General features: G+C 39.0%; 1 long non-coding RNA gene across 1 annotated transcript; it reads right to left on the reverse strand.

Moving 5' to 3' along the window:
• Positions 1-1,913: 1,913 nt before the first annotated feature.
• Positions 1,914-98,439, reverse strand: LOC140516442 (uncharacterized). The gene is made up of 3 exons (XR_011971365.1): positions 98,339-98,439; positions 4,581-4,690; positions 1,914-4,108 (listed from the first exon to the last, which is right to left on the reverse strand). It is a non-coding gene; the product is annotated as an uncharacterized lncRNA (long non-coding RNA).
• Positions 98,440-144,179: the final 45,740 nt, after the last annotated feature.

Consider the following 144,179-nt stretch of genomic DNA (forward strand, 5'->3'; position numbering starts at 1 on the left):
CTAGTTAATTAATGTGAGAAGTAGTATTTGGAAACAGGTCCAGGCCTCTATCTGTTAATCCACACTGCCACTCATTGTATACAAATATTCAGGGAACTCCCAAGAAACATTTTGCACATGATGAACTATTTGAGGAAGAAATACACAAAAGTAGACGCAAAGAGAGCCCATAAATGGCAGAGGAGATCAGGGATTGCTGATGTTTTGCCCATCATTACCTGTAGTCACACTGACAGGAGAGCTCTTAAAAATGTGAGCTCCTTGGGGAAAGAAGTTGATTTTTTATTTCCGTGTAATTAAGGCTTTGGATTGACTGATCAAAAGTTCAAAGTATCAAAGTAGGGTATGACGGAAAGAACCCTGGGCCTCAGTGTCTCCCCTGCCCCTCCACCCCATTAGCAGAACCTACGTTTCCTCATATGTAAAATAGACCTAATATTCTTCTGCTACTTTTTCTCACAAGCTGTTGCAAAGATCAAGTACATATAATGTTGTTATCTAGCAAGTTGGGGGTGGGGGAATTAAGTTTTTAAAAAAGATGGAATAATGACAATTACCCATTCAACTTAGAATGAACATCAACTGCTTAATCTGAAAAGTATAATAGCAGTATTTCATGGTTGAGAGGATGTTAGGCTTGGGGTCAGGAAGTCCTAGTTTCAAATCTCATTTCTATGTGACCCTGGGCAAGTCACCTAATCTCTGAGTGCCTCAGGCAATTCCTCCAAATCACAAATTTTGAGATGGAAAAGCCTATAGGATTCCAGGCCCTCCCACCTCATCTTACAGACTCCCAGTAGAGGAATCTGAAACAGAGCAGATGGAGTGTCATACAGACAGCAAGGAGAAGAGCTGGGATCTGACCTCAAGGCTTTGCCTCAAAATCTAGCCCTTTTCCCATTGTGCTGTGTTTCTTCTCTTACAATGGAATAATTGTAGTGTTTTCTTTGTGGTTATTCTTCTAAAGTTGTACAAAGTTCGAGTCGAGTACAGATGCTGCTACCTAGAAATTTATTAGAGAATGCTCTGGGGAGCCCTTTTCATTTGTGCTCTTTGTTTGTATGCTGATTTCTTATTCACTTTGGGCCATCATTCAAGACTTGGGCTTAACCTGCAAAGCACTTTATGATATGAAGAAGTGAGTTATCTCCTAGTCATTCTCTGTGTGTACCCAAGGTCACATTTTCAGGAAATGGTAATGGTAAATTTCAAGTGGTTGGTGACCATTGACTTCAAGCAGAATGGCTGCTGCTTCAGACAGCAACATGTCCCTTTTCATAGCAGATGTTTATTTCAGGAAAGGATTCCATACAAAGGAAGGACTTAAAAATCCAGAGGGTGGGGCAGTGAATCACCACAGCTCCTTCCCCTTTTTGCTTAGGATTGTGTATTAGCAAGTTCCTAGCTCTACTCTTAGCTTAGTATTGAGGGAAGAAAGTGGGACACCAAAAAACTACATTTAACATATCAGCATTAACCAAAAGTATAATGCTTCCAATAACTCAAATAATATCTTAAGGTCATTCTTTTAAATGGATTTAACTTGGTAGATGTTTTCCCCTAATTTAAATGACTTTTCCATCCGCCTTTTAGCTGAGCACTTAGTTTTGCTCTAGGCAAATCAATGAAAAATTATCTGCTGAAATATAAAATTTTGTTTATATGTATTCCCAAGAGACTAGTTTAAAATGCACTTGATTTGGTCGACAATAAAATCAAATGGTTATCGTAAGGGTTATGCTCTTTTGTTCCTTTGAAAGTACACTGTGCTTATTATATCTGAACTTGGTCTAATTTTCTTAAAACTAACAATCTACAAGTGATTTTTTGAAACATTCAAATAAAAGAATCTTGTTGTAAGAATGTCAAACTTAAAGAATCAAGTTCTAATTATGAACAGAGCACTAAAGCAATTTTTAAGGGTGTCTGTGTTTTTAATGCCTTTGGAACATCAAGACAAAAATGGTTTACTTAAATTTAGACCTAAATGGAAAACAAAACAATTCAATTTATTTTTATACTGGGACTTTCATACACAGCATACCACAATACACATTTGCACTGAGAATCTGCCATAAAGCTAATGTGGAAAAAGAGGTTTAGAAATGAGATTCCAACAAAGCAAGTGGTTCAGTTTTTATGGGGAGGAAAAGGGGAAATTTCCAGCTAAATGAGGCAGCCTAGTGCCCTTTTTGTCACGTTTTCTACCCTTTATCTTTATTCATTGTCCTTGACCTCAGTCTGGAATCCATTGCGGAATGCTTTCATGTGTTCCCGTACCATCAGGACACCCCTCTCCTAGAAGCAGGCTCCTCAACCTCCCCACTGGGAGGGACACCCTCAATGGTCCTCTCTTCATGCAACCAATTCCTGTTATACTAACATGCACCTGACTCGTAGTAAACACTTAATAAATGTTTATCGACCAATTTACTGACTACCCTTGAAAGGAAACTCCAGCAAGAGGACAGCTCCTCAGATTCAGACATCCTAGAACATTCAGGGCCTGCTCTAGGAGACTGAGGCCAAAGCACTGGAGCTAAACTACACACACAGCTTTCTTTATTACTTTTTATACAGGAGGATGGATTACAAATTTCACCTCTGAAGAGAGAACCCACAGATGTATCAGAGAATTTTCTATTTCAGATGCCTGTTTGTCTTTACTTGGCAGGAAATGCAAAAGAATAAGCATGTGGGATAGTTAATTTAACTCAGCAAATGTGAGAAGACTTCTTTTTATAAAAAAAAGAACTTGGGAAATTACATATCAAATAAAGGGTTAGATAAGAACTGAAAGCCCATTTTAGGGGTAAGTGAGCAAATCTTTGCCCAGAAATCTTGCACAAGAGAAGCCCCAAATAACCTGGAATCTCCAGAAGACCCTCAAATGACTTAACATTTCTAGGGGTGGATATTTAACTAATTTCAAAGGAATGGCAAGCACTATCTTGTTATTAACACTAATAGAGATACACTAAGCAGAAAGCAAAGAAACTCATATTCAATTCCATAAGAATTCAACTACTTACTGTGTTATAGGTGCTGTGCTAGAAAGACCGAAACAAAACAATCCTTGACTCTAAGAAGCTTCTATTCCACTTTGGACGGGCATGTTGAAAGATAAGTATATATAATACATAACAGAGAGTAAAGACAAACTAATTTCAGTGAAGTAGCCCAGGAAAAATATTGAGTCTCCCATAGGAGATGGTAAATAAGCTGAATAAGCTTGAAATAAACTAGGGTTCCTAGTGGTAGAGGTATGAGTGGAGCATGTTCCAGTCCAAAGCGCCTTTGCACAAATCTGGGCATGGAATATCAAGGAAATAAGTTTGGCCAAAATGTCGAGTGAATAAGGGGAAATAATCAGATCCTATACTAATGGTGATGACTGTGGGGTGTGGGGGTGCCCTCTAGAATTCCTTTACCTCTTTAAAGCTTTCTTTTGATGGGAGAGATCTCTAAAATCATCCATGAAAACCTATATACCCAACTGGATGAAGGAATGAAAAAAACCATTTATTAAGTGCTTACTGTATACTGGGAACTGTGCCAAAAATTTGGAATAGCAACATAAAAATCAAGATAGTCCCTCAAGTAATTCACTAACTTCAGACAGGGGAAGCCAGCACACAAACAGGAACGACAGCCAAGGGGACGGCTTTTAGTCTAGAAAGTCACAGGGATGGTGAAGAATCAGGGGGAAATTTCTTCCAGTAACCTTAATTTGATCATTTCCAGAATTAGAGGGGAAAAGTGAGGTGAGAGAAAAGGGAAGAGGCAGGGGAAACTAACGGTGTATGTATAAGTCAGGAAGATGGATAGAGAACAGAGTGTAGGTTTGAGGATTCTACTAGAGAGCTGTCATTAGTCAGAAGGCTACTCTACTAGGGTGGGACCAGAATGTCATGGCAAGGCTAAAGACAGAACCAGGAGGCATGACATGGAGACAGCTTGAGAGCAGAGGTATAGGTCTCAGTTTGGCCCATCCACAGAGAACTCTTCCCAGTCAGGACCCCAAGGCTCCAGAGTGGGACCTGGAATGCCCAGTCAAATGCAGAGGCTGAAGTCAGGAGTAATGGCACGAAGATGCCCAGTAAGTAGCCTGGTAGAAAGGGAGGAAATAAGCACATATTAGGAATGAAACTGGCTAGGTCCAAAACTGGCCTTTCAAAACCCAAGATGATTCCTGGGATGGAGTGCAGTTTCCCAGTGGGGAATGGATTGAGGTGATAGGCCAAGGAAAGATGGGTGAGTTGGGGATATCTGGGAAGTGATTTAAAAGAAGGCATTTGTACAGGACAACTCACCCATCTCTCCTTGGCCTATATACCAGAGAGGTTGAGAGTGATCCCAAGTGCTTGGTCTCTTTTGCTCTGACCCACCATTTATCATCATCCTCCCTTTCTAGCTCCTTTTCCACATTACAATATATCTTTGAAGGTATGGCTTGTCTAGCATGTTTTCCTCTCTCTCTCTCTCTCTCTCTCTCCCCCCCCCATATATGTGTGTATGTACATACATGCAGCAATGTTACCAGGTAAGGAAGCAGAGCTTAAGAAGATGAAATGACTTACCCAAGGTTGATCAGTGGAGAGCTCACACTCCAACTCAGGGGATCTCAATTCAAGCTCACTGCTCTTTCGACAGGTGTCTACTAGGTGACTCTTACATGTCAAGCTAAATGCTAGGGATAGAAAGATGGAAAAGAAACACTCCTTTACCTCAAGGAACATGCATCCATTCTGCTTTAACCCACCAACCTCCAAGGCATGGTTTCATGAACTCTTCCTGAGGCCACACCACTCTGTACAAAGTTCATCCTCTTAACTCACAGAAATAAATGTCTATTTAACTCACCTGGCAATTAATCGGATACCTGAGAGCAACAACACTGCTATTAATTGTTATTTAACCCTCCTATGATAACTTGACTTTAGGGGTATCTTGCCCTTCTCTGCAACAAGTACCTAAGGTAAAAACCATGTATCCAAAGCTTTTCATGCACCGCACAATTGAGCCCATTTCCTCTCACATTAGAACATGCCAAGTCATCACCCTGCCTGAGACACATGGTACATTTGATCTTTTCAACCTCAGTTTCCTCATTTGTAAAATGGAAATGAAATTTGTATCACCTTTCTTCAGGTGATAGGAGAAAAGTAGTCAGTAAGCTTTAAAGGGCTAGAGAAATGTGAGTGGTGATTAAAACACTGTACAACCAGGTTCCATGGGATTTTAATTCACTGGTTGCCAAGAACTAAGGCTTTCGTCACACCTGTCCAGGCTGACTCCTCGGGCTACTTTCACATGACAGCCCGTGTCATGCCATAAACTGTCAGTCTAGCAGATGAGTCACTTTTATTCATGGCTTCACAAAATAAGGTTACAAGGTAGATATTAACCTTCTCAAGGTCATTTGCCAGTCAGCTACTTGACTTCACCACGCCTTGGTATCAGGCAGTCTCCCATCTCTCCACCCTGCTTTGCAGCTTCTTTTTATGTGTCTTCTCTCCCATTAGATTGTAAGCTCCTTGAGGCCAGGGTTAGACTTTTCTTTGTATCACCAGCTCTTACCACAGTACCTGGCACACAGTGGGTACTTAACAAACATTTACTGACTATCACTCTGTGATCCTGAATAAGCATTTACCATATGTCAGGCACTGTGCTAAACACTTTATAAATATTATCTTATTTTGTCCTTGAAACATCCCTGGGAGATAGGTGCTATTATGTCTGCATTTTACAGTCAGGGAAACTGAGACAGAGGTGAAATGATCTGCCCAGGAAGTGTCTGAGGCTGGATCTGAGCTCAGATCTTCCTGACTCCAGGCCCAGGGCTCTATCCACAGCATCACCAACTGCCCCTGGGACTCTGATTTCATTTAAAATATCATTTTAAGTCTTTAAAAAATCTCTTGTTTTATTTCTCCGTATAATTTTCCTTGACTATATGGGCAGGCTATGTTTTTCTTTGAGGCTTTGGATGTATGCTTTTGAGTTATTCTTTTCCCCTGGCTTAATTTCTTAAGTATCTGTGTTCTCATAATAATTCTTCATCATAAGTGTCTTCTTTGTTTGTTTGTTTACTTATAATCTGTCAGCAGAACTGACAGATTATTTTCAGAGATAGAAAACTTTATCCAAGTAACAAACTCTCTGAAAATTGGAAGATACTTGACAAAAGTCAACGACTCCATGTGATAAAAATACTATGAGAATTTTTTTAACTCCCGGAAAATACAGAAGAAAATTTTGAGGTATTTCTTTTTTTAAAACTGGACTCAAAACCATATAGGGAAAAGATAATTTAAAAAGTCACTAGCCTACTTGAATGCCATGATCTAAAACAGGCCTGTATATTTCATGTTCTCTTCTCTTTTTCATTCTTTTGGTTTTTTATTATTTCTTGATATTTTATAAAGTCATTAGCTTCCCCTTGCCCAATTCTAATTTTAAGTAGTTATTTTTCCTAAGTTTTTAGATCTTTTTTTTACGATTTTTCTTCAACCTCTCTTACTTGATTTTTAAAGTCCTTGTTAAGATCTTCCAAGAACTTTTTTTAAAAAACTGTTTTCTTTGAATTTTTACAAGCAGCTGTTTTGATTTCATTGTCTTCTTTGCGTTTTAACCGTGCTCTTCTCTATCGTGAGAAGAGCTATGGATGGCTCTTTCTCTGGTGTTATTTTTTTAACAGCCAGTACCTCTACGATGCCAACTTTACGTTAGAGTCAGGCTCCGCTCCGGGGGCAAAGGCGTTTCAGGCTTCAAGCGTCTCACTCTCTTGTCTTCTGAGGTCTGTTTCGGGGCCTCTGACCTCTTGCTCAGTCCAATAGTCTAAGACCCAAGGCCAGGTGTGCACCACTGGCCTCTTTAAGTGACCTCGGTTGGTCCTCTCGGCCCCTGAGTGCCAACCTGGGTCCCCAGCCCCCTGCCACCACAAACGCTCTCGCTCCCTACAGACCCTCAGGTGGCCCCAAGTGGCGGTTCACCGTGTGTCCAAAGGGAACGGGGGACTCTGCAGGGCCCCGCGTCCAGCGTGGAGGGGCGAGGGGAGGCCTCGTGTCCAGTACGGAGGGGGGAGGGGAGGCCCTGGGTCCAGGGTGGAGGGGGTCGGGCCACCAAGTCCAGCACCAGCGGAGGGCCCATGGCCAGCGTCCTGGGCCGAAATCTTCCCCTGAGCAGCCACCCAACCCCCACAAGGCCACTGAGGCTGCGCACTCAAAGCTGCGGGCTGTCTTGCTCTGAGGGATGGACACCTGGGTCAGACTGGGAGACCACATCTTTCCTAACCTCCTCCCAAGCTGTCTTAGGTTTTACCCCAAATTTTAATGATTTCTGCCACTCAAGGTTCACCTCGAGGTGTTAATTTCAGTTATTGGGGGGATTTGAGTGAGGTAATTTCCAGCCTTATTTAGACATCGTCCCACAATTCCCTGTGTATATAATATTTTAATTAGAATTGAATGAAAACTTCCAAGATCAATTAGAACCAGAGGATAAAGTAAAAATAGAAAGAACCCATCAGTCCATTCTTGAAAGAAACATCAAACTGAAAACTCCCAGCAGCACCATAGCCAAAATTCAGAACTTCCTGGTCAAAGAAATAATACTCCAAGTACCCATGGTCCGGATTACACAAGATTTAGCAAATTACTGCAATAAAGAAGGAGAGAGTTTGGAATATGATGTCCCAAAAGACAAAAGATGGAAGTTTCCCACTAAGAATAACTTAACCAGCATAACTGTTATCCTTGGGGGATAATAGGGAAACAGGAGGAGGAGAGAGAGGAGGGAATGAGAAGAAGAGTTTAGCTGTGTGCCCAAGAAACCCAAATGTTAGACAGATGATCTTCAAAGAGGGTGTTTTGAAAAGTTTTTGTTTGTTTGTTTTGAAAAGAAAGGGAAGGGATCAAAGAAAGGAAAAAGTATAAAAGAATAGTATTGAGTGAAATACACAGTGACCATAACTGTGAAGGATAACAAGATTAAATAAGTCATAAAAAGGAAAAGAATAGGAAACTGGAATACAAAACAATTTGAAAACATGTTGTTTACAAGAAACACACTTGAAACAGAAAGAATCACATGAATGTAAAATGAGAAACTGGAGCAAAATCTATTATGATCCAGCTGAATTCAAGAAATAGGGGCAGCAATCATGGTTGCAGACAAGGCAGTGACGAAAATAGACATGATTAAAAGGGATAAACAGGGAAATTACATTATGCAGAAGAGCATCGCACACAATGAAAATATGGACAATTATCATATATGCAGCAAACAGCAAAGCTTATACATACATTAAGGAAAAGCTAGGTGAGTTAAAAGGAAGCGGATAGTAAAAACAACCAATGTACTCCCTTAAGAGGTAGACAATTAAATTTTAACAAAGAAGTGAATGCCTTGAAAATGTTTTTAGGAAAATTAGCTACAATACATCTCTGGCAACTGCTAAAGGAAATAGAAAGGAGTACAGAAGTATATATAGGGAACTATATCTGTATAGCTCTATCTATACATCACTCTAACACAGATATATAGATATAGCTAGATACCAGATATGCTGTTTAGCATGTATGTGTATGTGTGTGTATATGTGCATATACATATATATATTATATATATATATATAATGTGTGTGGTATCTATATATCTAGGTATATAGATACTATAGATGTATATACTATAGGATAGCTAGTATATAGATTCAGACTTTATAAATGCACTGGTATCTATACAGCATATGTAGATTTGTCCATGTATATTATACTATGCTATCTCTATATTGAATATATAGATACTATAAGCTTTATATATATATATATATATATATATCCTACTCTAAAGTATCTATATATAGGTTTTACATAGCTATATTTTGTATTTCTACATAGTATAGAGCTATACTATATATATCAATACTATATATAGATCTATGCTATATACTATATAGACATGTCTATATAATATATATATATATACTATATGCAATAGTTTACATATAAATATCCTTTAGTATATATAGTCTATCAATATATCTGTAAAATATAAATACTATATGCTATAGTATTGATATCTATATAGTACCTATAAATATTATGATATATCTTATATATACTATAGAGCATATAGAGATACATCTATATAGTACGCAGAGATATATTGTTATGTACTATACTGTGGATAAGTTCACTTACCTTGGTAGTGTACTTTCCAGGTATGTACATATTGACAATGAGGTTGAAACATGCATTGCCAGAGCTAGCTCAGTGTTTGAGAAGCTCCCAAGAAAAGTTTTGGAGAGAAGAGGTATTAGACTGACTATCAAACTGAAGGTCTACAGAGCCACTGTGCTGACCTCGTTGTTGTATGCTGCGAAACAAGAACAGTCTACCAGGGCAATGCCAGGAAACTGAATCACTTCCATTGAATTGTCTTAGAAAGATTCTGAAAATCACCTGGCAGGATAAGGTACCAGACACTGAAGTCCTTGCTTGAGCTAAACTGCCACGCATTCAAACTGTGTTTCAGAGACTGCAACTCTGATGGGCTGGCCAAGTTGTTTGAATGCAAAATGTATGCTTGCCAAAAAGACTATTTTATGGAGAACTCACATGGGGCAGGCATTCACATGGTGATCAGAAGAAACGATACAAGAACGCTCTCCAGGTCTCTCTCAGGAACTTTAGATTTGATTGTGGGACATGGGAGACACTGAAGACCACTTAGCATGGCATGCCCACATCAGAAAAGGTGCTATGCTCTATGAGCAAAGCAGAATTGAAACAGCATAAAGGAAACGTAGAATGCGCAAATTTGGAGTAATCACCCCAAATGTTCATATAGACCGTTTGTGCCCAATCTGTGGTAGAACATTCTGAGGTCATATTGATCTGATCAGCCACAGTCATACACATCAAAACTTCACATTATCTTGGTGATGTCATTTTGGACCTCTTCAAGAATGAAGGACAACAACCACTATATTGTATATGGTTATACACATGCACACACACATAACATACGCATATAGATACTGCATACGCTAGATAAATGTAGCAAAATATACATGCTATTTCTATAGAGCACTATAGAATATATGTGGTATTTATGTATATAATCATCTATTATTTTGTATATGTACATATGTGTTTGGATAATGATATATAAAGTTCTATATAGGCATAGATTTATTTGTAGATCACTTGATCTACAGATATAGACATATATGCATACATACATATGTATTTCTCAGAATTATATGGCACCTGTACAAAAAACTGACCACTTTCATTATTCAGGCACAATAACCTTACTGCTGAAGGGCAGAAATGTTAAACACATCCTTTGCTGAACACAATGAACTCAAAACTATATTGAATAAAAGGTCATTTTTAAGATCATTTTTTAAGGATTCAGATTTAATTGTTGACTACATGACTGAATCCTAAAGAACTGAGGCCCAAAGAAAAAATAGGAGACAACCTGCCAAATTTGGGGGATTCAGCCAAAGGACTTCTTAAAGTGAATATCTCATCTCTATATGCTTTCATCAGCAAACAAAAGAATAGATCATTGAAATGAATATGCAAATTAGGAAAAACTAGGGAACCAACACATTTTTAAAACCTCTGATTAAAAAGCAACATCTAAATTTTGTAGAGAGAAAAAAATTAACAAAATTAAATGTAATGAAATGTAAAAAATTAAAGGTTGAGTGAGCAAATAAACCTAGGAGCTGTTAATAAGAAAAACATCAAAATATATAATTAACTAATTGGATTTTTTAAAGAGGGAGGAAAATAAAATTAGCAATATCGGAAATGAAAAAAAGGAGAATTTTCAACAAATCAAGAAGAAAGGAAGGATAAATTGTTAACTGTATGAGGCTGGTTTCAATCTCATGTCTTCCTGACTCCTTAGCTACCACCTCATCTATTATACCACCTAATTTGTACCACCTAGCTGCAAAATAATTAGGGAAAGAATCCACATAAAGTGTTACTAAATCTATCACAGAAATTTAGATATAGACAGGGGTGATAGGTGATTACTATATGAAGCTGATTAGAAATCACCCCAGTAAGTACCAACCCATGTACCTGGTTGCTTATCTCTATAAATAAAGTCTTCATCAGATTGATTACCAGATGTATGTAGGGTATGTTTGATGAATTTATGGGAAGGATACACACAGGCTTTGATAATTGGTAACAGAACAGCATACATTTACAGTTACACAATTGGCTGGAAGATGTAAAGATTGTAAGACCTCTCGTTGTTTATAGCAAAGCATTTGATGCTGCAGAAACAAAGACAATCTTAAAGGTTCCCTTCTAGCAAGGTATTAGCCATTCAGAAATAGGCACTCACTACATCACAGAAACTACTAGGAAAACTGCACATCAGTCTGTCAGAAATTAAGTATACACTAACACCTCACACCAAGATAAAAACCAAGTGGATACACGCATAAACGGTAACATCATAAGCAAATTAAAGAACAAAGAAGTAATTACCTTTCCAGTTTATGGATAGGAAAATTGTTCATGACCAAACAAGGGATATAGAGGATCACAAAAAAATAAAATGAAAAATTTGGATCACATAAATGTTATTCTTTGTTTTCACTAACAAAAATAATGTCATTAAAATATGACAAACAGGTAAATGGGGAAGAAGCTCCTTGTAATAATTTTCTCCAATAAAATTTTATATACAAGACATATATATGTGTATGTGTGTATGTATATACATACATGTATGTATATGTACACATGTAGTTTAGTCTTTTCTCTGTCACATCTGACTCTTCATGGGGTTTTCTTGGTAAAGATATTGACCTGGTTTGCCATTTCCTTCTCCAGCTCATTTTATAGATAAGGAACTAAGGCAACCAGGGCAGTGACTTGCCGAGGATCACACGGTTGGTAAGTGTCTGAAACCAGATTTGAGCTCAGGAAGATGAATCTTTCTGACTCCAAGCCCAGTGCTCTATCCAGTGTACCACCAAGTTGATACATGTGCATGCATGTGTGTGTGTATACACACACATATATGTATGTATGCATACACACAAAAATGCATACACACACACATCACATACAATATATATGTAGATGTAACTAATTTGCATTTATAATATTAAGAACCTTTTTTCTAATAGATAAATGGTGAAAGATATAAAATGCAACTGTGAGGTTCTAACTGACACCTATTAGAATCACTGGAAAAACTGGAAGACAGTTTGGCAGAAATTTTTTGAGGTATATCTTACACGACACATAAATTCAAAAGAGATATGTGACCTGAATATGAAAAGTCACACCATAAAAAATAGAAGAGAATAAGAACAAGATTCTTTCACAGATGAGACTAGAGGAGAATTTTTAACAAGAAAAGGATTAGAGGCAATCACAAAAATATAAAATAGATCATTTCAGTTATATGAAATTGAAAAAAATTGCACCAACAAAATCAATGAAGCTAGCAAAGAATCAACTGGGAGGATTATTTGTATGAAATCTCTCTTATGAATGTCTGGTTTGCCATATACATAGAGAATTAACAGTAATATCTAAGACCAAGAGCTGGCCTTCTAAGTTTATCATACAATATACAGGGGCCTGCTTTCATAATCTTGCAGGTGGCTCCTCAGTTTTCTTTGCTGTATCCTCACCCACGCTGTTGTCTTTGCTGTGGGTCTCCCCAAGGCTCTTTCTGGTCCTCTTTTCTCTAAATACTCTCTCACTTTGTGATCTCTTCAGCTACCATGGGGTCAATTGTTATCTCTACCCAGGTGACTCCCACCCATATAGCTAGCCTTTATCTCTCTCTTGACTGCCAGTTCAATATTACCAAGTAGCTTTCTGCAGTCTCTAGCTTTATGTCTTGTTGGCATCTCAAATTCAAGATATCCAGAAGAGAATGTAATAACTTTCCCTCCAGACTTTCCCCTCTTTCTGAACTCTCTGTTTTGGTGCAAATCATCAACATATTCATAAACATACATGTTCGCTACTTTGCACTCATCTTCCATTTACTGTTGAAATGACTCCTCACTGTAAACCCACCTTTTCTATTTAAATCCCTATTACTTTCAAGGGCACCCTTCCAATTCTCAAATTCTACGATCACCTTAACACTGATGGGAGGCATACTGGGGACAATTAAACGGAGGTAAGAAAAGCAACCTAGCAGCAATAAACCCACTCTAAGAGAGGATGGGGGTGGGAAGGTGGAGACTTGGGTTAAGATACATTCAGTGAACCATCCTACTGCAATAGAGCCACTCCAGGAGAGGGGACAAAATAGTATGACCTAATTCTTGTAAGAGTTGTGGGACTGAAGGAGACAGCCCTGCTAGGACAATGGTATCAAACTTAAATAGAAATGGATCCCTGCAGGTCACAGAATGACTTCAAAACCCACAAATTAACGTTATCTATTTATTTATTTTATTATTATTATTATATTTTTTATAAATAATATATAAAAATATATTCTATTATTACATATGTGGATTTTACATATTTTTATTTGTTTTGTTTAAATATTTCCCAATGACATAGTTTGAAACCTCTAGAATTTTGACACTTTTGTGAAAACCATTGTAGCCCCTGAACTATCAATCTGTTTTCTAATGCTCCTTTTCTGATTATGTGTTCTCAATGATGGCTTGGATGTTACGTTGTGTAAAGCATTCTTGCCGATGTGTTACAGCCTAGTTACTCCCATGGATCCTTCAGGTCACTTTCGATTTTGATTTCTTCAGAAGTGCTGATGCCCATTGTTTACAGCCATATAACATCATTAGAAGAATATAATTTTTTAAAAGTTGGTGCCCCCCTCTGCCAGGAAAAAAGCTGGTGATTATTGAAATTGCTTTGCAATCTAGCCCACCCTCCACCTGCCCAGTTTTAAGCACAGCACTTTGTCCATCTATAGTTCCTGTCCAAGAGGAGAATAATGAAAATCTAAATCAATCAACTATATATGCGACTGCTTGCATGCCATGGAAGGAAAGAAAGAAGAAAGGCAGGAAGGAAGCATGTATTAAGCATTTACCATGTCAGGCACTTTGCCAAGTCTTTAACAAATATGATCTCATTTGATCCTCACAATGAAAATGAATGGTAGGTGCTATCATTATCTCCATTTCTCAGCTGAGGAAGCCAAAAAAAAATGTTAAGTGACTTTCCCAGGATCCCATGACTAATAATTGTCTGAGGCCAAATTTGAACTCAGGTCTTCCTGACTCCAGGCTCGGAGCTCTATCCACTGTGCCAGCTAGCTGACTAGTATGGTAAAGCCACACTAGCTATGGTCATGGTATGACCAGTAGGCATTCTTCATCCTTTTTTCTATGTGGATTTGCTCTAAGTAGTTGTAGAGATCGTTGAGGAGGCTCTGTGATATTCTGGGGACTGGTGTGATAAACACAATACCACCTGCAAATAAGAGTATGGAGAGCAGAGGTGGCAAACACAGCATGGCAGGAATCAGTTCAAAATGTAATTGGGAAATACTGAACGAAATAAATGAAAATATAACAGAACATAGAAAATATTGATATGTGGTTTTCAAAGTCAATATACAGCCCTCATGGATCCTTCGGTAAGGTTTAGTGTACCCATTTCAATGTGAGTTTGACTTCATCAGTTACAGGCTATCCCTCTTCTATTTCAACTCTGTTTGGAACCTGCCTTTCAAAATGGGCAAACAATTGTGGTTTTATACTTCATTTAACATTAATAATTGAGGAATCATTGAACAAACACTCCCCTTGTACGCCAGATGCCCTATACCCATAAGGACTAAAATAACTGGTAAATGTGATTATCAAAATATCGTCAGTGATTAAGGATTTAAGAAAGGCAAATTACTTCCTGATTTTCAAAAACAGGAAGAAAATGGACTCTGTGAACCATGAGCTACTGATCTTGACTTTAATTCCCAGAAAAATTTTAGAATATGTTGAAGAGATTGGTAATGCATACCTGGAACATATTAAAGAGATGGCAAATGCATATCTAGCCAGGGAAGTGTTAATCGCAAAGAGCTAAGATGCGTTCATGAAAAGCAACTCATGCTAGACTAAATATATCCCTTCTGATAGGTTATTAAACTAGAAATATAGTTACTTTAATTTTAACAAAACATTTGACAAAGTCTCTTACTATATCTGTGATCAAGATGGAGGAGACACAGACTAGTCAGAAGTATGAAATTCACGGCTCATAGGCTACACACAGCCTGCAAAAGTCTCGTGTAGTCCAAAGCAGATTAAAATGTAATTGGAAAATGTCTCATAAAATAAATAAAATACAACATAGATAATGTTAATTTTTGGTTTTCTAATTTGTGACCCACAGGGATTCTTATCTATTTAAGTCTGACACCGCTGGGCTAGATGATATTAAGATGGAAGGAAATAAACATTTATTAAAAACTTACTATGTGCCAGGGCCTGGAAGTCAGGTACTGTGCTAAGACATCTACAAACTTTACCTCATTTTATCCTCACAACAACCCTGAAAAGTGCTGTTATTAGCCTCATTATACAGTTGAGGAAACTGAGGCAAACAGCACTTACGTGACTTGTCCAGTATCATACAGCTACTAAATTTCGGAGGTTGAATTTTAACTTGAGTCTTCCTGAGTACAAGTCCAGAATTCTATCTACTATACTATCAAGTTCTCTCAACTCAACAATTAAGTTGATTCAAAACTGGTGGAAACCCATTATTAATGGTTGAATGCTGACATGACAGGAGTTCTCCAATTACCCCAGTAATCTGTACTTGGCCTGGTGCTATTGAATATCTTTCTTGGTGACATGGATAAAGATGTAAATGGTATGCTCCCCAGAGCATACTGGGAGGGACAGCTAACAGGATGACAGAGCTAGGATTAAAAATAATCTCAACATCTTAGAATATCTGGCCAAATCTAATCAGATGAAATTGAATAAGGATAAATGTAAACCTTTACCTATGTTAATAAAGAAACTTCAGGAGTATGATATGGAGGAGGCATGACTAATTATCAATTTGTGTGCAGGAAAAAGTTCGGAGTCTTCTTGGACCCTAAGCTCAACAGCAGTCAAGAGTATGACATCACAGACAAGAAAGCTAATGTCATCTTAGGCTAAATTAAGAGATGCAGAACTTCCAGGAACAGGGAGGTAAGTGTACTTTGTACTCTCTATTGTAAGACTACAAACTGAGGGTCATATTCGGTTCTGGGGACCAGATTTGAGGAAGAACAGTGATCGATAAGCTAGAGAATATTTTTAGGATATGGAAAACCTTAAGATCATGCTATAATGAAATTGGCTGAAGGAAGTAAGGATGTTCATCCTGAGACATAGAAGACTTAGGGGGAACATGTGTTGTTTGGTTGTTTTTAGTCGTGTCTAATTCTTAGTGACCCCACCTGAGGTGTTCTTGGCAAAGGTACTGGAGTGTTTTGCCATTTCCTTCTCCAACTTATTTAACAGGTGAGGAAACTGAAGCAAACCAGGTGAAGTTACTTGCCCAGGGTCACACCACTAGGAAGTATCTGAGGCTAGATTTGAACTCAGGACTTCCTGACTTCAAGTCCAGTACTTGATCCATTGTGTCACCTAGCTGCCTGCAAGGCAAACAAAGATTAAGTGACTTGCCCAGGGTCATACAGCCACTAAGTGTCTGAGAGCAGATTTGAAATCATGAAGTCTTCTTGACTCCAGGCCTTGGGCTCTATCCATTGATCATATAGCTGCCCTACTAAATGTTAGCACCATCCCAAAGTAGACTAGTCTGCCATAGGACATCTTGGACAGCCTCTTACTGGAGACCTTTATGCACATGCAGGATTACCACCCATTATACATTTTATAGAGGGATTTCTTTTTCAGGTATTTCTTGAACTCAGTGTCCACTGGGGTTCCTTCCAACTCTGAACTTCTAAGATCTTGCTTATTATTTACACATTGTGGACTAATCTTCTGAGGGCAGAGAATTGATGCTCCCATGCCCCCAGCCCTAGAACAGAGCCCTGACAGGGTTCCCATGTTTAAATCCCTTGCCTTTGTCTGATTCTCCTGATCTGCCTCAACTTCCCTATCTGAGCATTGATTTTAACAATAGCTAATGAGAGAAGAAGATGCTAGAAGGTAATTCTGCTGGTGGAATATTCTTCTTAGTGATCTGGCTGACTTCTACATAGATGGATTTTATTTTACTTCCATGAAATCAAATCTAATCCATTATTTTTTTTAACAAAAAAGAAGATATTTCAAAAAGCACTTGTCACCTAACAGACAAATGGGGAAAGGCTGGCCACGTTGATTCTTGTTTCCCAATATTGGCCCTTTTGCATTTATCTGCTTTTGGTCTAGCATTTTTCAAAGTTCTCTTTTTAATGTCAAACTGTTGATTCCTAAGAACTGTTTACAAACCATCTCCCCTAATGAAATAAGGCTCACACGTTGACAAATACTTCATATGCAGAAATTTCCAGGAAGACTTCTCTGTGCTGACTCCTTGTCTCCAACTACCCAATTAGTAAACTAGCTGGACTTGAATAGCTCTGAGCTCCCCATATTATTTGACACCATTGTTTTCTTTTGGTATTGACAGGAGAAAAACCAGCTTCCAGGTTTGCTCAAAGCCCCTATCATTGTTACTAATTAATCTGCTTCCTCAAGACAGGCATTACCTCTTCTAGCACATTCTGCCAATAGGAAAAAGAAAAAAATCCTAGAAAAGTCATGGCAGAATAATATAAAAATTGGAGCCTGAAAGCCACCCAGCTCTCTATTTTCAGGTAACCTTCATATATTAGTAATGCAGACTGGAAAACAAAAATGTATTGAATTCAAATGAGGGAATTGATTGTGTCCTAAGAAATACAACTGCATTTTTTTAAAGAATAATGAAAAATTGTATATATTAGAATATCATCAATAACTGAAGCTATGCAAGCAGAGCCTAGAATACCAAAGAGAGTGTCAGACCCTCATTAGGTTCCACCAGACTCCAGGGATGGTGACTTCTACTCACTAGGTCATTGGCAGACCATTTCTGGCCCGCTTCCAGCACTGTCTGGTGACTCCAAAGGGTCTGAGGGTCTAGGTCAGGGATTCTTTACTTTTCTGTATACCATCTACCCCTTTGGCACTCTGCTGAAGCCTTATGGCACGTTTCTCAGAAGGATGTTACTAAATGAATCAAATCAAATACACAGGATTAAAGGAAACCAATTAAAGTGAAATATGGCTATCAAAATATTTTTAAAATAAAAAACAAGTTCACAGACTTCAGACTAAGACTCCTTGGCTGAATGATGAAGAAAGATAGCTTAAGGGAACTGAGGTTCTTTATTGAGGAAAACACCAACTTGGAACTGACCTAATTGCATTTTTTTCCCTGAAGTATGAGAAGATTTAAGTCAGTTGATTAAGGGAATTCATGTTAACCTTGGTTAACATTTTTTTTAATGGAAGAAAATCTCAAACTCCCAGCCCAGGTGCAAGTAAGGCAGACCATTTTATGAATAAAACCTTGGCAAAAGTCATAATAAAAATCATTTGTTATTCATGTTTAAAAACTAAACCCGCTCAGGACTCATTGCCCCAGTCAATACTAAGGTTCCCAGAAGCATTAAGATACTCCAGTGGAGCCACCAAACATGAGGTAGGTATAAACATTCCCCCCTTCCCACAAAAATGGCATACCATAAGCCACCAACACTTGCCCATCTGTATGACTCTCATGAGTTAGCCACAGAAGAACCATTCAACATGCTAGGGGCCTTCCTCAAATTCTCTTGAGGTTGCCAGACTGCCAGTAGAGTGTGAGTTGTCCATTTTACCTACTTATCTTTTCCCTCCTTTGGATTTTTTTGAAATTCTACAGAATCTGAATATCAAATCCTAAAAGTAATCCTTCAGAAGTACTCTACTGTTTCCTAGTTATGCGACCTTGAGCAAGTCACTTCTCTGGTGGGAACTCATTTCAACAAATCTGGCTGTATGGCATTGAATTTATTGACAGTGTTCCTCTGAGGCCCCAAGGCTTGACTCAGTCCTGATTTTCTAAGAATTCAGCAGGTATCATTCTCCCTTATTCAGGGTAACTGAGAATATAAGGTCACTGTGGATAGGAAGCGATTGTGACAAGGGGGAAGGGGAACTCTTAGAAATGGAAAAACTGAAGGAATGCAAACTAGAATGTTAATGGGGAACGGATAGGGTGAGTCCCCAAGGCTCTATCTCATGGTAGGTAGAGGGGATCATTGGAAAGCACTTACCAAATGGTGTGTAAGAAGTCTCTTCTCCCAGAATAAAAGAGTTGTGATGCCATCCCAGAGTGCCCTGCAAAGGGTGTGTATTGTTTTCTAGCAGAAAAATACTAGCATCCCTTTTGTGTAACAGAATTATTGATTTGAGTGTAAAGGCTACTGAAGAGATAGCGTCAATACTGTTTTATCCAGTTTCAGTTTTAACATCCTTCATCTTGCTTCTTATTCAGAGGAGGGAAGGAAAAAGTTACGAAATCAGAAATCTAAATGTAATGATTAGATTCGTGCCCAGGGGGCTTTGTGTGATAGCTGGAGAGAAAAAAGCCTGTTTTCTTACCCTTATTCAGAAGATGGAGCACAAGAAGAAGAGCCAGTCAAAGGGGGCTGATGATGTGCCTAAAAAGAGCAAAGCTAAAGAATATGAGAAGGCCTCTGCCCCTCCCTCTGCCAGGAGAGATAGAAAGAAAAAAGACACTCATTGAAAGCCCCCTGCAAGGTTCCTGCAGCCCAATCCAAAAGGAAGAGGGAAAAATATGGGATTAATAAAGCAAATGGGGATATACAACTAGGTTTGCTTTTCCAAAAAGAGCTTTGGATTTCCCTGGAGGTACTATGTAAGGTTCTGCATTTCAGGGTTACAATGGCAAAGAGAACCCAGCTGGGAAGCACTGTGAAGGGAAATGCTAGAATGATGCTCCCGAACATTAGACATATAAAAGACCAATTGCTACCTACATGAGTCCTCCAGAATCTGGGAAGGATTGCCCTCTTCTGTATATCCCCCAGTGCTTCTGTCCAGGCCAATTTTAAGTAGCTCAAGCAATAAATTTCTGCCATTTCTTCTGGGAAACTGTTCCACTACCTAATTAAATCTGCGAGTTGATACCTTTTCCTGACATTCAGACTACATTTTTCCATGTTCAATTTCTACCCACTATTTCCATTTCTAAGAGTCCTCCTCCCACCCCCTTGTCTCTCACTGCCTGGGTCATTCCCCAGTTTTCCCTGCATTTACTAGCTTCCAATAATCACCCTTACCTTTTCAATCACCTTGTGATTATTTTTCTTTTTATCCAAGACAGTCTGTTCAAGATCAATTGTTATGAACACTTCACTTAGGGTAAAGAGGCAACCCAGCCAGTTGTAAAAGCAAGAAGATGCTCATGTGAACAGAGCCTGATACCTTTAAAGAAAGCTCTAGTCCGGACAGAAAGAGAGGTTTGACTTCCTCTTCTCCTTCAAGCCCTAGAGGTCACTAGCCACTCCCTCTACCTTGCTCAGAAGAGAAAGGCACCTCTCCTTTGGAGTCTCATCATTGTATCCATGGATGCCTGAATTTGACGGCAGTCAGGGAAGGAGAATGAGTGATGGGTTCCAGCTCCAAGAGTGTTCATTTAATTTTTCAATTTGAAAAGCATTTATCATGCTCCTACTGAGTGACAGCCACAGTGCTTGGTAGGAAGAATAAAGAGACAAAGTAAAGCAGTCCCTCCCCTCTAGGAGTTTATATTGGGTGGTAGGGAGAGGGAAGCAACATGGAGTCCAACTAAGAAAATCTCAAATAAATGCGAAGTCAGGTGAGGGAAGGGAGAGTTGGGAAAGGCCAGGAAATTGAATCTTCACTGTGCCTTGAGAGGAGGTAGGGGATCCAAGAGCCAGAGGTGAGAAAGGAGAGAGTTCTCTGCAAGAGGAACAGGCTATGCATAAACAGAGAGATGGGTGGCAGTAGCTCCTTCCTTTTTATGCTCTGTGGTCCAGGAGTACAGGGGACTCTGCCAGTGCGATTATAACTATCTTGGGCACAGTCAGACGGCTTCTATTCTTGAGGACTTAGGAGGTGAGGTAGGGAGGTATGTAGGCAAATGGGCCTTGAAGAGCAGCAGAATTCTGGAATGGGAAACATGAAAAGAGAGAAGAGTGAAGTTACAGATGGGGAATATGGCAAGAGTTAAATAGTGGGGTTTTTTTTTTCAAAATGACCCATTTACTGATGTGATTCATACATAAGTAAGATTTAAAGGATGAGTCAGTGATCATACAGTCTCTAAATGAAATATTTTGAGCAATTTTAAGAATACTAGAATTACTTCACAGAAAATATGCAAACTCTAATGTGTGGTGCAATGTGGAGATAGAGGGAGAATATTCCAAAATGGAAAAATTGCCTGGTGGGCAAGATTTATGGTGAAGAGAGAACACTTAAGGCTTCAAAATCTAAATATTTGTTCAACACTCACAATATGTTATATGTCAGCCTTGCTGCAGGTGTTATCTTACAAAATCTATAAGGTAGATTTTCTTAAAAAAGAGCCCACCCAAGACTTCCTGGCTCTGTCCAGAATAACCATGGCAAAGCTATGCTGCCACCCTTATTAGTGAAATGATCAGTAGATTGAAATTATTAGTAGATTGAACAGGTGTGGTCTCGGGGCTGATATTCCTATTTTCAGTATTTCATAAAATTCTTCCCTGTTCACAGGCTCATTTCTTTTGGATTAATTTTTTTAGATCCTTGCTCCTTATGACAGTATTGATTTTATGCTCTACATAAAAATGCCACAGTCTCAACTATCTACAGGAGGGTTTCACAACTGAAACAACACTGTAAATCAGTAAAATATCTAAAATTCTCAACTTTGGAAGATTTTGAGGGGATCATGTGACCAGAAAGATGATAGATTAGTTTCTTTCTGAAAATCTCTTTAAATATTCAACACTAAAATCAAGGAATTACATAGAAGATATGGAAAAAGTATAGCTAAAACACGGGAGATGAAGACAGAACACTCCCACAAGGTAAAAATTCTTGTGATTTAATACCAGAAAATTTAATACTTGGGGATCTAATTCAGTGCCTCTACTCTGCCATCCCCTAGGTGCCCAGGGCAATGAGCAAAAGAACATATACTTCCTTGAACTTAGCACTAGGCTAAGTTCAAAAAAACTTAGAAAAAAACTTAGAAAAGCTTAAAAAACTTTAAAAACTTAAAACTTAAAAAACTTGGAAAAACTTAGAAAAGCCAGAGCTAAACAGAAAATTTAACTTTCAAGCACAAGAATCAAGAGAAGCATGAAAAGGTAAACAGGAAAGAGAAATCATAAGGGACTTATGAAAGTTGAACTGTTTACATTCCTACATGGAAAGATGATATTTGTAAGTCTTGAAACTTTTCTCAGTACTAGGGTAGTTGGAAGGATTATATACATATAGACAGAGGGCACAGAGTGGATTGAATATGAAGGGATGATATCTTAAAAAAAACAAAATTCTGGGGTGAGAGAGTAATATATTGGGAGAAGGAAAAAAGGAGAAACAGAATGGGGTAAATTATCTCTCACCTAAAAGAAGCAAGAAAAAGTTTTTTCAGTGGAGGGGAATGGGAAGAGGTGAGAGGGAGTGAAACTTGTTCTCAATGGATTTGACTTAAGGAGGGAATAACATGAGCTATCAATTTGGTATGAAAATCTATCTTATACCAAAAGAAAGAAGGAGAGAAGGGGATAAGAGAGGTGTGGGGGATGACAGAAGGCAGGGCAAATGGGAGGAGGGGATAATTAGAAGTACATACTTTTGAGGAGGGACAGGGTCAAAAGAGAGAATAGAATAAATGGGGGCAGGATAAGATGGAGGGAAATATTGCTAGTCTTTCACATCATGACTGTTATGGAAGTGTTTTGCATAACTACACATGTATAGCCTATATTGAATTGCATGCCTTCACAGTGGGAGTAGGTGGGGAGGGGGGAAGGGAGAGAAGTTGGAACTCAAAGTTTTAAAAACAAATGCTAAAAATTGTTTTTACATGAAACTGGGAAATAAGGCATAAAGGCAATGGGATATAGAACTCTGTCTTTCCCTAAAAGAAAATAGAGAGTGGGGGAACAAGAGAAGGGAAGGGTGTGATAGAAGGGAGGGCAGACTGGAGGAAGGGGTAATCAACATGCATGATTTCTTGGGTGGACAGAGGGGAGAGATGAGGAGAAAGTTTAGAACTCAAAATCTTGTGGAAGAGAATGTTCAAAATGAAAAATTAATTATTTTTTTTTAAAAAAGAAAAGCATTCATTTAAAAAAAACATAGACACAAGCAGAATATTCAGCTTGCAAACTCCACAAGCAGAAGTATAAGAAAGACAAATGTATGGAAATATCATTAGGTACCTATCATATGTCAAGATGGTCCAGTAGATAGAGCCTAGGCCTGGAGTCAGAAAGAACTAAGTTCAAATGTGGCCACACTTAACTAGCTGTGTGACCCTGCACAAGTCACTTAATCTCTGTTTACCTTAATCCACCAGAGAAGAAACTGGCAAACGGCTCCAACGTATTTGCCAGAAAAGCCCCATGGACAGTATGGTCCACCAGATCACTATATAATAGTGATATTATAACAATATAACAATATATTAATGTTATAACAATATAACAATAGTGATATAATAACAATAACAGCATGTTAAGCATTGGGGATACAAATGTAAACAACTAACCATCCCTAAGCTCAGAGGGCATTCTAATCAGGAGAACAATATGTGGAGGGGAGTAGTGACCAGGGAGAAATTTATGGAGAAAGTAGTAAAAAACCAAAATCCATTCTCATATTTAGAGGTTCATTGATAGGATAAAAAGAAAAAAAGATGGACCTTTAAGGGATTTTTTAAAAGACACAAAGGAAAAAAAAAATCCCAATGGAGGATCTCAAGGCAAAATGCCTGCCACACTCAGAGAGAGAAATATGGAAGTCACTCACATATTGTAGCAGATCATGTTTGTGTATGTGTATGTGTTTGTGTATCATGTTCTGATTTGTTATACGATTTCTTTCATTTATCTTAGTCTGACTACATAGTATGACTATAGTGAAAATATACTCAATAGGAAAGTATATGTAGAATCTATACAGAATTGTATGCAGTCGTGGGGAGGGAGGGGGGGAGTGGGGGGTAGGTGGGGGGGATAAAATCACAATTGTATGGCAGTGATTGTTAAACATTACAAAATAAAAAAAAAAGATACAAAGGGCTAAATATTTAAGGAGAACTTTAAATACCAGAAGAAAAATTGTAAGAGAGCTGAACTGGTTTCCCAATCATTTATAGAGAGATGGAAGGAATCACATTTGTTTTATCATAATTTTTTTTACTTCATTTATTTTATAAACGAGGAAACTAAAGAGCAGACAGTTTGTGATTTGCCCAAGGTGGCATAGGTAATGTGTCAGAGACAGGGCTTGACTCAGGTCCCCAGTTCCCCTCAAAGTGAATTAATATTTTTTTGTGGGAAGGAGGTGAAGAGGGGGTGAGGATGGGGACAGAGGGCATTAAGTGATAATGGAGGGAGGGGAAGAAGTACAGACAAATTGGAGAGGGGGGGCAAATAGGGATAGAATACTGCTGCAGAATATTCCCATGTGTAGGGTGATAGGGACAGTTTATTAACATGGTCAGGATGGGGGAGCGGAGATTAGTGCATTACGAGGCCACCCTCTCAGCCAACATGCAGAGTAGTAGGGAAGACATATAGTTAGAGAAGAGAAGGCACAGCCATCGGGAAGGTGATTGACCAGACTAAATACAGGGGAATGGCCACACAATATAGGACAAAGGGCAACCTCTATCAAGTGGCAAGGCTTCTTTCTACTACTGGTTCCTTAATAAATTTGATAATTTTAAGAGTAAAGGATAGCATAAAAAGGGCAGGGTGGGGGTAATAACAAAGAAATTAGACAGATGATGAACTACAAACCTAGCATTTCAGATGCTTTAGTCAAATAAGGAATTGTATAGGATAAGAAGTACCAAAAAAGGGTATAACCCATGAATCAGAAAATAAAATTCAAAATAAACTAAAAGGCAATCAATTTATTGGACAAGGGTACAGTAAAATAAAACGACTAAAAATAAGACGTTAGAGAAAAGGGACATTTTGAATTAATTGCTTAATTGTCTTAAAAACAAGAGATGAACATAAAAATAATAGTATTAGTAATAGCTATCATTTACATAGTGCCTACTACGTGCCAGCCATTGTGCTGAGCATCGTACAATTATTATGTTATTTGATCCTCACAAAAACCCTGGGAAGAAAGTGCTATGATTACTCTCATTTTACAGATAAGGAAATTGAGAGAAACAGAGGGAAAATACAGAACTGAACAAATTGCTGGAAAATTGAAAGCTCAAAGGTTTATGGTATTTTCTGAATGGGAGCTTTATATGGTACCTTTATAAAAAAAATAAGCTTACTATATAATAGAGCAGAGAAATTATAAATGAATATTAACAAGTAAAATATTAAACCTATTATTTAAAGACCATAGCACAATAAAAATAAACATAGAGAGCACAAGCAAAAGATACAGACCTAAATGAAGACAATACAGACATCCTGAATAATAAGTGAACCAAAGAAAAATCTTAAAAACAATAACTGTGTGAAAGACAATGAAAATTATGAGGAAACATACCAAAATCAGACATACAACTAAAGCAGTCCTCAGAGTAAAAAAACTCTACCTTTAAGGAAATATATTAATAAACTAGAAAGGATTAATGAACTGAATATGTGATCTAAAAAGCAGGGGGAAAAAAACAGCAGCTAAACAAAATAAGCACAGAAGAGCAAATACTGAAAACCAAAGGAGGTAAAACTAAACAAGGTAGAAAAAAATTTTTAAATACTATAGAAGTGATAAAGGATTACCATAGTAATGGGCTAGTGAAACTGATCATTTAAAAGAAAAAGAGGTTTATCTTAAAAAAAAGTAAACTAGAATGCCAAAAATATCTCATACGATCCAGTTCCAGAAAAGGAAATTGAACTAGTGATAAAGAACTACGAAAGGCAAAAATAAAAAGCCTATGGTCCAAAAAAAAATCTACTAGAAAATTCTACTAAAAGTTTGAAAAACTATACCTATACTATCCAATTTATCTTTAGAAAATGTACCTTACCAAACTCCTTTCATGTGGCAAATACATAGACTTAAACTCAGAAAGGACAACATGAAAAACTATAAAACAATATATTTAATGAATATAAATTCAATTTTTAAATAAAATCCTGGAAAAAAAGAAGAGCCAGATATCCAAAAAATATTACTTATGACTAAATTCAGTTTTTATAAGGGTTGAAAGAATTGTTCAACATTTAGGAAAACAATTAGCAAAATTAATCATGTTAAAAGCAACAATATCAAAAATTACTTTCTTTTTTGCTTCTTGTTGTATAATCTGTATTTTCCCTGCATTGGACCCTAAGTACTTATAATATCTGTTTTGTAAAATAATTTTATTAATATGATTTGTTTTTATATAACCTAAAATTCTCTCCATAGCCTTAAGATTTATTTTATGTATAATAATTTTATTGATAATTTCTGTTTTTTATGTAGTCTGAAATTCTGCTTAAATCCCTCTACCCTCCCTTCCTAGAGAGCCATCTTTTATAATGGAAAAAAAATTTCAAAGATAATAAAAGTAGAAAAAATTTCAGAGAAACTAATCAATACTTTGAAAAACATCAGATATTATATGCACTGATCTACAGCTATAGACCCCTGCCTCATCTGCAAAAAAGTGGAGGAAGCTAATTTCTCCTATTTCTTTTGGGGGACCAAATTTGTTCTCTGTCATTTTGCAACATTAATTTTTAATTATTCCACACCATTTTCAATCAAAAGATTCAGAAAAAGCCTTTGACAAAGTAAAAGACTAATTTATTCTAATAATCCTATGAAGTAGAGGTATAAAAGGACCTTTTTTCTCCCCAGGATGATAAAAATATATTTCTAAAACCAAAAGATACCGTCATAGGCAGCAGGGAAACACTATAAGTGTTAGCAATAAATACACAAAGATGTCCCCTTTCCATGCTGAAATTTGACACAATCATAGATGTGATCATAATAACAGAAAGACAAGAGGAAGAGATCAAAAGCAAATAAATTGGCAAAGAGAACATGACTGCTGGCATGACAATTTACTTAGAAAATTCTAGATAATCATCCAAGAAACTGAGACAATCAATAGCTTCATGAAAATAGCAGAATACAAAATAGAGCTGCACTAAACAACATTTAAATAGAGTGATAGGAAAATCTAGGGGAAAAAAATAATAAAATGAGTTATTCCATTCAAATTAACTACAAAATACATGAAATATCTGAGTCAACCAACCAACACATACTCAAGTATAATTATGAAACACGAAGAAAACACAATGAATTACATAACTGGAAGGATATTCAACTGCTCACAGGTGGATCATACCATTATAGTTAAACTGATGATATGACGTATGTTAATTTATGTACTTGGTGTTAGGTCAATCAAACCACCAGGAGGTTCCTTTAGAGAATTTAGAAAATATTAACAAAAGCTCTAGCATCTCAAGGGAAATAATTTTTAAAAGTAGTTAGAAAAGGGAAACAATGCTTCCAGACCTCAAATTAAACTATAAAGCTGTAATAATTAAAAATTTTTGGTCCCACAAAAATCAATAGGATTTCTATATAACAATGACAAAACTCAAGAGGCAATAATATAAAGGAAAATCCCATGCAATATCAGTAAAAATGCATAACATATTTGGGAGCTAATATACCAAGTCACATTTAATACTTATGAAGATTCAATTACAAAATTCCTCCTGAAAAAATAAAGGACTTAAGTATGTGGAAGATTATTCAGTGCTAATGGCTGGACTGTGCCAATATAATAAAAATTACAATGCTGCCAAAATTAATTTATAGATTTAATGCTATACCAAATTATCAAAGGGATACTTTACATTACAAAAGAAAATAATAACAAAGTCCATTTGGAGAAAGAAAAGCTCTAGAATACAAAAGGAAATCATGGGGGAGGGGGGAATTAGGAAGTAGGTAATAACATTTCCAGACCTCAAACTATATTGCAAAGATTCAGTCATCAAAATCATTTGATACGTGTTAAATAAATGGAAAAGTAAATCAGCAGAACAGATTAGAAAAGAATGAATAAGAAAAAAATGAGACACAATATAATCCATTATTTAAATAAACCCTCAAAATGAAATTATCTATAGAAAGAACTCTCTATTTGATTTTTTTAAAAAACCTACTGGGAAAAATGGAAAGCAATCTGGAAAAAACTAGACTTAGACTAATACCTTATACCATATTCCATACTGCATTCTAAATGTATACATGACCTTAATATTAAAGATCATACCATTTAAAAAAAATGGAAGAGAAGCAGGCCATATACCATTTACCACAATGGGGAAAGAATTCTTCAACAAACAAGGAACAGAAGAAATTGCATGAAATAATTTTGATGATATGAAACTGAAAAGACTTTTTTCCAAAATGATTGATTATTCTTACTATATTAATTATTATAATTATTATATTATATTATTAATCATATTATATTAATTATTAATTGTATTATATAATATATATTTTATTATTATAAAATTAGTTTTCAAATAATTGAAGAATCTAGAATAAAAAGAGAAAGGGTCAACTAGGAAAAAAATCTGTATATAATCATGTCAGGTATTTGGTATCCAAGATACATAGACAACTAGTAGAAATATATATAATCAAAAGACATTCCCCAATAGGTAAGTGGTCAAAGGATATGAACAAACAGTTGTAAAAAAAATTTCAAAGTATTCAAAACTATAAGTAAAGATCACTCTAAATCACCAGTAATAAAAGAATTGTGAATAAAAAACCAAACATTGAGGTTTTACTTCACACCTAGCAAAGGCTCCATATATATCTAAATATTTATTATAGAATTCTTTTTGTGGTAACAAAAAAATAGAAACCATTTTGAAAAGCAATTGGTAATTACACAAATCAAGTGACTAAAACGTCCATACTCTTTGAACCAGAGATTCTACTGCTAGGTTTAGGCCCCCCCCAAGGAAATCAATGGTTAGAAAGGTCTCATATACACCAAAATATGTATAACTACACTTTTTTTATAGCAAAGAATCAGAAACAAAGCAGATGAACATCAAACAGGGAATGGCTAAACAAACTGGTAACAAAAGTAATGGAATATTATTGTGTTGTAAAAAACTACAAACATGATGCATACAGAGAAACATGGAAAGACTGACATTAACTGATACGAAGTGAAGTAAGCAGAGCCTGGAAAACATATACACAATGAATACAATAATGTAAATGGAAACAAAAACAACCATAAAACAATTAAAATTTAATGGGAAATTAGAAAAAACAGGTTTTGCCTTATATAAGAGATGTGAGAAGAAATCTCTTCCCATTCCTTTCCAGAGATGAGGGGGCTCATAGATATGGAACACTGTAAATAATTTTTTGATGTATTGATGGGTTTTAATATAGAGTTTGTTCATATAATGATAGGTTTCTGTAATGTTAATGAAAGATCTTAAGTGCGCATTAATAGGCCTCAAGTGGAACCAATTAATGGAAGCTTGATTAAGGGAGGCTTCTTTTGTAGGAAGGCCCACATCTTTTGTTAATTGCTCATGTGGCACTGCGTCACAAGGGTTATGCCGTCTAGCTCTGAAAAGTAGATAGATAGACAGATACATAGATAGATAGATAGATAGATAGATAGATAGATAGATAGATAGATAGATGATAGATAGATAGATAGATAGATAGATAGATAGATAGATAGATAGATAGATAGATAGAGATAGAGATATTATACACACACACACACATACACACACACACACATACACACACACACTCTGAGGTAAGCTTTTGCTTTGAGGCTTACTCTTTGGAAGAAGGTTCATATGCCAGATGAGACTCTGGGTACCCGTTAAGGAGCCCCCCATTCTTGAAAACCCAGATGTTGCTGCCTCTCTCTCTGGTAGCTATGTATGTATGTATGTAATGGCCAGACATTTTGATCTGTCTGTTCATCTGTGATCTATGTATTGCTTATGGTCAGACCATTAGAAGCCCTGTCTGTTGGTCTCTATTTTTCTGCTTGTATTTTCTCTGTTGGTATATGTGATTAAAGAAAATGGTTGACCACTCAAAAGATGCTTTCCTTTTAGAAAAGCAGATGTAAGAACCTGTGTGAGCAGACCGTCCTGGATGTGTGAGAGTGCTTGCTGATAGTTTCTCTTTAAAAATTATTTCCTATAAGAGAGGGCTCTCTGAAAAGGACCTAGAGGAAAGATACAGAGGGAAATTTAGGTGATAAAAAAAGTTATTCATAAAAATCTGCTACAACTATTTGGAACTAGGTAAAAAGTAGAAAACTATGACAGTCTAAATAACCAAAGATCAACAACAGAACTCAGTTGTCCAGTGTTTGGTAAACCTCAAGCCCCAAATCACTTGGGGAAAGGAATGCCCTATTCAAGAAGTCCTTGGGAAAATGAAAAGGAATCAATTAGATTTAGATCGACATTTGACCCCACGTACTACAGTAAGCTCAAAATGGATGTGCAACTTGAATATAAAGGTCACAGCTTTAAAAAAAATGGAGAAAAACTTTTCACAGCTATAGCTAGGGGATGAATTCTTAACCAAACAAACAACAGAGGAGATTATAAAAGATAAAAAAGATAAGTTTTATTACATGAAATTGAAAAGCTCAAGCACTGACAAAAATCAACGTAACCAGGGTAAAGAGTAACACAGATGGCTGGAAAAAATGGCTGCATGAAATATTTTTGAAAAGTGATATACAGTATGCAGGCAGGGGGTGGAGGTGAATCCTAACACAAACATGTAGGATCAAGAGTCATTTTCTAATGAATAAATGACCAAAAGGGAAAGACAGAAAGAACTGGCCCCCATACCAAGATCACATCAATACTTCTTTTTTTTCAATCAACAAGTATTTATTAAGTGTTATTATGGCTTAGGTACAAGTACAAAGAATAAAGAAATCCCTGCCCAGATGAGGAGGGGGAACAATAAGTACATATAAAAATATATGGTGTAACATAAGGTTAGCAAATAGGTTAAGTTGTTGTCCTTCGTCTTCTAAGAGGACCAAAATAACATCACCATGATAAAGTGAAGTTTCAGTGTGTCCAGGTGTGGCTGATCAGACCAATATGAGCTTGAAATGCTCTACCACAGGTTGGGCACAGATAGTCTGTGTGAATATTTCAGGGGTATTCTCCATATTTTTGCATCCTACATTTACTTTGTGCTGTCTCAAATATGCTTTGCTCATAAAACACAGCACCTTTTCTGATGTACGCACGCCATGCTGAGTGGTTCTGTGGCAGTGTCTCACATGTTGCACAGTCAAATCCAAAGTTCTTGAGAGAAACCTTGAGAGTGTCCTTGTATCGTTTTTTCTGGCCACAATGTGATCACCTGTCCCATGTGAGTTCTTCATAAAACAGTCTTTTTGGCAAACGCACATTTTGCATTCGAACAACGTGGCTAGTCCATCAGAGTTGCTCTCTCTGAAGCACAGTTTGAATGCTTGGCAGTTCATCTCAAGCAAGAACTTCAGTGTCTGGTACCTTATCCTGCCAGGTGATCCTCAGAATCTTCCTAAGACAGGACAAATGGAAGCAATTCAGTTTTCTGGCATGGCGCTAGTAGACTGTTCATGTTTCACAGGCATACAAAAAGGAGGTCAGCACAACGGCTCTGTAGACCTTCAGTTTGGTAGTCAGTCTAATACCTCTTCTCTCCCAAACTTTTCTTCAGAGCCTCCCAAACACTGAGCTAGCTCTGGCAATGAGTACATCAACCACATGGTCAGTGTGTACACATCAATACTTCTTATAATTTCCAAGAACTGGAGAAAAAGTTAAGGTCCATCAATTTGCAATCTAGTAACAATGGTAGCACATAATTTTGATAGAAAATTATTCCAGTGGATGAAAGGATGAATATGGTGGCTACAAAGGAGCACAGGAAGACATATCAAATGATACAAAGTGAAATAAACAAGTAGGAAAACAGTGCACACAGTGTTGACATCATTGCAAGTGGAAAGAACAACAAAACAAAACCATACATACTTAATACTATAGAACTGTCAGGATCACGTCTGACCACCCCCTCCTGCCATGATATAGATGGGGGACTATGGACGTAAAACACGGCATGTACTCTCAGAGTTGACTGATACATTAGTTTTGATGCACTATTTTTTCTACCTTTAAAAATATTGCTATAAGGGATGGCTCCCTAAGTAGAAAAAGATAACAATAAATGTCTAGACAAAGAGAGAAAGCCTCTGAAGTCCACAATTTGGATATGACAGGCCCACCCTTCCGCTTTCTTCTCTTCAGTAAATTATTACATTCAAATTAAATATTTCATCACCTATGGAGTGTGTCCATCAGTATGCAAATCATGAATAGACAGCACAGATGGACAAGAAGTTGGAACCCAAGTTAAACTAGAGGGAGAAAGTAGGCTGGATAGTTTTTGAACTTCAGTGCTACCAAGCTTCTCATGAAAGTTGAGCCCCACCTTCTTAACAACAAATCCTTCTGTAGTATGGCAGTAAAACATGGAGTGCAACATCACCTACATTGTTAAAAATGAATATCATAATTAGAACAATGGAGAGTCTGTGACATATAATCAATGAGGAACTCCCAGAACAGAAATAAAAGAATGTCAAGTAATTGTATGATCATAAGCAATTAGACAACAACAATTACATAATCAGAAAAAATATGAGCTGGTCAAGTGATGAGAAGGAGATATGGGAAGTGGTCAGTGTCAGTTTTCCGCTGGCATTCTGGGAATATCAAGAGAAAGCAAGGGATGCCTTCCATCTATTGGGTGAACCCCCTGGTTCTTATGCACTTATGGAAAGTTATGGACAAGTGTTACACAGGATGGGTAGCTACAGATGGCTCATAGTGCTCATACTTAGAGGGGATACCTAAATTAATAAGGTCACAAATCCATTTGAGTACTGAGTATTAAGCACCTACTACATGTGAGATGCTTTGGTAGGCCCTAGAGAGACCAAAAAAATGGATTATCCCTCACCTTGAGAGCTTGGGGTGGAGTGACCAGGGTGCTGATATAACTATAATTCAAGATAATACGTCATGGGAGGAGATGCGAGTTCCACTCCGGGCAACTGCTAGTTCTGCGGTTTAAATTCACAAAGAAGAAAAACAGGAAGCAAGGCTGAAAAGGCCAGTGGGAACTAGATGGCAGAGGACACCTCTGATACTAGGCTAAGGAGTTCATGACTGATCCTAGAGGCAATAGAGAGTCAATGAAGATTTCTGAGGAAGAAAATTAGGAGGCTTGTTGCTGCCTCCTAAGAAACGATGGAAGCTCAAGCCAGAGCTGTGGCCGTGTGAATAGGGAGAAAGGGGCTGACACAAGAGATGTTGGAGGAGAACACATTATCCTGGGATGGGATGGGATGTAAAGATGAGGGGGGAAAAATCAAAAAGCACTGAGGATTTGAAACTGAATTACTGATCAGTGGGAGATAGAAATGATAGCTTTATCAACTGAAGTAGAGAAATTGGAAGAATAAGGAATGGCCAACTTTGGGGTTATTGTTTTCTAAAGTTCACAGGGCCTAAGCAGTAAGGATATTTGGTAGTAAACTAGTTTTGAAGACCAATAAAAATTTGCCATGGACTGATGGTTTAGAAATGCTGCTCTAGAACTAGCTAGGGATACAGCAATAATAAAAATGGGATATCGGTTAAGAAAGAAACAACCAAGAAAATATCTTCTAAACCACCTTGTTATTATGACTATCATGGCATATGTGCAATTGCAAAAAAAAAATGCCATTAAATCATTTGGTTAAGGATGAAAACATATAACTATGGGGTCTCAAACTGACTAGATGAATGGGAGAAAAAAAAGTCAAAGAGTAGGTTGAACAAACTAGAAAGCTCTCATTGTGGATACAGAATCTGTGAAGAAAAAGAATCCCAAAATGATGGTTGACACATAAGAGAGCTTCAAAGATAATGACTATTATTTATTCGGGTGATTACAGAACTACAAGGCAATGAGGATAAACGGATCAGAAAATATTTGCCCTGATTAAAAGAGGCCTGAAATTGGCAAAAGGTAGATCATGAGGAGTTCCCAGTGCCTTCCACGTGTAGCAGCAATCCCCTTCCATCCCATATCCTCCAACAGCCTGCCCCCTCTGCCACCCTCACTCTTTCACATAGCTTCAATCTTTCTCTATCTACTGGCTCTTTCCCAACTTCCTACAAGCATGCCCATGCTCACTTGATCCTTCTATACTCTCTAAATATTATCTAATGCCTGTTTTGTCCTTTGTGGCACTTAACACAGTATCTGGCACATAATCTGCTTAATAAATGTTTCTTGAATTGATTCATTACCCAAATATTGACTGCGATAATCGTAATGAAAAACTCATTCCACAAGGAAGATTCTATATAAGGTGTACCAAAAGTCGTAGGTTGTTTTAAGTTATCAAAGCTTAAAACTGTCCTCTGGCTTTGGAGTCTCTCTATATCTACAGTAGGAGATAGTTTGAAATGAAAGCCACATGTCTGTGTACAGTGTCATCTATTACGAGGCATTCAGAATATGATTTGATTTTATGTTATATGCATGTACGTGGGGATAGCATACCTGAGGATACTAGGGAAGGTGACTTGGAGGGGAGACTGGAACGTCCTTAGGACTCTGGAATGCCACTTCATAATGATGAGTGCAATCTTCTAGGTAGAGAAGTTTGAAATATTTAAGGAACAAAAAGATTGCAATGAAACTCATCTTAATTAAGTCTAAAGATGGAAAAGGGCAAAACGGGCCAATATGATTAAGTGAGGATGTAAAGAGTCATGTAAGTAATACACAGATGGCTTTTAAAAATATAGCTGGTAGAAAAGAAAATTGGAAGATCTATAAAAAGCATAAGGAAGTTAAGATAATTAGAGGAACATGTAGATATACAGTACTAAACATCAGAGTGCTAAGGATATTTCAACAATAAAAAGTTTCTCCAATATATTTGTGAAATTAATTTGTCCAATAAAAGACAGAAATAATAGGACGGTAGCATTTTCACATCAAGGAAGTTCACCCATTGGAAATCTTTAAAGTCTCTGAACTGGTTGAGAAAAGGGCACAGTTTCATCCTCGCCCTTCATTTCAAATACTCCTATTTGGTCACGCAATTTCTAGTATCACACACAAGACCTCAACAGCAATCTGCCAAGCACAGGTAATGATCCAGCCAACTCCTCCTCCTAGGGTGACATCTTTATCCAGCATCAATGTTTCTAGGGAAAAATTTCTGTACCCATAGTTAGCTGAGGGTGCAAAGATTGTGTGCACAACTAATTACAGTCCTGATTAGTTAATTACATCTAATTTTGAGGATGCAAGGGCCTAATTGCAGGCACAATTAGCTATTTGCAGGTGCAATTAGTTGTGGGTACAATTTTTGTATTTTTAATGCTACTTCCACCTCCATCAATCATGTCTTCAGTCCTTCCTCTTGCTTGTCCCTACCGTGAATGTGACTGAGTAGCTTTTCAAATGGAAATCCAATGGAACTGGGTGAGCACATATGCTATAGGATCGTAGACTTAGAGTTCAAAGGGACAAGATATCCATCTAGGTCAAGCCATTCATTTTACAGGTAAGAAAACTGAGGCTCAAAGAGAAGAAGAGATTCAGTCGAGGTCACACAAGAATTAAGTGGCATACCTTGGATTCCAAATCCACATTCTTTGCACTGTACCACAACCCGGATCCCTCCAGGTCCCTCTAAACCTGAGCAGTTCAGGGTTGCAAAATCATGCATTTTGTACAGACCTATTCTTCATATGTCATAAACCCTGTTGGCAGTCTGGTATAGCCTATGAACCCCTTCCTAGAATCAGGTTTGGTTTTTGTTTGCTTAATTCACAATTGGAAAAAATACTAAATCGCAGTTAGCTGTTAGAATGAAAAAAGATGCAATCTTTCCCCTCTAAGTTCATGGATGCCCTGAAATCTGTCCATATGCCCCAGATTAATAACTCCTATTGTAGACAGACCAGTTGTTTTCTGTTCTCAATAATCTATCCTGGTAGAAATATAGTGCTGATTTTTTAAAGAAAACACAAAGCTTTAAAACTTGGCATGCTCCACAGTATTGGAAGGCTGTTTAAAGCACACACTATGTTTTGCAGAATGAAAACCTTTGCAGAATTATGTACTTCTCTGGCATTAAGTGAATATGCTATGAACAAGTCTCTCTGAATTGAATAAAAATAGGTTGATTTTTCAAACTACTGAAGACTTGAACTCACTCCAATTGGCCATATATGTAAGATTAAAAAAACCCCTGCTATCCTAGAAATAGATATGGTAGCTAAGATATCTTCCACAGTAAACCTTTCATTGGGAACATAAACAGGTGAGGAGGAAAGATGCAGAATAAAGAGTACTGGAAGAAAAGCTGGGTTAGCCCTGACTTTGCCAGTGAGTAACTTGGGCAAATTAGTGCCCAAGTGCCCTAGTGAGGATAATGCTTTCACTGTCTCCCTCCTATAATTGCTCTGGGAATCAAATAGGATTGCAAAGTACCATACTATTCATACTTTGTATTTTTATATTGCTTGTCTATTACGATCCTAAACTCTTTCATTTTGAATGTTGTTTTACATCCGGATCCTTTACCTATCCTCAAATCCTTCACAATCTAGCTTCCACCCACCATCTTGGTGTTATTTCACCTTCTCTCCTTTCCCCTACACTGCATTTCCACCAAGGTGATCTCCTACCTAATAATTCCCTGCAGATGAAAGGCTATCTCTTGCCTCCACACTATCATACAAGTGGTTTCCTTTGTCTAAAATATATCGCCTCCTCACCTGTGCCTCCTAAATGACTCTCCAGTTTCCTTAAAAGCAGAGCTCAAGCCTCCTACATGAGGATTTTCCCAATCTCTCTTCCTCAGTGATTAGCATTTTCTCCCTGAATAAATAACTTTGTATATATTTATCCATATTCGTGTTTTCACCAATTCCCTAACCTCAGGCAATCTTGGTTCCTGGTGTGTGTATTCAGCCCTGAGCCCAGTGCCTGCCATCCAGTAGGCACTTAAGAAATGACTATGGAATTCAATTCTTCGATGACATGGAATTTCTGTTATTCACTGAAAAACATTACCATGATGGAAAACACAGAATCCTCTAAATATATATTTCCCTTTCCCTTTGAACTCCTCTCTATCTTAGATCTGTTCCTCTGGCATTTACAAAATATGGCCTTTCAAATAAAGCAGGTCAATTAGACACCTTCAGGGGTCCAACTTGATGACCTTATCAGCCAGTTTCTCACTATTTTTTTAAATAAACTTGTGTTAATTCACAACTATTCCTGTTATTGAATTGACCTTTGGTTTTATAAACATCAGTAAACGAACCATTAAAATGCAATGAAAATTTGTAACTGCAATTCATCCCAAGACTTATGGAGCCATTCTGGAGAGCCAAACATTATTAATCACCCTCCAAATCCAAATTTTCCATGACCTCTCTGCTGAAAGCAGAGATACTCAGCCCAGGATAGTAGATGTGAGATTTGTAGATCCTCATAAAAAGAAAAAATCTCACAATGATCAGATGTGATTGTTGGTAAGTAAACAAGGCTGACATTATCAGCGTAAGATGCCTTTTACAAAGGCACTAGATTTTCTCAGTTTGGGAACATGTGGCTCATATTATATCCAAGTCAATAATGACTTGGAGTTTCCACAATCAAATAACTAAAGGATATGATGGGATTTCATTATTGTATGGGGCCAAATTCAAACTAGCTGCCCAGATGAAAGGCTCATGGCATCACCTTTGTTTTTTCTTGGTATGATATATGAACATCCATATGCATATTATTTTCTTTACCCTAGTCTCACAATCTGTCATCTTTTCAGCAACAAGAATGCTCATCATCATTTCAGATACCCACTGGCACAATCACATCTAGGGGCTCAGGGATATGCATCCATACATATATACACATACCTGCATACATGTATACATGTAGCATTTAGTAAGCCCTTACTATAAGCCACATACTGTTCTACGATCTGGGATATAAAAATAAGCAAGTAAGGCAAATTTTGCCCCTAGAGAGCTTACATTGTAGTGGGGAAAGAAAATCTATAAAGGAGAGGTCCAAAGTGACTGTGATTGGTGGCCTGAGGTGAAGATGCCCAGGAAGCAGCATGGAGGACTAGGTTTTTGCAAGATAAGGCAAAAGCTCACCTTTCAGAATCCATACTCCTAGCCTTGGAGGGTCAGAATATAGGGATGATGGCAAGAGAGAAGAAGGCAACATGGTGATGATGGCTGGAATGGAGCCCTTTTCAATCAAAACTACTGTAGCTCAGAAATCTTAAATTTCCAAAATTCCCCTCAATGACTATAAAAAGCAGTGTGGCAGCAGCTCTGCGCAGTTGGCTTCAGAGTCAGGAAGACCTGGGTTCAAGTCCTGTCTCTAACACACACTATCTGTGTGACTCCAGGGAAGTTGCAAAACCTCTCTAGGCCAGTGGCATCAAACTCAAATAAAAACAGATCACTGAGGGCAGCATATTGACTTAGAACATCACAAACTAACAGTATCTATGTTGTATTGTATTTTTTTATTTATGTTGTCAACCATTTCCTAATTATATTTGAATCTGGTTCAGGCTACCCTGGGGAGTTTTGCAGGCTGCTTGTGCAACAAGTTTGATACCTCTGCTTTAGGCAACCTTCTAACACTATAAGATGATGACAAAGTACTGACCTACATAAGCAATTAACAGAAAACACATATATGAATATGTATGTGCACTAAGGTTTACAAAGTACTTTATACTTATCATCACGTTTAACGCTCACAATGAAATAAGTTCTATTATTATCCCAGTTTCACAGACGAGGAAACAGGTTAAAATAGGTTAAATGCCTTGCTCAGGATCCCAGTGAGTAAGTGGCTAAGACAGGACTTAAACTCAGATCTCCCTAACCCCAAAGCCAGCAGGTTATCTTCTATCTGTGCTATCCAGCTCCCAGATCTTCGAGTCCACTATAACAATGAAATCACAATTTCAGTACATAGCCCTGTAACCACAGCTTTCTGTCTTTCCCCCATTCCTCCTTCACTTCTGCAAAACCTATTGTTGGTCTCATATAACTTCCAGCCCCTTGATTCCTTGAAAAACATGGTGGTCATCAGCTTCCTCCTAGCTTCACTTAAATCTCTAATCAACCTGACACCAACGGTCAGTCATTACAACTTTGTTCTCCATCTCCTACCTGACCTTTTACCATGTCTATTCAGTGTCCTAAGACTACAAGGGTCCCACAAGCTGTTATAGCACATCCATGGCAATACAAATGAAGTAACAAGGTGATGTCCAGGACCCAACTTTGCTTATCCCATGATGCAGTCATTATTTTCTAGGCTTTCCTGTGACTATGGAATTAGAATACAGCCCTATGGGACTGTTTTAAATGTGTTTTTATTTTGAGTCAAAGGAGACTTTTCAATAATTACCCTTTGAATAAACTTCCTTTGAAAGTACATTCCCCCAAAACACAGTTGGCTTACTGATTATTAACAGAAAGGAAAGGAGTTAGAGAAAATCATGCAATTATGCTAACTAGATCCATTGCATATTTATCTTGTCTAATCTCAATCGGGCCCTCACCGCAACAAGGCAATCCTTTCATTCATCTCTAATTGACTATCTCATTCCTCACAGAGGCTCTTCCAAGTTTCTCTCCTTCATTTTAATCTCCCATACCAACCCCCCTCCCACCCTCAGAATTTAAGATCTCATTTCTTCATTTACTGAAAAGACAGAGAACATTGACTTGGATCTCCCTCTTCATTTTGTAACTGTTTGACATCATTCTTTATTTTCTCCTCCTCCAATCTGGGCTCTGATGGGTGACCATTATCCTCATGGAGTCTATCTCATCTGCATGTGCCCTTCTCCAGGAAACTGTTCCTTCAATCATCCCTTCACTTTCTATTCTTTCCTCTCTTCCTTGCTACTGGTTCTTTCCACACTTCCTACAAACACACCCATCTCCTACATCTGTAAAACCCTCACTGGACCCTCTCTTCCTTTTAAGATATCATCCCATATCTCCCCTGCATTGCTTAGTTGAACTCCTAGAAAAAAAGCACTCTTTGGAGGGATTGGGGAATGGAATGGAACAGGCATCATTAAGCACCTATAATGATTGCCTCTACTTTCTCTCCACTCACTCACCTTTCAGCATATTGCAATCAGGTTTTTGATCTCATCACTCAACTGAAACTCCCTCATCAAAGTTCCCAATAATTCCTTTGTTGACAAATCTGATGGGCTTTTCTCAATATTTTCGACCTCTACAATCATTCACACTATTGATCACCCTCTCCTAGACACTCTTCTCTCTAGGTTTTCATGACATAACTCTCTCCTGGTTCTCCTCCTGTCTGTCAGATTATTCCTCCTTAGTCTCCTTTGTTGGGTCATGAGCCATATCCTTCCCCCTCAATGTCAGAGTATTCCAAGACTTCATCCCCATGCCCTCTCCGCTTCTCTGTCTAGATTCTGCCTCTGGATGACCTAGTCAGCTTTCATGGATTTAGTTATCATCATCTCTAAGCAAATGACTCATAGATAAACATATACATACATATATATACACATATACACACATACATACACATACATATACATGCACACATACACATATATGTATGCATGTATGTATATCCCCAGTATCCCTCCTAAATTCTAGTCCCATATCACTAACTGCCTATTGAACATCAGAACTGGATTTCTGTAGGTGTCCCAAACTCAACATATCCCAAAATAAAGTCATAATCTTTTTCTCCCCAACTTACCCCTCTCTTGACCTTCCCTATTTCTGTTGAGGGCATCACTATCCTTCCTTGGTTTCATTCTCAACATCTCCCTCTCACCCTACATATCCATTCTGTTACCAAATGCTGACCTTTCTATCTTCATAGTGTCATATATATATATGTATATATGCATATACATATATATCACCTTCTTTCCACTCATACCCCCTAGTTCAGGAGTTTAGTCCCTCATTACATCCCATATGTACTATCACAATAGCATCTTAATTGCTCTCCCTACTTCAAGCCTCTCCTCACTCTAATCCATCCTCACATAGCTGCCAAAGTGATTTTCCTTAAACATGGATTTTTACCATGTCACCCCCTAACTTAATAAACTTAAGTAGTTCCCTGTTACCTATAGAATCAAATATCAACTCCTCTCTTTGACATTTAAAGGCTTTTATAACATGGCCCAAAGCTGCCCATCTAGTTCCATAGCACACAATTCCCCTCAGGAATACTGCAATTCAACCAAATTCGACTTCTTGGTACTTATAATGCACTACAATCCACCTTCTACTTCCATGCCTGGATTTCACACTCTTTTTACCTCCACTACTTGGAATCTCTAGTTTCCTTCAAGGCTCACAAGCACCACTTTCTACATGAAGACTTCCCTGGCACCCTCAGGTGCTAGTATCCTCCCTCCAAATAACTTGATATTGACTCTGTGTCCACCAATACATGTCCATATTATCTTCACCATCTAGTCTCTGCAAGAGAAGAGGCTACTTTACTTTTGTCTTTGGATCTCCAGTGCTTACAACAATGTCCATCATATTGTAGTTACTTTAATACATGCTCCTTGTTTGACTGACATGTTACTAATGCTGACCATTATAATTGATCAAAGTTTTGTTGTCCTAATGTTGACTTTGTCCATACTGCTAAAATAAATGAATATTCTAATCGTGTTTTCTAACCCTTTCTCCTGATACTACTAATCATCTTCCATTCCCCTACGTGGATGGGCCTCCCTACTTATCTGCCAAGGCCAGGCTCCAATGTCACTCCATTCTGGGTACCACCTTCTGCCCCAAGAAAATTCTACACTCAATCTTCCACTAGTCTAATGCTTGTCTTTAATGGCATCACCCTGTACTGCAAATATTTATGTATATGCCTTACCTCCATCACTTGGTTATAAGCAGAGATTTTGTCCTTGATATTTTCATCTCCCACTTTACTTTTCACACCATAAGCATTCATCAAATGTATGTTTAGTGAATGAATGAATGGCAAACTTTTCCAGGAAGCATCAAGGGTCCTTTTGACTACTTCTACATCACACCCAAACACTCGTGTATTTACAACATCTGGATGTCTGGCATCATAGAGACAAAACATCTGGATTATTGACTACATTTTCTCGCATTTCATCTGTGCGCTTTGGCAACATGTAAACCCAGGCAAAGTATCGAAAGTCTCTTAAAACCTTCCTGCCTCTTGGATATAAAGTTTGGTAGTTTCCAATTCTATTATATTAAGTTGAACCCTATATATGAATCTGTTAAAAACTGCTACGAGGACATTGATCAAAAGAAAAAAAATATAACAGTCATGTGATTCTTTCACAAAGTGCACCTGTAAAAATCTAAGAAATTAATACAACATTTTTTAATTGCATTTTCCCATCTACTATGACTTTTGGCACTCAGTTCCTCTGAAATCCTGGGCACATTTTGTGATATTTTCTTTTTTATTGCTATGCTCAGATGGATTATGTATCAGCCATCAACAATCTGTTTATGAAAGAGGGAATACTCAGGGAATTGTCACTAAGATCTTCTCCATATCGGTGCAGACTAATGAACATTTGCGGTTCAATAAAACTGCTGGAGTCTGCAAAAGGAAATATTTGCTAATATATTTATTTGTTGATTTTTAAGAGGTCTTATATTTCCTTAGGATGGTGGAAGGAAGAGGTAATCATACTGCTTATACTACACTCCCTAAATATTAAGAGGTAAAACACACATAAAAGAATAAGAAAAAATATGCAACAAACCCATACCATCATAATATGAAATATTATGATCCTTTGGAAAAATAAAATGTTAGCAACTCTTTCTGTTTCAGAACATAAAACTCTTCGGGTTCTCACTTTATTCACAAATGTATTTTTATTTATGACTGCTTAAACTCCACGTCACTGCATTTCCTTATATACCTATTCCTTGTCTCAAAACTCATCCATAGGAAAATTTACAAGGCCAGTTTAGGATGTGGAAATTATAATAAATATTTGCTCGATTTCAGCCCTGGCTCCTGGGAGTGGGATGAATTTTAAACTGAAGAGGCATCCCTTGAAACAGCTACAAAAATGCTCTTGTCCTTATGACTCCTGCTCCATCGCCCCCTTTCTGCCTTTAATCAAGCCATGACCTCTCTTAATTTGGTCTAAATTCAAGTTAATCCTTAAAAACACTGAGGCTTTGTATTTGAGGCTGGATGGTTTGTTATGGATAGGTAATGAACATGTCAAATCCTGAGATGTTCCATATCCTGTCCCATGACCCAGAGACCAAACGAAGTAGCTTGTCCTTGACCTGGCTAGAGAAACCCATACATTACTGATTATCTAATGTAGTTGATTTCATTCACAGTTGGCCCTAAATAAATTAGTAAATACTCCCCAAAGAAATATAATGCCCTATTCTCTTCTTCTTGGCTTTGTTTAGACTTTCCATGTTGTAAAACAGATATTAATGCATTTCTCTTTTCTTTTTATTCCAGCTGGGGAATTAATATATTTTTATGACTGCATCCCACTTGCGTATTTAAAGACAAGTCATTATGCTATATAGAATCCAGCTGTTTTTAAACATGAGCCTCATCAACATTTGCCCACTATCTTGGGTACTGGGACCGGGTGTAACCTCAAGCTCATTTCATACCTGTTCTCCACCCTGCTCCTACCCAGAGAGCTAGGCTCTTGCTCGAAATAGCTCATACCAAGAAAAAGAAGTCTGCGGGCCTTTGGTAATTCACAAACTGAGAGCCTGTTGTCCACTGTCCTTTAACAGATCTATTATCTCATCAATGTCAACATCCTTTCTGATTAAACACATTAGAATACACCCATGTCTGCCCATCTTCAGAGACACTGGTCCATGTTTTCCAGGGAATCTTCTCAGAGCCTCCACCCAAAGTGCTAGGGGTCTTCCTCTGGTTCTTTTGACATTGTGTGGATTCCAACAAAACAATAAAGGCTAGATGTCTGTTATCCCTTGCTTTTGCCACATGACTGTCCCATCTTCTTTTCCATCATATATTTCTCTCATCTAATCATACTGCTTATACTATCTTTTACATAGCTTTTCATGTGCAATTCCTTATTCGTACTCTAATCAAGGGCACTCTGTTAATGCTCATTTCATCCTATTCCTTGTTCTTTGGGGGTTTTTTTGTCTTTTGTGTTTCTTTGGGTTCAATACTGTGGAGACGGAGACACTCTGTGACTCACAGCCATAGAGCATCACCATAAAACTACTGACTTTATCATGGTGGATATCTGCTTTGGGAAGAGGTTTAGAGTCATTTAAAGCACTCCACAATTTCTCAAAGGCCATCCAGGCTACTCTCTTGCTCCTCTTCAGTTCTGGACCCAGCTGTTCTTCCAATTTGCAGTGTCCATCCATGATATGTCCTAATGGACCATCTCTATGGCCTTTCCATCTATTTGTAGAACATGGTCATGTAATGGATTGCCTGATCAACATGCCCAGACTTTTTTATCTCCATTTTGCTCTGTTCCTGGCTTTGTACCTGAAGCCTTCCCTTGAGTAATTATCTGGGATCCCATCCTAGTGAGTTCCTGCTTGGACCTGGGGCTCACTTGACTTCCATTGTTTGATGCTCCATCTTCACCTACACATACTAAGCCACATTTTCTATAACTCATCCAAGGCCTGCTGCTCTGGGTCTTTTCAATACAATTTATTATTGCCCTTTTGTATGCTTGTTTTCTTGATTATGCAGATAAATCCTGGGACTGAATTTAAATATATGCGATGTGATATGATGTCATTAGTACCCATTGGGGAGACACATGACCCTCAATCCTATTTATTTTCACGTTTACTGAAATGTTGAATTGCTTGTCTTTTTCTGACAACTTCTTTGCTGCTAGACAGAGTGTTTCTTTAACTTCATTAACTGTAAAGTGGAACCACTTCTCATTAGCAGTTGTTCTTCTTAAATCTTCTTCTGGAAAAAATATAATAGCTGACATATATAGCCCGTTAAGGGCTATACAAAATGCTTGTTTTGTATACGTAAATCATTTAATCATCACAATGATGCTGTGAGGAGAATACTAGAGATGTTTTTACTGTCCCTATTTTCTAGACTAGGAGCCCTTGAGCCAGAGCATTCAAAGAGGTTGGCTGCCCATTATCACATGGCTATTAAGGATCAAAGGCAGAGTTCAGATCCAGATTTCTCTCACTGCTTTTTCCAGCACACCTTACTGTCTCACATTACTGAAAAGTAAATGGAACCAATCTGAGCTTTAGAAAGGCAAGACATTTGCCTTTTATGGTTAGTCATTACCTCCTCTACTTTAGCTAAAATATCCTATAGGTCTTTTCCCCCCAAATCAATTTAACAACCATTTATGCAATTGTGTGTGGCTGTTTGTGTGTGTGTGTGTGTGTTTGTGTGTGTGCCCTGAGTCCTGTTCTAGGTGCTAGAAGTAACACAAAATTTAAATAAGACATGGCTCTTGCCCTGGAGGAGGACACCATCTAGGCAGGAAATGGGGAATGAACAGAAAAGTCTCTAACACAAGTATAGAATAACTTTACCAAAGATATGTTCAAATGTGCTTTCTCAGTTCTGAAAGGAAACTGCCTGATAAAGTCAGTAACTGCCTGGGTTGTTACTGATAAGAGGGATCAGAGAAGGTTTATTGAGGACATCACATTTAAGTTGAGTTTTAAAGGATGGAGGGCAGAAAATTCAACAGATAAAGAGGAGGGAAGAAATTCCAAGCACAGGGAATAGGGCATCAGAACCAGATCATGTGGCCAGGTGAGGAAAGTACATTTTGTAAGCTAGAACTGTAATGTCCTTGGCATAGGTCAGTTTTAGTAAGAAATCCCCCTCTACTATTGCAAATGTGTACCTACTCTACAATTTAGAGCTTTACTGAGTTGACTGTAGTAAGTGACTTGCCCAAGGTCACATGGCCAGCATGATGCTGCCAGAGGAGGAACTTGAAGCTGAGTCTTCCTGATTCCAGTACAGGCTCACTGTACATTCCTTCAGGGCTGCCTCTCAATATGTCACTCTATACACATGGATCTGTGATCACAACAATTTTAGATGTTCCCTCCGATGCTATAGATCCCAGCCCAAACAACCTGTTCAAGTCTTGTTTATATCCTCCCAGAATTGTCCCAAGAGGTCCACCCAACCTGCTGGGGGCCTTCCACAATTTCTCCTGATATGATGAGAACACAAGTAAAACACAGGGGCTACCTGTCTGGCATCCATTGCCCTTTTAGCGTATGTTCCTGGGCAAGTCACTTAATCTCTGTTTGCCTCAGTTTCCTTATCTGTCAAATGGAGATGATAATAATAGCACCTACCTCACAGGGTTGTTGTGAAAATCAAGGGAGAAAAAATGTGTCAAGTGCCTAGTACAGTGCTCAGCACGTAGTAAGTACCATAAAAATATAAGCCATTATTATTATCACACATCTCCTTGAAGGAATCCCTAGGTTCAAGTCCCTCCTCTGGCTGGGTCATGAAGGAACGCTTTACTATTGCTCTTCTTCACGGTTCCACACTGATCATATGTCATAACTTGATCAGATTCCCCATGTGCCTGCCCATTACCTTTCCCATGAGACACATTTGGAATTCTTCAGAGGTTGTCATGTTCCATGTTTTGTAGGTACAAGGCAACACCAGTAGAATCAACAATTTGGCCCTTTGTTTCCAACACAAGCTCAAGAACCTGTTCAAATCTTGGCCTACTTCCTTCTCCATCTCCATTGCCTATCGCAGATACAAATGCCGGGCTTTATCTCAGCAATTGACATTCTTCATTTTCTTGCTCTTTCTTGATTAGATAGTCAGGCCAAATCTTTTGAGGGGTTATAAATCTCTTCTATACAACCAGTGCAATGATATTGACACTCAAAAATATCTGGAAGACTTGTCTATCTACAGGGAATCTCTCCTCAGCTTGGACTTGGTACAGGATCTCCTGCACCTGAGTGGAAAACATATCCAAGAGGTTACTTCTCCCTGTTCGTACTTGATAATTACTTACTTGATAACTGCTCCTATGGGACTTTCAACAGAGTCATTTCAAGGAATCTTGAATGATTTTGATGCATAGAGATGAAAAACCTTGACCAAAAAAGAGTCTAGAAGGCAGCATGTTACTCTACCAAAGCAAATGTATTTTTCATGATCAACAAACTAGCACAACTGGTATCTTAAAGTCTCTGCGACATTCAGGAAATCGTGAAAGGGTAAATGTGTGGTCCATGGCTGAATACTGCTTGCCAGAGCTTTCTTGTTCTCTTTTAATACCCTCAGCAAAGGTGCCCTCATTTCACATGCAGAGAACCTCCTAAACATTTTGTAGTAATGTGAGAGGAGGAATAGAGCTCAGTAATTTTTTTTGCCTTTTCCTAATCACTTGTTTTTGGTAGTAATAAAGCCTAATATCTTTTCTGGGGGCAGCTAGGTGGCTCAGTGGATAGAGCAATGGGCTTGGAATCAGGAAGACTCATCTTGAGAAGTTTCAATCTTGCCTCAGACAATCACTAGCTGCGTGACCCTGGGCAAGTCACTGAACTCTATCTGTCTCAGTTTCTCATCTGTGAAATTGGTTATAGAAGAAAATAGCAAACCACTCCAGCATATTTGCCAATAAAACCCCAAATGGGGCTAGAAAGAGTTGGACAGGACTGCCATGAATGAACAACAGCCACAGAAATGTCTTTCATGCTTTTGGTATCCTTCCCTCCTTCAGATACTTTGTGATTTGATCTCCCTAAACCCTCACAATTGTATTGTCTCCAGCACAGATCTCCTCTATATATACCTTTGCTCTAAGCCATATACTTTTCTCCCTCTTTTGTTCTCTTTGTTGATATTTCTATCTATAAAGACTCTGATGTCTGAGTGTGTTGGCTCCAAGGATTTTGATGGTAAAGATTTTATGATAAAAATCTCCATAGATCTTTTCTATTTTTCTTCTGTTGTCCTGCTTCCATACCCTTGGAACGACTTAGGATGTAACATGGTATGGAGGAAAGAGCATTGTCTCTGGATTTAGGGGAAGAAGATTCAAAACCTACTTCTGATGGTCACAATTTAAATAACAATAAACAAGTCACAACATCCCAGGCCTCAGATTTCTCATTGGTAAACTGAGGGCAGTGGATTAAGTGATCTCAAAGAGACTGTCTAGCTCTAGACATAAGATGAAATTACTTTACTTAGATCTCTTCCTAAGCTTTTTAAAAACTATTTTTACCCTGTACAGATTCCCTGTGCTTTATGAGATTATATTGTTCATAATCATCTATCCCCCTTATTTCTAATATTTTACATATAAATTTATATTTTAAAACATCATTTCTTTTGACTGCCATTCTCTCTGGTCGGCAAACAAGTGAAATATTTGCTGACTAAGATGCTTTCTGATATTTTGTGTTCTTGTTGTGATAGCTGATTTGTAGAAAGTAATATGGATTGAACCTGTGATTTCAGTGATATAGGGAACTTCCAGGTGAGGAAACACCCTTTACCGATGTAGGTCATCACTTTCTCTGAAACTTACCATAGTAACTACCAAAAGATTAAGTGATTAATCCTGGGTCACATAACTCATACATATCATGTGTCAAGGCTCGCTATCCACTATGTCTGACTGCTTCAAATGATTTCTATCAGTCATACTATATAAATTTGTCATAATCAAGGTTGATACAACTTCTGTTGTCTGTTATCCATTTTCTTTATCAATTACTCATTTCAGTAGTTGAGGAATAAGTTATTTCAATTGTATGCCACATATTTTTCTCATTATTATTCTTTCTTCTGACTTTTTACTAATCTTCATCTTTGCTGTGACAAGTCAGTGATTTCACCATACACAGGCAGATGATTCAAGGATGACTTCCACATGAATACCAAGTCTTTTCCTGTCTGTTAAAATATAATCAGTCATTTTTTGATGTTATTTGTTTTTGTATGGTGCATACCAATTCCCTTCTCCAAAAATAGTGTCCACAATGTAGAGGTGTGATACTTCTGTGTAATCTACAAATCATTGGCATCTCTCATTCCTTCTTCCTGAGCTATGATCTCTGCCATATTTTGAACCATTCTGACCGATTCCCACTTTTGCAATGAAGTTACCAAGTGTCAATGTGCAGTTAGCATGAATATTGCAATCTAAAATGGTCAAAAGGCAGAGTTAAACTGGCTAAGTAGCAGAAAGGAGTACAGCCTTCCTGTAACTCCATCAAACCTTCTGTACAAAGATTGAGAAAATGTACTGGCCTGAATTCTGAGTAGGAGAGCCAAGAAAAAGTCACAGTGAGTAGTTTTTTCTAGCCCAGGACAGCTTAGGGAAACAGATAGAGAGGTCTAGGGACATTGGAGATTGGGTCTGGCTAGGATTGCACCACATACCAATGCCCAAGGGGGTGAAAGAAGGCTTACACCAAGCACTAGAGTAGGAAGTACCTGGACAAGAAGAGATCTCAAGAGATTAATGAACTAGTTCAGGATGTAGCAGTGGTAGTTAGGTTGCTACTACCCAGATTTTAGTCAGAATGAAAAGGTGGGGGTGGGAGTCTACAAATGAGGATAGTAGAGAGGAGTGACTACTAGTGGGCTTTAGTTGTGAACTGAGTTTTTTGTGAACAAGTTTAGAGATAGCCAAACATCCCATGAAATAATTTTGCTTGTTGCCTTTGGGTGTATGAGCAAACAAATGATGTCAGCTGCTTTCATTGTCTCTCCAAGGAGTATGTACTGACTATCCTTTCATTTAGTTTCAGCTTCCTTCTTTATTCTACTTTAATTTATCGTGATAATATCAAGATTGATGTGATTCAGTTATTCTGGCAATGTGTCCACTCATTAGTAAATGGACAGAGACCTCACATTTTGAGCACCAATATCCAATTTAAAGTTTATAGATGGTTTAAAAACTGATTCTTAGCCCTCTCTATGCCCTTTCTGTCATTCTATATTGTCCCTCCAGAAAAAGAAAAGGGTTTCATGTTGTATTTCTCATGTCAATCCAGTAAAAGAAGATTTCTAGACTGGGTCTTTTCTCTGCTGACAGGGATCCCATTCCTAGGAACTGTATCAATTGACTACTTAGAAAGTGGGTCTTAAGTATTTCAAGCAATACCAGAGAAAGGTCCAATCTTCCAAGACAATGTGTAGTCTACCTTTAATTCCATCAAACAGGATTGCTTGATTGAAGACTTATCCACCTCTAATAATGGGGTAGCAGACATGCTCTAATTTCAGTCAAGCTTGGCTCACAAATGAAATTCCTTACATTTTGAGAATTTAATACCTTGTCTCTGTTATCTGCCTATTAAATTTGTGATTACATTCATTGCACTGGGGGAAAATCAATAGATCAGGGGTATCCTGATCAATTCTGCCACCTCCAACTAAATGTACATTTACATTGTATATTTTAATTATATATCTAGGGATACTATATATATATATATGTATATGTATATACACACATATGTATGTATATATATATACGTATGTGTGTATATACATATACATATATATATATACATATATATATATATACATATATATATATATATATACTTAAAATTACTATTATTCCCCTGCAATACAACGTAAGCTTCTTTAGAACAAAGACTTTCTTTCTTTGTATCTTCAGAAGCTAGATACAGGGCCTGGCACATAGTAAGCACTTAATAATAGCTTGCTGAATGAATGGATGGATGAATAAATCAAACTTATTCCTAAGGCAAGTTATTTAGGTAGCAATGTAAATAAAGCCTACTCTGATATCTCATTATGGTATGCAGCTAACCCTGGATTTTTAAAAACTTGACCAGCACAGCATAGAATATGGCAGGTTCTATCACACAGGAAAGGTTTTAGTTAAGGTCCCAGCAATAGACCATGCCTACTTTCTGAGAATCAGACAGGCTAAAGTCCAGAGAGGCTCATCACCACAAGGTTGGCAACAAGAGTCCATAAAATGAAAATAAATGCAAAATGGCCCTTTGTCCTTTATGGCCTTCTATTTCTGCATTGATGGAGGTAGAGTAGTGGAAAAAGGACCTGAGTTTGGAAAAAGGCCCACAGTTTCTAGGATCTGTATAAATATTAACTGTCAGTACTCTAAATATGAGATCTTTACCCAGTGATTAGTAAGTAAGCGCACAGTAGTGGAAATGAATCATCAGTATTAACATTACTAATATAAAAAATAAAATAATAATAAAAGGAAGTTGCAGAAAAATGGAAGGATGGTTCCCATATTCTCCTTGAAGAGGCAAATAAAGGAATTGGCTTTATTGTGCATCTGAAGGCAATGAGACATCATTTCATGGAACATTTGGACATCTTATATTACAATACTCATGAAATGCATTTGCAAAAAGACCACTATAAAGATAATAGCAGCTTATGTCCCAACAGCTGTTGTAGAGGATGCAGAGGTTAAAAAAATACAAAAAAGTCAATAAGACCCTCCATATTAAATGTGTATGTGTACATTCAGTAACCTAAATACAAAGGTAAGTAGAGGGTAGGATGGCAAGTACATATATATGTGCGTATGTGTGTGTGTGTGTTGTGTATGCACATACATACATATAGTAAAACATAGTTAAACAATAATAAAATAGATGCCGAAGTCTTATCGAAAGTACAGAAACCTTATGCCTTTATAGCATGAATAATTTCTTTCCAAAGACAGTCAAAAGATGTCAGACATAGTGAAAGCCAAATAATACCACCAAAAATGAAATTGAGAGAGATTTTAACAGATATTAAATGCCTGGTTAATTCTATAGGAGCAATGTCTGTAAAGAGACCACCAACTATTTTGAGCAAAGATCAAAATCAATACCAGATTACAAAAGAATAAAAATAGGAAGATCTGGCCTGCAATTGAAGAAACTACAACCTCACCCCTTTAAACAAGCGTTTGAATTAAAAAATGAGGAATGAATAAAAGAATACATACCAACATATATGTTTACTTCTCCATTAGGGTGTGAGCTCCTTGAGAGCAAAACTATCTAATATATTTTTTAATTTGTAACCCCACCCAAGTGGTGTAGTGGAAAGAATGTTGGGCCTGGAGTCAGAAATAACTGAATTCAAATATGGCCTTAAACACTTATCACTAGCTATGTGATCCCGGGCAAGTAAAACAATATGCAGAAGGAAATGGCAAACCAATTCAGTACCCTTGTCAAGAAAACTCCAAATAGGGTCACAGAGTCCGACATGACTTAAAAATGACCGAATGACAACAATTGAACATCGACAATGTGCGAGGTATAATGTTGGATATAAAAGTTATTAAGACAAAGTAATAATTCTAGCATGAAGAATCTATGTTTTTCTCAGGACAGGGAATTCCTTTCATCATCATGGATTGCAACCCATCTATAATTTTGTACATGAATCCTAGACAATGTTCTGAGACTCAGAGAAAATAAGTGACTTTGCTAGGATCACAAAGCTAATAAGTACCAGAGGCAGGATTTGAACTCAGATCTTTGTAACTACAAATCCATCATTCACTATCTCCATTACAATGACTATTTTACAAAACAGAATATGGTAGATCAGTGACTCCCATTTAGTGTTTTGAACCCAAGGGTTTCACAATACCCCCCTGAGCTGACACTAAAAATTCTTTAAACTGGGACTTAAACAGTAAATCTGGGGCAATTATGTGGCACAGAGCATAGAATGCTAGATCTGAAGTCAAGAATCTTTGGGAGTTCAAATTCAGCCTCAGATACTTACTAGCTATGTAACTCTGGTCAAGTAATTTCACCCTATTTTCCTCAGTTTCCTCATCTGTAAAGCAAGCTAGAGAAGGAAAGGCTAAGCACTCTGCTATCTTTGCCAAGAAATTCACAAATAGGGTTATGAAGAGTTGGACATGTCTGAAATGACTGACAAACATAACGCAGTGGATAAAGCATGGCGGAACAACAACAGTAAAAATAGTCCAATTATGTTACAAATATATTTTTCTTTATGAAACAAGTATGGGAATGCTTGATGCATTATAGATTTGTTACTCCAGTAATTCAAAACCAACCTGATCATGCACATATTTTTTTTTGTTCATGCAGTGATTACATTCAATTCTGACTGCTCCTGAATGAATGTGATGTGTGTGATTCTTGCAGTTTCTCAACCTGTCATCAAATTATTCCCAAACCACCACAAAGGTTCAACATTCAAGCACAACCAGTTCCTAATAGATGGTTAGATACATACATATACCTTCATTTGTGCTCTGTACACTTCAACAGAATAATTCCCTTGTTCCCTCCTGTTACACTACAATCATAACTCATCAACTGTGTAAAGGTATGATCAAGATGCTATAAATATTTCCATTCTTGCAGCATAAAGGTCAGGCTTTTTAAAAGTCGTGATAGTTGGGCAAGCATATTGTAAGCCATCTTGAAACCAACATGGACCATCACAACAATTCTGCAGAAACAAACCTCACATTTTGTCTCATTTTAGCATTAAGGCTATTTTCCCACATTTTGTCTCATTTTAGTATGAAGGCTATTTTCCCATTTAAGCTTATTATTCACTTATGTTATTATTCTTCTATAATGAACTGATTAGTCACACTGGGTAGCCACTCAGTAGCCTTTTTGTAAGAGTACAGCTAGTATTCCAGTGGGTAGAAGAGAAGAAAGTCATGTTGGAAGAGGTTCTTTACTAATAAAAGTTAGTTAACATGTAAATATTGTCAAAAACAAAAAAAGTATGTAAATGAAATTTAAGTACATTTATAATTTAATATAGCACTTATCAGACAGCAGAAAAGTAAACAATTTGCATTGTAATTAACTATTCATTTTTATTGATTAAATGGATAATTTCTTTTAAAATGCTTCACATTTTTTCAAAAAAGAGTTTATAACATTCTCCTGCCATTTTCTAGCATATGCTTATGTGAATGCATGTTTTCACTTTATTCTTCTTTTAAATCAAATTTTAGAAATGAACTCTGTTGGTTTATGTCATAATAACGGAGTTCTTTGACTTTTCTTCATTTTGATATCCCATTGCATAGTTTCTGACTCCTTCCTCTCTGATGATGGTTTCCCTGAGGACTGGATTGCAAAGCATCTCAGTCTTCTCTTATATTTGGCAATTCATGGTTCAGCAGCCTAGATCTCTATCTCAAATGACTTTTGGGGGAATAGGGACAGAACCCACCCCAATGGGCCTCCTGCTTTGTGGGGTGCCCCCCAGGCCCACACACATAGTGTCTGGTCCTATTCTCTCTGTTCCTCAGTTCTCTGACTCAGGGGTATAGATTTCTGCCATGCTGGTACTACTCCAACCATGGAAGATTTCAGTCATTTGGGATTCGGATCTCCTGGCACTGAGAGAAGGGGCGAGGGGGTGAGGATGTGAGGCTGAATTTTATTAGAAGACGAAACATGTGACCTGTCCCATTCCCTGCATTCTTCCATTCCCCTAGAGGGCTTGGTTATAGTACTGAAGGCATCACAGCAAATTTCTGCAATTTGAACCTAGGATCTCCATGGCACTAGAAAGAGGGCGGGGAGGGTTCAAGGGCTGGGGTTGTATTATGTTGCAAGCTCATGGCTTGGTTAGCTAGTGCAGTCTTGTGGCTGTTAGTGTTATAGATTGGGAGGAGAGGTGCTGAGCAAAAGCAAGGTAGGTATTATTGGTCTATGGGGATTTTTACTTTCTTTTCAGTTCCCAGTGTCCTAGACCATGGAGACAGTGAAAGTTGCAGAAGTTTTTGATGCATAATTTCTGTTTTGGACAGGTCTGACAGGTTGTGTGCATAAGAGAAAATATCTAGTCCTTCATCCTGTTGGTCCAGAAATAAGTTAAATATAGAACCAGCCTTAGGATTGGATTTGTCCGGTGTTGAGTGAAATACTTCAAATCTCTGTTCAATACAAAAGTCCAACATCAAAATTAAGATTACTATGATTATTATGTTACATATCTTTCAAGTTGTAACTTACTTCGTTAAAATGATATTTACATGGAGGCAGTTAGTTGGGGGTGCAGTGGATAGAGCACTAGCCCCGAAGTCAGAAGGACTTGTGCTGAAATCTAGCCTCAGACACTTACCAGCTGTGTGAACCTGGGCAAATCACTTAAGCCCAATTACCTCCAAAATAAAATAAAATGAAGCAATTAGTGCTATAAAAATTGATATTTACATTCAACAAAATTTATAAAACAACAAAATTCAATAAAAGTCTTTCACATGATGGTAAGCCCATAATGTTTTTGGATCACTTATTTTTATTCTTACTGAATGCCTCACACAAGATATTTACATTAATTTTATAATTAAAGTTCTAAGATTTTATATTTGGAGTTTTCATAATTACAAGTAGAATAAAATTTTATTTTTTTTATTTTAATGAAATAATGCACATTTTAATTTGAAACTTTTGGGGACAAAAGTTATCACTTTAGCTACTGTAAGCACTTAATGAATAAATATCAAAGAATATTATGAATCATATTAATATTATGATTCATATATTATGAGTCATATATTATCTTAGGGACTCATAACACTTTGTTATTGAAAGGGGTATACAGAACAAAAAATACTGAGAACCACAAGGTAGATTATAGAGAAGAAATAGAAGTCAATTGCTATGGGAGAATAAAAGAAGGAAATATCCAATCCAATTCAGGTATTGGGAGAAGTTTCTGTTTGAACTGGATCTTGAAACGCATGCGGATGGCAGGAGATAGTAGTTACAAGTACAAGAAATAAATTCATTGAGACAGTAAAGCAGAGAGCTGCTTCAGGAGATAAATAGTCCAGACTGGCTTGAGTGTAGAGTGCAAAGGGTAGAACAGTGGCAATTAAGGCTGAAACAGTATAGAGAAGCACTATAGAGAAGATGCTGAAGGCTTCAGTCAAGAGTTTGGTTTGTATTCTACCTGGAATGAGAAGCCATTGAATGCTGAGCAGGAGAGTGATGTGGTCCCAATTGCGATTCAGGAAAATATCTCTGGGCATCAGAGTGTGAAATAGACTAGCCATAAATTCTGAAGGCAAGAGGGCAGTTGGGGACTACTGTAGTAGTGATGGGTGCCTGGACTAGGGTTGGGAGAATTGGGAGAGAAACACGGATGAGGCAGAAATGACAGGAGTTGTCAACTAACAAGATGTTGGTCATGATGCAAAACAAGGTATTGACAATAACTGAAGCTTTCATAGAAATAAAGAAGTCATAAGAAGAAGGTTCAGTAGGGAAATATATTAAGTTTGGTTACCCATATGCTAGTAAAGGCAACCTGTTGAAACTGACGGCCTGTTGGGCTTGGAATCAGAAAGGCCAGGGTTCAAATGCTGCCTCTGATGCTTAGTGGATAGACCAAAAGATCTCCAATTTCCCTTCCAGCCCTAATTCTGTGTTTCTAGAACATGAGACAAGTCATTTCATTCCCATGCACCCCTGGAAATACCTTTAGATTATTATATTACAGATAGAGCCTAATCTGAATTGGCAGAGAAAGTTGTGGGGAACAGGAGTTCCCTACACAGATTAAATCACAGAGCCTGTACTTATTGCTGCACGGACATGTTGAGTTTGACTTGCCAAGAAGACATCAATGTGGGGAAATCTAGGATACTCTTAGAAACTCAGGAGAAAGGTCAGAGCTGAATACAGAAAACTGAGAGTCTGCAGCAGAGCTTTGCTTTCTTGTTTGCAGAGCTCAAGCTAGTAAGAGGGATTTGGGTGGAAGCCTCTCAACACATTAAGGGAAGAGCATAGAAGGAAGCATGAAGTAAAGGGAGAAAGCACCAAAGAGAAAACCCACCTATTTTTCAATTGTGCGGGAGGCCAACTGTGCCCTCTCCATGAAGTTCAAATGCAGTGGGACAATTAAGGTGAAACAAACAGGAGGAGGGGAAGATTTCAGGATGGAAGGAAAGGAGCAAGGAGGGAAAATTGCTGTTTCTCCCTTCTCAACAATTTCTGAGTTGAAATCAAGAGCACCGGGCAGAATTTGTAGAGGTTACTGCCAGCTATTTGGTTCCTGAACCCCAATATTAGTAAGAGATATCTCAGATTTCTTTCTACATATCTAACTCTTCCTAAAAGTATCCTTTTCATGCTGTTTGCTTTTGGAAAGAGCTTAACCAGTTTCTTTCTCTCACAGTCTTTGAAATTCCACTTTGGGCAAATCCATAATTTCTATGATGGAATTGTGTTGAAATTTTTTTTCTAAATTCACAATAGAAAGCAAATTATAATATGTTTAACTTAAATTCTGTTCTTTCAGGGCAGTTTCGCTGTCACTATAGTGAACAGCTTCGAAACTGCAAAATGCAGTTTTGAAACTCTTCAATTTCCATTCAGAACCTCAGCCAGTACCTCTTTTTTCTAGCCTTTGCTCTCAGAGACTTTTTTCCCCTTGGCAAAAGAAAGATATCAGCTTTGTAGAAAGTTATAAATTCTCTAAGGCACTATCAACATTGCATTTGCATACTTCATCGATCTCAGTTAGACCCTGCCCAAGTGACCCTTAGAGATCATCTTATTTCCCAACCCAAGATACAGGGATTCTTTTATAAAGTTCTGCTGAGAGTCTCAGATTCTAGCTTTTGCCTACTGGGGTGATGTGTTTGTTTTGGTAAGATGTATCTCATAATCATCATTTGCCCATAACATCCCTGTCCTCCCTTTTCACCCCTAATGTAGGGTAGGGGTTTGGAGTAGGTGGGATTATCCTATCTAGGTCCTGGTCATCTCCATCCTTATCAAATTTCATAAGTCTTTGAGATCAACACACCCATTTACTAAAGAAGGGTGCCAAAATGCATCAGTGGAAGAGGGATTTTTTTGTTGTTAATCCAACACTGAAATTTTCTCCCTTCAGCAATTCCTTCAGTGCCTGAAAAGTATCAGAGTGATAGACTACATTAAGAATGTCTGTGTTTCTGAGAGGAAGACCAGGAAAGAGAAAATTACTGTAACATAGTGTTTACATTTAGAATTTCCTTTTCTTTCAAATGGGGATTTAAGTGTCTCCCATGGCAAGAGAAGGGCTAGGCAGCTGCCCCACTGAAGGCTCACTACCTGTTTCTCCACACGAAATTAGAGGTATGGGGGAGAACATTGTAGAATTATTCTTCAAAGGCCCAAGGAGGAAGAAAGACAGAGTATGAGGCCATCAGGTGATGATAAAAGACTAAATGTAAATGTTATCAAAACCCCTCCTTCCCCAGCCACTAGTAATACCTTAGTAAGATAGAGGCAATTACAAAAGAAAAAATTAGATAACTATGGTTAAGTAAAACAGAAAATCTTCTGCATAGACAACATTAGTACACAATAACAAGAAAAGAAGGGAAGTGTTCAAAATAGAAATCTTTGCATCAAATTTCTCTGATAAAGACAGTATACAAGTTACATAAAATATATAATATGTGTATATATATGTATATATATACATATAAAACTAATAGCCATTCTTCAATAGATACGAACAAACAGTTCTCAAAAGAAGAATTATAAAGTATTCACAGCCACATGAAACAGTAGCCATTCCCCAATTGAAAAATGGGCAAAGGATATGAACAGACAATTTTCAAGAGAAGAAATTAAAGCTTTCTATAGTCATATGAAAAAATGCTCTAAATCATTATTGATCAGAGAAACGCAAATAACAAGACAACTCCAAGATGCCAATTCACACCTACCAGAAATGATAAATGCTGCATGGGGTGAGGGAAAAATAGGTACACTAATGATCTCTTTTGGGGTAGCTAGGTGGCACAGTAGATAAAGGGGCAGGCCTGAAGTCAGGAAGACTCATATTCCTGAGTTCACATCTGGCCTCAGACACTTGCTAGCTCTATGAACTTGGACAAGTTACTTTACCCTGTTTGTCTCAGTTTCCTTATCTATAAAATGAGCTAAAGATGGAACTGGCAAACCACTCTAACATCCTTGCCAAGAAAGCTCCAAATGGGGCCATTAAGAGTAGGAAAAGACTGAAAAAAAACTGAGTACAAGAAGTGAACTGCTGGTGGAGTAGTGAACTGGTCCAATCCTTCAGGACAACACTTTGAAACTATGCCTAAATGGGCATAAAACTGTGCATATCCGGTGACTCATCAATACCACTACTATGTCTGTATCCCAAAGAGATCAGAGGAAAATGTGAAGGACGTATATGGATAAAAATATTTATAGCAGCTCTTTCTGTGATGGCAAAGAGTTTGAAATTGAGGGGAGGCTCATCAGTTGGGGAACAGCAAAATGAATTGTGGTATATGAAAGTAATGGAATACTATTGTGCTACAAGAAATGATGAGTGAGGTGTTTTCAGGATAAAACAAGGCAAGACCTATATAAACTGATGCAAAGTAAATTGAGAAGAATTGGGAGATCATTGTACATAGTAACAGCAATGTTATAGGGATGATCAATGCAATGATCCAAGACAGTCCCAAAGGAGTCATAATGAAAAATGTGATCCACCTCTAGAGAGAGAATGAATGAATGCTGAGGTCAAATGAAGTACCATTTTCTCACTGTATTTTTCTTGTTGTCTGAAATACGGCTAATATGGAAATGTTTTGCAGGATTGCACATGTATAGTTGATATCATATTACTTACATTCTCAGTTGGTGGGAGAGGGAAGGAAAGAAAGGAGAGAATTTAGAACTCAAAACTGAAAAAGAAAAGAGTGCTTAAAATAAATAAATAATAGCATTTTAAGGACAAGATGCAGAGATGAGAAGGAAGCGCTTTCCAGACACTTGGTATAGTCTGTTCAAAGGCAACATAGAACGTCACGTGAGAGAAATAGCAAGAAGAACAATTTAAAGTTTATATGATACCTTTTTCTCAGTGGTACATGGCACATATACAAAAACTGACCCTGTACTAGGGCATAAAAACCTCATAACCCAGTGCAGAATGACAGAGATAGTCCATGCATCCTTCTCAGATCATAATGCAATAAAAATTATATGTAATCAAAGGCCATGGAAACATAGACCAAAAATTAATTGGAAATTAAACAATCTAATCCTAAAGAAGGAGTGGGTTAAACAACAAATCATAGAAACAATCAACAACTTCATTCAAGAGAACGACAATAATGAGACAACCAACCAATCTTATGGGATGCTGCAAAAGCAGTTCTTAGGGGAACTTTTATATCTTTGAATGCCTACATGAATAAAATAGAGAAAGAGGAGATCAATGACTTGGGCGTGCAGCTGAAAAAAGCTCAAAAAAAGAACAAATTGAAAATCCTCAAGTAAATACCAACATAGAAATACTGAAAACCAAAGGAAAGATTAAAAATAAAATTAAAATGAAGAAAACTATTGAACTAATAAATAAAACTAAAAGTTGGGTTTATGAAAAAAGAAAAAAATTGATAAACCTTCGGTCAATTTGATTAAAAAAAGAAAGATGAAAACCAAATTATCAATGTCAAAAATGAAAAGGGTGAACTCACCTCCAATGAGGAGGAAATTAAAACAATAATTAGAAATTACTTTCCCCAACTTTGTGCCCATAAATTTGACAATATAAATGAGATGGATGATTATTTTAAAAGATATAAATTGCCCAGACTAACAAAAGAGGAAGTTGAATACTTAAATAACCTCATCTCAGAAAAAGAAATTGGACAAGCCATCAATGAACTCCCTAGGAAAAAATCTCCAGGGCCAGATGAATTCATAAGTGAATTCTATCAAACATTTAAAGAACAGTTAATTCCAATACTATATAGACTATTTGGGAAAATTGGGGAAGGAGGAGTCCTCCCAAATTCTTTTTGTGATACATATATTGTTCTGATACCTAACCCAGGAAGAGCCAAGGCAGAGAAAGAAAATTATAAATTTCTCTAATGAATATAGATGCAAAAATTTTAAATAAGATTTTAGCAAAAAGAATACAGCAACTTATCATGAGAATAATACATTATGATCAGGTAGGATTTATACCAGCAATGCAAGGCTGGTTTGATATTAGGAAAACTATGAACATTATTGATCATATCAACAACAAAACTAACATAAACCACGTGATTATCTCAATAGATGCAGAAAAAGCTTTTGACGAAATACAACACTCCTTCCCATTGAAAACACTGGAGAACATAGGAATGCATGAATCTTTCCATAAAATAATAGGCAGTATTTACCTAAAACCTTCAGCAAGCATTATACGTAATGGGACTAAGCTAGATACATTTCCAATAAGATCAGAGGAAAACAAGGATGTCCATTATGACCACTATTATTCAATATGGTACTAGAAATGATAGATGTAACAATAAGAGAAGAAAAAGAAATTGAAGGAATTAGAATAGTCAGAGAAGAAACTAAATTATCACTCTTTGCAGATGATATGATGATATACTGAGAGAATCAAGTAAAAAACTACTTGAAATAATAAACAACTTTGGCAAAGTTGCAGGTTACAAAATAAACACACACAAGTCTTCTGCATTTCTATATATTACTAACAAATCCCAATAGCAAGAGAGAGAAAGAGAGATTCCATTTAAAGCTACAGTACACACTATAAAATCTTTGGGAGTCTACCTGCCAAAACCAGCCCAGGGACTATATGAACACAATTACAAAACACTTTTCACACAAATAAAGTCAGATCTAAGTAAGCGAAAAAACATCAGCTGCTCATGGGCAGACCGAGCCAATATAATAAAAATGAGAATTCTACCTAAATTAATTTACTTATTCAGTGCCATACCAATCAAACTATCAGATAATTATTTTATAGAGCTAGAAAAAATAATATCAAAATTCATCTGGAAGAACAAAAGGTCCAGAATATCAAGGGGGCTAATGAAAAGAAATGCTAGGGAAAGTGGCCTAGTGCTACCAGATCTCAAAATGTATTATAAAGCAGCAATTATCAAAACCACTTGGTACTGGCTAAGAAACAGAAGGGTAGACCAATGTAATATGTTAAGTACTCAAGACACAGTAGTCAATAAATATAGCAACCTACTGTTTGATAAACCCAAGGACCCCAGCTTCTGGGATAAGAACTCACTGTGTGACAAAACTTGCTGGGAAAACTGGATAACAGTGTGGTGGAAACTGGGCACAGAACAATGCCTGACACTGTACACAAGAACAAAGTCCAAATGGGTACATGATCTAGGTATAAAGATTGATACTATAAACAAATTAGGGGAGCAAGGAATAGTGTATTTATCAGACCTATAGAGAATGGAGAAATTTTTGACTAAACAAGAGATAGAGAACATTATGAAGTGCAAAATGGATAATTTTCATTACATAAATTAAAAAGTTTTGCACAAACTAACCCAATGCAACCAAGATTAGGAGGGAAGCAGAAAACTGGGAAAGAATTTTTGCAACTAATCTGTGATAAAGGCCTTATTTCTAAAATATATAGAGAACTGAGTCAAATGTACAAGAATACAAGTCATTTCCCAATGAATAAATGGTCAAAGGATATGAACAGACAATTTTCAGAGGAAGAAATTAAAGCTATCTATAGTCATATGAAAAAAATGCTCTCAATCACTATTGAGTAGAGAGATACAAATCAAAACAACTCTGAGATACTACATCATACCTATCAGATTGGCTAACACGACAAAACAGGAAGATGATAAATGTTGGAGAAGATGTGGGAGAGTTGGAACACACATTCATTGCTGGAGGAGCTGTGAGCTGATCCATCCATTCTGGAGAGCAATTTGGAACTATGCCTAAAGGACTACAAAAATGTGCATACCCTTTGACCCAGCTGTACTGCTTCTAAGACTATATCCCCAAGAGATCATAGAAATGGGAAAGGGTCCTACATGTACAAAAATATTTATAGTAGCTCTCTTTGTGGTGGCCAAATACTGGAAATCAAGGAGATGCCCATCAATTGGGGAATGGCTGAATAAATTGTGGTATATGAATGTAATAGAATACTTTTGTGCTATAAGAAATGATGAACAGGAAGACTTCAGAGAGGCCTGGAAAGACTTATGTGAACTGATGCTGAGTGAAAGGAGCAGAACCAGGAGAACTTTTCACACAGCAACAACCACAGTGTGTGAGGAATTTTTCTGGTAGACTTAGTACTTCATTGCAATGCAAGGACTTAAAAAATTCCCAATGGACTCTTGAGGAAAAATTGCCTTCCACATCCAGAGAAATAATTATGGAATTGCATCACAGAATGAAGCAGACCATTTTCTTTTGCATTATGTTTTATTTTGTTTTATGATTTCTCCCATTCATTTTAATTCTTCTATGCAATATGACTTAGATGAAGATGTATTTCATAGGAAAGTATGTGTAGAACCTATTTAAAATTGCATGCCATCCCATGGAGGAAGTGAGGAGGGCGGTGGGAATGAGGTAAAGGGAGGGGAAAACATCTAAGATATATGGAAGTGATTGTAAAACACTGAAAACAAATAAAATAATTTAATTTTTACAAAAAGTTTATGTGAGGCTGTATCCCCCTTGTGTCTGGAGAATGAAGGAACTGAGAATAATTGCGCTGCTTGTTTATTTTCCTGTGGGAGCTACCTTGCTAATCTGTCTTAATTAAATACTTCACTGCTGAAAAAAATAAGTCACAGATTAGGACATTACCTGAGGCACACAGGGGTAAAGTGACTTTCCCAGAGTCATACAATTTATAAACATTAAAAGCAAGATCACAGGATTTGAACCTCTCTTCCTAATGCTAAGCCTAGCACATAAATCATTACGGCATAGTATCCCTATCCATTGACCAAATGATATATATTTCAAGAGAAATGGGAGCCCACACTTTCTTCTGAATTTGTTTGTTTCAGGGACTAGTATGAAATGTGCCAAGTTTGAGAAAATAATGTCTTTCTTTAGAAACCTCCTAGAGATCAATCGTGGTAAGTATCATCATCAAATTAATAGTGTGAATCTACTGTACACTATCTCAGTTTTGTTTTCAGATGATTTTGCCAACCTACAACTGAAAATTGGCTCAATTAAAAAATGCAATTTTACTGGTTGCCAGGTAGTAATTTTTTAATGTGGACTCCTGTCTTTGGAGGGCATTTTCAACTAAGAGAGAGTTATTTAAACAAAATTACCACTAAGAATACCTAGCAATTATTTACCTATCAGCAATCTCTCTCTCTCTCTCTCTCTCTCTCTCTCTCTCTCTCTCTCTCTCTCTCTCTCTCTCTCTCTCTCTCTCTCTCTTTTTCTCTCTCTCTCCTTTCTTCCCACGCTCATCTTTCCCTCTCTCCCCCTATTATTTTTACAAAGATATTTAAGCTGGAGTTTCCATGATGTTAACTATCTCATAATATATTCAATGGATGTCTTCAGGGACACAGTTATGATGCCATTACAATGAGAGATTAGAATGGAAAAATATATAACAAGACAAGTCTTCAGAGGATCCATTCAGAGGCCAATTAGATGGTACTATGATTATGAAGGCAGAACCCACAATGAAGATGGAGAAATGGAAACATGAAAGTGCAAATTAAACTAGCATTTGAGAATTATATAAAAGACAAACAGCTGGGTAAAAACCAAATGACAGAATGAATAAATAGAAAATAAGTGCAGAAAGCAAGGGTGAATAGGCACTGACAGCAAAAAGGGAGAAAGTGAGTGATACATTGTTATCAGGACCTGTACGCTGAAAGCTTAACAACCTGTGGGAATTTAACTGATCTTGTTTTTGTTTAAAATTTATTCACAATAAAAACCTAATTTTTCAAAACTCAATAAAAGTAGGTGCCCATTGATCAGAAAACAGAGGAATAAATTATGCTAGCAGAATACAAGTTAATATTATTATGCCATAAGACATTATGAATTTCAGAACTTCAGAGAAAAATGAGGTTTCTAGAAAGAGAGAAATAAAGAAAAAAGAACCAAGAGAACAATAGGCACAAGGAATACAATCATGTCAATGAAAAGAACAGTAAAAGGTGGACAAAATATGATTAAGTATAATGACTAATCTCATTCTCAGAGAACAGGTGAGGAAATATAGTCTTTCATCTATCAATAGAGAAGTAAAGGCTCATGGTCATGGAATGCAATGTATATTGCCAGACACTGTTGCTATGTCCACTGGTTTTGATTAAATGTTTTATCCCTTATTAAAAGGGGAAAGAGGAAATCAGGAAATGACTATGCTATAAAAAACCAAAAGTAAGCAAAAAGACTTTAAAAATAATTTGAGGGAACCTCAATGTACCCCTCTTAGAACTAACAAATCCAATCAAAATAAATAAGAAAGAATATAAAGACCTGAATAGAATTTTAGAAAATTTTTTTAAATGATAACTATCAAGTAATTACTGAATGGTAGTAGAAAAGAGTATGTAAAATTCTGTGTTTTGGATCACAGCAAACAAAGAAACAGAATAAAAAAAGAGAAAGAAAAAATAATATGCTTCAATCTGCATTCAGACTCCATAATGCTTTCTCTGAATGTGGATAGCATTTTTCATCATGAGTCTTTTGGAATTGTCTTAGATCCTTGCATTGCTGAGAAGAGTTAAGTTTATCAAAGTTGGTCATTGCACAATGTTGCTGCTACTGTGTTTTCCTGGTTCTGCTGCTTTCACTCAGCATCTGTTCATATAAGTCCTTCCAGGCCTCTCTGAAGTCTTCCTGTTCATCATTTCTTATAACACAATAGTACTCCATTACATTGATCTACCACAATTTATTAATCCATTCCCCAATTGATGGGCATCCCCTCAATTTTCAGTTCTTGGCCACCACAAAAAGAGCTGCTATAAATATTTTTGTCCATGTGCATCCCTTTCTCATTTCTATGTTCTCTTTGGGATAGAAACCTAGAGGTGGTATTGCTGGGTCAAAGGGTATGCACAGTTTTATAGCCCTTTGGGCATAGTTCCAAATTGCTCTCCAGAATGGTTGGGTCAGTTCACTGCTCTACCAACAATGCATTAGTGTTACAATTTTCCAATATCTTCTCCAACATTTATCATTTTCCTGTTTTGTCACATCAGTCAATCTGATAAGTGTGGTGTGGTACCTCAGAGTTGTCTTACTTTGCATCTCTCTAATAAATAGTGATTTAGAGCATTTTTTCATATGCCTATAGATAGCTTTGATTGTCTGAAAACTGCTTCTTCATATCCTTTAATCATTTGTCAATTGGGGAATGATTTGCATTTCTATAAATTCAACTCAGTTCTCTATATATTTTAAAAATGACGCCTTTATCAGAGATACTGGATGTAAAAGTTGTTTCCCAGTCTTCTGTTTCCCTTCTAATCTTGATTGCATTGGCTTTGTTTGTGCAAAACCTTTTTAATTTAATGGAATCAAAATTATTCATTTTGCATTTCATAATGTTCTCAATCTCTTGTTTGGTCATAAATTTTCCCCTTCTCCACAAATCTGACAGGGAAACTATTGTGTGCTCTCCTAATTTGCTGTAAGTCTCATCCTTTATGTCTAAATCATGTACCCATTTTAACCTTATCTTGGTACATGTTGTAAAGTGTTGGGTTATGCCTAGTTTCTGCTATACTAGTTTCTAGTTTGTGGATCATATCTTTCAAAAACTATCCATGGAAGGAGCCAAGATAGCAGAGTAGCAGAAACAAATACAGTCAATCTCTCCTGCACAAATCCCTCCAGGAATTCTAGAAAACATATCAGATCAACGCCCAATCAGAAAATCTAAGGAAAAAGTCACAGTGAGTCATCTTCCAACCCAGGTGAACATAGGGAGACAGAAAGGTCTATGAACACTGAGGACTAGGCATAGCCTTCCCAGCACAGATAATTATAGGAGCCATGACTCAAAGAATGAGGGTCTAGGCAGACAGAAAGAGAAGATAGATAACAAAGAGAGTGAGAGAAATCCTTTTTGGAAAGAAGTAAAAATGTAATTTAAAAACTCATGAATAAGACTAGCTGAAGGGGAGGAGAGAAAGGGGGAATCTACTTGAATAGGGCAGGGGAGAGAATGGAGAAATATGTAACCAGAAAAAGCAGAAGATAAAAATGAACTAATAAACAAAAACCCAAAGGGAATAGAGTAACAAATGAGAGGAGGGAACCAAGGGTAAAAGAAGAGAGCCACTGGGAACAAGGGAACCTCAAAAAAAAAAATTAAAGTAACTGAAGGAAAATAATACTGTTTTTGCAACAGAAAAGAGATAAAAAACACAACTCAAAAAATATTAAAACCATAGAGGAAAATATTAACCTATCTCTAATAACTTTTTAATTCAATAAAATGAAAAAGAGTGACAGATTAGATAAGAATCAAAACCCAATAATCAGTTGCTTACAGGAAACACATTTGAAAACAAAGATCTACACAAAATAAAACTGAGGGGATGGGAAAAATTATTATGCATCAAATGAATCCAAAAAAGCAAGAGTTGCAATCATGCTAAGAAGGCAAAAATAAACATTCAAAAAGTAAAAATAAGGATGAAAAAAATTATATTGTGCTGAAATGAACCATAGATAATATAACCATATCAGAAGTAAACTTATAATTCCAAATGCCTTAGCAATCAAATTCTAGAGCAAGTATTACCTGAGCTACAGGAAGACACAGACAGTAACATAATAGTAACAGGGGACATTAATATTCCTCTCAGTTTTGAATAAATCTTCGAGAAATGTAAAGACTGAGGAAAATAATGATCTAAGCAAATTGCTGGAGAAACTAGCATTAACAGACTTTTGGTATCTTCTATATGGGATAACAAAAGAATGTTGCTTAGCCACCACGTAGAACACTTATAAAAATTTACCATGTACTAGGGTAAAGAGATATTGCAAACAAATATAAAAAAGTAAAAATTTTTAATATATCCTTTACAGACTGTAACACATTAAAAACAGTAATTGGTTCAGGGACAAAAAACAAAAGGTACAGGGCCAGATGGGAGACAATGAAATGATAAATAGCAAGTGGATCAAAGAATAATTCATAAAAACAATAATTATATAAAAGAAAATTATAATTATGCAGAAACATACCAAATTTCTGTGATGCAGCTAATGCAGGCCTAAGAGAGAAAATCATAACATCATAAACATATGTGAACAAAATAGAAAAAGAGAGGATTGATGAATTAAATATTCATTTTAAAATCAGAAAGCCAAGAAGAAGAAAAAAAACTAAAAAGAGGAGAACTTTAAAATTACAGGGGAAATAAATTGGAAACAAAAAAATCAAAATGATAAAACTAAAAAACGGTTCTTTGAAAAGACTATTAAAACTGACAAAATCGTAGCTAACCTGGTGAAAAAGAAAAGAGGAGAAAATCAATTCAATAAAATAGCAAATATACAAGGTAAAATCACAGTGAAAACGGAAGAAATGAAAAGAATAATCAGAATATATTATTGCACAGTTGTATGCAAACATTACTGAGAATATAAGAGAAATAAAGGAATACCTTCCAAAATACTCATACTATCAGAAGACTGGATAAAGAAAAGGAAATGGATCTAGAAGTAAAGGATTTTATTTTCTCCAAGGAAGCCAAAGTAGTAAGTACGTTGGTACTTACTAATAGGAAAGACGAAAATCTTTATATATCCCAAAATATTTATAGCAGCACTTTTTGTGATAACTAAGAATTAGAAACAAAGTAGATGCCCATCAACGAGGGTACGTCTAAACCAGGGGCAGGGAATCTGTGGCCTCGAGGTCACATGTGGCCCTCTGCTATGGGAAAAGTAGATTTTAGTGAAATAGAAGACTTGCAAGCATTCTTGATGAAAAGACCAGAGCTACCTAGAAATCTGAAGGACAAAGAAAGGAGTCAAGTGAAACGTAAAAAGGTAGACGCAGGCAAACAATCATAAGGGACTAAATAAGGATAAATTGTTTATATGCTAATATAGAGAGTAGATATATGTGTTTCCTCAAAACCCTATTATCATCAGGGGTCATGAAGGAAATCTAATTAAAGAGAAGGTCTATATAGTGTTTCTTTAGATAGATAGATAGATAGATAGATAGATAGATAGATAGATAGATAGATAGATAGATAGATAGATAGTGTTTCTACTATGTATTGATGCTCTTAAAAGATTGGAAAGGTTGGAGAAGAAGAATATACCAGGGGGTAAGAAAAGGAAAGATGGGAAATTTTTTCTCACATAAATAGGATGCACAAATAGAAGTTTATACAAACAAGAAGAAAGGAACATGAGAAACAGGTGACACTTAAGGGAATCCATCCTACAGAAAACAAACTGCAAAGATTGGGGCAAATAGTTTATAGTAGCTTTTGTGGTAGTAGAAAACTGGAAACTGAGGAAGTTGCTGAACAAATGAAGCTATATAAACACAATTGAATACTGTCATGCAGTTAGAAGTGATGAAGGGGATGGTTTCAGAAAAACCGTATGCACTGATGCAGAGACAAGTAAATAGAGGCGAGAGAACAACTTGTACGCTAACATCAACAGTGTAAACGCAAACAGCTTTGACAGAATCAAGGACTATGATCAACATAATTACCAATCATGATTCCAGAAGACTCATGATGAAACATATTACCCACCTCCTGATAGAAAAGTGGTGGATTCACAGTACAGATTGATATGTCATTTTTTGATATGGCCAATACAATAATTTATTCTGCCGAAATATTCATGTTTGTAATAGGATCTTTATTTTCTTTATTTATTAATTGGGGGTGTAGGGAGGGAGGAAGGAGAGAAGGGAGTTGTTTCTTTTTACTGATTGAAAAAATTAAAATTTAATTTCAAAAAATTTCCCATGTATTAGGACATTAAAAACCTCATAAATAAATGTGGAAAAGCAGAAAACACATCTTTTTATGAATCACATACAATAAAATATGTTCTATAAAGGAAGAAATGATTAAAAATTAACTGATGAATAAATGCTTTAATATGAAAGAAATAGTGTGTCAAAGAACATAGAAACAGGAGATAATTTCATTAAAGATAATGACTACAATGAGAGAGCGTACCAAAATTTGGGGGGGTGCAGCCAAAGTGGTCCTTAAGAAAAAGTGACAGTACTAAATATCTCTGTCAATGAGAGAAAACGAACAGATCAAGGAATTGTAAAAGGAACTTCAAAAAAAGCTATGAAATCAACAAATAAAGACAGCACAGTTAAAAATCAAAATAGAAATCCTGAAAACTAAAGGAGAATTTAGTAAAAATGAAAATAAAAAAACAAAAAAAAACCAAATTAATAAATAAAACTAGGAACTTTTTAAAGAAAATAGATAAATCATTAGCTAATTTGATTTTTGAAAATGCTAAATGACTGGTATCAAAATTGATAAAGGAGGATTCAAAAGAAAGAAGTTCAGAAAATTATTAGAACCATTTTCCAGAATATATTCTAATAAAACTAACAATTTAAATGAAATGGATGAATAGATATAAAAATGCAAATTACTCAGATTAACAAGGAATAGAGAATTCACACAATACCATCTCAAAAAAGTAATTGAACAAACCGAACCAAATATGATCTTGATACCTGAATCAAAGGGTGCCAAAAAAAAAGGCAAAGGAAACTATAAGCCAGTATCCCTACTGAACATTAATGTGAAACTTTTAAATGAAGTGTTAGCAAAGCAGCTACAGCAACACATCACAAAGACTGTATAGTCTGATCAGGTTCACTTCACACAAAGATTGCAGGGTTGGTACTATTTCAGAAAAACTTTAAAAATAATTAAACAAGAACAACGCAAATCACATAATTATATCAATAGATATAGAAAAATCTTTTGACAAAATACAACATTCATTTCTATTGGGAAAAAAACACTAGAAAATATAGGAGTAAATGACATTTCCCTACCATGGTAAGTAGTAATTATCTAAAAGCAAGAACCTACATCAAGGTTTATACAAACATATCCATTATCATCATAACATTTTTATACAGCACTAGAAATTCTAGCTGCAGTGAAAAAAAGATGAAAAATAAATGGAGAGAATAAAAAATGCAAAGAAGACACAAAAACATCACTTTGTAGATGATATAATAATATACTTAGAGAACCCTAGAGAGTCAATTAAAAGTTTCCTTTTGTTTTTCAATTTGGAGGAGGGAGATAAAACGGATTTTTATTAATTTAAAATTATATTTGATTTTTTAAATAAAAAATAAAAGAATAAGATGGCAACACCTTATTAACAATTTATCATCTATGATCACATTGCATAGACTGTATCAACTGAGCTGGAGGGAGAAGAATCAAATACTTCCACCCTTACATATTCCCCACAGTTAAACATTTGCCATCCTAAGCAAGTCAACAAGAGTTCTTTTGGGCAATGTCTGCATTATACAGTTCATAAACCATCTAGCAATTAGTATTCTTCCACAGGGATAAAAGCCAACCTCATCTGCTGGGTCTGAGGATTAAACTCACTTTCAAATTCATGGTTGCATAATTTTAACAATCAGACATCAGGTTACAAAATTCTTATAAGTTACTGACCATCTTTGTGCTTGTAAAGGCTTGGCCCAACTCAAAGACAGTTAAGAAAAAGGTAAAAGAAAACCAAGTTTCCGACCTTTGAGGGAATGCTTGGTCCTTTCACAGATGCCAGAACATGTTTAACTTTCCCCACAGTGATTATGAAACTACCTTTGAGGAGGTTACCTCCTTGTCTTTAGGTAAGAAACCAAAGCACCTTGTCTTAATGTTTGTATGACAACACAGATCCACTGGACTAGCAGGATGAGAAGGGGGTCTTGCCTTCTGTTTCCAAGAAAGGGCCCATTTCTTTTGAAGCTCCAAATGCAGACTGGGTTCAATCTGGGGAGGTGAAAATCTCTCTAAATCACTGAAATGCATAGGGAACCAGAAATTTCCCCAGAAATTCTTGAAATACAGAGGGCAGTAAAATTCCAGCCAAAGAATTTCCGATGGATCTCTGTAACACATGGAATGATTCCAATGTTGGTCTAAACTCAACAGTCACTAAGACAAGCAAGCTAACCTACAAAGAAATCAAACTTGCAAAAGCCTTACAAAAGTGAGAGGTTAACACTTTTAAAAAAATTTAAATGGGGTTAGTTACTTGTAATTTCTAGGCCAAGAGGCAAATTTTATCCTATGTATCTACAATACATAAGTAACTCAGAAAAACTGTCTATACTCATCAGAGTAAGAGCAACATTCTAGGTTTGCTTAGAAGGAAAAATAATTAGCAGGGATAAGCTCCTTAAATGTGCTGTAGGCAAATTACTCAGCACCAGTATTCTACCAATGTGACATGCATAGTTCTCATATCAGTTTCAATTCTCATAACAGACCCAACCATAAAACAGATATTAGTATATAAAAAATTTTAAAACTCATATTTCTTTCTCTTTTTTTTCAGTCAAAGAGGACTCAATGTATTGAGGTATTAATACAACATTCATAGCCACCTTTGGGAGAAATATTGTATAATGGTAGTGCAAATGAGCCAGCCTAAATAATATCTTATTTGTGGTTTATTTACGGACAAACTGATCCTGTAACAGGGACTTCTACTGAACACACTTTAGGTAACCTTAAGGTAGTGACTGGAGTTGTGGTTTCATTGGCATAGGGAATTCCTGGGTGAGGAACTCCTTCCACCCATGCAGGATGGAACCACTTAATAGTCTCAGCTGCCTTGAGCACTGAGAAGTTAAGAGAATTGTCCAGGGTTACATAAGCCAATATGTGAAAGCAGAATTTGATCTAAGATCTTCCTGGCTCCAAGGTCAATTCTTTATCAACTGTGCCATACTTCCTTCTAGATAACTATAATGAACTACAAAAGAACATAAAAATTTCCCATTTCAGATTGGTTCAAAGGTTTCTTTGGTATGCAAGTCATATTTATTTCAAAAAAACTAGTCTGACGTAAAAGAAACACATTAGAAAACACTCTGTACACTTACAGTCTAAAAACAAAACAAAAATCTTTTCTCTCCAATGGATCATTGTGGTGGTAGGGCAAACTCTATCTGGCAAGTCTCACACGTATTCTGAATGAAGCCACAACAGTACAGAAGCCTTTCTGGGATACATTCCCCCAACTCATTCTTACAAGTACCAGTTGGGTCCCTAGAGAGTGACTGCTCCCTCAGAAACTATAAGCATAACACTCAGATCTAGCTGTCTAAACCTAGAACTCATGAGCACTTACTAGCATCCAGTATGAAATGTCTATAGGCTGCTAGATGGCAAAGTGCATAGAGCACTAAACCTGGAGTCAGGATTCAAATTCAGCCTCAGACATTTCCCAACTGGGTGACCTTGGGCAACTCACTTCACCTCTGTTTGCCTTAGGTTCCTTATCTGGGATAGCTACATGGTGCAGTGGATAATGTTCTTAGCCTGGAGTCAGAAAGACTCATCTTCCTAAGCTCAAATCTGGTCTCAGGAAATGGCAAAGAACTCTAGTATCTTTGCCAAGAAAACCCCAAATGGGGTCACAAAGAGGCAGACACAACTGAAAAACAAGTGAACAACAATGACAATCTTATCCGTAAAATAGAGTTGAAAATGACAGCACCGGGGGGCGGAGCCAAGATGGCGAAGTAGAAAGACGCACATACACATAGCTCCGAACCCACAAACCACAGAACGGCTAGAGGGGACCAACCCAGGGCGAATTCTGCACCCAGAGACCACGGAATATTGGAGTGAGGGAGATTTCTGTTCCAGAGAGACCTGCAAACCTCTCGCGGGGGGTCCTTCGCCCCGTGGACTGGGCGCCGGTACAGAGAGCAGAGGGCAGCCCTGCCCCGGCCACGACACCGTGAGGAAAAGATCCGAGAGGGCTACGGGGACGGGATCTCCAGTGGCCACGCGGGTCCCCCCACCCACAGAGGCACCTGCAAACCTCTTGCAAAAGGTCCGTCGCGCTGCAGACGCGGAGCCCAGCCTGGACCTGCAGCGGCCGCAGCTCCGAGAGGCACAGATCTGAGAAGGCTCTAGAAACGGGATCTCCAGCGGTGGCACAAGCCCCCCCACCAACAGGTGACTGACGGGGGTAGGTGAGAGAGTGTCTTTGGCGGGTTGAGAGAGGAGTGGGGTGCCCTCATGGCTCGGGCCCCCCCAGGAGATAGAAGCTGAGAGGCGGCTACAGACAGGGGCTCCCCAAACGGAGCGGGAGCCTGGATCCATTGTGGAAGGTCTGTGCATAAACCCCCTGAGGGAACTGAGCCAGAGAGGCGGCCCTGCCCCTGACCACCTGAACTTAATTCTCACACTGAATAGCAGCCCTGCCCCCACCAAAAACCCTAAGGCGGGAAGCAGCATTTGAATCTCAGTCCCCAAACGCTAGCTGGGAGGACCAGGAGGCGAGGTGGGTGTGAGGAGAACATTCAGAGGTCAGGTCACTGGTTGGGGAGAATGCCCAAAAAAGGGAAAAGAAACAAAACTATTGAAGGGTACTTCCTCGGAGAAAAGACACTTCCTCCCTTCCTTTCTGATGGGGAGGAACAATGCTTGCCATCAGGCAAAGACACAGAAATCGAGGATTCTGTGTCCCAGCCCACCCAATGGGCTCGGGCCATGGAAGAACTCAAGAGGAATTTTGAAAATCAAGTTAGAGAGGTGGAGGAAAGACTGGGAAGGGAAATGAGAGGGATGAGGGAGAAGCATGAAAAGCAGATCAGCTCCCTGCTAAAGGAGAACCAAAAAAATCTTGAAGAAATTGGCACCTTGAGAACTAGCCTAACTCAGTTGGCAAGGGAGGTGCAAGGGGCCAATGAGGAGAAGAATGCTTTCAAAAGCAGAATAAACCAAATGGAAAAGGAGATTCAAAAGCTCACTGAAGAAAATAGATCTTTCAAAACTGGAATGGTACAGATGGACACTAAGGACTTTATGAGAAAGACAGATATCTCAGAACATACCGCGCAGATTCGAAAAATGGAAGATAATGTGAAATATCTTATTGGAAAAACAACTAACCTGGAAAATAGAATCAGGAGAGACAATGTAAAAATTCTGGGACTACCTGAAAACCATGATCAAAAGAAGAGCCTAGACATCATCTTCCATGAAATTATCAAGGAAAACTGCCCTGAGATTCTAGAACCAGAAGGCAAAATAAATATTCAAGGAATCCGCAGAACACCGCATGAAAGAGATCCAAAAAGAGAAACTCCTAGGAGCATTGTGGCCAAATTCCAGAATTCCCAGGTGAAAGAGAAAATATTGCAAGCAGCTAGAAAGAAACAATTCAAGTATTGTGGAAATACAATCAGGATAGCACAAGATCTGGCACCCTCTACATTGAGGGATAGAAGGGAATGGAATAGGATATTCCAGAAGTCAAAGGAACTAGGACTGAAGCAAAGAATCACCTACCCAGCAAAACTGAGTATAATACTTCAGGAGAAAAAAATGGTCTTTCAATGAAATAGAGGACTTTCAAATTTTCCTGATGAAAAGACCAGAGCTGGAAAGAAAATTTGACTTTCTAACACAAGAATGAAGAGAACCATGAAAAGGTAAACAGCAAAGAGAAGTCATAAGGGACTTACTAAAGTTGAACTGTTTACATTCCTACATGGAAAGACAATATTTGTAACTCTTGAAACTATTCAGTATCTGGGTACTGGGTGGGAGTACACACACACACACATGCACACACGCACACATACATAGAGACAGAGTGCACAGAGTGAATTGAAGAGGATGGGATCATATCTTAAAAAAAAAAGAAATCAAGCAGTGAGAGAGAAATATTGGGAGGAGAAAGGAAGAAGTTATATGGGGCAAATTATCTCTCATAAAAGAGGCAAGCAAAAGACTTATTAGTGGTGGAATAAAGAGGGGAGGCAAGAGAAAAACATGAGGTCTACTCTCATCACATTCCACTAAAAGAAAGAATATAATGCACACTCATTTTGATAGGAAAGCCTATCTCATAATACAGGAGAGTGGGGGACAGGGGCACAAGCAGGGTGGGGGGGAGGATGGAAGGGAGGGCATGGGGAGGAGAATGCAATACGAGATCGACACTCATGAGGAGGGAAAGGACCATAAGAAAATAGAAGTAATGGGGGACAGGATAGGATGGAGGGAAATATAGTTAGTCCTATACAACACAACTAGTATGGAAATCATTTGCAAAACTAAACAGATATGGCCTATATTGAATTGCCTGTCTTCCAAGGGGAAGGGGTGGAGAGGGAGGGAGTTAAGGAGGTTGGAACTCAAAGTGTTAGGACCAAATGTAATGTTCTTACCACTGGGTAACAAGAAATACAGGTTAAGGGGTCAAGAAAGCTATCTGGCCCTACAGGACAAAAGAGAAGACGGAGACAAGGGCAGGGAGGGAGGATAGAGGAGAGAGCAGATAGGTCACAGGGGCAATTAGAAAGCTTGGGTTTGGGGGGTGGAGGGGATAAAAGGGGAGAAAATTTGTAACCCAAAATTGTGTGAAAATAAATGTTAAAAGTTAAATAAAAAAAAAAAGATAATGACAGCACCTAACTCCCAGGATTGTTGTGAGAATAAATGAGACACCATTTGTAAAGTGCTTAGCACAGTGCCAAATACATACTAGGTACCACATAAATGTCGTTGGTGGTGGTGAGGGTGGTGGTAGTGGTAGTGGTAGTAGTAATAGTAGTAGTAGCTGGAGTAGTAGTAGTTGTTGTTGTAGGCAGCTGGTGATGGGAAACCAAGGCTCAGGAGAAAAATTGAGCTGGTAGTCACCTGTATAGAAATAATAATTGAATCCATGGTAGCTGATAATGCGTAATGTGTGGTGAAAGGACACAAGAGGGCTGAAGACAACTCTTTGGGGAATAATCACAGTAGACTGGCATGATATGGGTGACAAACCAGCAAAAGGGACTGAGAACAAGTAGTCAGAGAGGTAGGAGGAGAATTAATAGACAGTAGTGTCACCAAAGCCCAAAGAGGAGCAAGTACATAAAAGGACAGGAGGATCAATGGTGTGAAATAGAGCAGGTGAGCGAAAAAAAGATGAGGATTTGAAAACACTATATTTGGCAATTAATAGATTGTTAGACACTTTGAGGAGAGGAGTTTGAGTTGAGTAATCATGTTGGAATCAAGGCTTAAGTAGGTTGGGGAGTAGGAAGACAGGAAGTGGAGGCAACAAAGGAATTTGACCAAATAGAATAAAATAGTTAACGAATTGAAAGCCAAGGTTAAATAAACAAGACAGTTAAGGAAGGACCTTGGCTACTCCAACAAACAAGATTAAACCTGGAACACACAATTCAGACTGAGCTGCTGTCCATCATATGAGAAAAATGGTGAAGAACCAGAGAAGTAGCACCAACAAGGTTGGAGAAGGGAAGATGGTCCAATTTTCACAAAGAAGGAGACTGGCGTTTACAGCTGATTAGCCACTGAGTTTAACTGGGCTGGTAACCTCTCAGACAGTGAAGTGATGATGACAGGAGTCGCAGTGGTTTAAGAAGAGGTTACTCTAAGTCTACCCCATTTCCTCTTTTATGACAGTCATTAGACTGGTAAACCAGAAGACACTGTAGGAGATTTTAGTGATCCATTTGACAAAATCTCATGTATTCCCCATGGACAAGAAGGATAACTGTGAGCTACATAGATCTAGATCATAGGCAAGCTAAGGGGATTGCGAACTGGTTAGATGACACTATGTCATACTTAAGGGCAGTGTGGCACAGTGGATAACTTGCTCAACTTATTATATTCAAGGAGACTTAAGTCCAAATCATGTCTCTGATACTAACTAGTTGTATGACCAGGGGTTAGTGGCTTAACACCTTTAAGCTTCAATGACTTATCTGTAAAATGGGGATAATAATGCATGTAGGACCTAGATTAAATTTCCAGAAGCTTTTTAAAGAAATAAAGATCAATTTTAAATAGTTAGACGTATATTCAGAGCTCATAGCTGGGCTATGCCAAAATAATAAAAATGACAATACTCCAAAGTTAATTCATAGATTAGAAAGTATGCCAGCCAAACTACCAAAGGGATACTTTACAGAGGTAGAGAAAATAATAACAAGATTTATTTGGGGGAACAGAAGTTGTAGAAAATCAAGGAAAATCATTTTTAAAGGTAGGAATAAAAAGGGAACAGCACTCTCAGACATCAAAATATATTATAAAGCAATCATCTTCAAAAACCATTTCATATCAGTTTTCTTAATTAAAAAGTAGACCAATGGAACAGTCTAGACAAGAAAGAAGCAGAAATAAAGGAGCTTAATAACTCAATGTTCAACAAACCCCAAAACATAAATTACTTAGGAAATAACTTCCTATTTAATAAGAACTTGTGAGAAAACTAGAAACCAGCCTGACAGACATTAGATTTAGCCTAACTTCGTATACCATAATCTACAATAAATTCAAAATAGACACGTGATCTGAATATTAATCATCATACCATAAAAAAATGGAAGAGAGATAGAATGTATACTCTCCACAGCCACGGGCAGATGAATTTTAATCAAACAAAGAAGAGAGATGATTAAAAAAGATAAAAAGATGATTTTGTTTATAAGAAATTGAAAAACTTTTGCAGAAACAAAAGTAAGCATCTAGGAAAAGAAGAAAAGCAATTGGCTGGAAATAAAATATTATCAAATATCTATGATGAATGTTTGATGTCCAAAATATATAGAAAACTGACAAACATACAAAAACAACCACCACAACTTAATCCCCAGGACTGTTTGCAAAAATGATGACAGAAACAAATTGTTAAGTAAAAATAAAGATTGCAAAATTACCAAGAACTAACTTGGTCCCAATGAAGAGCTATAATAACACTCCCTTCGATCCTCTGTAGAATTAAGAGGGGTTGTCCATAGCGGGAGAACATTGCATATAATATCATAATGTGAGGTTTTGTAATGTATTGGTGGGTTTGATTGACTTTTTTCTTTCTCTTTCTCTTTTTTTTTATTTTCTTTTTTTTAAGCCTTTGTTATAAGGGATGGCTCTCTGGGGAAGGAATGGAGGGTACAGGGGGAAATCTAGGCAATGTGAAAACAAAATATAGCAAAAAAACTCTATTTTAAAATATCTGTGAGACTTACTTAATAGAGTTATAAGGCTCAAATGAGACAATGTATGCAAAGCTCTTTGCACACTTTAAAATCCTATATAAATATGAGTTATTATTATTGTCTCCCATGTGTCTGTGGAATCCCAGTTTGCATGCATTCACATATGCCACCCAGCCTCTTCCTCTCTTCTAATATTTGGATCCCTTAAAACATACAGGAATGCACATGTACTCTAGAACAATTAGTATTGCCCATCTCAAAGCCATTCATTTCTTTACTTGAAACACTCTTGACCCTTAGGCACTCAGTTTCTATTGAAACATATGTTTTTCATTTGTTGATGTGTTGTTTTTCCAGTTCTTAAGCATCCCTAGTATAGATGCTTTATCTCAACTAGACCAAATGGTTCTCAAGGGCAGGGATTTTGCTTCTTATTTCTTTCACATGCCCCACAGAGCCTAGTAGAGGGTCATGCATATGGCTGCCTCATACAATTATTTACTTTGTCACCATGCCCAAGTTACAGTCTCTCAGAGGAGCCTCAGCTCCTTTATTTCCTGGGAGCTAAGAAGACCTTGTCTTAGATCCTACTCTTGAGGCAAACTGCCTGTGTGACCATGGCTAATTTACTTAACTTCTCAATGCCTCCAGGAAAATAAGACTACACACTAAAGATGAGTGACCCATCTGCATTGATGGAAGACATTTCAATGCCAGGAGTTTCCTACACGGATGAAATCACAAGTCTGACTCAAAAGGAGAAATAAATGAGTATAAGATGTGTACCACCTACCTCACAGAGTTGTTAAGGGAAAGAGCTCTGAAAATCTTATATAGATATCAAAATGTGAATTATTACTGCCTTTTAATCACTGGCCTGTGAGTGAGAATGGGAGCATCCATGCAACCCACTCAAGATGGAAAACTCAGGGCATTTTATGCTTTCTTGCAATGGATCACCAGGATTGAATTTGTCTCTGATAATTCCATAAGCAGTAAGTATATCTAAGAATAAGTTACAGGGTTTGGGGGAGAGACACTGATTTATTATTTGAATTTATTTCTTATTTGAATAGGACCATAAAAGGACAGTGGTGAACTTTAAGAATTGTCCCAGAACAGAAGAAGGCCACACCCATTCTTGTCAGCTCTGATCTGGATCTCCTACCTCTCCCCAGAGCACCAGATGGAGTAAACTATTCATCTTCACCATGAGGATGACAAATTCAGTCAGTCATCAGAATGTTTTGTCAAACCAGCACCAAACATCTGGATGTTTGAAAACATCTACATGACTGATGATGGCCTTTCGTGGGCAGCCAGATGTTTGCTGTCAAGTAGACACAACCTAGTGCTCACAAATATGGAATCTTTGACATTATGCAAACACTCATTCATTTAACAAACATTTATTGAGTGCCCAGTCCCATGACTTTCATTTCCTCAGAACTAAACTTCAATTTACATATGCTCCTAGCAATGTTCAGACCATAACAAGCTCTAACCCAGCCAAGACACAGATCAAGAACTTCCCTATCCTGGCTGGCTCTTCATCATGGACAGAAGATCTGTCACCTAAAGTTCCAGCACCTGGGGCAAGAAGCAGGGCTAGTGCCCTCAGATCAACTTCTCAAGGCAAATTTGCTTGAACTAGAGTTGGTGAGGGGGAAAGCCTTGGCTACCATAAGGCCACTTTGGCGAAATTGCTGCTATAAAAGGGAGCAGAGCATTGGCAATTCCTTGGAGTGATACTGCCAAGGAAAAAATAACATGCAAAAGTAATGGCTTATTTTAACCAATCATTCCCACCAATGAGGTGATAAGTACATGTCTGTTCCTGTTGTTGGTACCATCTACAATGTGGTACCCTGGGACAAAGCTTGAATTGTAGAAAACATGCCACCACTGTCAACTCCCAGTCACAGCTCTATGCATATATTTCCTCCTCTATCCATCGCACACATGCTTTATGCCTGCTCAAAAGACAAATGACATTGGGAGGAACATAACATGGAAGGCTTAAAAAGAAGTAGATGGGGCTCACAGGCAACATCATCGCAATTCTAATGAAGAGTTACTGTAAGACCATTTAAAATGTGAAATGGACCTTTGGGGAATCTTAGACAATGGGGGCAAGTGAAACCCTGGGATAACTTCCCCGTAGTCTTGAGAGTAATCCATCCCCTTTGTCTCCCGATAGAATACCTTTCCGCTGCCCCAGCCTCCTTTCCCATCCCATTTGTCCTCTACACGGGGTCTATGCTCTAGTTATTTGTATTACCCACTATGCTCTGAATACCTCCTCTTCTTTCCTGACTCTGCACCTTTCTTCACACCATTCTCTTGGCCAGGAATGTGTTTCTTCCTCATTTTTGCTTACTGAAATCCTACCGATCTTTCAAGGTCCAGCTCAAAAGTGATCTCTTCCATGAATCCTTCTTCAATGACATCCATCACCAACCTGACTAGAAACAATCTCCAGCTCTCATAGAAGTGTTTTGTTCCTACACATTGCCACTATAACTTGCATTTATATAGCCTGTATACCTTTCAAGTTTACCAAGAAAAAATAGGATAACAAATATAGAGATGGAAGGAACTTATAGGTCATCAAGTCCAAATCTCTCATTTTAGAGATGGGGAAACTGAGGCCAAGACAGATGAAATGGCCTGCCCAAACAGTAAGTGACAGAGGCAGGCATGAGATTCGGATCTTCCCAGTTTGAAGTCCAGCATTTCATGAACTAAGCCATGTTGCCTTTCACATGGTAGTTCTATCACTATACATATCTTAGGCCTTAGAGCTGAAAAGCACTGTGGAAAGGATCTAGTTCAACCATCTCATTGTACAGATGAGGAAACTGAGCCCCAGGATTAAAGAGGTGATGTAACTTGCCTAAGGCTATCTCACAGAAAGTACATAGCAGAGGTTAGATTTGAACCCAGGTTTTCTGCCTCCAAATTCAGTGCTCTATATGTCACATTGGGAGAGGACAAGCTCCTTGAGGTCACAGACTGTCTTGCTCATCTTCATTTATTCTACACTGCCATGTAATAGACATTTAATGTGCAGTTTATTAATAGTTACTTAATTAACATTTTAATTGAAAGTATCAATGTTTGAATGGGGAATTTCCTCTAAATCATTCAGGGCATTTTATAACAAAGCCCTAATACCTTTCTGGGAGAAAGGTGAGAGCCAATTATCATTATCTATACAAAGCACCTACTGACCCAGCAATCTGTTCAGAGGAAGGCAGACCCAGAGAGGAACAGAGAATTTGGAGCCCCTTATGGAGAGATGAGCCTTCATAAGGGCTGAGGTCTCCAGGGAAGCTATGGTCTGACTACAGGGGTCATGTGGTCAATGAATCAGAGAGTGATTGGTTAGATCAGCTGCAATTGTCTGGGGGCCCCTCCTTCCACTCATTCCCCAGTACTCTGCAGCTCAGCCTCCTTTCTCTGCTATGGAAGCTTCCAACCTCTGTCCTGGACATTCAGGGCAATCATCATCTAATTCTTACGTGGGCACCCAGTGTAAGCCACTGTGCAGTCATTGGTGGGAAAAATCCACCCCCAACCTCTGTCACCAGACCAACTTGTGGTTGCAGCAGGGGCCAGTTAGAGGGCAGACTCTACACTCTCGGACAGTGATTGGTGAGTACGATGGATATCTTTGCCTTTCCCAGACTAGTACCTGTACAAGAGATGAAACAGGCAGTTATCAAAAGATTGCCTTAGCTGAATGTGACTGGTACAGCCTGTAAGAGCCCCAGGTCAGCAACCTTTGTTCATTTGTTCATTCAGCAAGGATGTATTATGCAACAGCTGTGTACAAGGCACTGTTGGAGATGCTGAGCATTTGAAGGAAGAAAACAACCCCTTTACCCTCATAGAACTGACGGTCATTTTAGTGATGACATTCTTTTCCTGCCACTTAATTCCTACTAGACGATAATATTTCATTCAGCATATTTTAGGTTCTTAACCTTGTTAGGAAGCCCAGTGCTCACTGTAGTCACAGTTCTTCTGTGCTTTGCTCTCAAACACTAAGAGTCATGTCCTGAGGATTTGACCCTTTCAACTGTGACACCCACCCTAGGGCCATGCTGGCCACTGTCTCAGGTTGGTCCCAACTAAGCTTCACTTTATTCCCCTGGCAACTTTCTTGGCTTCTACCAGAAGGACGACAAGGATAAATATTGAAGAATGACAAGTGGAATCATGGGGGAGTAGATCAGCCTGCCCTTTGGAGTGGCAATGGCAGTATTGAGCTGATTCTGGTTCTACGTGTGCCCTCTGAATCCTCCCCCCACCTTCCCTTTTCACATTAGGCAACCAGTTGATTTCCTAAGTTTTATAATGCACATATTATTGCAGTCATACCTAGATATATTTTATAAATAAGTAAATAGATATATACATATTGGGGATACATAATCAAATTTTATTCATATATATAGGGGTGTGTAATGAAAATGTTTGGAGACCACAACTGCTCTCTAAATTAATTCAGATGAATTTAGAAGCAAATTTCCACCACATTTGTTTATCTAGCAATCAGCTTTAATAGCCACACTTCCCTGTATGGATTGTTACTCAGGAGTCTTTTTTTACTTTCCTTTGCCCAGTGGTAATTCTCACTCATGATTGTCACTTGTGAGGAAATGTACTGTAGTTGATTTCCTTCTGGATGGCCTCACATAGTGGAGGGCAAAAATGGACACAGCTGAAGGGAGGTGAAGGAAGGCTAATGACTTCATTTTCTCCAGGAAGAGATGAGATCATTTTTTCAAGGTGTCATTTTCTTTTCTAAGTAGAAGGTTGTTAGACTCCCCTTTCTGTCCTTTCATCAGCCAAGGTCATAGAAGGAGGAGGAAGAAAAAGCTTGGAGGTATAAGAGTGCAACCTGGGATATTGGAAAGCATTTTGCCAGGATGATCATGGAGTGTTCGAATAACTAGTGGGAACCTCAGACCCTTGGGAGGGTGGATCACATTAAACACTACACTTGGGCAGTCTTATCTGGCAGCTTTAGCTGAAGACAATAATGCAAAGGGTAATTCAATGGAGGCAGGAAGCCAAGAATAGACATGGCCAACCTGAAGTACAGTTTTCAAAGGGGTCCAAAGTGCTGCCCACGGTTTTGTTTTAAGAGCTCATTTCTGGTGGCACAATCCCCAGGGTGATGACTCAAGACATGAGACAGTGTGATACAATGGGCAGGCCACTGGATTTGTATTTATTGGACTTGAGTTCAAATCCCATCTCTGTGTCTTTTTAGGTGTGTGAACTTGGACCAGTCACTTAAACTTGCCAAGCCTTAATTTCCTCATTTATAAAATGAGGTTATCAGACTAGATGACATTCAGGGTCCTTTCCCACCTTAAATCTCCTCTGATTTGTCTGTCTATACCCCAGGCTGTGTCTCTATGTGTTTATAAATGAGGAAAAAATCAGGAAATGAGTTTTGGTATCTGTGTATATTAAATCTAGTCACTTACCTGTATATTTAGAGGGATTAGCCTTGGTGAAGAGATAGCAAAGGAGGGGACAGCAGAGAACATGCAATGGAGAGAGGAGGGGCAATTCATAGCAAAGGGCCTTGATTTTCTCAGGAAAATCTAAATCATAAAACAAAATCATGCAGATCACTGCAGGGTAATCATAAGAAATCATGTCATTCATAAGTCCAGATGAAATGAAATAAGATCTGAAATCAAGGAGCTATTGAAACTCCAAGAAGGGAAAGTAGGAGACCCTGAGGTCACTGAAAACATTCCACCAATAACAAAAAGAAGAGCAAAAACAACGCCTAGGACTCTATGACTTTACACTGTGAATTTACACTAACATTTCAAAAGGCCCTTTTTAAGTTTGATTATTTCAACCCACCTTTTAGACCAACTACACCAAGATAAAATCATTCCCCAAAGCTGGTATTTCCTATAACCATCCTGAAAAAACACATTCTCTTATAATATTTGATGGAAAAGCATCAAAATATTTCAGAACCTACACACAAAATATGCATAGTAGCGACTGTCATAATAAAAGACACAGGAAGAAAGATGACCCTAACAAAGAACACATACTCCAAAGGACACAGGTCTCAGGCACCATCATGGACGGAGCTACTTGGGAAAGCTCGTGATAATGGGTAGAAATGCATGGAAAAATTACATCCATATCTAGCTGGTGCACACAATAGAAGATTGGATGCCATATCTCTCTGTTCAAGGCAACATAAAAGAAATACACTTAATGGAATACAGAAAACAAAGCTCTATTAGAAACTCAAGACTCCCTTAATTGGCAAATGAATGCAAAAGTCCAAAGGTTAGACAAGGAATCAAAGCAGCACAAAGAACAAAAGGCAAAATTCAACTTAAATCAAAACCTTTACTACAAAAGTGAAAGAGAACCCTAAAGAATGGTATGGAGGGTTTCGAGTCATCTGTGCACTCACAAAGGACACACCAAAACTACCATTTGGGTCAAATGAAAAATAGAAAGCTTGGACCCATTAATATAATGAAGAGTTATATGAAAGAAGGGGGTAGAAACTTGAATCTCTCTGCAAAGCCAGTAACTGGCAGGCCTGTACAAGAATGATCACTCAATCAATAAACATTTATTAAATAGCTGCTATGTGCCAGGCACTGTGCTAAGCTCTGGAGTTACAAAAAGAGGCAAAAGATAGTCCCTGTCCTCAAGGAACTTACAATCTAATGAAAGAGACAACATGCCAACAAATATGTTCCAAGCAAGCTATATACGGTATAAGTAGGAAAGAGTTAGCAGACAAAGAGACTAGAATTAAGAGGGGTTGGGGAAGGCTTCTGTAAAAGCTGGGATTCAAAGAAAGCCAGGAACGTAAGTAGGTGGAGTTGAGAATGGAGAGGATTTGAGGCCTGGAGGACAGCCAGAGAAAATGCCTAGAGCTGAGAGATGGAATGTCTTGTTCATGGAACAGCCAGGAGGCCAGTGTCACTGTATTGAAGAGTACCTGTCAGAGAGTAAGGCATAAGAAGAATGAAAAAGTAGGAGGGGGCTAGGTTATAGAAGGCTTTGAATGTCAAACAAAGCATTTCCTATTTTTTCCTGGAAACAATAGGGAGACAATGGAATTTATAGGTAGAGGTGACATGATTGGGCCTGCCCTTTAGAAAAATCACTTTAGCAGCTGAACCGAGGATGGAATGGAGTGGGGAGAGATCTGAGGTGAGCAGACCCTCCAGCAGATTACAGCAATAACTGAGCCCTGAAGTAATGTGGGCCTGCAAAGTTTGGAGGAGACTTCAAAGGAGAGAAGGGGGCATAGTTGGGAGATACTGCAAAGGTAAAACTGACAGGCTTTGACAACAGCTTGGATATGGGAGGTGAGAGAAAATGAGGAGTCCAGGATGACTCTTAGGTTGTAAACCTGAAGGCCCAGAGATAGTGTTGCCTTCTATAGTAACTGGGAAAGTAGGAGGTGGGGAGAATGTAGGGGAAAAGATAATGAGCTTTGTTTTGGACATATTGACTTTTAGATGTTTATTGGACATCCAGTTTAAGATGTCTGGAAGGTAGCGGAAGATGTGAGATTGGAGGTTAGCAGAGAAGGGGAGGCAGGATAGGAGACGTGAGAATCATCAGCCTAGAGGAGGTAATTAAATCCATGGGAGCCAATGAGATCACCGAGTGAATTAGTATAGAGGGAGAAGAAGGCCCAGGACCGAAATCTGAGGGATGCCTACAGTTAGAGGGTGTGATCTGGAGGAGAATTCAACAAAGGAGACAGAGAAGGAGTGGTCAGAGATGGAAGGTAAGAACCAGGAGAGAAGGGTGTCCCCAAATCCTAGAAAGTAGAGAATACCAGGAAAGGTAAGAGACAGTGTCAGGCCATTGGATTTGGTGGCTAAGGTCAAGAGTAATTTTAGAAAGAGCAGCTTCAGTGAGAAGCCAGATTAAGGAGTTAAGAGGAAAGTGAGGAGAGAGAAAATGGAGGCACCTATCACGGATGACCTTTTCAGGGAGGTTAGCTAAAAAGGGCAGAAGATATACATAAATAGGATGATAGTAAGGGAGGATGAAAAGATCAAGTGAGGCTTTTTTTCAGGATGGGGAAGGCTTTAATATTGACTCAAATGCATCACAGTGGTGCATGAATTACAAGCAAAACACTTTGGCAGATTCCTCTCAAAAAAAAGCCTGATCCCGTACTTTTAAACAGACATTATCATGTGTCTACTAGCAAAAGATTGGAACACCACTGACCACCATTGACCTAATGTAGGTCTATTACATGTCTATGTACTTTATACAAAGCATTCATAGTTTCTATCACTTCAAAAGGGTAAAATGTACACTTATAGGCAAAGAACATATTGGTTGAGGAACAAAAAGTGGTATGCCAAACAACTCCAGGAGTGGAAAGACCAATTTAATAATTACTGGATAACCTGTTTGAAAGCTTTGTAGCATTTATATTGTCTTTATTCATTATAGCAAAGCCTTTGACTCAGTTCTCTATTCATGACTTACTCATATAGAGCAAACAGACAAAATAGAACCAAGCAAAATGAGAACACTAGAGTATTTGACAGCCTCATCTAAAACAGACTACCAACACAATAATGTCAGAAACTGATGATATGAAATATGACATCTTACAGTGAGAAATGTTAAGCCCCATATGGTTCTGCTGGGCTTAAACTTATTATCTTTTCTCTGAAACATAACTGAGTATGGCTTCCAAATTAAAAAGGGAGTCATACAAAAACATCTGATCTATCACTTGATGATCAAGGATAATATTGAGTTATATGATTCTACCAAAAATGCATCAAAGAGCTGCTCCTTTTCATGGAATCTTTCTCCAACGGTATCAAAATATCATTTGGTGGGGAGGAGCCAAGATGGCGGAGTAGAAAGATTCACATACGCTAGCTCTGAACCCACAGTCCATAAAATATCTATAAAAAAGAACTCCCAACAAATTCTGGAGCAGCAGAAGCCACAGAACAACTGAGCAGGTGAGATTTCTGTTCCAGAGAGCCCTGAAAAACCGACAACAGGTCTGTCACGCCCCAGCCCTGCCTTGGCTGCACAGCACCCAAAGGAGCCGATCTGAACAGGCTTCAGGGATGGAATCCCCACCAGCAGCATGGGTCCCTCCACCCACGGGTGCTGGGGGTGAGTGAGAGAGTCTTTTTGGCTTGCCAGGAGGGGAGCAGGGTGCCCCCATAACTCAGGCCCCCTCGGGAGGCAGCAGCAGAGGCTGCAGCATACTGGGGCTCCCAAAGCAGGCAAGAGCTCGGATCCATTGTTGAAGGTCTCTGCATAAACCCCCTGAGGGAACTGAGCCCTGTGTGGTGGCCCTGCCCCCACCTGAGCACCTGAACTTAATTTCATACTGACTAGCAGCCCTGCCCCAGCCCAAAGCCCTGAGGCTGGGAAGCAGCATTTGGATCTCAGAGCCCAAGCACTGGCTGGGCAGATCTGGAGGCCTGGTGGGTGTGGAAAGAAAGCTCAGAAGTCAAGTCACTGGCTGGGAAAATGCCCAGAAAAGGAGAAAAAAATAAGACTATAGAAGGTTACTTTCCTGGTGAACAGGTATTTTCTCCCTTCCTTTCTGATGAGGAGAACAATGCTTACCATCAGGGAAAGACATAGAAATCAAGGCTTCTATATCCCAGCCCATCCAATGGGCTCAGGCCATGGAAGCGCTCAAAAAGGATTTTGAAAATCAAGTTAGAGAGGTGGAGAAAAAACTGGGAAGAGAAATGAGAGAGATGCAAGTAAAGTATGAAAAGCAGGTCAACACCTTGCTAAAGGAGACCCAAAAAAATGCTGAAGAAAATAACACCCTGAAAAATAGGCTAACTCAATTGGCAAAAGAGGTTCAAAAAGCCAATGAGGAGAAGAATGCTTTCAAAAGCAGAATTAGCCAAATGGAAAAGGAGGTTCAAAAGCTCACTGAAGAAAATAGTTCTTTCAAAATTAGAATGGAACAGATGGAGCCTAATGACTTTATGAGAAACCAAGAAATCACAAAACAAAACCAAAAGAATGAGAAAATGGAAGATAATGTGAAATATCTCATTGGAAAAAAACTGAAGTGGAAAATAGATCCAGGAGAGACAATTTAAAAATGATGGGACTACCTGAAAACCATGATCAAAAAAAGAGCCTAGACATCATCTTTCATGAAATTATCAAGAAAACTGCCCTGAGATTCTAGAACCAGAGGGCAAAATAAGTATTCAAGGAATCCACCAATCACCACCTGAAAGAGATCCAAAAAGAGAAACTCCTAGGAACATTGTGGCCAAATTCCAGAGTTCTCTGGTCAAGGAGAAAATATTGTAAACAGCCAGAAAGAAACAATTCAAGTATTGTGGAAACACAATCAGGATAACACAAGATCTAGCAGTTTCTACATTAAGAGATTGAAGGGCGTGGAATAGGATATTCCAGAAGTCAAAGGAACTAGGACTAAAACCAAGAATCACCTACCCAGCAAAACTGAGTATAATACTTCAGGGGAAAAAAAATGGTCTTTCAATGAAATAGAGGACTTTCAAGCATTCTTGATGAAAAGACCAGAGCTGAAAAGAAAATTTGACTTTCAAACACAAGAATGAAGAGAAGCATGAAAAGGTAAACAGCAAAGAGAAGTCATAAGGGACTTACTAAAGTTGAACTGTTTACATTCCTACATGGAAAGACAATATTTGTAACTCTTGAAACTTTTCAGTATCTGGGTAGTGGGTGGGATTACACACACACACACATGCACATACACAGAGAGACAGAATGCACAGAGTGAATGGAATAGGATGGGATCATATCTTTAAAAAAATGAAATTAAGCCATGAGAGAGAAATATATTGGGAGGAGAAAGGGAGAAATGGAATGGGGTAAATTATCTCTCATAAAAGAGGTGAGCAAAAGACTTTTTAGTGGAGGGAAAAAGAGGGGAGGTGAGAGAAAAAAATGAAGTTTACTCTCATCACATTCCACTAAAGGAAGGAATAAAATGCACACTCATTTTGGTATGAAAACCTATCTTATAATACAGGAAAGTGGGGGATAAGGGGATAAGCAGGGTGGGGGGGATGATGGAAGGGAGGGCATTGGGAGGAGGGAGCAATTTGAGGTCAACACTCATGGGGAGGGACAGGATCAAAAAAGAGAATAGAAGCAATGGGGGGCAGGATAGGATGGAGGGAAATATAGTTAGTCTTGTACAACATGACTATTATGGAAGTCATTTGCAAAACTACACAGATATGGCCTATATTGAAGTGCTTGCCTTCCAAAGGGAAGGGGTGGGGAGGGAGGGATGAAGATAAGTTGGAACCCAAAGTTTTAGGAACAACTGTCGAGTACTGTTCTTGCTACTAGGAAATAAGAAATACAGGTAAAGGGGTATAGAAAGTTATTTGGCCCTACAGGACAAAAGAGAAGATGGGGACAAGGGAAGGGAGGGATGATAGAAGAGAGGGCAGATTGGTGATAGGGGCAATTAGAATGCTTGGCATTTTGGGGTGGAGGGGGAGAAATGGCAAGAAAATTTGGAACCCAAAATTTTGTGAAAAATAATGTTAAAAGTTAAATAAATAAATTTAAAACAAAAATATCATTTGGACTCTGTAAGTGTAAAAATCTCAGTGAACCAAAGAAAAGTAGAAACTAAAAGAAAGCTTCAAGCTTAAATCTGGAGATGAAATCAACCAATGAATTATGGCAATATTTAAAATATCTTGATGGAATCAAAAAGTCTTCCATGGGCAACAGTCACATGAGCTCCACCCAACATTAGGTCAAGACAAAAATGTCTTCAGAATGACTAATAAAGTCAATCAACCAATAGGTGGTTATTAAGTAGTTACCCTGTGCCAGTAACTATGCTACGCTGTGGGGATACAGAAACAAAAGTAAAATGGCCCCTTGTCTTCAAGTAGCTTATATTCTGATGGGAAAGACAACACATACACTTATAACTATGTAGAGAATTATATGTAGGACAGTTTGAGATGGAAGGCACTAACATGGGGTACATTTAGGGGTGGGAGAAGCAAGGCAAAGACCAGGGAAGGCTTCATATAGATGGTGATTATTGAGTATAGCCTTGAAGGAAACCAGGGAATCTCAGATGCAGATTGCAGAGTGCAAGAAAAAGGCAGGTTAAAACACAGGGGGACTGGCCAAAGGGAGTGCCACCCTTTGAGCAGATGCAGTTTCCTTTGTGCTGCTTCTCCATCTCCAGTTTAGCTAGGCCTGTTTATGGCCATGCACAATGGACTCCCAGACTCTGGGGAAAGTACAGATATTCTGTTTCTAGTCTGCTCAGTGCATGCTTTTTGATTGGTTTCTAAGCCAGAACTAAATTCCCACAGGGCCAACTTAAGTCTTTTTTCTGACAGGTTACATTCATGGGAGGAGACAGAACTGCTGTCAGCCTCCAGGTGGAGAGACAGCTAGCATCAGTGAGCTACCATCCCCAGCCACGCAACCACAATAACAAACATTTATATAGCCCTTTAAGGTCTGCAAAATGCTTTACAAATATTAACTCATTTGATCCTCACAAAACCTCTGGGAGCTTGTTAACCCCATTTTTCAGATGAGGAATACAGAGGTTAAGTGACTTGTCAAACAAAAGTGTCTGAGTCCTGCCTCCATTGTACCACCATAAAGTCAAGAGAACATGGGCTCACTGTTACTTTTGTCCCTATTGTGTCTATTCTTTCCTGCCTTAGAAAAGAAATATTGGGGGGAAATAGGTATTTATATCATACCTCCTATATGCCAGGCACTGTGTAAGCCCTTTACAAATATTATCTAATTTGACACAGAGTGGACTAGGCTAGGAATTGAAGCTTAAAGAGGTTTGAGGCATGAGCCACCAAGCGTCTAGTAATGGGGGGCCATGCCAGAGTTTACAGGCAGCCAAGCCCAAGGAGGAGTCAAGATCTGGCCCTAGTGGACCACTGGACCAAAGGCAGCCAGTATGCAGCATTCATTCACTTTCTCTGTTTTTTCTCATTTTTTTTCTCTTTGTACTGTTTCTTCTTTCACAACATGGCTAACATGGAAATGTTTTGCATGATTGCACATGTATAACCTACATGAGATTGCTTGCTGTCTTAGGGAAAGAGGAGGGGAGGAAGGGAAAGAGAAAAATTGGAACTCAAAATCTTGTAAAAAAAATAATAAATATTGAAAAAAATGAGTGGTAAAAAAAAAGATTTTTTGAAAACATAGGGCACACTGTGTCAACCCCTTCTCCAGTCTCTTGTTGTTGTGTGCTCCTTCATTGCCAAGAAGACCATGTCATCAGAGAAATGATGACATGACTTGCACTTGACTTTGTTTTGAGTGAGAGAGACCTGTGCAGGTCACCAGCCTCACTACTCCTCTGGAGCCATCTGGATCCAGTGACCAGATATTCACCAGAATGACTGGAGATGGCCCAGGATACAATGGGAGACCTTGGACCCTTTTAGGCACAAAATCTTCAATTCTAGAAGGACTTCTAGGCTCCAGGAGAGAATTAAGCAATGGTTCTCCAGTCCCTACCCCTAGGTTCAATGAACATTGCTGGCTCCCCATTACTTCCAGAGTCAAATATAAGGTTGGTCATGTTGGCATATATGACCAGGCCTCATCTTTTATTTCCAGTCTTTTTATACGTTATTCTCTTCCACACATTCTACAATCCAGCTTGTTGCTGTTGCTTGTCCTTAGTTCTTGAAGAGGACCATGGCATCAGAAAGGCGATGCTGTGAGTTACTAGGGAATCGGATCTAAGTGAGGGAGAAGCATGCAAAGTCACCAACCTCACTTTCTTCTCTGGAGCTATCTGGGTCGAGTGGCAAGATATAAATCAGGATGACTGGAGATGGCCCCCACAGTACATACACTTACACAGTAAAGAGGAAAAACAATTATCACAGAAAGCAGTGTGTTCTTACAATGGTCAGGTTTACATTGTCCCCAGGACAGTATTCATGCACATATAAGATCACTTTACATGCTGGATTGCATTTCTCAAATATATAGGGAACTGAGCCAAACTTATAACAGTAAGAGCTATTCACCAATGGGTAAATGGCCATAGGAATAAAGAGGTCATTTCCAGGTGAAGAAATAAAAGCTATCAATAATCACATAAAAATATTTTAAATCACTATTGATTAGAGAAATACAGATTAAAACAATTCTGAGATACCACCCCACACTTAACAGATTGGCTAACATGACAGAAAAGGAAAATGATACAAGCTGGACAGGATGTGGAAAAATAGGGACACTAATACACTGTTGGTGGAGTTGTGAACTGGTGCCCAAGCATTCTGGAGAATGATTTGGAACAATTCACAAAAAACTATAAAACTATGCATACCCTTTCACCCAGTAATACTACTAATAGGTCTGTATATCAAAGAAAAGGGGGAAAGACATAATAACATATACATATATATATGCTATATATATGTACATATACTATACACACAAATATTTACAGCAGCTCTTTTTGTGGTGGCAAAGAATGGGAAACTGGGGGGAGGGTCTTCAATTAGGAAATGGCTGAATAAATCGTGGTATATAATTGTAATGGAATGCTATTGTACTATAAAAAATGATGGGGGCAGCTAGGTGGCACAGTGGATAGAATGACAGGCAGGAAGTCAAGAAGACTCATCTTCCTGAGTTCAAATCTGGCCTCAGATACTTAACTGGGCAAGTTTGCCTCAGTTTCCTCATCTGTAAAATGAGCGGGAGAAAAAATGGCAAACCACTCCCATATCTTTGCCAAGAAAACCCCAAAAGGGGTCATGAAGAGTCAGACATAACTAAAAATGACTAAGCAATGACAACACAAGAAATAATGAGCAGGATGGTATTATAAATGCCTGGGAAGACTTACATGAACTGATGCAAAGTGAAGTGAGTAGAAGCAAGAGAAGATTGCCCTCAGTAACAGTTATATTGTAATGATGATCAACTATAAAAGACTTAGCTACTCTGATCAATACAATGATCCAAGACAATTCCCAAGGACTGATGATGAAAAGTGCTAACCACCTTCAGAGAGATGAACCGATGAACTCTCAGTGCAGATTACAATTTTTGTATATTCTTTATGTTTCTTGCCTATTTTGCAACATGGCTAAATGTTTTGTAAATATGTTTTGCAGGACTTCCCATGTAAAATTGATACTTGCTTTCTCAATGGGTGAAGAAGGGGAGAGATTTTGGAACAAAAAATTTTAATGAATTTTAAAACATGCTGAGATTTGCCCAGTGTGACAACCAGGAGAGGTGTGCTCTTGAGATGGTCAGGTTGATCCTAAAGCCTTAAATTTTGAAAAAAGGAGGGAAAGGATAAAAAGGGAGTTTCCTCTTTGGAGGACATTTAGAAGACATAGAAAACATTATGTATACAAATATTAACACACTGTTTCTTCACACACATTTACCTTTGGCCCTTGGCATGACTTTTATACATGGATACAGGATACTGACTAATGCTAAAAGCAAAAGGAAAAGCAGTCTGTCTCTTTTATTTGTGAGAAGCAGTATGACTAAATGGTTAGAATGATGAACTAAGTCAGGTAGACCTGGATTTAAATCCTCTTCTTATATTCATTGGGTATATGACCATAGGCCATTTGTGACCTCTGAGACTCAGTTTCCTCACTATGTCAATTGGAGATACTAATACCTGGAGTACTTTCTTCACTATATTATTGTGAGGATCCGACAAGGTAATATCTAGGTAACACTTTGTGAAATCTGAAGTGGTTTTAAAATGCTAGATATTTTTTTATTATCCCTCAAAAAATAATCTTTGAGTGACCTGAGACAACAAATTGAGTGGTGATATTCAGAAACCTCCATTCCTTTATTATGCATTTCCTTCATTATCTGTCATAGTACAAAGACACTTTCTCCTCCATGTGAAGTTATGCTTCCTTACCCATTTGGCTCTCAGGACACTTCAGTACCTTGGTCAGATGCAGGAGCAACAAGGATCATGCTGTATGGCTTTGATCAGTGCAAGTTCCCTCACCCTCAGAGATCACATTGAAACGGGGATGACAAAACAGCAGATTGAACAATAGGAGTATCATCAACTACAGGTCCAGACCACAAAGGTAACATATAGAGGGAAAGCCCTGGATGTGTCACTATGAATTTTCATCCTGGCTCCTCCTCAGCACCAGGCATTATGCTAGGCACTAGGCAAGCAAAGAAAAAGAATGAAGCAATTCTTGCTCTCAAGGAGCTTACATCCTAACTGGAGATATAGGAAATACATATACATTCTATATAGAATAAATACAAAGGGCCTGAATACAAAACACTTAGATACATGGTAATTTAGGGAGAAGGCATTAGCAATTGAGAGGATTAGAAAAAGTTTGATGTAGAAGGTGAGGCTTGAGCTTTCCCCATCAATGAAATACTCGTGATACTTGCTCTCTCTGCCTCATAGGACTGTTGTAAAAATTAAATGAGATAATGGTATATGAATATAATGAAATATTTTGCACTCGAAGGAACAATGAATATGAAGGATTCAGAGGCTTGTATGAATTAATATAGAGCAAAGTAAGTAGAACTAGAACAGTGAACACAATGGCCACAATGCCAAGAAAAATAGCATTGCAAATCATAGACCTCAATGATAAATTGTGACTTCAGGAGGTTAGTGGTGAAGCAGGTTCTAACGTTTTCTTAGAGAAAAACAAAGTAACAAAGTTTTCTCAAGCTGTTCAGTCGTTTCTGTTGTGTCTGACTCTTCGTGACGCCATTCTTGGTAAAGATACTGGAGTGATTTGCCATTTACTGTTCCAGCTCATTTTACAGATGAGGAAACTGAGGCAAGCAGGGTTAGGTGACTTGCCCAGGGTCACATAACAAAGTAACAGGGAAGCAATCTCAGTCCTGCTTTCCTTACTTGTAAAATGGAACTCAACAATTTAATTCAGTAAGCACTTACGAAATACTAAAAATGTGCCACGCACTAGAGATAAACAAACACACACACACACACACACACACACACACACACACACACACACCCCAAACAGTCTCTGACCTCAAGGGGCTTAACTATAGCACTTATTTAGCAAGGTTATGTATAGGACCAAAGAAGAAAATGGAGGTGGAGGGTTGTTGCCTTAAAGCTATCCCACACAAGTCAGTTACCACTCTCATTTACTATAGGTGGACTGCCCTAACTGGTTCCACTAAAAGTTCTTCTTGGAACAGTGTGCAAACATAGGTAGACCCTTGAGCTCATTTCGGTAGAGCTCCATGAATTTTCACTCAGTTTTTAATGTGGTTGCTATTTCAAGTCAGATTATAATTCATATCAATAAATAATAACCACAGGCCTGCTACACACCCCAGAATGCACTACACTTGAGCACTAGAAATGTTTATTTACCTGACATCAGGCTGCTGGTCCATTGAAATGAGTGGTCAATTTAGGCAAATTATTGTAGAATGATAGGAAGGTATCTTAGATTCCATCTTGTCCAATCCCTTCACACCACGGAAGAGAAAACTGAGACCTCTGAGATTCAGTGTCTTGCCCAAAGGTCACAAAGTTAGGACATTTCTGAGGTAGGATTTAAGCCCAGATCCTCTGACTTCAGCCCCAGTCCTATTTCCACCAGACTACAGGGCCATGATTAAATGATTTTTTTCTCCAACCCCACTCAGGGTTATAGAGAAAATGGTGTCGAGCAGGCCTGCACAACCTGTGGCCTACCAAAAATACATTTTTCACAGTTCTCCCAAAATCCCTTGGCAGGCTGCAGGTCGGGCAGGCCTGGTGTAGAGCTTACGTGGCAAGTTTAGACAATCCTGCTGTATGCAACCAAAATGAACACCCACAGATACAGCAAGTCCTCTCACTTTTCAACAATATTTCCAACTGGTCCCTTGAATGAATGGATGAACACAATTGTATACACAGTCTGGAGCAATTACCTGAGGCTTCAAGACAAAGGAATACAATTTTCCATGTAATTACCTAGGTATTTTAGCTGAAAAAATTTCCGATGCAAAGGCTCTAGATGATTTTTTTCAATTTCCAGTTCCATTTTGTCAGTGTGGACCTCATTTTTTTGTCTCAGTTCATTGTCTTGGAATTCATTTGCTCCTTCACCTTGTAGAAGTTTAAATTTTTCAGTATGACTGAAAATTTGACAGCCAGCAGAGAGGAAGAATTGAGATATTTTACGTGAGCAGTTACACATTCATAAATTATGGATATTAAGACATCCATAATGAGGCCAAATTACAGCAAGGCAAAGGACAACAGGATTTGCATATTTAGCTGAAGTTTCTGCACCAATAGTAAATGGCAAAATTATGAGATGAGTTATTTGCACACATGAAAGATTTATCTCAACTTGAAGAATGAACCAGTGCATTTATTGATTCTGGTGGCTGTTCCATTCATTAAATGGCTCCTAAATGGTCTGTTTTGTGGTTGCAAAGTCATCATGTGTCATTAGACATTATGGAAAATGTCAGGATGCTAGGCTTCCATATTAAAAATGCCAAAAACAAGGACAAGCGAGAAGATGAGCAAAATTTTTTCAGGAGAGAGATAATGAAGTTGAGATTCTGGTTTTAATTAACAGATCAAATGATAGGCAAGCAAAGTTGGGTTTATGTGCATTGAGATAAACTCCACGGGTTTGACTGGGGTCTGGCCAATACTCCCAGGAAGCCTTGGAATGACAGGCCCTGAGTAGTGGAAAGCATGATGCCGGCCCTGGCCATGATCAGAGGCAAGTGACAGTGTATTTGTACCATAAAGGAGACGATGATGATGATGACAATGACGATAATATTTGTACCACCTACCTTGCAAGGTTGTGATGGGAAGCAAAACAATTTGCAAATCTTAAGATGCTCCATAAAGAAAATGAAAGAGGGCAACAGCCAAAGGTAGCAAAGGAACAGACCTGCAAGTCAATGATAGGGCAGATTTAGACAATGTGGTACCTTAAGTCACTGTATTCAACACCTGTGAACATTGACTTTTCTCACTTTGGAGATCCTTCTCTGGCAATGCCTGAAAGAGGCATTGCCTTAAACCTTGGAAGGAGCAGAAAGCTACTTCCACTCAGCATCCACATCCCAAGTCCTGTTAGTCAGTGTAGTAGAGTGCCCTCTGAGGACAAAAATCTCTATTTTTTCCATAGGGTTTTTAGTTGTTTTTTTTTAAACAGGTATCATTCACCTGGAGTCAAATGCCTGGCAGTGTTCCTGACTCCAGCTCCCCAAACCACTCACCTGCCAGTCAACTAGAATACTTCTGGCCTGTCCTAAGGTTTGGTGGGGAAAAGAATGTGTCCTTCAGTGGGAGAATGTCACTCCCTTTCCCACAGCCTCCAGCACGGACCTTCCTCGTCTTCGGTCAGTTTGCTGGGTATGGGGTGAAAGGTTTGAGTTGTACGGATGTACATTTTTCTTGATTTCGATGATCTGAAGCAGTCTTTCCTCTCGTTGGAGAAAGTCTGCGATTCTTCTTTTGACAACTATTTGATTATACTCACTAACCACTTATCTATTACGTATTTGTATTAATTCCCCATAGAGGGTATCCCAAAATTCTTAGGGCTGCTAATTTGTTTTCTGGAGACTTCCTCTAGTGATATCAGAATGCTTCTAAGATTTAATACTATTGTGAATCTGTCCCTAGGCCAAAAGTCTCAGTGCGGTTTTAAGCCTTAGTAGCTATCAAACTGCACTAAGACTTCTGGGACATACTATATGTCTTGGATATGAGAGCTTTATCAGAGAAAGGGCCATGAGGATGATGTAACCCCAGTTCCAGTTTGTATTACTGATATTACTACTGCCACCACCATCTCCCCAGAGAACCCATTCCACAAGAGAACACACAGAGAGTTGCAGAGACATATGAAGAGACAGCCAGCTTATGTAGAGGGGAGAAAGTGGAAAAGTGGAAGATTTCACTGCTGATGAAATCACTCAATTAGGATTTCCTTCCTGACCAATGTAATTCAGCAATATTTGCTCTGTTAAAGGAAAAGAAAAAAAATCAATCATTTTATTTTCCTATGAGGCATCTCTATTGCCCCTGTCCTCTGGCAGTTGCTTCCCTTTCTGGGTTAATGGAAACCCTGCTGCTGAAACCTGGGCATCTATCACTGACCATGGTATCCAAAAGCTAGAGGATGAGGTCACACGTGTCCCTCCTCCTTCTCATTAGAACAAAGGAAAATAGACTTGTTAGCAAGCTAATGTCAATTGGGACAGAGAGCCTGGGCCCAGTGTTTGCCATATGAAATTCTATGGCCACTTCAGTTTTCCTCTTGGGCATCTGCCGTACCCTTTTCACTCCTCATCAGATCACTCGTGGATTGCTGGAGCTTCCTGACCTCCAATGTTGTCATTGCCTAACATTTCAAAAGGAATTAAAAGGGCTAAAAACAAGAAAGGGCAAAACAGAAGGGGCAAAAAGCTTCCTTTCCTCTTCCCGTTTTAAAGTAATGACTATGGAAATTGATGGTAAGGTCAGTGCAGATTTCTTTGGCATCCACAGACCTACATGCATATCCACTTGCCCACATATGCACACATGCATGCTCATAGATGCAAACACAGAGCAAACGTTCCAAAAATTGATATTCTACAAATGTTACTGAAAACGGCTCCTCTCTTTTAAAGAGCTGCCAACTCCCTGATCTAGTTTCATTTTCAAAATCCCTTTCATTTTATAGATAAGAAAACTAAAGTCCAGAAGGCTTGTGGGAATAGCCAAACACAAGTAGTTAGTGCTAGATCCAGGAGGAGAGAGAAGCCTAGATGCCCCCTGTGATTTTTCTACCCAGACTTGTCACTCAAGGTCAATCAGGGCTCTGACTGGAGCTGTGCTTAGCAAATGCCACTTCTGTGCTCTCTCCCAGGCCTCTTTCAAAAGCACATCTGCCCAAAGACCTGAAAAGAAAAATTCTAGGCCACCCAAAGGGATGAATTCCTATCTTTTTCCCCTTCAAACACTGCTTGGAAGTAGGACTCCGGAAGGTACATGGAACCAAAGGATAAAGATTCCCTACCAATCATTTCCTTTCATTTCTCATATTCCTTGGGCATCAGCCAGGCCAGCACATCCCTGGGGGACATGTGAATAACCTCTCTTACATGGGCAGAAATGATTCTTTTAAGCAATTGGTTGTGGTGCTGGAAGCTGAGGACAATATCATCTCACAGCAAATAGGGACCCGTGATGTAATTCCTACAACATATTACTTAGCATAACATGCACATGTGGGTGTTTGATAAATCAAGGAAGAGCACGTCAACATGACATTCTCCCTCCATCCCTTCCTTTTTGTACTTTATAAACAAAAGCTTTGTAACTTCCCTTCCGTGACAACCAGCCTGGCAGCACCATAGACAGTGGAGGCTAGCAACAACTGGGACTGGCTCATTGAAACCTTGTGTTAACTCTAGAAGGTCAGGGTCATAGGCTTGATCTAGCTCCATCTTACAAACAGAGAAACCAAAACTCAAAGGGATGAAGTGTTTTGCCCAGAATCACACAGTCAGTGAGTGTGAAAGGAGGGGTGTGAATCCAGGCAGAGTCATAACTAGGACAGGGCAACCGGAAGTTTTCCTGAGGGCAAGGGAAGCAGAGACTCTGAAAAATCTAATATATTCCGAAGAGGCTGAGGTTAATACCTAGTTAGCAAGTATGATCAGTTATAATAAGATGCCTCTAGATTAATAACCACCATCCATGAGCCACTATCCTAACATTCGCTTTCCGAAAGGCTAAATCCATCTTAATTACTTCTATTATTTTCATATCATGAATTACAAAGTTTGTACATAATAGCAGCAATGCTGCATAATGATCAACTGTGAATGACTTAGCTCTTCTCAGTCATATAGTGATCTAAAGATATTCCAAGGGACTCATGATAAAGGATGTCTTCCACTTGCAGAAAAAGAACTAATGGAGTTAGAATACAGATAGAAAAATTATTTTTTTTTAAAAAAAACTGTTTTTTTCTTTTAGTCTGTGTCTTCTTTCAGTTAACATGTAAATGTGTTCTGCGTGATTGCACATGTATAACCAATATCAAATTGCTTGCCTTCTCAGGGAACATTTAAAAGGTAACATTTAAAAGAATGTTACCATTTTTACATGTAATCAGAAAAAAATGAATATTTGGAGCAAAAAAAAAAAGAAAACAAATGAAAAAAGAATGACAAAGTTGATTGGAGGAGCTGCTTTCATGCTGCTTGCCCCAGGGACAAAAAGTACCAGTTGTGGCTCTGACCACTAGGCCTTGGCTTGCCTACCCTAAGTCCTGCATTCTATTAACTAGGCCACCAACAACCCCTCAATAGTTTGCATTTCCATAAAACTTTAGGATTTACAAACCCTGTGAGCAGCAGAATTTGAACCGCAGGTTCTGGAGCTCCAAACTTAGCGTGCTAGATGCTACACTATGCAACCACCATTCAGGTCTTTCTAAACTGAAACAGAAAACAAAATGTGATTAAAAATGCCCTTTTCTCCATGATCCAGCCAAGGATAATTCTTTAATATAAGACTTTCATTTCATAGTCTTCCTTTAAGATACTTTTGAAAAATCAGTAATGTAACCATCACGAAATGTGAATATCTATTCCCTTCAGCCCAAACCAATGCCAATGGATGACCCTCATGAATGTCTGTCATTGCCTCTTCAGGGATAATCTCCATATACTCTAAGGCCCTGTGACTTTATTTTCTTTTTTTCAAATGGCAGTAGATGCAGAGTAATCATATATCTTACCTAGAATGCAAACCGATAGCCCCATGTGATGGTTAGTCAGACAGTTAATCAAGCATTATGGATGATATGAAAAAGTTGGGAGGGGAGGCACAGAGCACAGGACAAGGACGCCCATGGGAGAATTTCTCTTACTAAATGTTCTGCAGAATGGCAAGGTTTCATAGCCACGGCCCTGAGCCATTCACTCCCCAGTGGATATTAGTTATAAAAAGAATTTTTAACAGCCTACTTTATAAATGAATTCACCTCACTTATCAGATGGCTAGAAATGAGACCAAATCATTATTACTATTTATCAAAGCCTTTTTTGGGTGTGTGAACAAAGAACTGAGTTGTCTTTGCTGCCTGGGGTGGAAGGAGGGTGGATTCCAAAAAAAGCCAATTAAGAGACTGAAGAAAACGGTGAAATATGGCAAAAATCCAAAGAGAAAAGGTGTAGAAGTTAAATCTACTTTGGCAGAGTGCTTAGGTTTAATTGGCAATGGGAGCTTAATGCTGCCCATTAAGGATGTTCTCAAAGTGTTACAAAAGCACTGTGGGGTGCTCTGCCACTGGGGGCACACACATATGGATCTCGGAGGGTCTTTGGCTCTTTCAGAAAACTTCTCTCTACATCCCTGCAGTCAGGTCCCCTCATGAGTGGACCGAGGATGGCAGGCCCCTCCTGGAAAACCTTCAGTCTTTCTCTGTTGTCTCCAGGTAGACACTTCCTGCCCTCCCCATCCTGCCTCCCATCCTCCTTTCCAATGGGATTTTATCTTACTCCCTTTTGCACACCCTCTATTCTGCTCCCACTAGCTTGCTGGTTCTTTCCAGTGTGTGACGTTCCATCCCCCAGCACCTCCCCCACCCATTCCCCATCTCCCACCTCCTGTGTGGATGATAGTCCCATCATAACTTCATCTCTTAGAATTCCACATTTCCTTCACAGCACAGCTTAGATGTCAGGGGCCTTTCCTAATTGCCCTACTTGTTAAGGATCTTCTCTTTCTTACATTTACTTCACTGTGTACAGGCTGTATTTCCTAACAGAGCATAAGCTTGGAGATCATGGAGAGTTTCACTGTTGTTTTTCCTTGAAATGAGCATGTTTAATAAATATTTGTTAAGGTCAGGCATGATTGTATGTCCATAATCTTTGAGAGCAGGAAACAAGGACTAAGGGATCACTTGAGTCTGGGAATTTTACAAGACTGAGGTCAATCACTGAGTCCCTCAAGACCTTGGAGTGAGAGGCAATCAGGCCACCTGGGGACTCTGGAACTGGAGTGGGTCAAAGTTCCAGGGCCTTCAGTATTGGGACAGGACTCAAGAGCACCCATTGCATTTGCAGAATGGGTGAAATAAAAGAGACTGAGTGTCAAAAAATCAATCAGGAAAGCAAATAAATGTTTGTTGAACTGAAATGAGCAAAGTAGTTAGGAGAGAGAGACAGTAGGAATGACAGTAGACCTTCAAAAGTGTGGATGTGGATTTGCCCACAGACCTGTAGTTTCTCCTTTGCTTAAAGGCACAGTGGAAAGAGCTTTGGGCCAACAGGGTCACCAAGACTTGTGTTCAAATCCTATCTCAGATACTTTCAAGCCCTGTGCCAATTCACTAAGCCTCTGAGATCAGAAGAGCACTTACCTCCCAGGGCTGCTGTGAGGATCAAATGAGGTCACATCTCTGAAGTGCTACGTAAACCTTAAAGTTGGAGTATACTCACTCAGTCATCAAATCTTTCCCTTTAAAGGTAAAGTTCCACAGGGTTTGGGGGACGCACATTTCTTTCTTTTTTGTTTTGTGAGGCAATCCCAGGGTCACACAGCTAGAGTGTCTGAGGTAGTATTTGAACTCAGATCCTCCAGCATGGAGTGCTGAAGAGTTAAGGATCTGTGCTACTGTTCCTTTGGTTTTAGAAAAAACCAAAACCTTCTACCAGGCCAAAAGAGTAGACATAAGGGTAGAGGTCTTAGAGGAGTGCCCAGGCCTTAAGAGCAGGAATATAAAAGGAGAGAGGAAAATAAAGGGAGAGTTGGATGGGGTGGGGGAGGAGAGAGGATCCAAGACATGCCTAGATCTGCTGCATCTGTCTATTCTGTCCTCTGGAGTCAAGAAAAATCAAAATCAATCCAATGACAGCTCTGGGTTTCTAGTCTATTCTTGACTCTAATGAGTTGCATTGACTCTTGATTGGGTGGGAAAAGGGGGCGGGGAGGTGGGGATGAGGGATGGAGACAGAATGATCTGTATGAACACTTGAGAAAAGGGTTTTGATCAAAATGATGTATTTAATATCCCCACTTCCTTCACGCAGCTGGAAGCTGAGTTCCTCCTCATGCTACTGCTTTTCCTGAGAGCAGCTGTTCCTGATGACATAAGCAGTACTCAGTGCTTTTCCCTTTGAAACTGCTTAGGACCCTTTGGGCTACTTTCCTGGTTCCTAAGGCACTTGGAAGACCTGATTGAGGATTTGGGCATCTGACCTTCTCTAAGTTCTTTACTCATTTTTCAGTGTGATGACTGGAAAATGAAGGAGACAGAAAAAAGGAGGTGCCTAGGGCTAGGTCAGCAGGCCAATGACATCTAGAAAGGGGCAGGGGGAGAATCAAGAGTATGTGATTACAGAAAACTGAACGCTGCCTCGTAGGCTCTTTCACAACAAGGTACCTTAAAACCATCCAGATCTCCTTGAAAGATATCCTGAGATGTATCTGGGACTTCACCACTTCAGTTGCCCTTCAACTATCTTATAAATTGGCTACAGGGGGTGCAACCAAGTCCTGGTGAAACCCTGGGGTTGGCGTCTTTCCACAAGACCAGCCCATCTTCCAGGAAGTGAAGAGGCTACTGCCTCCTCAGCCCTGCCTCTAGCAAAGTAGGGGGGAGCTCTTGTGGCAAAGTTATAGGGAGACATGGGCCAGAATGACACAGGATAAAGAGGCATGGACGGAGTGTAATTGTTGAAGATGTCAAAGCTTTCCCTGGGAGACAGAATTCCAAGGTGGTTGAGGCTGCCACCAAGCCCCTAATTTCTTACAGCACGATAATATTCCATTACATGCATCTACCATACCTTATTCTACCATCCCTGATTTGTGGATCACCCCTTCACTTCCAATTCTTGGCTGTAACAAAGAAAGCTATTGTAAATGTTTTTGTACAAATGGGACATAGCCCCAGTAGCACTATCACTGGGTCAAAGAGTAGGCACAGTATCTAGTGGTGCAGTGGATAGCTTGCTGTACTTGGAGTCAGGAAGACCTGAGTTCAAATCCAGACTCAGACCCTTACTAGCCATGTGACCCTGGGTAAGTCACTTATACTCTGTCTACCTCAGTTTCCCTAACTATACAATGGGGATAATAATAGCACTTACCTCTCAGGGTTATTGTAAGGATAGAATGAAACAATACCTATACAAAATGCTTACTACAATGCCTGGTGTGTAATAGGTACTATAGAAATGCTTACTTCCTTCCCCAAGTGATTTCTTTGCAAAAATGGTCGTGGGCTAGAGGAGCACAAATCCTCTTACAAACAGCTCGGTTAAGCTCTAAAAATGTACAAGAAGGAAAAATGATAAAGAAAACTGGAAAAGAAACTATAAGCTCATCCAATTAGCCCAAGACTGCTTCAGGAAACAAATAGCCTGACAGAAGCCTGCAGAAGCACAGGGAACAGAAAGGCAAGGCAGGTAGAAGGCCAAAACCCCAGGGACCCCATTCTCCCAGCTGCAAGCAGGGCCAGAGCAGTACAAAGGAGAACAGCCTGCCCAGCCCTCAGCTCAGGAGATGGAGCTAGACCAATGGTCAGCACTGGAACTCTAAAAATGTGCACTATAGCAATAGGACAAGGGGAAAAGAGGGAACAAAACAAGCTCTCTATGCAGATGATATGATGGTGTGCTTAGAGAACCCTAGAGAGTCAACTAAAATGAATTGACATAATGATCAATTTCAGCAAAGTTCAAGAATATAAAATAAACCTGCATAAATCATCAATATTTCTGGATATTACCAACAAAACTCAGAAGAGATACATTCCATTCAAAATATCTACAGAATATATGAAATATTTGAGACTATCTACCAAGACACACACAGACTTCTATGAATACAACTATAAAAAAAAACTCTGTACAGAAATAACAGACCTAAATAATAAATAACAATTCATTGCTCTTGGGTAAGCCAGGCCAATATAATAAAATGACAATACTGCCAAAATTACTCTACTTATTCAGTGCCACGTGACTCCAAGTACCAAAGGATTACTTTAAAGAGCTAGAAAAATTAATAACAAAATGCATCTGGAAGAACAAAAGGTCAAGAAGCTCAAGAGAAATAGTGGAAAAAAAGAGGGAAGGGAGGAGGAAGAAGGAATACCAGATCTCAAACTCTGCTACAAAGCAGTAATCATCAAAATGATCTGGTAATAGTTTAAAAAATAGCAGTAGATCAATGGAACAGGTTAGGTACACAACATACTGAAATAACTGATATAATACAAAGCATCTGGTAAACTTAAAGATCCTAGGACTCCTGGGGGGTATGTACTCACTAGTTGACAAAAATTTCTGGGAAAAGTAAAAGGCAGTGAGTCAGATGCTGGGTTTAGATCAACACTACCCAACATATTCCAAAATAATGGATACATATTGTTGTTGTTCAGTCCTTTCAGTTGCATGTGACTCTTCATGATTACATTTGGTTTTTTGGGGGGCAAAGATCCTGGAGTGGTTTGCCATTTCCTTCTCTAAATCAGATGAGGAAACTGAGGCAAACAGTGTTAATGACTTGTACTAAACACTTTGTACAAATATTATTTCACTTGATCCTTACAATAACTCTGAGAGGTAAGTCCTATTATTATCCCCATTTTACAGGTGGGGAAACTGAGGCAGAGTATAAATGATCTGCTCAGGGTCACACAGCTAGTAAGGTGTCTGAGACTGGAGTTAAACTCAGGTCTTCCTTATTCCAGGTCTGGTGCTTTAGCTGCTGCACCTCTTCTCTGTTGGGAAATCTTGAATGACCACTTATTGCTGATTTAATCCATTTAGCAATGCTGGGCACAGAGTAGGCACTGAAAAAATGCTCATTGACTTGCCACTTCAGTAGAGAAGTCCCAATCTTCATTGGTGGAAAGACGATGCATGTGGATGAGATACTGATGTGAAAGGATGTAAAATCACACATTCTGAAAGTATTTACTGAATATTATAGTTATCTTTATGACAGGTAAGTAGCACAGGCAGCTGAGTAGCACAGTGGATAAAGTGCTGGCCCTGTAGTTGGGAGAACTGTGTGACCCCACAAAACCCTGTTTGTCTTAGTTTCCTCAACTGTAAAATGGGTTGAAGAAGGAAATAGCAAACCATTCCAGGATCTTTGCAAGTAAACCTCAGATGGGGTCATGGAGAGTCAAACATAATTAATCAACCAAAAAAAAAAACCCCAAAACAAAATATCTCAGTTGTCTGAATTAGTATTTTATTCTCCTATTAAACTGTAAGGTCATTGAGGGTCAGAACATTTTCTCCTAATCTGTGGATCTCCATCCCTTCCCTACTCATTCTCCCAACACCCAGCATATTACTTTTGTTCTCTGTGGGAGTTAAACGACCATCTATTATATTTACATTCACACACATATGGGTGTATGTGTGTGCATATTTTTCATATTATATGTGTATGAATTCAGAAGATTAGGATAAAAAGCATGAGGAATCTTTTCTACAGTACAGGAAACCAAAACAGCCAAAGCAATACAAATGGGAAAGCCAGAAAAAATGCAGCATTGCAAGGCTGAGAATGAACTACAACTTCCAAATGGACGCAGAAGGAAGATGGGAAAGGCTCCAAGGTTGCCCTTGTGTTAGATAGAGAGTGAAAGTGAGGACATAGATCATGTGAAAATCTATTTGTATTCAAATACATTGGCCCTTATGAATTATATCATAGAAGATTTGTCGGACTGGCTTAAGTCACTGTAGAGACACTATTTTAGCTTGGAATTTCTTTAAAAATCCAAAGATCAGGAAAGAAAAATACTGTTGATATTTTAAGTGAAAGAAAAAGATGAACTTAGAAACTGAAGGCCTAAAACATGAGAAAAATGTGTGTGTATACTATATATACATATATATGTATATATAAGTATATGTGTGTATACACATAACATATATGCATGCATTTGTACATAGAAAATATAATCTCCAATCCCCAATCAGTGACAACTGTCTTAAGAAGAACATACTAGCAAATAATCAACTCTATGTCTTATCTAACTCATCAAATATGCATTTTTCAACAGCTGAGTCTACACATACATTTTCTGGATGACTGAAACCAAAAATAAAAATACACCTTAGCCACAAATAAATAGTTATTTCAAGAAAAATGGTTGTTAGTGCCTGAGTTATCCAAAAAATTGAGAGCAAAATGTATTTCCTCTGGCCTCAACGATCTGAATAATTTACTTCTCTTGCACCAACCTATCAGAGGATGTGAAAGGGAAGCAATCGTGTGAATCTTGGCAAGGATTTTGACTTTGTCTCCTATTATTGGAGCCCAAACTGGAAATTCTGGGCCCCAGGGCAAATTCGGACAGAGGAGGGGACCCCCTGAGACACCCCAAGACTGGTAAATACCTCTAATCTTGGGTGTCCTGTGGGGAGGTCCAAGGCCAGATAGAATATGGATAGTTCACCCTAATCAGATACAATCCTACTGTTGCAGTAATAATATAAAGCAGGACCTGGGAGATGGGAATGCAGACGAATAGATGTTCAGGTGGGTCATGGGGGCCTGGGAGTGATCTGGCATCAGATGGGGGGATGGAAGGGGCTCTAATTTTCACAAGGAAACAATATGGTAGGGGATATCCTCCCTACCACTGTTCTCTGCTATCCCAATACCCTTTGTCATACCCTACAAAGCACCCAAGAGCATTGATACCCTGGGGCAAATCCCTGGTGATTCCATGCTATTCGCAACTTTGCATGTGATTCAATCCTCAAGACACTAAATAGCCAGGTATAAGCAAGAGGGTACAGAAAGGCAGCTGCTGCCACTGGATGATTGTCATCCTTGGGGGAGGGAGGGGCTGGGATATAACAATTCCAAGCATCAGTACCATCTTCCCCTTTTTAGTGATGTGAATCAGGGAATGGAGAATGCATGCCGACTTTGGAAAGGTAGAGATCAAGGAGATTCATTTCCCTCCCTCTGCAAAGTTCCATGGCCCTAGTAAGAGGGATAGCATTGCTGAGACTCAGTGGGAAGTTCTACCTCACTGATATCTTTGTGTATGTGTCCCACCCCCAGGAAATGATATCATTCATCTCTCGAAGTCTGTACCAGAGGACAACATATGGTATGGGATATTTAAGGAGATGAAAGGGGGTAACTGCTTTTGATCTTCACCCTGGGCATCTACAGGCACAATCTACAACCTACCTAAAAGAAATAATAACCCATCAAGATTCATTAGCTATTGTTTTCTCTCCTCTCCTCTTCTCTTCATCAATAAATATTTTAAGTACCTATTTGGTGCCAGGCACTATGCTAAGTGCTAGGGATACAAAGAAAGGCAAAAGACAGTCTGTTCTCTGCAGGAGCTCCCAGTCAAATGCAAGTGACAACATACGAAGAACTATGTACAAACAAGCTATTTCTAATATAAATTTGAGACCAGGCTTATAGTTGATCCAGGTAATTATTTTGCAAATAGCTTTAAAAAAATTTATCATAAAAATATGACTTATATGTCCTGTCTCTGTGATCATCATGTTTGGTGGCTGTTGCTCCCACCCCCCTTTTTTTCCTTTGAAAGAAGAATTGCTGAGGAAACAAGTCTGCCAATGTTTTTTTTTTCCCTTTGGGGTGGGGGATGAGGGAAGAGAGAGGTTTTGAACTTTTATGTGAAGAATGAAATCAATATAAAGTCAAATAAAACCAGAGGCCTTTTCCTCCTGCAGACTAATGGGTAAAAACCATTGCAATCCTTGCCCCTTTGCCCTATTCACTTTCTTTACCTTGAGGAGGAGATCAAAGCTCTTGGTAGCCAAGACCTTCCCCCTTCTCATGATGGGGGCACAGATTCTGACACCTGGATTTTCTCTAGCCCCCAAATTCACTGTCAATCGGGGGTGGGTTGTTTTTATCTGAATTCACAGAAATTTCTAATATACATCCTGGACTTTTCTAAGGAGCAAATGCTGGAGGCTGAAAAGTCAGGAGAAAATAAAGGAAAAGCCTCTCCCACTTATTCATAGAGGTCACTCCAGTCCAACCCCCTCATTTTACAGATCAGAAAACTGATGTTCAGAGAGATGAAGTTATTTGCTTATGGTCACACTGCTAGTATATATCAGAAGTGGGATTTGAACTAAGATCCTGAGACTCCAGAGTCAGTGACCTGTCCTCTGCCTACTATAGTTAGCTTTGGGCAAGTCCTGGCCTGGGAGCCAAGGGACATGGTTGTATTCCTGGATTCCTCGCTATGCAAGTGACCTTGGCCAAGTTACTTCCCTTTTTCTGTACTTTTCCCCTCTTTAAAATAAAGAGGCTAGATTAGCTAATCCCTTCTAAGGTCCATTCTAGCCCTGTCATTTTATAATGCTCATAGGTAGTATAGTCACTGGAATGGTAGAACTGGAGGAGTCATAAAGGCCTGGATTTGAATCTTGCTTCAGACTCTTATGAAGTGGGTGAAACTAAGCAAAGCATTTTAACTATTAGAACCCTAACCTACTTATCTGTAAAATGGAATAATAAAGTGGATTGACTTCCCAGGGATGTTGTGAAGATCAGATGAGATAACATGTATAAAGCACTTTATAAACCTTAGATTGGATGGATAAAAATATGAATGGATGGATTTGTACATGAATGGGTGAAGCAAGATGATATTAAATAGATGCATCATGGTTAGAAGCTGGAAAGAATACTGTTCTGATACCTTTGACCTAGAAATGCCACCACTAGTTCTCTACTCCCAAAATATCCCCAAAAGAGGCCAATGGTCCATATGTACAAAAATATTTATAGTGCCTCTTTCTGCAATGTCAAGGAATTAGCAACTTTAGGAATGGTTAAACAAGTTATGATATATGAATGTGATGGAATACTATTGTGCTATAAGAAGTGATGAGGAGGCAGTTTCAGAGAAACTTGGGAAGATTTATATGAATTGATGCAGCTGCTTGACAGTAGTTTTATGTTGAGAAAAATCTCTAAAAGACTTGAGAACTCCGATCCCTGCAATGATCAGTTACAACCACAACTGTTGAGGACTCACAATGAATATGTTCCCCAACTCCTGATAGAGAGAGCATGGGGACTCCAAGTACACGCTGAAACCTAGGCGTTAGACACAGTCAGTGTGGGAATTGGTTTTGCTTGACTGAACATGTGGACTTGGAGATGGATGCAGCAAGAGAAAAAAATCTAGGCACATGTGATCCTATCTTTTATAGGCCTGCTGATAACAATGCTCTCTGCGACTATGCAGAGAGACAAGTCAACGATACATACACACATGCATATATGTATGCATATACAAGTATGTTAACATGTACATATACATGTACATATGAGTGTACATATACACACACAGAGTGGGGAGAGAGAAAGGAAAGGCAGAGACAGAAAGACAAAGAAAGACAGACGGAGAATGCAGAGCATAGTAGATAGAGAATAAAGAGCTGACCCCTCCAAATTTGGAAAACCTGAGTTCAAGATCAGCCTGTGACACCATGAATACCAAGGATCTCTTTTAGGGGGCCAAATTGGTCACTTTACTGGTATTGGGAGTCCCAAGAAAATCACCAATTTGGCCCCCTAAAAGAGAAATGTTCTTTAAAGGGGAGCTACTTTAAACAGATTATGATAAATATACCCACACACGAACCACAAAGCCCTTTGGTATTTTGAGCCAAGATAAGATAGAACATATTGGGCCCTTGATCATCTTTGGTAACTTGGTAAAGGATAGGGTAAGAACGGCAGGTAAAGAGGAGTATAGGAGGTGAATGTCCATATTTATTCTGATGTCAGAAATGTACAATCAATTGATTGGTGCAGAGATGTTGTCAGAAGCTTCCCACTCTTCTCAGGATTTACACTTTCTCCAAAGCAGAAAGGGATGTCATTCGGGAGCTCCATCACTCAGGGACAGGCAGGACAAGCTACAATGAGCTTATTGTAGTCACAGAGTTTTGAATTAGCTATTAGGAAAAACACCCCAGCTCCAGGGCCTGTGAAACGCAGAGAAACATTACCAAGAGATTGGGTGGTATTTATTTCATCCCCTGCGTTTGTGAACAGCCCAGCCACATCTCAGATTAACTTGCTCTAATCTCACCTGCAACGAAATGAAGTAGACCAAGAGCTAAACATTGCCTTGTTCCACTGGGTGCCAGGGGCAACATTACATGTGATGGAACAGAAGGGGAAAGGGGACAAGCCAAGAGTAGAGGAGAGCTGGGTTAAAAAGGCTACAGGATCGGGGAGGAGAGAGAAGACATTTGTATCCCAGAGACCGAAACTTGGAGAGTAGAAGACCAGATTTCCATCTAGTCTAATTAATACCTGACCAGGAATCCCTTCTAAAACATCACTAACAAGAAAAGTTTCAGGGACAGAGAGCTTACTCCTTCCCAAGGGGACCCATTCACTTTGGAACAGGTGTTTTCTTAGGGCCTTTTAAAAACTGATTTCAAGCCTAAATACACCTCTTTACACCAACTTTCTACTGCCTACAGCTCTGCCCTCCAGGGTCAAACAGATCAAGTCTCACTGCTCTGCTATATAAGAGCCCTTCACATACTGGAAGTCCCTTCTCATCACTTCTTCCCCTGTTAAAACTCTTCTTCTCCAGGCTAAACATTTCTTGGGGCCTTACATTTTGTCTTTGGATCAGCAGTGCCTAACAAAGAGTGGATGTTTAACAGATGTTGTTGGATTGCCTTAGAGCTAAAGACCTTTCTCTATCCTGATCACAGCTCTGGGAACTCTCCAGCTTGCAAATGTGCTTCTTAAATGGGGCATCCAGGACAGAATACGATAGAACACATGAAGGTCTGACCAGAACAGAGTACAGCTTGAGGTCCTACAGTATCATGGCTTACAAAGCTGTGTGTATAGTCTATCTCATTTGAGCTGCAAAGCTACTCAGCAATCAAGGTACTTATTATTAAACAAGAGTATTATTATGCCCATTTCATAGATTAGGCAAGTGGGGATGAAACAGATGAAATGACTTGCCCATGGTCACACAGCTAGTAACATTGGTTGTTAGATTTAAACTCAGGTCTGTCCAGACTCTAAGCCCAGGGCTCTTTCCACTATACCCCAAAAAGAAAGCAGTGGATCTAACTGGAAAAACTAGCACTCCCTGCTATAAACTGTCCACTCATAAACTAGAGGGTGTGTCAATATTGCTTACAGCCTTTGGATTCCCTAATGTACCCTTGGTGCTCCAAACAGGAGCTGTGCAAAGGGAGCACATTTCTTACAGTCAAATCACCTCATTGCCTCTGCTGATTTACATTTCAAAGACACATTCAGAGGCTGAACAGCAATGTACAGAAGCAGGCAACCCAGAACCATGTTTAACCAGAGGCATTCTGTGACCCAACTGGTAACCCTCAGTTAACTTCTTCCACCCCAACATGTCTCCAGGTAAAAGTGGCTTTCTCTTCAATGCAGGGAAGGCTAACTGATGGGGGATCAAAGGGAGAGTGGGTCTCAGCCCACATTCACAAAAGAAAGCCCTCTCTGTCTGCTCTTTCTCTTCAGATACAGCATCTCTCCCAACACAATGGCAGGCAGGCTCATTTGGGAAGCTTCCCTACAGCCAACAATCATTCCCTGAAACACGCACATGGAACCAACCATTCTTGAGCCATAAACAGGAATCTGGCTGTCAGGAACAAAGCTGCTCCCTACCAAGCATGGCCTCCAAGGATCACCATGGGGGACCAAGAGACATTGCTTGTTCACTGGCAAGAAGACTTAAATGACCTGAAATGAAAGTGGCAGAGGCATGAACTTAACAACAACGAAAGGCAGAAAATGTCTATTGTTAAAGGGAAGTGAGAACTACCCTGGATCCAGGGGAAAAAAAAATCCAACTATCACATTAGCCCAATTTTGTTTGCTCCCCAATTCCCATATTCTCCAAATAGAGGGAATGCAGTCTTTTGGGGGGATAGAAAGACAAAAATCATCTGCAAAAAGGCAGAGTAGTCTGGCTTTTAGTTTCTGCCACAATACGGGACCTTTACTACAGATGAAGAAGATTCCATCCTTTCTGAAAGCTGCTCTCTTTGTTATTTCAAGGAGCATGGATTCTTTTTCAGTGAGGTTTTGTGGACAATTTGTGAGGCTACTTTCTCTCAGTCTGGATAAGAGAGGTATTTTTTATTCAGTCAGAAGGGCTCTCTGTGAGAATAGCAGAGAAGCACCTTCCCTTCTTCAGGATGTCTTTGCCTCCTATCTGACCACCTCCTTAGTGAGTTCTAGCCTCCTCTGACAAGACCAACCACAAAGAACATCTAGTCTAAAGATTTTTTACCTTTTTTGTGACAAGGAGCCACTTGCAGAATTGTGTTTGAAACTGCATAAAATAAAACATATCAGATGACTAAGGAAACCAACTTATTGGAATCAGAGTTATCAAAATATTGGTATTAATCATTCTTTAAAGGTTTGATATAATTCTCTTGTAAACCCAGAATGAAAGAAATTTGGTTTTTTCCTTACTCTTTGGTAGCTGCTTTACAGTTAGGTCTATTTACTTTTCTAATATTGGATTATCTAAGATCTTTATTTGGTATTGTTAGGTTGAGTATTTTATATTTTTGAAGTGTTACTCTATTTATTTGATGTTCTCAGGTCATGCATAGTAGGCTCTGCTAATTCTTTTTCATATTGTTGTCATGTCTCTTTGCTCATTTTAAATTTTTTGTTTGATTTTCTCTTCTTTTTAATCTGGTTGGCCAAAGGTTTCTCAAATTTGCTGGTTTTTTTTTTCAAAGAACCAGTTTTTACTTTCCTTTGTCAGTTGTATTACCTTTTTGGTTTCCAATTTATCTACTTCTCCAGCGATTTTCAAGATTTCTGCTTTTGTTCTTATTTTGGGTTTATCTTTGTCGTTCTTGTTGGTCTTATTTGTTCTTATTTTGGGGGTTATATTGGGTGTCTAATTTTTCAAAGGCATGTTCAATTCATTAGTCTTCTCTTTTAAAACCTTATTAGCATATGTTCCTAGGGAAACATATGTGTGTGTGTGTGTGTGTGTGTGTGTGTGTGTAATGTACATGTACATTATATATAAAATTTTTGCCTCTGAGAACTGTTTTATCTGTATCCCAGAAATTTTGGTATGCTGTCTCATGACTATCATTATCGTTGACAAAATTACTAATTGTTTCTAAAAATTATTGGAATACCTCATTATTTAAGATTTCATTATCATGGCTTTTAGTTCTATGTAATTGTTGGGTATTATATCATATTATCATCTGTAAAGGACATACTTAGCATTTATGCCTTTTAGATTTATTTGAAATTTCTCTGTGCCCTAACAGATTATTAGTTTTATTTTGTTTTGTAAAAGTTCCACATGTTCCTGAGAAATATGTATATTCTTTATTCATCTTATTCCAAAGGTGCCATAAATTGTTAAGCTCTAATTTCTCTAGCAATTTACTTGATTCTGTATTTTCCCCCTTGTTTATTTGTCTGTAAGATTTGTCCAACTCTAAGAAAGGAACATTTAAGTTTCTTTCTATTATTGTGTTATTAGCTATATCATTTCACAATTCATTTAATTTCTCCTTTATAAATTTAGATATCATGTCATTTAGGGTATGTAAGTTTAATATTATTATTAGATAATTTGCCCATAGTTCCTGTAAGCATAATGTAATTTCCATATTCATCTTTGTTTATATTTGAATTTTTTATTTTGGATTTAATAGAATGATTACAATTCCTGCTACTTTGGATTCACCTGATGTAAATTTCATTACAGCCTCTCCTTTTGAGCCTATTTATATCTCTTTTTTGAAGTGTTTTGTTTTCTTATGCGATCTGTCACTGTCTTTCATTTTATCATTTAAAAATCTATTCATATTTAAAGTTGTGAAACTTAGGTTTGTGTTTTCCATAATTTGTACCTTTAGTTTTTTAAAGGAATTATTTTTGTTCTCCTTTCTCTTTTAGGTCACTTTGTTCCTATAACTACTTTTGTTTCCTCTGCTTTGACACAATCTTATTCCCCCAGCCTCTCTTCTCCTCCTCACCTTCTCTTTTTTTGGTCAGTTTCTTACTTTTTGTCAACCTTTTACTTTTTCTTCCTTCTTTTTCCAATTCTTTCCTCCTTTGCCCTTTCTTTTCCCCCCTCTCAAGGGTTTGATTCAAAATGCCCCTGATCTCTCCACTTCAATTTTTTTGTCAGTTTTTTCCACAGTTTTTTTTTTCTAAGAAGGATTTCTTTACCTTGTTCTCTTCATTAATTCTCTTCCCTTTTCTGTCTATTCTTATCTTTTATTCATGATCTATATATGGCAATTGCCTCCTGGATTGGGTAGGCATAAAGTGTTGGTTTGTGTGCTCTGCCAGAGTAGGAAAGCTGGTAGGAGAAGAGTTTCTACTGAGCATCTTGAGGACTGGACATCTTCAGTGTGAATACCTTGCCTGGCTTCTCATTTTCTTGTCCTAGGGATTCAGTTGCAATTGTTCTACCTCTGCTACATAATCTCTCTAGTCTAGATAGTCTAGTCTGGCATCACTGAATTGCCTGCTACAGCTTCCTCCCTCCTCCCATCCACCCTTCACACAACCAGAAAAATAACATTCCACAAATGAAGACTGGATGACATTATTGCTTTCTGTTCCAAAAGGTTCAGCAGTTCTTTTGCCTTCAGGAGAAAATCCTGTTTGGATTTTAAACTCCATCCTAACATACCTCAATCTTTTTGATGATGAATATACATTAATCTCCCTACTGCCACACACACACACACACACACACACACACACACACACACACACTCAGTCAAATCCATCTCCTACCTCTGGGACTTTCTCCAGATTGTCCTTCATGACTAGAAGACCCTCCCTACCCCTTTCATCTCCACTTAGCTTAAGAGCAGAATTCTAGAACAGTGAGTCAATGAGTACAATATCACCTAAGAACTGTTTCTAGCCAGCCTCAGACTCACTTCTCATCCAGTCATCCACCAGGAAATCAGGGACTAACCAGGCATCTGGCCATATGTCCTGATGCTGCAAGCCCCCAACCCTCCTGTTTCTACCTTCCACCTCTTGCTCTTAGAACAGTAATTAAATCAAGACTATTATTACTGCTGGAAAGGGCCCTTGGCTCCACTCGGAATCCCTATAACTCCACAGACCAACATTCCCTTCTCTGGCTTGTCTTCTCTCACCTAGATTGTAAGACAAGGTTCTTGATGACAGGGATGACCTTCATGTCTCCTACATCCTCAATGCATGTTACATAGTGAGCGCTGAATCTTATTTGTTAGTTTATTCATTCAGCCAATCAGCCATTGGAATCTCTGTCGCTCAGTCTTTCAGGATGAGCTTCAGTGATACCACCTTCAAGAGCTTTTGCCAGCTCCCTTGCCCACTCACAGTTGCTAGCACCTTCTGATCACTATACCTCTATTTTCTATGCCCTGAAATCACTCATCTGTGCACATGCTATATTCTTCCAGGAAAAAGCAAGTTTCTTGAGGACCCGGGATTCTCTCACTTGGGTGATTGTGTTCCCAGGCCCCAGGATAGAGCCTGCCACATAGTGGGCACATAGGAAATGCTTGGTGTTTGATTGATTGTTATCCCAAAGAAGAATGGACTGCCCGTGGAAGGGGTGGGTTTGCCCCCAGGGGAGCTCATGCAGTGGAAGTTGGATCAACGCTGTTGCATATGTCACAAAGGAGATTATTGGCCTGAAGGGCCAATGAAGCATTGTGGCTGCCCAGTTGGGTCAGGGCTGTTCCTCCTTCTGGCTTTGCATCCTCAGAGCTTAGCAGAGCATCTGGCACACAGTGTGCATTTCCAAAGTGTTCACTGAAATACAAGTACTCCTTCCTGAAATGCTAAATGAAAACCCAAATTGATGGTAAACTCTTTAAAGGAAGGCAACTGCTTTATTTATCTGGGTCTCCCTGACCCATCACCTATTACACCCATCACAGGGTCTTGCACATACAGAGTGTTCAAGAATTGCACAATTTAATTGAATTAGACAAAAGATGAGAAAGCAGTGCAGCACAGTGGGTAGAGCACTAGACTTGGGTTCAAATACTGCTCTGGCTCTTACTAGTTATTTGATAATGTCAGTTAACCTCTCAGAACCTCAGTTTCCTCATCAGTAAAATGGGTATATAATAATACCCATAACTACCTTGGAGGGATGATATAAGGAGAAAACGAGATAATATGGGTAAGGTGATTTCTAAACCTTATGGCACCAGTACTTGTTATTATGAGGGGGTGGGGGATTCATCTATTTAAAAAGAGATAGTTTTTGTTGCAGCTTTAGACCTCTTAAGGCCTTTCTTTTTATTTTAACTTTTACTTCAAAACTCCTATGTCATACTCATAGATTTGGACATTTTAAAAACACCACTTATCCAAGTCCCACAACTGATTACTTCAAAAACAATTCAGGACATAAAGGAGACAGCAGTTCAAAGTAGTTCACACTCTTTCTACCCTTGCAATAGAAATAGTTGCCAAATTAGAGGGCACTCCAAAGATAGTGCACTCCATTCAGGTAATGACATATGCATTTATTCACCAAGGCAGCATTCGCCAAATGTCAAAGTTTCTGCCCCAAGACACTTCTCTGGACAGTGGAGAAAATAGCTATTTAAATAAAACTTCTTTTGCCTTTGTTATCTTTCTTTGGGTCTAGCTATGACGGTGGAGGGCCCAATATCCTGACAGCACCAGGCCTATAAAAGAAGGAAAGCACCTTTGAGGTCATTGAATTATGCCTTCTCTCATTTTGAAAGTTTTTCTAGCCTTCCCAAGTAGCTGAAGAGGTCAGAGCAAAAGGCAGCTGTCTACCGGGCTGGCAACTACTGTCCACAGAACACAGCTCTTTAGCACTCATCAAAAGCTTGGGCAAACACTGGGGCTCTGCCTAGAGAGAGCCCACAGGCACCTCCTCAGTTCTGGTTGCCTCATCTGACTGCCTTCCAACCTCTGTTCCTGCATGCTCTCTGTTAGAATTTTAACTCCTGGATTGGCTCCATCCTCTCTTTGGTTGGACTTTCCAATGCTAGTAAACATAAAACACTATAACCCCACTGGCTGAATAGCCTCTTGGATTAAAAAAACCAAAGCACATGTCCTCTACCTTCAAGAAATTTGTATTCTTAGAGGACATGTAACTTTTGGACACGTAAAACAATTAAAGAATCAACAGTAGACAGGATATCACTAAGTATTTCTTGCTTCTATATCAAAGTTTCTCTTGAACTGAAGTTTAGATTTTCTGGAAGCAAATGCATTCTCCCAAGACACAAGGTCCCTGATGAGGGTTAGTCCCCACTCTACCAAAGAAAAGAGGCCCATTCTCACACAAAGAGTTGGAAGGACTGGGAAATTCATAAGGATTTACATGGTGCTCCAAATTGTGCCAGCCATGTCTGTATTTTTACGTAGCTTCATCAGTGCTTAGGGGTTTCTTATGAGAACTTAATGAAGTGGCAGAGCACACTTCAGTAGTTTGTTTATCCCCAGTGTAAAAGGTTCTGGTCCATGTGCTGAGCACCTCAGATGACTCTTTCCCACCTGGAGATGCTGAGCAGCCTGCTACCAGGAAGGTCTCAATGATGGGTAATGGAGGTACCTTGGAGAGACATGAGTATGTATAGACATTCCGTAACCAGTTAGGTCTGCTAACCTTTTAGTGCTCATTTGGTTGTGAGCTGGAACAAGGGGCATCTTCCAGAGGGCTAAATAGGCCTCAACCTAGTCTCTTTGCTGCATTCACTTCATCTGGCCTCTTACAGAACCTATGTAACTCCTCTGCTCATGAACTCTAGTGATAGTGGTGTAAGGGGAAAGGTCTTGGGCATTCTCTCTTTGAGGTCAAAGTATGGCCTTGGGAAAGGCTTCAGTACTTGACCTCTGCATTTGTTCTCCATTTTAACAAAAGATTCATCTGGAGGTCAAGAAAGTGCAATGTAGCAATAGGAGCTGGAATTCAGGTCAGGTTTTGCCACCAGTCCAGCATGGATGGCTTGATGAGCAAAGAGTGACCCTTGGCCCAGGTAGTTGGGGTGAGGCCTCCTCCAACAGCCAGATCACATCCTGCCTAGGGCAGCTAGGTGGTGCAGTGGATAGAGCACCAGTGCAGGAGTCAGGAGGACCTGAGTTCAGATCTCACCTCAGACACTTGGCACTCACTAGCTGTGTGACCTTGGGCAAGTCACTTAACCCCAATTGCTTCATCCTGGGTCATCTCCAGTCATCCTGATGAACATCTGGTCACTGGATTCAGATGGCTCTGGAGCAGAAGTGAGGCTTGTGACCTGCACAGCCCTCCCTCACCCAAAACAAAGTCAAGTGCAAGTCATGTCATCATTTCTCTGATGGCATGGTCTTCTTCGGCAACAAAGGATGAACACACACATCTGCACGTGAACTTGGTTGGAAAACAGTTGTGAAGGAAGTATGCTAAGAGTGAGACTACTCTCTTCAAAGACAAAAGTGGTAGAGGGAAGGAGTATGCTCCAGAGGTATTGGGGAAAATGTTTAGACTTTTATTTTTATTACATCTTTAAGATAAACATCCCTTTGTAAAAGTTGTTAAACAGAACTGAGTCACTGGTCACTGGCCCTTAAAAATGGGGACAATCAACTGGGATGGGGACAATCAACTGGGGAGGGAATTAGAGAAGAGAAAATCCCCAAAGCCTCTGGGGTACCCTAGAATGTTGTGAGGCAGATGGAGCATGGCTATAACTGCTATAAAGGCAGATGTCTCCCTCTATTACCTTATTATAGTAAGAGAAGTTTCCCAACTGTGAACAATGTCAACTTTCCTCAAACCTGTAACTGAACTAGAACTGTTCTAATTTAGGAGAACACCTCTAATCTCTTATTACTATCATGTGACCTTCCCATAAAGGTTGCTAAGAGCAAGGCTCATTGATTCCCATTTCCCAAAGGATCTGCCTACTGAAGTTGACTCTAGAGTATCCCATTTATTTCAATTCTACAAGCATTGAGATGCCTACTACTAAGATAACTGGGGCTCAGAGAGGTTAAACAGCCTGCCCAGGTCACAGGAACAGCAAATATCAGAGCTGGAGAGAGAGCTCTGACTCCAAACTAACCCTAACCCCCCAGGCAGAGGATTCCACGATCACTCAACACTAGGGACTACATGATCACAGGCTTGGAACTAGAATGGACTCATGGAGTCCAACCCCCCTCATTTTCCAGATGAAGTTACTGACATTAAATGAAGTTAAGTGACTTGTGCAGGGTCCCACTGGCTCTGAGATGGGATTTGAACTTAGGCCTTCCTGATGTGAGGTCTAGTACAGCATCTACTCTATGATGCTTCCTACCAGTTATGGGATCATGGGCTTGGAGAACACTTGGGATCCCAATTTTAACGGCATCAGCCTCAATGCTTCCCTATCCAAAGTCATCTCCTTCTTCTGTACGACCTGCACAGGAAGCAGCTTTTTCCTTAGCATCTTCTCTTTTTCCATTCCTTGTCTGAGTATCTTGAAACAAAGCAAATGAAAGAAATGACAAAACATCCACTACAGCCCATTGTGCATTTAGATAGGGACTGTAGACCAGCATTTAAGAGTATTCCAACAGTGCCATAAACAGCAGGAGGTTCTGGGTAATGACCATTCTCTGTAGCCCATTCTCATGGCTTTCTTCTATGTGGGACTAACCAGGGAAAGGACAAGAAGCCCCTCACCTCATCAGCTCTAGTTTTTGAAAAATAAAATGAGGCGAGACCATGAAGTTTGATCAGATTCACCCCTCCCAAGTTCCCAATTCTTGTTTTCTCAAAACTATTCTCCTTCCAATAAAAACCAGTAACCCGCCGGACTGCCAAACACACAGTCATGATTTTACTCAAGCTCATCTCTCGGCTTTGACCTCAAGTCCTTCCAGTTCATCTCCTCAGTTGGACACTAAGTGGTGTTTGGTTTTTAAATACGAAGGGAAAGACTGAAATCCTGGAGGGGCCAGGGGTCCTTCATTGATTTTGCATTTCCTAAGTTCAGGCAGATGTTTCTCATCAGATTTTTCTGATGCCTTCCTCACCTTCAATGACAGAGCACTGGCTCATAAACCAGCAAAGTCTGGCTTTAAATCTGCCTCTTGACACTTGCTGTGGGACCCTCCACATTTCAGCTAACCTTTCTGGGTCTTCGCATCCTCATCTCTAAAACAAGGATGATAATTGCAGAATATCACAATCAAGACAGGTCAGTTCTGAAAGACATTTCTACTGCTACTCAGGCCTGACTTTGGGGGGGTGGGGGTGTTTCATTGGATAATGTGGCAGAGCATCAAAGAAGGGTTCAGACTGTCTTGCCATTTCACATTCTTTCTTGTATTTCCTTCACAGATAATCTGTAGGTTGTGCAAGAAGGAGGAGGAGGAAGAGAAGGAGGAAAAACAAGAAGGAAGTAGTTGTACCAGTAGTAGTAGTAGTAGTAGTAGTAGTAGTAGTAGTAGTAGTAGTAGTAGTAGTAGTAGTAGTAGTCAGTAGTAGTCAGTATTTATACAGTGCTCTAAGGCATTATATATAAAGTCTTTTCCATATGTTATCCCATTTGATCCTCACATCCATCCTGGGAGGTAGGTGCTATTATTATACTCATTTTACAGATGAGGAAACCAAGGCAGGCAAAGGTAAAGTGACTTGCCCAGAGTCATCCAGATAGCACTTGTCTAAGGTCATATTTGAACTCATCTTCTTGACTCCAGGGCCAGTGTTGTGTGCACTATGGCACCACCTAGTGGTTTCCAATTACTAACACACAGTGTTTTACACATACCTCATTTAATCTTTACAACTGTGAGACAGGTTCTATTATTATCCCTATTGTACAGATGAGGAAACTGAGGCTAATGAATAATAAGGGAGTTTGCTTGGTATGTTTCACAGTACAAAGAACAGTGATAATTAGCATATTTCTTGTCCCTGCCCCAATAAGTCCCGCCACAGTGCCCAAAGAGAGCTTGTTCTCTTAAGGGGTCTCTATAGAACTCAAAAGTCTGCAACGAGGCTCAGGCACATGGTCTCATTGGAACTTCACGACAGTCCAGTAGGACTTAAAACTGGCCTTCTGATTTCACAGATAAGGCAACTGAGGCCCAAGATCATAAAATGCCATAAAGTGCCAAAGGCTGGGTTGGCTCAACTCTAAGTACAGAATCTTGCCATTAGAATACACTGCATCTAAAAAAACTAATAAAACAAAAAGAAAAAAATCAAAGAAAACAAAAAATTAAGTTTGAGAAAAGGACACACTGCATCTCAGAATAAACATCTTTCCCAGAATGATCAGAAGATGATGAATTGTGGGTTTCCTTGGAGGAATAATAACACACAATAGCTAACATTTACAGAGATCATGGATGTATGCCGAGTACTTTCCACATGTGATCTCATTTGAATTTTTTCACCTGGGGCACAACAGACTAGGGGTCAGCAAAGGAGTCAGGGAGTCTGGAGGGGGCAAGCTGGGGCCACCAAAGTCCAGTCCCCACACCTAAGTGGGCACTCCCCCTTGTTGGTAACCAGGCCAAAGCCCCAGCAGCCCTTGCCCTAGCTGTAACTTTGGAGGCCCCATTTTAAGGAAGTCTTTTTGTGATTCATTACTTAGACAAATATGAAAGATGTCTCTGACCCCTGACTCTGCCCTGGCCCCAAGCTCTGCCTGCTCCCTCTTCTCCCTCCTCCTGGCTTCCTTCCCAGGTAGCTCTTCTGATAGCTTCTACACAGCAAAATGGCATTGGTACAAAAACTCTGCTGTCGCCACCATTTTCTTAATACTACAAACCCAATGAACTGAGGCTCACACCTTTTACAGGCAAAGAAAAACTTGGCTTTTGTCTTTCCTAGAACTCTTGATCCAGCCCAATTGCAGGTGCTTGTAATGAGAGCACACATTGTAGCTCAGCCTCTCGAAGTCTCTATGAAACCTGCCGAGCTCAATCCCTTTGAATTTGGACATAAAAATGCTGGCTTGCTCCGCACTGGAACAACTCAATTGTTGTTCCCAGGCCTGCTTTCTCTAGGATATCTCTTGGTATTTGTAAAGAAAACTGATCAAATATTTGGCTTATAAATAATATTTGGAAACACTGCATGATACTGTATCAGTCGGTTTGTATTTACTATGAAAAGGAATGAAAGAGAATTGCAGACAACCCTCACCTTCATCAGGTTTCCAGTTCTCTCTTCCTGGGACTGCAGCTAATCCAACTGTTTTGTCTTGCTTCCATATCACTTCTGTTTGCTCACAAACCCAGTCATTTACCTTAATCCAAAACTGAGCCAGAAAATCAAGGCTGACAAAGCCCACAAATGGAGACCCAGTGTGGGGTGGCCTCTTGGACTAGAGCAAAGAGAAAAATGGGAAAACCCGGACCCACACAGACAATAGGGCTCATTTACAGCGTTAGCCATGGCACGGGCTAAAGAAAATAGACTAATTCCTAGTGCCGCTGCATTGACCTCCATTTCCCAGCCACCAGCCCCCATCCTGGCTGCCTCCCTGCCCAAAGCTCATTCCAGGAAAATACTCATGGTATCTGTCCTCTCAAACTCATTTAATGGTGACAAAAGCAGCCAATTTTAGAATAAAGGATCTATACTATCATATGAGGAATCTGTGTGCCAATGACAGATAGCATAAAGCACATCTTCAGGCAAGTGGGACTGGGATGGAGATTGGCTGTTGACCCCAGCTTATGGTAGCTTTCTATTTTCCCTCATTATTCACCTTAGCTCTATTGTTTTTCCCAAGCTGAGGTTTGAAGTTTCTGAGGAAAAGCCCTTATTGCTCCACCCTAGTTTTAGCTTCAGAAAGCTCCTTCATACATTGCAAATCTCTGCAGAACCAAGAGGGCAGACTAAAAGAGGGAGGGGGAGGTAGAATAGGGCAAATTATCTCACATAAAACAACCCCTGCAATAGAGGAGAAGATGGGGGTTGGGGTGGCGGATAATGCCAGAACCTTGCTCTCGTCAGAAATGGTTCAGAGGGAGTAACATATATACTCAGTTGGGTATATAATCTATAGATAGATAGACAGACAGACAGACAGACAGACAGACAGACAGACAGACAGACAGAAAGAAAGAAAGAAAGAAAGAAAGAAAGAAAGAAAGAAAGAAAGAAAGAAAGAAAGAAAGAAAGAAAGAAAGAAAGAAAGAAAGAATATGTAATATAAACATAACATAAATCTATCTTACCCTATAGGAAGTAGGAGAGAGAGGGGATAAGACATAGGGGGAGCTGATAGAAGGGAGGGTGGATTGGGGGAGGTGGTGGTCAGAAGAAAGAGGGACAGGTGAAAAGGAAAGAGAAGGATAAACGGGGGAAACAGTATGGAGAGAAATACACAGTAATCATAACTGAAAAAAATTTTACAGCGAGTTTCTCTGATAAAGGCCTCATATCTCAAATATATGGACTCGAAACTGAGTCCAATTTCCAAGTCATTCTCCAACTGATAAGTGGTCAAAGGATATGAACAGGCAGTTTTCAGAAGAAGAAACCAAAACTATCTATTGGCATAAGAGAAAATGCTCTAAATCATTTTTGATTAGACATGCAAATTAAAACAACTCTGAGGTACCACCTCACACCTATTCCATTAGCTAACATGACACAAAAAAAAAATGATAAATGTTGGAGATGTGGGAAAATTGAAACACTAATGCATTGTTGGTATAGTCGTGAACTGATCCAACTATTCTGGAAAGCAATTTCGAACTATGCCCAAATGGCTATAAAACTGCAATACCCTTTGATCCAGCAATACCGCTACCAGTTCTATACCCCAAGAGATCATAAAAAGGGAAAAGGACCCACATGTGCAAAAATATTCATAGCAGTTCTTTTTGTGGTAGTAAAGAATTGGAAACTAAGGGGAAGCCCATGCAGTGGGGAACAGATGAACAAATTGTGGTACTTGATCATGATGGAATATGATTGTGCCATAAGAAATGACAAGAAGGACGCTTTCAGAAAAACCTTGGAATACTTACACGAACTGATACAAAGTGAAGTGAGCAGTACCAGGATAACAGTGCACACGGCAACAGCAACATTGTAAGATGATCAGCTGGGAATGACTTAGCTCTTCTCAGCAATATAATGATCCAAGACAGTTCTAAAAGACTCATGATAGAAAATGCTATCCACTTCCAGAGAAAGAACTGATGGAATTTGAATGCAGATCCAAGCTAGTTTTTGAAAAGTTATTTTTCTTGAGGTGTTTTTTGTCTGTCTTTTCTTTCACAACATGACTAATATGAAAATGACTGCAAATGTATAACCTATATCAAATTGCTTGCCTTATCAACGGGGGGAAGGAAGGAGAGAATTTAGAACTCAATTTTTTAAAAAGAATGTTAAAATTGTCTTTATATATAATTGGAAAAAATAAAATATTTTAAAAAAGAAAAAATGAATTGCAAATCTCCTCTTTCATTTGATTGTAAGCTAACAAATCTTTACTACTTTCAGGGATACTGAGACCACTGATAGGTAGGGAATGCAACAATAAAAAAGGAAAAATACATTTTAATAAACAAATAACAAAATTAAAGGCAATAAGAACCAAGTAGTTTGCACATGGCCTCCAGTGAGTGACTTGGAGCTGATTTCTTGAAGGATAGTATCATCTTTACAAAAGGAAATCAAAGGTAGAAACACTGGAGAGCTTCTTTGCCCATTTTAGGAAGGCAAATGACCCCACAGCTGACATATCTGAGAACCCAAACAGGGAATCCGCATCAGCCAGGATCCTTTTCTCAGCTGATTGTCAGGCTGTGCATCAGAGTCAGTTGAATTCTGCTTCTTGTCAGTTCGTATTTCCCAGGACCCTTTCTGCCTCCTTCTGAGCAGTTGAACAAGAACTCCTTCCACCTCACAGCAGGAAGGAAAACCAGACAGCAGCAATCAGGCAGCAGCTCTGTGCAACAATGGGAAAGAAGGGGAGAGAAAGAAAGAGAAGAGGAGAAAGAAAGAGAGGAAGGAGAGACAGAATAAAGGAAGGAAGACAGAGAGGAGGAGAGAAAAAAAGAAAGAAAGGGAGAGAAGAGAAAAAGAGAGGAAGGGGAAAGGAAGGAGAGAAAGAGAGAGGGAGGAAGGGAGAACACAAAAAGGAGAGAGAAAAAGAGAAAGAGAGGAGAGAGAAAGGGAGGAGAGGAAACAAAGAAAAATAAAAGAAGGAAGGAAAGGGAGAAAGGGAGGCGAGAGAAAAAGAGAAGAGGAGAGACAAAAGAGAGAAAGGGAGGAAGGGGAGAGGGAGAGAGAGAAAGGTAAAAAAGAAAAGAAAGGAAGGAGACAGGAGGAACAGGGGAGAGGGAGAAAAAGAGAAGGAGAGAGAAAAGAAGAGAAGAAAATAGAGAGGAAGGGAGAGAGGGAGGAGAGAGAGAGAGAGAGAGAGAGAGAGAGAGAGAGAGAGAGAGAGAGAGAGAGAGAAGGAAGGAACAAGGAGAGAGGAGGAATGGGGAAGACACAGAAAGAGAAAAAGAAAGAAAAGAAGAGAGTGTGTGTGTGTGTGTGTGCACACACTCACTCCTGGTGTAATGACTATGGGGTGGAGTCCAAGAGGGTGGGAGGGCTGGTGGACCCTGGGCCTCACAAAGGCTAGTCCTTCAGTGCTGGAGGGATCCAAACATCCCTGCAGTAAAATCCGTCCTCTCCGAAGTGCTGCCAGCCACAATCAAGTGAAACAACGTGCTATCCCTAAACATCCCTTGCCAGGCCAGCTGGACGTATTTGGAGGCTGGGAAGAAGCGTCAGTTATTATTAAGAGGCCTCCTCCGAGGCCAGGAGGCAGAAGATTGGTTTTCAGATAACGCCTTTCCTGGAGGGGCTCGGGGAAGGTAGTGCAAGCTGACCCCAGGCCTCCTCCCATTCAGGCAGGGGCTGTGCAGATCCAGATGAGCCTCTGATTTTATTTCATAAAGCGACTCAATTCATTTGGCCAGACGAGCCGGGGGGCTCCATAGAATGCTGCTCTCCAGAGGATTCGTGTGTTAGTATCTGTAAGGCACACTGAAGATGAAAAGTGCTATATAAATAATAACCATTATCCTGTGGTACACACAGCAGCAGCTACTGCATTAGGAAATCCAGATAAACACATAAAATACAAGAGATGCAGAAATAAATGACCATAATCAGAAGTCTGGTGTCGGGCCCTGCACCAAGCCACCCCAGAGCACACCGAAGGCATGTGGTCGAACGTGAGACCCTCCTCTGAAATCGTGGAGCTTCCTGATTCTAGGAGATTTACCGACTCCCAATCGGAATGAGGATAAAATGTAAACATCTGTTCGGCATTTTCACTCTTTCCCAATCCGACTCCAGCCTGTTTTTGCTAACCGATTGCATGCTGCTCCTGCTCCTTGTCTGCTCATCCAAAGAGATGTCCCAATCTCCCGTCACCATACTTTTGCACAACTATAAGCCTTGAAGGCTTGTTCTCCTCACCAAAATGTCTTGGAATCCAATAATAACAACGAGTAATGCTTAGAGATTTACAAAACGCTTTACAAATATTTTCTAATTTTATCCTCACTATAACCCTGTGAGTTAGGTGCTATGGTCCCTATTTTACAGATGAGAAAACTAAGGGAGTCAGGGTTAAGTAACTTGCCCAAGACCACATAGCTAGAAAGTACCTCAGGATGGATTTGAACTCAGGTCCTCTGCCTTTATCTCCCTTCAAAACTCAGCCTAAGGATACATCCTCCACCAGAAAGCTTCTCTTGTCCCTTTCATTGACCCTTCCCCATTCGAGCTCTAGCCATCCTGTGAAGTTACTTGGTCAAGATTTATTTTGTATTTACTTAAGTCCACACTATTTCTAACTAGTAGAATGTACTACTTTGCTTACATCAGTGAATCCCCAGCCCCTAACGCAGCGCCAGGGACATGACTGTTCATTAGTGTTTGTTGCAGGGAATAGAATTCAAATGGAAGAAAGTCTCCTGATTCACAACGGATAATAAAGTAATCCATGGATAAATCTCATCTATTCCATTGCTAAATCTCTCCTATCTGTCTCCTTCTGTCTGTTAACACAGCTGCCACCCTCCATCAGTCCCTTACAAGCCTCCTTCCTGGCCTCCTATAATGAGTTTCCTGCTTCCAGTCATCATGATCCCTTCCATGGAGCTGTCACTCCCCTGGCTCTTAACCCATCAATGGCTCCCTATTGTCCCAAGGATTAAATACAAAACTCCTTAACCTAGTATTCAAAACCCTTCGCAATCTGGCTACAACCTATCTTTCCATTTTTTCTGCATAATAGTACTCTATTTTTTTTCAATTACATGTTATGATAGTTTCCAACATTTACGTTTATACAATTTTGAATTTCAAATTTTTTTTCTCCCTCTCCTGTCCCCCTCCCAAGATGGCAAGCAATCTGGCATGGGTTATACAAATACCATCATGTTAAACCTATCTCCATGTTAGTCATGTTGTGAAAGAAGAATCAGAACAAAAGGGAAAAACCACAAGGGAGAGGAAAAACAGGGCAAAGAGTGCACTTTGATCTGCGTTCAGACTCCATAGTGCTTTCTCTGGACGTGGATGGCATTTTCTATCATGAGTCTTTTGGAGTTGTCACAGGTCATGACCTTGCTGAGAAGAGCTGTCTATCAGTCAGTCATCTCTCAGTGTTGTTGTTCCTGTTGTCCTGGTTGTGCTCATTTCATTCAACATCAGTGCTGAGTCTTTCCAGGTTTTTCTGAAGTCCTCCTGTTCATCATTTCTTATAGCACAACAGTCTTCCATTACATTCATACACCACAACTTGTTCAGCCATTCCCCAGTTGGTGGGCATCCCTTTGATTTCCAGTTCTTGGCCACCACCAAAAGAGCTGTTATAAATATTTTTGTACATGTGGGTATTTTTCCCATTTGTATGCTGTCTTTGGGATAGAGACCTAGAAGCGCTATTGCTGGGTCAAAGGGTATGCACATTTTTATAGCCCTTTGGGCATAGTTCCAAATCACTCTCCAGAATGGTTGGATCAGTTCACAACTCCACCAACAATACATTAGTGTCCCAATTTTCCCACATCTTCTCCAATATTTATCATTTTCCTTTTCTGTCATATTAGCCAATTGGATAGGTGTGAGGTGGTACCTCAGAGTTGTTTTAATCTGCATTTCTCTAATCAATAGTGATTTAGAACAGTTTTTCATATGACTACAGATAGGTTTAATTTCTTTACCTGAAAACTGCCTATTCATATCCTTTGACCATTTATCAACTAGGGAATGACTTGCATGCTTATAAATCTGACTCAATTCTCTCTATATTTTAGAAATGAAGCCTTTATCAGAAACATCAGCTGTAAAAATTTTTTCCCAGCTTTCTGCTTTCCTTCTAATCTTGGTTGCATTAGCTTTGTTTGTGCAAAAACTTCAATTTCAATCTACCTTTTTAAACTAATTATTTGATACCTCCCTTCATGTTCTCTATGTTCTAGCTGAACTATACTAGCCATATACTCTTTCACACTTCTCTATCTGTACAAACCACATCCCGCTGTCAGATTTGGGATTTGGTATTGGTTTTTTTTTTCCATTCTCTGCTATATTCTCTGGCTAGGAGAAGATGGGATTTTTTTAATGAAAGTGCAATAAAAAACCAAGATATCCATTTTTTTTCATCTGTCTCTTCCTTCTCCTTCATCTGTCACCAAATCCTGCCCATTCTCCCTGTGCAACATTTCACGGGTTTTCTCCTCCATGTTCCCACTGGTGGCACTCCCTGTTACAGACCCTGTTTACTATTCTCATTGACTTTAATTATCTCCTCACGGGCCTTCTCACCTCTCCTCCCTCTGCGTCTGCAATCTACCACCCATCATTTGGCTGCCAGAATAATCTTTCTTATGCTGAAATCTGATAATGCCATTGTTCTGCTTAGAATTCTGCAGGACCTCCCTGTTATAGACTAAGTAATGTTCAAAATTAATTGCCTGAGATTCCAGGCCTTCTTCAGTCTGACTGCTGCCATTCCACCTTACTTGTGATCACTTCCCTCCATACATTTCCCACTCCAGCCCTTAAGCATTCCTGCTTTCTCATACTTGTGTGTCTTGGCTCCAATGTCCTCCACTCTCCCTTCTCCCTTGAATTCTTAACAATCGTTTAAACCCTAATTCAGTTGTTACTTTCTCCATAAAGCCATTCCAGTGGCCCTACTCAGTAATGAATGACCCACTTCTTCACAACTCACATAGGACTTTGTTGGGGAATTCTTGAATCCATGCATCAGGGAATATGTATTATACTTATCTGCATAGGTATCCTACCTCCTTACTAGACTCTTAGCTCCATTGGGCACGCAGCATCTTATCTAAATGGTGTAGCTTCTTTAGCATTGTACTGCAAACAGTTGGCAAATACACAAGTAATTATAACTTAGAATGTGAATGGGATGAATTGACCTATAAAACAGAAATGGAGAGCAGATTAAAAATTTGAATTCAACAATATATTGCTTTCAGGAAACACAATAGAAATGAGAGATACACCCAAAGATAAAACAAAGGGCAGAAGTAGAATTTATAATGTAAAAAAGAGTAGGGATAGTGATTATGATCTCAAAGTTAATGCTAAAATAAATTTACTCAAAAGAGAAAAAGGGGGAAACTATACTATGTGTCAGCCATATTATTCAATATTGTTTTAGACCATTTAAAATAACTAGACAGTATAAAATATCTGAGAGTATGCCTGCTAAACAGACACAGGAAGTATATGAACATAAACATAGAACATTTTTTGTACAAATAAAGTCAGATCTAAATAACTGCAGTAAGATCTATTGTTCATGGGCACGTAAAACCAATATAACGTAAAATGACAGTTTTACCTAACTAATCTATTTATTTAATGCCATCCCAATTAAGTTACTAAAAAAAATCTTAGTGAGTTAGAAAAATTAATAACAAAGTTCATTTGGAAGAACAAAAGGTCAGGAACTTCAAAGAAACCAGGATGGGTGGGAGGGAGAAGATGTAAAGGAAACAGACCCAGTATTAACAGACCTTTAACTATATCATAAGGTGAGAACATTGTTGAAGTATAAAATGGGTAAGTTTCATGACTTCAAATTAAACTTTTCTTATACAAATAATACCTATGCAGCCAAAAATAGAAGGAATGCAGAAAATTGGGAGGGAAGCTTCCATAGACAGTCTCTCAGACAGGATGTCATTGGGTTAAAATATTTGCTGTAGTGTAGGAAATGATGTGTCAGTTAATTTAGAAAGAATGGAAAGACTTGAACTTATAAAGGAAGATGCCATCCACCTTCAGAGAAACAGATGAAAAGTGCAAATAAACATAGTATGGTCTTACATACACACATACATACATACATATATATATATATATATGTGTGTGTGTGTGTGTGTGAGTTTATAGATATCTGTATATGAGTGTATATATGTGTATGTTTATAGATATCTATCTCTGTTTGTGTATACATGTGTGTGCTTAATTGTGGCCTTCTTTGGGGTGGGGCAGGGGGGAAGTAAAGTAAGTGTACAACAGAAAACAAAAGAAAACCTACAAGAAAGCAAAGAAAAGCTAGGCTTTCTTGAAATGGAAACTTGTTACTTTACAACGAATCCTCTTATGTTTTGCTCGTGTACAGGGTAATGGGTTTTTTTTTCTTTTCTCATTTTTGTATTTAAATTCCAAATAAAATTTGCTTAATAAAAGAATCGGTGGCAAATAAGTACTCACTGAACACATCAAAGATTATTTGGGCCTCTTGAGATTTTGATTCTGTGGACTTGGCCCTTACTGCTAACAGCTTAAAGCTGAAGCAGACTTAGATTGTAGCCTTGGAAATCATTTTGAATTCTCTTTTTCATATTGAATGTAATCTCCACAAATCAGACATGCAAATAGCTTTTGAAAGACACCACATCCATCAAAAACCTATTTGGTAATAAAAACTGGCTTGGGTCTCATCTACAATTGGGATCATAAGTTTAAAGCTGGAATGAACTCGAGTTAATATGTAGTTCAGCCTTCTCACCTTTGTAAAAACTAAACTTGAGCTTTTTCAATACCAAGCATTTGTCTCTGCCAACCTCTCCCCACTAGAGGGGAGAAAAGAAAAACAAAACTTTTGTTAACAAACATGTATAATTCAAGCCAAACAAATTCCCATCTTGGCCATGTCCATAAATGTACATTGTTCCGTACCCCACAGTCATCTCTGGTGTTTTAGAAGCAGAGTATTGAAGATATTTTTCAAAAGTAGACCTAACAAGACTTGGCAACAGACTGGATAGGGGAGGTGAGAGAGGGTGAGGAGTCAAGTAGCAGGCCAGAATGTCTGGGAGTCTAGTGATGCCTTCAACAGTAATAGGGAATTTGGGAAGGAGAAAAAGGTTTGGAAAGAAACAAAATGTGTTTGATTTCAGACATTCTGAGTTTAAGATGCTGTGAGACATACAGTTCCAAATACTATAATAAAGTGAGCATAATTAAAGCAGCAGCATCTCAGCCTGAGTCACCACCCATCCCCACCTCCTTCTACAGTGCCCTAAATGAAGACAGAAGCACATACCGGCAACAAAGATGCTCACAGTTACTGCCCAAAAAGCCTTCCCAGGAAGCTCAGAGAAGAGAAGGAAGAAGAACGGAAGCATGAGGATACTAAATTTCTTCTAGGTTGAGTGCCAGATTGTAATCAATCCCATCGCCTCATTCCTACCCATGCTCTATCTTAGACCCAGGGACCACACTGGGACTTCTCTCTGTGGCTACAATAAGTTTCATCATCATCTCCCATGCAGAGGTGATGGTAACTCTTTCCAATCACTTCCTTAGTAAAGTATGAAAATTTTTATTGGGTTTAGTTCAATTCAGCAAGTTCCTACTATGTGCAAAACACTGGACTAGCTACTAGACAAAGACAAAGATAAGCGGTCCCTGACTTCAAGAATCTTGCATTCTGCTGGTAGTGTGGGACTTCCCACACATACACACAGATAGTAAATGTAGTACAAATCAACCTGACTACAGGAAATCAGTGAGCCCAGCACATAGGAGGGGGCACTTAAGTTGGGCCTTGAAGCTCACATCAATCTTGAACATGACAAAAGACAGAAAAGAGGAGGTGGTTCATGCCAGATAGGGCATGGAGTGTGGAATTCAGGGAACCGCGGACGTGACAAAGGACTAGAAGTGCAGGTGGGAGCAAGATCATGGTTGGCTTTGAACACCCAAATGCAGAGATGGTGTTTTGTCTCAAGACCGATAGGAAACCATGGAAGGTTTTTGAAAAAGGGAGTGACACAGCCATTCTCAAGTTTTAAAGATATTTTGGAAGCTATGGAAAGATGGATGGAGAACAGGGAAGTCAGTCATTAAATCCACTTTAAGGATGGAGAAGCAAAGGCACAATGCACTTTAAAAAAATCCCTTGGGCATAAACAATAGTGGGATAGAAAAGGAATTGGTCAAAGAACCATATTACGGAAAATGTCCTTTACAGGCTTTCTTCTAGAGCAGATTCTCAACCCTCCCCAGGAGGCTTAGATCTCAGTGCTTACGGAATGTTGACACCCCAAAAGGTGTTTTAACCACATAAACGATGCAGGTGCTGACCCCCTGGAGCTCTGCATCATTGATATCAGGTGATGACTGAAATGTGGCCATAGATGGGAGAGACTTTTCAAAGATCGCCCATCCCCAAAGAGTCAGGGGAGCTGTGGCGTGCCTTCCCCACACTCTAACTGCCTCACCATCACTCCTTTCCAACAGTTCAATCAAGTTATAATGTTGTAATTATTGTTGGTGTAGATATAAATTCAGCTAAAATAACATCCCTATCCCTGGCCCCCTCCCATAGCTCGTCAGTGACCACTAGTATGTGTACTTGGTCCTGTGAGCCTTAGAGATGAATGCACTCCGTGATCACCAAACCCATCCACACAGGCTTTTCCAAATGTCGAAATTTAATCCAACCTGCTGCCTTTTTAACCCATTTCCTTTGATCCTGTCCTTGGTTGATTGTTTGCAGGCATCCTGCTGTCCAGCTGTCGGTTCTGATATCAAATTGAATATGTTTCAGCATGAGGAAGGAACGCTTAAACGTATTCCATTTTTTGGCTGAGAGGATAAAATTAAATATGTCAAAGCCATGTGATGGCCATTTTTTTCTTGCATATTATTATGCAGTTCCACTCAACAGATCAGATTTTTTAAATATTCACCTCTGTTTTCCACACAGACAACTTCCTTCCATCCTCTGCTCTGAGGCTCTCCCCTCCTTTATTTCAACTACATTGTGGAAACTTCAATTTAAACATGCACAAAAGGCCAGACAATTCTGTTGCATTATGACATGTAACCTTCAACTGAAAGTTTTTTCCTCTGAATACCATATTGCCTTGTCCTGTTGACATTCACCCTTGCTGTGCCCTTAGGACATCAGCCATACGTTTATGAATTTTAAGGACCGTTCCCTCTCTTTGTCCCCTAGCAAGGAAAACATTATGTTATGGGAAGCTGTAACCATTTTTCTGCCTGAAAAAAAGCATAGAACTTCAGGTCCATCACATAAGCACTGGTTGCTACCAGAAGCATCTTGCTCTCTGGCCCAGCCTTCTTCTGTGCTGAAGGATGGAGCACTGGGGAGCACGGGAGCTTCCAACTGGCCTTTAGGTAGAGAGGAATAGACCACTGTTCTGTGGGTGAGAGGGATGACCAGCATTTTTCTTTGCTTTTGTTTCTCTCTCTGTCAGAAGTTGGGGAATCAATGTGACCTGGGATAGAGGCAGGTCCATCTGGTCATAGAACTTACATCATTCTCAATCCACTGTCATTCCCTGTCCAGAGCAATTGTGCGATTTTTACTTTGATGACTGTTAAGAATTTGATTCTCCTTACTTAAGAGCTGGATTATATTCAGTTCTAGATGAGAAGAATACTGATAATCTGGAGAATGGTCCAGAGGGGAGCAACTGTATAGAGAAGAATCCTGAGTTCTTGATAGGGGAGAATTAAAGAAATTGAGAATGTTTTGCCTGAAAACAAGAAGACTGGGGTTGGTGGGCAGAATGATAGCAGTTTGCAAAGACTAGCCGGGCTGTCACAGAAAAGGAACAGACTCATTCTACTTTATGCCACAGGGCAGAATCTGGAGCAATGGGTAGAACTTAGGGAGAAGCAAACTGAGGCTCAAGGAAACATGCCCTGACAATTAGAACTATTCCACAGTTTAACAGGCTGCTTTGGGAGGCAGTGAGTTCCCTGTGACTTGAAGTCTTTGATCAAAGGATGGAGGACTGCTGTCGTAGATGTTGTAGAGGGTGGTTGTCTTCAGATACACACTGAATTAGATTGATGTTGGAGAATTCAGAGTTTCTCCCAACCTTGGGATTTTGTGATTCATTTGGGCTTAAATGAATAAAGAGATACTCTAGCTAGCACTGGCAGAAATCTTGGGGGAAAATGATCAATCTTGGGAGTTATTTAACTTGTCAGGTATTTTAATAACCAAGTTCCTTGAGCATATTATCTTTCATTATTATTATATTATATTCACAGAGTTTCATGAAATCTTGTATATGGAAAACAGGCTGCTAATCTGGGGCTGGTTAGTCATACTGCTCCTTGAGGGGTACAACAGCAGTTTGGGTTCCCCATTTCAGCACAATTCATACTAGACTAACTTAATTTTCTTCTTTGACAGGGTTATTACCTTGGTAGATAGGAGGAATCCTGTAGACATGGCAAATAAAGATGTTAGCAAAACATCTGACAAAGTCTCCTGATACACTTGTAGACATGATAGAGAAATGTGAGTTGGAGAGAATAATTAGGTGCCTTCATAACTGGTTGAAAGGCCTTGCACAAAAAAGCATTTATTAATACATCACCAAACCTAGATTTCAAACCACAAGAGATGTTAGTGGTCATCTAGTCTACTTCCCTCCATTTTACAAAAGATGAAATTGTGACCCAGACAAGTTAAGTGATTTGCACAAAGACACAAAGGTAATATGGAGCAAGCTGGGATGTTAACCAAGTTTCACAGACCTACAGCCAGGACACAACAATGCATGGGAGAAGGTAGGCCTCTGGGCTTTGTCCTTAGCTCTATCAGCAATAATACAATTCAATTCCAGCCAAGATAGCAGCCTAAAGAAAGACATTGCTGGGACCTGGGACTGAAAAAATAATGTCTTCTTTCAACTCCAGCTCCCACATGCCTAACTTCATCAAAAATCAGAATTTCGCACCAGATCAAATCCTGACCAAGGAGGAAGGATTGGGGGGGGGGGGGGCGGGGAGGAACAGCAAACATTGGATGAACTTCACTCTTATTTGAAATGAACAAAGGTTGATCCCATGATTTGCTGTAAAAATTTCAAACTCAACAGGGAAACAAGTAGGGATAAGGGGAGAGAGGTAGAAAGAGGGAGAGAGGGAGAGAGGGAGAGAGAAGAGAGAGAGAGAGAGAGAGAGAGAGAGAGAGAGAGAGAGAGAGAGAGAGAGAGAATGAATGAGAATGAATGAGATAATCTTGGGGAAGGAATAGGAGAAGAGGTAAAAGGAAAACAAAAATCCCAGTCCTAAAGAAGGAAAGGACAAGGGCTAGGGGAGGGGGAAGGACTATAATTTAAGGGGGTCCCCATCACCTGAGGAATGTCTACGCAAACTACGCTATACAGATGTAAAAGAAATAACGAGATGACTACAGAAAATCCTGGGTAATATAGACAGGTGCAGGGTAAAGGAGCAGAAGAAGGAGAGCAACAACGCAACTCTGAAATACTCAGAGGCCAACTGAGTGCACGGTGAGCAGCCGCAGCTCCACTGCTCCGGAGGAAGGAGGGCAAAGTGCGGGACTCACTGCCTGACAGAGAATTCATGGATTCGAGGGGCAGAAAGACACATTTCTGGACATGACCATCGTGTGGATTCCTTTTGCAGGACGGTGCTTGTTAGTTACAAAGAATTATTTGGCATGTTTTTCTTTTTCTTGGTTTTTAATGGGAGGGGCATGGAGGCAGGAAAAAGAAAGAGAGATAAAAAAAGAGAGAAATATATTTAAATGCACAGAAGTTTGGAAGGAAGCAGGAGGATTCTGAAAGTTACTTGTGGATATATGTATATATTTTATATGAAGCAGTTTGAAACAGAGATTCACAGCTTCATAACCTATCCTCTTTTTTCAGTTGCATTGGTGGAAATGTTCTTTGTTGGCGATTAGGTCCAGAAGAAAAAGTGAAATATCAAAAAATAATTCAATTTACAAAAGAGTTTGGAAGCACCTCTTGTTTCCGAGGCACCATGCTAGGAATGCACAGACCATCAATAGCCCTATCCTACAAAGGCCTCACCAGCTTTACAAATGACTTGACAGAAGACACTGATGGCACACTTGTCAAATTTGTAGACTTCATGAATCTAAAAGGATCGTTAACAGATTGGATGACAGAATCAGAAACTCAAAAGGTATTAACAGGTTGGAACTCTGGACTGAATCTATCCAGATGAAATTTCACACAGAGAAATATAAAATCTTGCAACAAGCTTTGAGGCTAATAAAATAGTGAATTACAGGATGGTGGTGGGTGGGTAGGAAGATAGCATAACAACAGTTCATACGAAGAAGACCAAAGATTTTCTAAGATGCTCAGTATGAGTTACTAATGTGGTTAGTTTTTGTTGTTCATGACCCCATGGGATTTTCAAATGGATTGTCGTTTCTTTCTCTAGCTCATTTTACAGATGAGAAAACCAAAGCAAACAGGATTAAGTGACTTGCCCAGGGTCACAAAGCTAGAAAGTGTCTGAGGTCAGATTTGAACTCAAGGAGATGAATCTTCCTGACTCCAGGCCTGGTGCTCTATCCACTGCAGCACCATGTAGCTATCCAATAATGCTAATGTGGCATCCTTGCCCAAAAACCTTAATATGATTCTTGTTTTGGTAAGGACTTGTGATTTCATAAGCACATCGACTTCTCCATGAGAAAGTAACTTATCCCGAAGGACAATGGCTGCACCTTCTAGTCTCCAGGAGTTGCCTTGGAAGTTGAGACATCAATAACTTAGCCAGTATCACACAAGCCAGTAGGTGGCCCAGCTGACACTAGAAGCCAGGTCTGCCCATCTCTCTATCACAGGCCAGCTTTCTTTCCACTGAACTGTGCTGTCTCACTAACAGAAACTTCTGTAGCATTTACAGAAATTGAGTGCCCAGAAGGAAAGAAGCAATATTCACACTAGTCTCTTTCAGGCAACACACATCCCTAGGAATGGGTTAAGTTCTGTGTATTACTGTGTATAGTTTAAGAAGGATAGTGACAAAATGGAGAGGTCATGTGAAGGGAACCCAGATGACAAGGGGATTGAAAACCATGTTTTAAGGATGTTTATCCTGGAGAAAGGAAGACATACGGGAAGGCTGGAGAGTGGTCATCATATATTTGAAGGGCTGTAATATGGAAGAAGGATAAAACTTATTTTATGTGCTTCTAGAGAAGAGAACTAGGCCCAATGCCTAAAAGTTACAAGAAGACAGATATGGGCTCAATATAAAAAGAACTTGCTAGCAATTCCATCTGTCCCATAATGGAAAGAGCAACCTCATAAGGCAGTGAGTTCCATCATTGGAAGTGTTCTAATAGTAGCTGGATGAACCCCTTGTGGGCCATATTATGGACGGGATTCATGCTTCTAATATGTTGGAGAACTGGATGACCTCGAAAGTGCCACCCAATTCTAAGATTCTATGATTCAGTCTGGCAGCAGAAATCATTGGGTGTGTTATGCTTCTCCCTGGAGGCCCTTTCCGATAAGAGAAGCATCTCCGAAAGGCACCTGTCGAGTTATATATAGCCAGCTGGATCACTGCTATGGTAAGGGGTATTTGAGAAGAGGCATTAAAAGAAGGGAAGAGGATATAACAAAGTAATAATGGAGAACACATTGGGGGGAGGTTGAAGGATAGCCCTCTAAGCCCCAGGGACCTATGGTAGCCAAAGAAAAGCGCCTTTTGTGACACTATATAAAGAACGAATTGATTTGCTGTCCTGATCCTAGAGCTATTTGTATTTGTCAGACAGTCCAAGGTTCACAGAAGCAGGGATTTTGAGCTGAAAAGGCCCTAAGAAATCATTTTGTTTGCTCTGGCATTTTGAGATGAGGATATCGATGGCCAAAGAGGTTAAGCAGTGTGCCCAAGGTCACAGAAAGTAGGAGAACTCAAATTCAAACTCAAGTCCTCAGACTCTCTCTCTCTCACCATTTCTTGCCAAGGTGGCAAAGCTCGCTTTGTCATCATGGTTAATAGATGGAGAGAGGCAAAGGAGGAGATGCATATGAGCTGAGCCTCTCCCACTGTTGACTGCCACTAAACACAGATTGCTAGTTTAGGGTCTGCTCACCAGAGATATTCATTCCACAGAAAAGTCTTGGATCTTTTTTGCACCAACTGGAATTCTGTGGCAATACCTAAGTGGCTGAGAGCAAGACCTATGTGTGCCCTCAACATAATCTTGAATCCTGGAGTTATGAATCGTGAACCACAATCAGGAAACACAGCACTTTGGAGGACTTGGCTGTGGTGTTGGACGTAGACTGCAGGCAGCACTGCCGTGCCCTTTCCTGTCACTGAGGAGGCATCTAATGAAGATGAAGTAGGGGCACAGTTAGTCTCTGGGTCCTGGTTAATAACCCTTTAAACCTTGGGAAGAGCAAAGAACTAGAAAGTAGCCAGTGTATTTACAAAGCAGGTAGTGCCTAAGTATTTGTTTATCAAAACTACATCCGTGCTAAAGGCAACAAAACACTGGAAGTCCCAGACCACAGCATGGCACGGTTTTCAGGGGGTTCCTGATGCCCTCTCCAGACTTGCCCCCTTGTCCATTCAGGTCCCTAAGTTGCTAGCTCCCATTTGCCTGAATTATTCTAGGCTTAAGCAAAAGATATAAAAGGAGGAGAGAATGCCTTCACTCAAACTCCCACATCTACCCTCGCTCTCCTTCAAGAATGAGGAGTGTGCTGATTTCTGTAATGGGATGGCCAAGCAGAGCACATGGCTGTGCTTTTTCTTACTTGACATAGAACTAACCCAAGAGGTTTCTAAACTCTCAGATCCCTTAGATTGAACGGTGAGGGAGCTATTTTGTTTGGTTTGGTTTTGCCTTTTGGTCTTAGCTGCGTTTAGCAAAGGAGACAATATTGGATGCAAGGATGCCTTATTTTAAGAGTTGGTTCTAAAGGATGTATGAAGAGCTAACACTATATTGATAAGCCTGCTACAGAGAGTATATGGCAATATATGACTCCTTACAAATAGCTTACAATATATTTATAGCACAGAAGGTAAAAGGAATCAGTGTACCTTGAAAATACATTTCTTACAAATGAAAATTTGTATGTTTCATTAGAAATGACTTAAATATATTCAAGCAGACTGTTTCTAATGAAATGAAGAATTCATTCTTTGACAGTCACTGTTGACCAGCAATAACTACGATAAATCACTCGTGTTCAAATTCTAAGGTATGAATGTGTTGTTTGAAATAAATCTATTTAACAAGCCTTTTTTTGAAACTACAACCCTATACTAGGACATGAAATCTTTTTTTACAGGAAAAAATTTTCTGGAGGCCATTAAATTCACTTGTCCCTAGTCCCACTCCCCTAAATTTATTGATCATATCCCCCAACAGTGAAACAGAATGATGGTTTCCCACCATGCGCTACTCTTTCTTTCACATACTCCATCTCCAAACCTGCATTTTCCCTTAGATACAAAGCTATACGAAGGCCTGCTTTCAAAAGTCTGTGTGAGTCTTAAAGATGAGGAATTGCTGACAGAACTATGTGATCTGCTCTCAGGATATCATCCATTACAAAATTTTCCTCTTGGCCTTTCTCAGCAGCTACAAGCATTCCCTCAAATTCTGGTGCAACTTTTGGGAAGTTCCTATATTTCTACTAGCCTGTTTGCAAAGGTGGTCATCAATGGTGTAGCTTAGAGCAGTACTTCTTAAACTTTTTCCCACTCTAGAGTCCTTCAGTGCTCTTTAAACTGTGGGTCATGACCACAAGGGGTTTCGACCCACAGTTTAAGAAGTTCTGGCTTAGAGCAAGAGAGACCCAAATGCTAAAAGGAGATCTACCATATTACCACACCACATAACACTTAAAAATCAATGTATACATATTATCATTAAGCCCTAGTTTTCAAAACCAACATAGCAGAGAAATGGTGTGGTTTTCTTTGAAGTAGTTGGGCGTGCAATGTACAATTGAAAAGTAGCAATATTTGGTCACTCTGCCACTCACAGTCCTATTCAAAGTGGCGGCAGCTAGCCTAGATTCTCAGGGGGTAGAGTCATTCATCATTCCACAAGAAATTCTACCATTGTTTTTTTCTTCACTATGCTTAAGATACCCTCTTTGTTGGCAGGATCCTTCCTAAAATGTGGGACCTAGAACCAAACACAACATTTCAGAATGCATTTGGTCTATCCTCTTTCCAGACCCTACACTGAGATGCTAGGCCTTTCTCAGTACATTGGCTTTTTGGCCAGCCACATCATACTATGGACTCAGGTTGTGCTTTTAAGCCATTAAAACCACAACTAATTCTGAGACAAAGTATGTCTAGCCCTGCCTCCTTCATCTTACATTTGCAAAGGTGATTTTAATAGCTATAACTTTTATGGAGCTTTAAGCATTGCAAAGTGCTTCATGAATAATTATCTCATTTGATCCTCACAACAACCCTATTAGGTAGGTTCTATTATTATCCTCATTTTACAAATGGGGAAACTGAGACTGAGAGAGGTTCAGTGACTTGCCCAAGGTTGTACAACTAAGTACCTGAGGTGGAGTTTGAATTCAGGTCTTCCTTACTGCAAGTCCAGTACTCAATCAATTGTCTACACAGATCTAGAAAATGTACCAGGGTGAATTCTGATTGGGAAGGCCAAGAAAAAGTCACAGTGGAGCATTTTTCAAGCCCAGAGTGGCTTAGGGAGACAGATAAGTCTATAAGCACTAGGGATAGGATATTCCTAGGGTGGCATAGAGCAGTCCAAGACAACATGGAGTACCAAGGCAGGAAACCCCAGAACAGAAAGAGATGCCAAGGGATCCCTGTACTAGCACAGGATGTAGGAACATGTGCCCCCTGGCAGCTCCATTGCTCATTACCTAGTTCTAGGTCACAGATCCAGGGCAGAAAAGAGTGGTCATGAGCATGGAACCTAGCAAGGGCCAAAGCAAGTCCCAGAAGCAAAATGCAGTTTTGTGGCTCTGATCCCAGGAGCACCGCAGAGACTCAGTTGATACCTCTGGCCCAGCATAGAAGTCTGCTATGGAATGAGCAGAGCAGAAGTCCCAGGTCAAAAGGGAATAAGCAGTTCAATCTCTTTGAACCCAAAGGATGTTCCAGCAGGTTGAGTGGCTGAGTACAACAATGATCTACTGAAATGTCCAACCAGGAGCAAGAAATGAGACCCAAAACTGGGCCAGGAATTTGTAAAGTTCAAACCAGTAGAGCAGTGAGCAGACTTCACCCTGGATCATAGCACTTTGGGAGCACTGGAA

The sequence above is a fragment of the Notamacropus eugenii genome, chromosome X, assembly GCF_028372415.1.
Source record: "Notamacropus eugenii isolate mMacEug1 chromosome X, mMacEug1.pri_v2, whole genome shotgun sequence".
In the NCBI taxonomy this organism is placed as follows: Eukaryota; Metazoa; Chordata; class Mammalia; order Diprotodontia; family Macropodidae; genus Notamacropus; species Notamacropus eugenii.